This window comes from Marmota flaviventris, chromosome 12, assembly GCF_047511675.1.
Source record: "Marmota flaviventris isolate mMarFla1 chromosome 12, mMarFla1.hap1, whole genome shotgun sequence".
Lineage (NCBI taxonomy): Eukaryota > Metazoa > Chordata > Mammalia > Rodentia > Sciuridae > Marmota > Marmota flaviventris.
Genome location: NC_092509.1, coordinates 57,081,627 through 57,225,805, shown reverse-complemented (window position 1 = coordinate 57,225,805; position 144,179 = coordinate 57,081,627). Strand labels below are relative to the sequence as shown.

General features: G+C 44.8%; 1 protein-coding gene across 2 annotated transcripts; it reads left to right on the top strand.

Moving 5' to 3' along the window:
- Positions 1–78,912: 78,912 nt before the first annotated feature.
- Positions 78,913–142,853, top strand: Stum (stum, mechanosensory transduction mediator homolog). Of its 2 annotated transcripts, XM_027954729.2 has the most exons (4): positions 78,913–79,114; positions 137,285–137,464; positions 141,275–141,283; positions 142,241–142,853. In XM_027954729.2, exons 1-4 carry the CDS (start codon positions 78,913–78,915, stop codon positions 142,273–142,275), a joined length of 426 nt encoding a protein of 141 aa, XP_027810530.2. In that variant the 3' UTR covers positions 142,276–142,853. The 2 variants fall into 2 exon arrangements, with proteins under 2 accessions (XP_027810530.2, XP_071456120.1); XM_071600019.1 differs by lacking the exon at positions 141,275–141,283.
- The last annotated feature ends 1,326 nt before the right edge of the window (positions 142,854–144,179 follow it).

The window sequence follows — 144,179 nt, the reverse complement described above, 5'->3', positions numbered from 1 at the left end:
TCTCAAACATTGGCACAAACTTGGTTCTCACCCTTGTACACTTGTGGCTGGAGGTATTTTTTTTTTCTTCAAGAGAGAGTGGGGGAGAGAGAGAGAGAGAGAGAGAGAGAGAGAATTTTTTTAATATTTATTTTTTAGTTCTCGGCGGACACAACATCTTTGTTTGTAGTGCTGAGGATCGAACCCGGGCTGCATGCATGCCAGGTGAGCGTGCTACCGCTTGAGCCACATCCCCAGCCTGTGGCTGGAGGTATTGAACATGGCCTCTGCCCTGATGCTGTGGACCACACTTAGGAGAGCCACATTGATCTCTTATGTCTACACATGTGCACACATACAGAGAGAGAGAGAGAGAGAGAGAGAGAGAGAGAGAGAGAGAGAGAGAGAGAAAACAAAGGACAAGCTGGCCCTCGGGGTTGTGGTGGGTGCCTTTTCCTCCTCTTCCTGCAGACTGACTTAACTGACTTCTCTCTGGCTGTCAATCTCCATTTCCCAGGGCCTATCTGGGGCTGCTTTCCCTGTTCCTTTTCAGATTCCTGCTGCAGCACAGAAAGTCTAGTGTTAGTCTCAGGCTCATACTCTCCATAGAGGACCATGCACTTGGCTAGCAATTTCAGGTTCTCTTTAGGGAAGTGGGGAGAGGGACTTAGTGAGGATGCCCTCCATTCATTTGGGACAGGATTTCTTCAAATCCAGATGCCTTTGATCTGGGGTTGTGATGTCACATGTCTATAAGGACCACCATTCTCATAGAGCCATGTGCTTTCCTCCCTGATCCCTGTTGTGTAGCATCTCCTTCTCCCACCATGGCTAAACAGTGTGAAAGCAGAGCCTAGATGTGTCTTTGCTCCTCATTGCATCTTCGTAGTGCCAGTTGCTGGGAGCCATTAGCCAAGTAGGTATGACAATTTCCTTGCCAGCATACCCCATGTTGCTGACATGTTGCAGCGACATTGAATGTAGGTGACCTTGCTCAAGGACCAAGGCAGATTAGGGTGTTCCCGGTTTTAAGATAATCGTGTTTAGGGCGTTCCCAGTTTAGGTTCCAGGTTTAAGGTTTAAGATTATTCCTGCTGGGAATAGGGCGTATCCTGCTGCCTGAGTTCCCCTTGAGTTCTCACGGGATTCAGACAGTATATTTTGGAGATAGAAGCCCAGTGGAGGTGGATTTGGGCAGAGAACGTGGATTTGGGCAGAGAACGTGGATTTCCCCAGAACGTGATTGTAGACGGCTGGTGTGAGTTCGGGAATAAAGAGTTGCTGTTTGAATCTACAAGCTGTGTGGTGGCTCCTGATTGTGTGCCCAGCCAGACTGCGGCATTTGTGCCCAGCCAGACTGTGGCAGCCAGTCACCTAGAGGCTCTCGACTAATATTTGTCCAGTGAAAGAAGAAATGAAATCCTCTAGTGAATACCAGAGAGGTTCTTGGAGTTACTTGTGTTTTATTTATTTATTTATTATTTTTTTAAAAAAATTAAAAATTTGTTCTAATTAGTTATACATGACAGTAGAATGAATTTGGACACATAATACATAAATGAAGTATAACTTCTCAATTCATCTGGTTGTACATGATGTAGAGTTACACTGCTTGTGTTATCATATATGTACATAGGATAATAATATCCGATTCATTCTACTACCCTTCCTACTCCCATACCCTCTCCCCTCCCTTCATTCCTCTCTGTCTAGTCCAAAATACCTCTATTCTTCACATGCCCTTTATTGTGAATAACCATCCACATGTCAGAGAAAACATTCAGCCCTTGGCTCTTTGGGATTGGCTTATTTTGCTTAGCATGATATCCTCCAGCTCCATCCATTTACCTGCAAATGGCATGATTTCATTTTTCTTTAAGGCTGAGTAATATTCCATTGTGTATATATACCATATTTTCTTTATCCATTCATCTGTTGAAGGGCACCTAGGTTGGCTCCATAGTTAAGCTATTGTGAATTGAGCTGCTATAAACATTGATTTGGCTAGGTCACTGTAGTATGCTGATTTTAAGTCGTTTGTTACCTGTATTTTAATGAGTCCAGATCTATATCTCCTGAAGGAAGATGTGGAATAAAAAGAAATGTTCTGTTTAACTCTCCCTTGGAGCTGCCTGGGAACTGCCTCAGTGGAATAGTTACTGATATCTACCCATTCTGTTTCACTTATAACATGGGGCAAATGGATATTTAAAAAAAAAAAAAAAGGAAAGTCACTCTGCTTCCCTTGTTTTAGCATGTATAGCAGGAGCTGTTTTAGTTAGCTTTTTTGGTCACTGTGAACAAAAAACCTGACAAGTTTCTTCTGGCTCATGGTTTTAGAGATTCAGTCCATGATTGGCTGATTCTGGGCCTAAGGTGGAGCAGAACATCATGGCAAAAGGGTGTGGCAGAGGAAAGCAGCTCAGGACATAATGACCAGGAAACAGAGAGGACTCTGTTCACTAGGGACAAAATAAAAACCCAAAGTCACCCCCGGTAACCCATCTTCCAGCCATAACTTACCTGCCTATGGTTACCACCCAGTTAAGCCATATCAGTGGATTAATCCACTGATTAGTTTACATCTTATGATCTCATCATTTCACCTCTAAAAATTCATGCATTGTCTCACACATGAGCTTCTGGGGGGACACCTCATACCTAAATCATAACAGGAGCTAATACTGCCCAAAATTCTTGAGTTGAAAGGATTGTAAGGTAATGGTGTATTAAAGTTCTGGTGGACTCCTTCACTTAAGCAGACTTTTATTTATTTATTTATTTAGTTGTAGGTGGACACAATATCTTTATTTTATTTGTATGTGGTGCTGAGAATCGAACCCAGTGCCTCACACATGCTGGGCGAGTGCGCTACCACTTGAGCCACATCCCCAGCCCCAGCAGACTTTTGTTTTTTAAAAAATCAGTGTTGGGCTGGAGTTGTGACTCAGCTGTAGAGCGCTAGCCTAGCATATGCGAGGTGCTGGGTTCGGTCCTCAGCACCACATAAAAAAATAAATAAAATAAAGGTATTGTGTCCAACTACAATTAAAAAAATAAATAAAAATCAATGTTAAGGTACAGGTGGACTAGGGAAAGATTATTTATTGTACAAGAATATCTTCACTTAGCAAATAAAATTGACAGAGTGGCTCAAACAGTAATCTCCTCTAGCACTTTAAAAATGCAATGTGGTATTGGGAGTGGTTTAGTTGTGGAGTGCTTGCCTAGCACGAGGTCCTGGGTTCCATCCCCAGTATATATATATCACACACACACACACACAACACACACACACACACACACACACGCAATGCAATTTATAATTAAATATTTTCTAAATTTAGAAATGATTATTGTAAGATCTTATCTGATCAGGTCAATTGTGTGTGTGGGGTATATGTGGAGCTGTTCTTGAACAGGCTTTTGCTTCTCTTGAAAATTAAGTCTGAAGGAGCCACAGACTTGGTCTGACACACCTAGACCTTCTGGCTCATCTGCTAGAGCCTAATATATCTGAAAAATGGGCACAATAAAATTATCTTACATAATCACCAGGCAGATATAATGGTGGTGGGCTGAATAATAGCCTCTAAAAATATCAAATCCTAATCCCTGGAAACTTCAAATTTTACTTTGTTTGGATAAAGAATCTTTGCTGGTGTGATTAAGTTAAAGATCCTGAGATGGGGAGATTATCCTGGTTATCCAGATAAACCCTGAATGTAATCACCCATGTCCTCATAAGAGGAAAGCAGAGGAAGATTTGATCACAAATGGGACAAGGGAATGTGAAGATGGAGCTCAAAGAGATTTGAAGATTCTGGCTTTGGGGCTGGGAGTGTGGCTCAGCAATAGACCACATACTTACCATGTATGAGGCTCCAAGTTCAATCCCCAGCACAAAAAATGAATGAATTAATTAATTTTTAAATAAAAGAAGATTTTAATAAATGAAATCGAAGAAGATTCCAACCTTGATGGTTAGAGTGGTGTGGCCACAAGCCCAGGAATGCTGGTTTGTGGATTCTTTATTAGAGCTTCTGGGGGAAGCACAGCCCTGCAGGCTCCTAGACTTTGGCTTAGGGTTACTGACTACGGGACGTCTGGTTTCTAGAATTATTACCAGGAATCGAACTCAGGGGCACGTGACCACTAAGTCATACCCCCAGCCCTATTTTATATTTTATTTAAAGACAGGGTCTCACTGAGTTGCTTAGTGCCTTCCTTTTGCTGAGACTGGCTCTGAACTTGCAATCCCCTGTCTCCAGAGACGGTGGGATGACAGGCGCGCACCACCGCACCTGGATAAATTTCTGTTATTTCTGGCAATTTGTGATAGCAGCCTTGGGAAATGTTACATAAATAGCACACTGCTATACAGAAGAGGTGTTTAGGAAGCCAGAAGATCTCTGTTTGACTACTCTACTCACTTGGCATGTGCTTTGGGTAAATTACTTTATCTCATCCTAAGCCTTAGTTTTATTCATATGTAGAATGGGAATGTTAGCAATGGCTTCATAGACTTCTTGCGAGGATTAGATGAGAAAGTGTTTAGTGCTTAGGATAGAGCAGATCTTCCAGTGTTGGCACTATTGATATTCTGGACCAGATCATTCTTTATTGAAGGGGGTTGTGCTGGACACTCCAGGATGTTTAGCAGTATTCTTGGCCTTTGCCTATTCAATCCCAGAAGTATTCCTCACTGTTCTGGTGGTGATAGTAAAATAAATAAATAAACAAACAAATAAATAAATAAATATATCCAGAAATTTCTACCTGTTCCCTAAGGGCAAAATTGCTCCTAGCTGAGAACCACTAGTAATAGAGCCTGGCTCATGGAAGATACTTAACAGATAGTAACTATTGTTATTTACTGAATGAATGGGTTGTTCAGGGAAGCAGTAGACCACAGTGCTTGGGTTCTGGCCTCAGGTTGCCTGGATTCCAATCCAAGCTCTACCACTTACCAGCTCTGTGACGCCAGCCACATTATTTAACTCCTCTGTGTCCCCAGTTACTCATGTGGAAAAGAAAATATATAGTAAAACCTACTCCATAGGGTTATTGTAAGCCTTAGATGAGATGATCTTGGTAAAGCATTTTGGATAGAATCTTCCATATGGTAAGCCTTGATCATGCTGACTGTTCTTGCTACCGTTATTTACTCTCTCTGTATAAGTAACTGAGAATCAGAAAGGTGACCACTGCTGAGGCCTTCAGCCTTGAGTGGCCACCCTCCCTCAGCTTACCTTCCATCCAGCTCTGCAGGAAGTCTGTCCAGGTTGTCTCCTGTCTTAGCAGCTTCTCATGGCCATTTGTATTTAATTGCATTCTCTGTGTTTAGAAAGAATTCCCACTGTGGGCAGAATTTGCTCATACCATCAGTTTCATTCTGGCCTGGCCACCCGAGACCAAGTGGCATGGTTCCATCCTCTACAGAGATAGAGCATGGCTGGAGGGAGGTCCTATCCTCCAGATCTCTCATATAGAGGTGGTTGTGAGGATGCTTGGGGCCAGTCACATGGGCCAGGGAGGCCAGAATACCATGTTCAACAACAGGGGTAAGGATATGCAGGATCCTTTATGGGGTGATGACCCAGACACCACACATAGCTGGGAACTTAGTTCCTGCTATTCACTGCTTCAGAACAAAGCAGGAGCTCAGGCATCAAAACATGGAAGGTACCCACAGTCCAGGGACTAAAGGAATTGCAAGCAGAGTCATGAGGGGCTTGGCATGCACTTGGATCCTGTTTTTTCAGGATCATATTTGCCAGCATAAAACAATAATACATGTATTAGTCAGCTTTGTATTACTATAACTAAATACCTGAGGCAATTAACTTATAAAGAGAAAATTTTTATTTAGTTCATGATTTTAGAGGTTCTAGTACAAGATTTGGGTGAACCTGTTGTTTCGAGCCCCTGTCAAGGGTGACACATTGTGGCAGGAGTGCAAAATAAAGCAGATTTACTATATCATGAGCCAGGAGGCCAGGAGAGAGAGAGAGAGAGAAAGACAAGGGGGTCCCACAATCCTTTTTGTGGGGACAACCCTATGATCTCCCATTGGGCCCTACTTCTCCAAGGTTCTACAACCTCCGAAGAGCACTACTCCTCTATACTAATCTTTAGTATAGGGGGCCTTTGGAGACACTTGTCCAAACTACAGCAGTACACAAAATAACAGAGGCTCACATGTGTTTATTTCTCTCTTATTTATTAGGAAAGCAGACGTGAGTGAGGTAGCCCAAGGTTGATAGGCTGCATGCTCTAGTGTGAGCCCTAGTGCAAGGCATCAGGACGAAGGAAGAGATGGAATTGGGGGCATACCTCCTTTTAAGTCCTGCCCAGCACTTCTGCTCACTTCTCATGGACCATTGTGTAGTCATGAGGCCACACCTAACTCTAAGACTTTGGGAATGGAGCTATTATCTAAAAGTATCAATGGACACCCTAAATAGAAATCAGAATTCTTACTGAGAAGAAGAGGAGAATGGGTTAGTTGGGATAGGCAATACACAGAGGTCTTGTCACAGGGGATTTGGTAAGTTTTCCAAGAAGGAGGCAGTTTCCACAAGTACTATGATTTCACAGAAAAATTCCAAAGTCCAAATTTGTAAGCCAAAGGAGGTATATTTAGAAGGTAATATTTAGCAGGTAATAGAAGGGATTAAGTAAAGTGATTAGCTGCTGTTAAAAATTCCTTTAGAAATCAAATCCTTCCCCATCTAATCTTAAATCCAAATCAGATTAATAACCTATCCAAGTATCCCTTCCTTAACATTAATCCTGATTCCAGTCATGAGTCAACAATAACCCTAATCTTATGGCGCATGCTTGTAAATCCCAGCAACTGTGGAGGTTGAGGCAGGAGGATTTTGAGTTTAAAGCCAGCCTCAGCAATTTAGCAAGGCCCTAAGCAATGCAGTGAGACCCTGTCTCTAAATAAAATATAAAAAGAGTTGGGGATGTAGCTCAGTGGTTATGCACCTCTCCGTTCAGTCCCTGGTAACAACAACCACCACTACAATAAAATCAAAGCAATCAAATAAACAAAAAACAAAACCCACCTAATCTTAACCTTAAATTTACGCTGCCTGGTGGGCCTGGGTCCTGAAAGATCAGGTGTGGTTATGTATAATCCCTTTGACATTAATCTCATTGTGCCAAGGCAAAATCCTCAGATCTGATTCCTATCTTAACCTCAAACTTAACCATTACCCTAACCCCAGCTCTAATCCTAACACTAACCCTGATAACTGCAACCGAATCCTTGCTTCCTCTAACCCAAATCCTAATCTTAACCTGTTGCAACCATAATCCCTATGTTAGTCAGCTTTCTACTGCTGTGACAAAATACTTGAGATAAATGACTTACAAGGAGGAAAGGTTTATTTTGTCTCACAGTTTTAGAGGTTTCAGTCAGTCCATTCTCACTTGGCCCTGTCGCTTTAAGCCAGTAGAACACTATGCTGGGAACATGTGGTGGAGGAGGCTGTTCTCACAGAAACCAGGAAACAAAGAGATAGGAGGGGCCAGGATCTCAAATATCTCCTTTTAAGGTCATGCCCATAATAACCTAGCTCCTCCCACTAGGCCCTACTTCCTAAAGGTTTTACCTCTTTCCAATAGCGCCACAGGCTGGCAACCAAGCTTCCAATGTGGGGCTTAATGTCCTTTGGGGGACATTTAAGATTTAAACCATAATAATTCCTAACTCACCTTCAATTCTACTTCTACTTCTAACCCCAATTTTAATCCTCTTATCCTTTCTCTAATATTAACCCTAATTCCAACCCTAACTGTAACCCCTTCCCTAACCCTAAACCCTAACCTAAACCCTAAACCCAGTCACAGTTCCAACCTCAACCCAGATTTCAACACTAGTCCTAATTTTCTAATCCTACCTTCTCTACCAAGTCAACTTTACCTCTACAGGTGGGTTGGTCTTACAGGGCTTAAGAGATATGCTTGGTTGGTAGAGGGAGTCTAGACCACTGACCTCATGTAGTTGTTAACCAAATGGGAACTGGAGATGAATTTGCAGAACTACATCAGGAATGTTCTTTGCTGACCCAGGCCCACCAGCCTGCGTGAATATTGGTGGTAATTGCTCTGTAAGATGGGAAAATCTCACAATGCCAGTTCACCAATTTGGCCTCACAGTTGAGTTTAAATACAATTCTAGCAAATTGTGCTGATTTCAATTTCACAGGCTTGGATTTAGTAGTTTTTGAATTCATCATCTAAATGTATGTAAATTATCCACTCTCACCCTGAATCCAGCAGTTTTGTTAAGAGGACTGTGATTTTCCTAAGAGGACTATAATTTTTGTAGGAGGGCTTTACACCACCTCCTACTAGCACTGACTAGCTGGGCCTGGGCCCAATGGAAGATTCAAATGAGGCATGAAAGAGCATTAGCAAAATTCACAGGAACAAGAACACTTTTTAGAGAGCAGAAGAAAAGCAATAGATGGATTCAGTTCTTTACAATTCAACAAATGTTTTGGGGATGAATGCAGGGCACGGAGATTGGCATGGCAGGAAATCAAATATGAGAAAGATTGTTACTGGGTATGGGGAGCAGGGAAGTTGGGGAAGAGAAGGAGGACTGAGACAGGAACTGGTCCCTGAGCTCTCTGCTTCAGTGTTACAGTATCTTCCTATGCAGGCTATAAACATTACCACCCTTTTGTATGAGACAGGTCCACAGGATACAGAAGGGACAGGGAAATGCAACTAACTAGGAATGCTGAGGCACCCAGGACCAACGTCAACGAGAAGCTGTTCCCAGTCCTGGGCCTCAAGGTGTTAGAAGAGGAAATGGCATTATGAGCACCTGGTTAGAGGTGGATAGTACAAGAGGGTGCAGTCTCTGTCACAGTTGAGGATGGGAGGGAGCAAGGAGAACACACCCGGAGGACTTCTCTCTCTTCCTACCAATTGTGTGTTGGAACTGGCTGGTGCTGGTTCATGAGGGCCAATTTTATGCAGCTCTTTCCAACTCTGATCTCAGGTTGGTAGTTTGAAATCTCTCATGGTGGGAGTATTTACATCACAGAAATGGGCAAATGCTACGAATCAGGATGTTTTTCCCTGGAGAGCTGGCTGATTAACATTTACTGGCATGAGGTTTTACAGTCTCCCACGCTCTCATCAGCTCTTTCTGCTTCTCATTGGCTGATCTGGTAGCAAGTCAGAGGGCAAAGGAGCTTGGATGGAAGAGTCACTATGGGGAAGCCAGTAGGGACAGGGACCAGGGATCGAAGGGAGGAGAATGGAAGGGAGAGAAGGGCAGCAAAGGGAGAATGACTGGCACACCCCACCATCACTTTTTAATCCCCTTACCCTTTAAAAGGAACTTATCACCTCCTGCCATTCTGCAGAGTTAACTCTTTACCCTTTGTCTCCCTCACTAGAATGGAAGTTTCATGAGCAAAGGGACTTTGTTTTCTTCTCTAACATGTCTCTAGCACTTGGAACAGTGCCTAATATCTTACAGATGCTCAATCATTTTTGTTGAATGGGAGACTACAAGTCAGAGTCTAAGTGGCTTAAGAGAAATTGGAAGTGCTGGGATACACAGAAGAGAGATTCCACATAGTACCAAGTATCAGATGACCATGGAGCACCTGGAGAGAAATGCCCAGCAGACAGTCGAAAATGCAGAGATTGGAGCTAAGATATAAACTTGAGTGTCTGAGCACATAAACACCAGTCTGCTGGATATCATTGAAAGACTGGAAGAGGAGGCGACAAATGCTGAAGACAGAGTCTTGGAGAATTTTTGCACCCAAGAGGGAGCTTGAGAAGGAGAACCAAAGAAGCAAGGTCTGATCAGAGAAATGGGAGAATTAGGATAAGGTGTCAAGTTTAAAAAAATGAGTATTTCAGGGTGAGGAGTGATGCCCATGGGGACTGGCATTTCGTTGATACTCCGCTAACGTTTGTGCTGAATGAGGTTTGAATTGGAGCTTGAGAAATGGCCTCTAGACTGCACAATGAGGAAATTACTTGTGACCAATACAAGGGCTATTTCAATCAAGTGGTGGGTTCAGAAACCAGACTCCAGTGAGCTGAGAAGTGAATGGACTACTTTGAAAATTTATTATAATGCTATGTGGATAAACACTGAAAAACATTATGCTAAGAGAAAGGAGTCAGCCATAAAAGACTAAACATTGTATAATTTCATTTCTATGAAATGGCCAGAATGGATTAATCTAGAGAGACAGAAATAGATCAGTGGTTGCTTAGGGCTGGGAGATAGTGGGGAGTGACTGCTAGAGGGTAAAGGATTTCTTGTTGGAGTGATGAAACTATTCTAAAACTAATTATGGTAATGGTTACAGAATTCTGTGAATATATTAAAAACCACTGAATTGTGTGCTTTAAATGGGTGAACTTGTGTGTATGTGAATTGTATCTCAAATAAAGCTGTTACTAAAAAAAAATCAATGATGCAATACTTTGTATAGACAAATATCCTGTGTTGAATCTGCTCTAAGGCGCTATTGATTGACAGAAGAATCATTATTTCATGTACCACAATAAAAGATAACAACTACTAAATAAACTAATGCCACTTTTTCTTATCATATTGATTGGGAGATGTGTCCTGATTTCAGAGAGGTTAGAGTTTTTAAAGATGTACCTTAGAATTAGTGAACTAAGGTGCATGGCACAAATATATGATTGTAGGGAGAAAGGTGTGGCTCAGCATAGGCCATGAACCAAGCAAACAAAATGAATGAGCACCCAGATGCCAATAGAATGTTCCATCAGTACTGCTGTTGCCCTTGATGTGTCTGTCCTTCTCAGTCCCTTCACTCTGTGGTGGCCACCATCTTGATTACTTTTTGTTTGTTTTTCTTCACATTTTTATGGGCACATGCACAAAATATAACAATATAATTTGGCCAATATTACTCCCCAGTACTTCTCCCTGCCTCTCCTTCTTCCTCCCCTTATTTGTTTTAATGTGGTATGAGATGCAACATGAAGTTTGCCATTTTTATCCACCTTTAAGTTATAGTTTAGTGGCATCAAGCACATTCACATGGCTGTGCAGCCATCACCACCAGCCGTCTCCAGGACCCTTTTCATTTTGCAAAACTAAAACTCTGTGCCCACTAAATAACAACTCCCTATTTCTCCCTTCCTCCTGTCCCCTGGTAACCACCATCCTACTTTCTGTCTCCATGAATCGGACTGCTCCAGGTCCCTCATATGTACGGATTCAGTTTAAGCGACTGCAACAATCTCAAGTTGAAATGACCATTGCCCCAGAGTAACCCTAGTCAGTTTTTCCTGTGTAGTTTCCCAGTAAACTATAAATAGAAAAAAAAAAAAAAAACGTTAGAGTGGTATGTGGAGTTTTACAACTGGACCCTTGTGCCAGGAATGTGCCTGATTTTGACATTGGCTTAAAATAAGCCAGGTTCATTCTGACTAGTCACTCTTCTCCTAATCCATATATATACACCCTTCCTTCTGACCCAAATTGTGGGAACCACTTGGTCTTGCGCTGCCCAAGACCATGCTTCTGTCAGTAAGTCCCCAGTAAATTGTACTCTGTGAAATTCTACATCTGTCAGTCTCTTTCTTCGGTCTCATGGTGTTCCGGGGTGAGTTCTCATACAGTAGAGCTGAGTTGTTCCAGAACATCACGTAGATGGAATCTTATATACCATTTACCCTTTTGTGTCTGCCTTATTTCCCTTAGTATGATGTCTTCACCACAGTTCATCCATGTCATAGCATGAATGAGAATTTCCTTCCTTTAAAGATAACATTAGATTGTACGTATGCACCACTTTCTGCTTTTCTCTTCATATGGTATGGACATTTGGGTTGCTCCTACCTTTTTGCTGCTGTGAATATTAGTGTACAAGTATCTATTTGAGATACTGCTTTTAAATCTTTTGTATATATTCCTAGAAGTAAAATGGCTGTGTCAAATGCAACTCTATGTTTCATATTTTATGGAACTGCCATTCAGTTTTCCACGATGGCTGTACTATTTTACATTCCCACCAGCAAGGACACAGGAATTCCAGTTTCTCTATAGTCTTACCAATACATTTATTCTCTCTCTCTCTAATGATAGCCATCCTAATGGGTCTGACTACTGTTCTGATTTTGAATGTACATTTCCTTTGCTTTTCTTTGTTTTACTAAAGATATGATTTCAAATAACCTATTGTTTAATATTATAAGTTTTAAAATTTTATTTCAATAAATCATTTCAACAAATATTCACCAATCATCTGCTGGGTATAGGAATCAACACTGAGCAGGACAGGTGGGCCCTGCCCTGTAGGGGGTGATGCCTAATGGGGATGATGTTCTTCTTCCAGGGAATTAAAAGCAGGGTTCACTGCCCAAAGGGACTTGTGGGAAAGGGTTGTCAGGAAATCTAATCTGGCTCCAGGGGTCAGGAAAGTGCTTCTGAGGAGTTTGATAAAGAAGAGAAATTTAATAGAATGTCCATGTGGAAGGAAAGCAGGGTCAAGGGGAGGTTTTTGCTTGAGGAAGAGGAAATCTGTCCCCACAAAATGAGAGAAGGTGAGACTGAAGATGCTAGGCCCTGTGCTGCCCATGTCCAGAGGAGGCAGACAGGGTGGAATGCAAGTAACTGAACATGTGAGGGGCAGTTATCTTTCCGCAGGACCTTGGGAGAGGTTGGAGAGGACCCAGGACACAGGAATGTTCTCTGGGTTCCCAGATGAGGGCCTAGGGCTGAAAGAAGACAAGCCTACTGTGCTCCTTCATCCTGAAGTCTCACCCCTGAGGTCTTTGCAGGGTCTCTGGGAACAAAAATAGGATTTTGAGTGAAGCAATTTATTTAAGTGGGCTTGAGGCTAGGGCCAGGGTGCAGGGAGGGGAGGAGAGCAGCGGCAGCAGCAGCAGCAGCAGAGTCTTTCACAACCACCCAAAGCTCAGTGCTTTGCTGTTCCACTGCCCCTTGAAATCTGCTGCAGACCATATGTCTGGTTCTAGGGAGAGGCCCAGTGCATGTGTACCACCTCAAGATCTGATAAAGTGGGAGTCTATTGAAAATTCCCTCCGTGCTTTTAATAGGGCAAAGTGCTGTGGGACTGTAGGAGCTCATGTCTTTGTTGTTCCTGTCCTTTTCCTTAGATCTCCTCCCCTCCAGGCCCAATGGGAAGAGTTCCATGGGGATCCAAGGTGGCCAGGCCTTTCCATTGTGCTCCAGGCTTCCATTGTGCTCCTGTGGGTTGAAGCTAGGGAAGGTCAGAGGTATCTTTGTGCTGAGGAGCCTGGGGTACTTGGGATGGTCAGGACCTTAGAGGGAAAGCTGGACATCACAACACAGATCAGTGGAACTGACTTTGGAACCAGATTTGAGTTCAAATCCTAACTCTCTCACTTTTGGGTTCTGTGACCTCTGGGAAGCTATTAAATTTCTAAAGTAGAACTCACAGTTCTGTTATGGCTCAGATATGAGGTGACCCTCAAAGTTCCTGTGTTAATGCAGGAATCTTCAGAAATGATTGGATTGTGAGAGCTGTAACCTAATCAATGGATTAATCCATTTGATGAATTAATAATTTGAAAGGACTATTGTAATGGGTGGCAACTACAGGCAGGTGGGGTGTGGCTAGAGAAAGTAGATCTTTGGAGACATACCTTTGGGGATTGTTGCTTGTCCCCTGGCTTCTCCTCTCTTCCTGTTTCCCAGCCACCATGAACTGAGCAGCTTTCCTTCACTATGCTCTTCCACCATGATGGTGTGCTTCACCTCAGGCCAGAGCAAGGAAGTTGGCCAACCATGCACTAAACCTCAGAAACTGTGAACTCAAAATAAACTTTTCCTCCTCTAAGTAGTTCTTGTCAGATGTTTTGGTCACAACGATGAAATCCTGACTGACACAAATTCTTCTTTGCATATTGATCTACAGATTAAAAGAGATAAATAATAACATATACACTAAGTGGTCCAGTGCCCAGCATGTAGGAAGCACTTAAACAGTAGTTACGTTCATATTATGGAGCACCACTCAGCACTAAGAAAGAATGAACTACTGATACATGCAGCAAAGTGGATGGAACTCAGAATATTTATGCTGAGTGAAAGAAGTCAGACTAAAAAAGGGTACATTCTGCAGGTTCCATTTTTATAAAACTCTATCAAATGGAGACCTATCTCTTGTTATAGGCAGTAAACCAATAGATGCCTGAGAATGGAGGAAGAGTTGGCAGAGTGATTATAAAAGACTTTTGGAAGTGATAGATACAACCACTATTTCAATTGTGTTGATGGTTTCATGGGTGTGTACGTGTATCAAAACTTATCAAATTGAAGATGTTAAATATATAAAGTTCATTTTATGTAAATCATATCTAAAGTTGTTAAAAACAACAGTATGTGTTGATGATGATAAAATGATGGTGTTGAGCTGTCCTTATTCACCACTACCTTCCCCCTCTCTAGAGAATCACCATTATCACAACCAGGAGGGGCTATTAAAACAAACAAACAAACAAAAAACAAAACATCAGCAGAATTCCTCCAGGTTCTAGCATTCCAGAGCTTTGGAAAGAAAAGACCCCAGAGAGGTTCTAGAGGTGGCTGGATGCAGGCTTGCTCTCACTGAGAACTGTGGGCAGTGGGAGCTAAGAGGAAGGGCAGGTGCATCTTCCAGTTCAGCCATGGGTTTGGGGGCAAGAGGCTGTAGGGCAGCTGCAGGAGCACCTCTATATCTTTGAGCTGAGCGTGTGGACCTGCAGACAGTAGCTCTGGAGTTCTCTGGATCCCTGTGCTTCTCTTCTGTTTTGTGGACCTTGGTGTGTCTGTTATGACTGCTGCCATAGCCCATTAATAATGGCAGCCCACTACGCCTGCCAATCTAGGTCAGGGGGTTGAATCTTAAATGGACAATCATTGATTCCCATCAAAGAAGGTGAGAGATGGAAGAAATCTAATTCAATTCAAGGGCATTTTTTTTTTTTTTTTTTTTTTTGCTCAGAGGAGACAGAGGCCCCAGGAAGCCAAGTGACTCTCTAACACCCACCTGGCTCTTCCTTCCTCTCCCTCCCCTGCACAGATGTTGAGCAAGCAGGCTAATGCCAGGCACAGTGCTTGGACAATGACTTCTTTCTTGGGACATCTGCATGGAGAGTCTCTCTCCTTGAGAGCCCTGCTTATGCTCTGCCCCTCCCCTTGCTAGACTGGAAGAGCAGCTAAGCTCTTGCTGGTTCAAGAACTTAATTGGGAATGCAACCTTCCTGGGCATTTCTGGATTCTCTGGGTGAATAAAGGGTTGTGGGACATAAGGAGTCTTGGAAGACTCTGCCACAGCCAGGTTCCTAATCCTGGGAGGTGGCATGATCCCCACATAAAGCTTCTGCCCCAGGCTCCAGGGCAGAGAGCCAGACCAGTGGGTGGCCCACAGGCTGATGCCGCCTACAGACTGGTTGGGTGTGTTCCACACGCACATTTATTTATGTTCTAATTGAATTAGTTGCTTTATTAGTCAGAGTTCTCCAAAGAGAACTTAAGGAGAGAACACTGAGAAATTCTTTGTTAGGTGATTTTATTGTGCAAACATCATGGTGTGAACTTACATAAAACTAGAAGGTAGAGGTCAACCACTTAATCCTGATTTTTGATGTAATTCAGAGACAAGGTGAGCCCCAGCCCTGTGAGGCTGCTGTTGGTGCAACACAGCATACTGTTTGTTTTTGGTATTGAGGATTGAACTCAGGAGCATCCGACCACTGAGTCACATCCCCAGACCTACTTTGTATTTTATTTAGAAACAAGGTCTCACTGAGTTGCTTAGCACCTTGCTTTTGCTGAGGCTGGCTTTGAACTCACCATCCTCCTGCCTCAGCCTCCCAAGTCACTGGGATTACAGGTGTGCACCACTGTGCCCAGCTTCATATTGTTTTATAATAAGTAGAAATAGTATATTCTAAAAGAATTATAAAAATTTTAGTATAATAAATGCATGAACCAGTGATATAGGCCTAATGCTGCAGTCTGGCTGGGCACAATTCAGGAGCCACTTGTCAAAAGAAACAAACTTTATTTTTAGAACACACACACCAAACCACACAGCTCCTCAGGAAAAACCTTCAGAGCCCAACTGCCATCACCGGCTTCCCACAAGCCTCTCCACCTCCCCCACTCCTCCTGCTCTTGAGGCTGATTGGCTGGGTCCCGTGGGCAGAGCCAAAAAAAGTCCCCCAATGAGCACCTCCGTGGTCTGAAAGGGCGGGAAACAGCCCAATGAGCATCACCGCAGAGGAGCCAATCAGTTGGCAGCTAGAAGTTTGCTGGGGACGCTGTGAGCCAATCATCAGCTGGCAGCTGGAAGTTTGCTGGCAGCTAGAAGTTTGCTGGGGCCCCTTCGGCTGTGGCTCTCAACACCAGTGATATAGGCCTTTTTAAAAAAATTTTTCAAGTAGTAGGTAGTATACATAATTGTATGTATTATATTTATTAATGACTGGCAGTGCCTGTAGGTTTGTTTATACTAGTATCACCACAAACACATGAGTAATACATTGAGCTATATCACATTGCAATGGTTACAATGTCATTAGGTGAGATGAATTTTTTAGCTCCATTATAATCGGTTTTTCTTTGGTACTGATCATCTTTTTTTCAATTTTTTAAAATAATTTTTTAGTTGTAAATGGTCACAATACCTTTATTTTATTTGTTCATTTTTTTAATGTGGTGCTGAGGATTGAACCCAGGGCCTCACACATGCGAGGCAAGCGTTCTGCCATTGAGCCACAACCCAGCCCTTTTTTAAATTTTTGAGACAGCTTCTTGCTAAGTTGTTGAGGGTCTTGCTAGGTTGCCCAGACTAGCCTTGAACTTGCGGTCTTCTTACCTAAGCCTCTGAGTTGCTGGGATTACAGGTGTGTGCTGCCATACCCAGCTTTTATTATAATAATATGGAAACATGGTTGCATATGTGGTCTGTCATTGATCAAAATGTTGTTGGATATGGCACATGACTGTAGAAAAATACAGATAAAGATATATGAGAGGAAATTTATTTCATTTTGATTTATTTTATTTTGTGGTGCTGGGAATCAAACCTGGTGCTTCTCACCTGCTAGGCAAATGCTCTACCATTGAGTTACAGCCCCAGTTCATGAGCACAGGCTTGCTAGGGGGTCGTGGAAGCTGAGCAGTCCATCTGCAAGCTGGAGAACCAGAGCAGACAGTTGTGTGGCTCCACTCAGGCTGGAAAGCCTGAGAAGCAAGGAAGCCAATGATGTCACTGTCAAGCTGAGACTGAAGGCATCAGAACCCTGGGAGGCTGCTGCTACAAGGCCTAGAGGGCAAAGGCTGAGAAACCTGGAATTCCAAAATCCACGGACAGGAAGAGAAGGGTGTCCTGCTTAGGATGAATGAGAAACTCCCTCTTTCACCTTTTGTCCACAGCTGATCACATAGTGTCTATCCATAAGGGGGGTGGATCTTTCCCACTCAATCTGCAGATCCACATATCAATTTCCTCTGGAAACAGCTTCATAGACCCACCCAGAAACCGTGTTTCATGAGTCAAATAAGTGTCCCTTAATCTAGTCAAGTTGACACCTAAAATTAAGCATCACAGTTGCCAATGTGGAAAAATTAGGAGATTTCAAATAAAACTCCAGATTCCCAACTTCCCAGAAGATCCTTCATCCTTGTGCCCAGTGATGAAGGATCTTCTCGACATTTGTGGTCTGGGGCTGAGTATCATCAGCTGATCCATTAATAAGAGTAGTGAGAATAAGAACTGATGCTGCGCCAGGCACACTTTACATGAGTTTATTTATCGAGTTCCCGCCCAGGGCCCAGTTCTCAAATTTACAGTCTCACCTTGAGCCTGAAGGCTTTAGGGGACAGGTTCTACTCCAGAGGATGGGGGGAATGTCTGGAGGAGCTCTGGGCCGCAGCCCAGCATCCAGGCTGCTGCCCTGGGCTGAAAGATAGCATCTTCTGACCATCATGCCTGCCCCTTTGCGGATCCATTTCCATCTTCCCACTCTTACACCGTCACTCCAAACACCATCAGCCTTTGATCTGGCTTCTCAGGAAAACAGAGGAGTGTCCTGCTGGGGCCAGGCTTCCACCAAATACAACATAGGTAGGACTCAGGGACCAGCTTGTGGGGCTGGAGTTGTGCCATTACTTTGGGAGCCTTGAGAGGTAAAATTTTGATGAGATTTCCTGTCAGGATGTAGCCTTCATTTTTAGTCATGCATTTGATGAAAAGTCCCCAGACCTTGCAGCCAAGCTGAAGAAATGTGGGCCAGCTGATAGTAGGATTAAATGGATTTTTAACTAATGGAAAAACCAGACCAGACCGCTGTATTGATTGGACTGATGTCAATGTGGGTCACTAGAGAGAAAACAGGAGATGTTTGCTGCATGTCTAGAGGACGAGGCCTGCCATGCAAAAGTGAAGGGCCACGTTTCTAGCCAGCCCTGCCACGTTTTAGCTGTGTGACTATAGATGGATGACTTCCATCTCCCGAAGGTTGGCTTCCTCATCTACAAAGTAGGGGTGATAGCAATGTTATCTCTCAGGGCTGCTTCTGTGAGGATCCAATGGTTTCAGCCTTGGAGAGCACTTGGTAAATGTCACTTTGGTGGTGATAAGGTTCACCATGACACATTGCTGTGGAGAAACTGAGATACAGAAGAAGGCACTGGGGACTCTGTTGTCCTCTTGGGACAAAGGGAGATGGCAGATGGGAGGGAGGATCATAGGGTCTTGGGATTTCATTGGACACCCGGGGACATGGCTGAAGCCCAACTAATCATTGGGTGAGAAGAAAAAGGAAAGAGATTATTGTAAGCAAAGAGAAACAGAAGCTAGAAGAGGGCGAGGGAAGGAGATGGAAAGGGACACGGAGGGGCTCCCCAGCCTTGCCCTTTCCTTGGGGAGTGTCTCTAGTTTGACAAACAGGGACCAGAGATCAGAAGGGACTGAGGAGGTTCTAGGAGTGGTGGGTCCTATGGGGAAGCTCATAGCTCCCTAGGGCCATCACTTCAGATCCACTTCAAATTTCTCAACTCCCAAACTGGGAGATTACAAATGCTATTGTGCTTCCTATTCTTGGGGACACTGGCTCATCCCAAGGGGGTCAGCAGCCCATTTCTCTGCTTACTGTGCAAGAAGAACTAAGTTCATGTTTGCACTGATATGTCAACAGGGAAAATTGGAATATTTTGCTTGAAAAAGAAGTGTCATTTTTCTCTGAAGCCCCAACTTTCAAGAGCCTGGCACATAGAGGATGCTGGATAAATGTTGAACAAATAAAAGGAAAGAAGCCCAAATGGGAGAAAGGGCTAGGTGCTCAAAAGGAATTTGGAAGCCTATTCTGATGAGAAAGAGGACAAGAAGTGTTCCCCATATAACTAGCAGCACCCACTGGAGAGATCAGAGTCTTCTTTTTTTATACTTATCAAAGTAGTAGGGGAGCATTTTTTTTTTAAATCAAGTGGTATTAAAAGGCTTATAATTAAAACTGTAGAACTTCGGTCTTTCCTGTTCCACTCCCCAGAGATAATGTCATTAGCAAAATGACCTCTCATTGTAGATATGTATTGCAACATAGTTTGCAATAGAAAAAGGATGGAAATGAACTAAATGTCCATTAAAATATCAATGGATGTTATGCAGCAGCAGAAACAGTGAAGAATCTCCTTATATACTGATATAAAATGATCTTGAGATACAGTAAGCATAAAAGGCAAGGTACAGATGAGTTTGCATAGGGTGCTACCAGATATATAAAAAGGAGGGGGGATGATATGAGTATTGCCATTTTATTGTGCGCTCAGGTAAGAGCTGGCTAATAATATCACATTTGAACACAGAACTGCGACAATAAAGAATGACCCATGCATTTGAGTACATATTATCATTTGTTAAGTCATAAAAGAAACTAGCCCAACATATTTGCTGCCTTTCATGGAAAAGAACTAGTTAGGAAATAAGTGTAGGATGATTCGTTATACTTTTTTTTTTTTTTATACAGTGATAGTTGTTTAATGACAGGGACATGGTCTGAGAAATGTGTTGTTAGGTAATTTCTGTCATTGTGTAAACATAGTACAGTGTACTTCCACAAACCACATGGTGTAGGGCAATCATTTCACCTGATCTCTTGATGTAACACAAAGATGTAGTAATCACAAGGTATGTGAGCCTGCTGCCGGCATAACATAGCATCATGTTCTACAGTAAACTTTTTTTTGGTTGTTAGTGAGACTGCACTCTAAAATAATAAAAAGCATGGTATAATGATTACATAAACCAACAGTATAGTCACTTATTGTCATTATCAAGTATTAGGTACTGTGTTAGCTTTCTGTTGCTATGACAAAATACTTGAGAATATTATCTTAAAGGAGGAAGGATTCAGTTTGGCTCATGGTTTCAGAAGTTTTGGCCCAAGGTTGACTAACTGCATTGCTTTGGACCTGTGGCAAGATAGAACATGATAGGAGGATGAACATGTGGCAAAGGGAGCTATTCACTTCCTGGCAACCAGAAAGGAGGGTGGGGGAAGGGAGAAAGAAAGAGCGGGGGCGGGGGGGGGACAGGGGAAAAAGGAAGGAATGAACACTGGGGAAGAGATATGCCCTTCAAAAAATGCCCTTTTAAACTGCTTCTTCCAACTAGACTCCATCTCCTCTTCCAACTAGATTCCACCACCTTCTAATAGTGCAACTAGCTGGAGACCAAGCCTTCATCACATGAGCCTTTGGGGGACACTCCTGATCCAAACTATAACAGGTATTATTCATAATTGTATTGCTATTACATGAGTGGCAGCATAGTAGGTTTGTTTAAACAAGCATTACCACAAACATGGGAGTGATACATTTTGATTACACCTTATGATGGCTACAATGTTACTAGGTGATAGGAATTTTGGGGTTCCATGGTAATCTTTGTGTGTGTGTGTGTGTGTGTGTGTGTGTGTGTGGTGCTGGGGATTGAACCCAGGACCTTGTGCATGTGAAGCAAGCACTCTACCAACTGAGCTATATCCCCAGCCCTCCATTGTAATCTTATGGGACCACTGTCATGTATGCAGCCCATCCTTGACTGACACATTGTTATGCACAACATTACTGTATTTTGTATATATACTTACAAAAATAAAATTTGAATAACTTCTTTGTGGCCAATAGACTTCTGGGTCATCCCAACGATCCCCCATCTTGGTGTTTGCATCCCTGAATCATGGCAGAACTTACGTGGAGAAGGAGATGAGATAAAAATCCTATGATTATGTTATGTTATACAAGGTTCCATCTTAGCAGAAATAGAGTGGGATGAGAGGTTTCCTGGTGGGTTTGATCAAGTCAGTAGCTATGTTGAAGAAGTAAGAAACTGTGCCATGGAGCTGTGGTGCCTTTAGGGACTTTGGGTGGCCTGTAGGCCTGAAGGTGGTTTCCAGATGATAGACAGTAAAAAGCAGTTACCCTCAGTCATACAACTACAAGGAAATGAACTCTTCCAACAAGATAATGAGCTTGGAATGGTATTCTTCCTCTGTGGAGTCCCCAGCTCTGCAGGGGACCTGCTTGAATTGAGCTGGGACTCCTGATCTACTGAAACTGGGAGACATTAGATACATGTTCTTAGCTGCCAAGTGCCTGTCAATTTGTTATGGAGTAATAGGAAGTGGATGCACTCTGAGTTATTTCTTCTGGTATCTATCATATAAACTGTGCTTATATTGCTTTTCTTGATTTGTCAAGTTTAGAAATTATCAATTGATGCTCTGGAATGGCAGACAAGGATTTGTGCTCTTCCTATCCTTTTCCTTCCTCCTATTCTTCCAGGACAGTGACTTTGGTATTTTTCATTAAATCAGTAGTCAGTGCTTAATCATTATTACAGTGTCGATACTGTTTGGTGTGCAATGATTGTTTCATTATCTTTGTTTATCCTGGGATTAAAAATAGTCAGTCTTGTTTAAAAATTTATTTACTGTTCTGAGTACCTTGCCTCATTTTTTCTCCACTTGTTCCTGCTACTCTGGCAAATGCCCAATGACCTTATTTTTGAATGGTGAGACCTGCTAGCTACTATATTGATCTCATTTCCCCCTGGCTGTCTCTCTTCTGCTCTAAATTGCCCTCTAAACAGCCCTAGGAACAGCTGCCATTCAGGGACTTGCGTTCACCACTCTGCTGAACGCTGTCTCTTCAGTCCCATATCTTCACTTTTCAGTTTACAACCTGGTTTTGGTGGAGTACAATTTTCAACAGTTTCTTCAGACAAGGTGCATGGGAAGTCCATTTGTTGGAGTCCACGCACATCTGTAAAATGACTTTATTCTACTCTCAAACTGACTGATGGTGGCTGAATACAGAATTCCAGGTTGGAAATAACTCCCTCAGAATATAGAAGGCATCATTCAGTAGTCTGATGGCTTCTAATGTTGCTTCCGGGGAGTCAACGCCATTTTTATACCTTAGGGTGGTATTTCTTATTGTGCCCTATTTTAACTCTCCAGAAGTTTTTTGGATCCTCTCTTTATTTTTTGGTTTGGTTGTTGAATGCCTTCTAAGAACCAAGGTATTAAATCTTTGGTCCTCAGGGTGTTGCTATGGTGTGTGTGTGGGGGTGGGGGGATGTCGAGCCTTTAAGAGGAGGGGCTTAGTGGGAGGTTCCTAGCTCACTGGGGACCTATCTTTAAAGGATATAGTGAGACCTCTGTCCCTTTCTCATCCTCTTTTATGTTTCCTGGCCATGAAGTGAGCAGTTTTTTTCCATTATGTACTTCTGCCATGATGTTCTACCTCACCACAGGCTCAAAACCAATGGGGCCAACTGATGGTGTACTGAACCTTCTAAAACTATGATCCCAAGCAACCCTTTTCTCTTTATAAGTTGATAATTTCAGGTATTTTACTACAGTGATGGAAAAATAACTAACACATTTGATATTCTGAAATTTCAAAATTGATGCTCAATTTTCTTAAATTTGTAATGATCAGCCTTTAAGTGACTTTTTTCATGTGGAAATTCATGACCACTTGTTCTGGGAATATTTTATATTTAAAAAAAAATTTCTGCCCATCTGTTTTCTTTATTGTCTTTTTGATTCTTTGATTTTCCCTCTATCAGTTCTCTTTCCCAGTGGTTTTCGCTTCAAGCATTGCTATTTTTTAATGTTCAAGAATTCTTTTTGGTTCTCTGATTACTTTCTTCAAAGAGTAGCCTTTTATTTCTCCAGTGTTTTTATTGAAGTATTTTTGAAAATTTCTTCTAGCCCTTGCATTGTCTCTGGGATCCTTTGATGCTTGCCTTAGTTTGGGTCTTTTTTTCATGTTAGAGTTCTTCCTCAAATGTCTGTTGATCTTTGACTGATCTTGTCTGTGGCTCTTGAAGTGGACTCACAGCTCTGCATGCTTGGTGGAGTAAGAGGTCTCATGGATTTTTTTTTGACTCTGGAAATTGCCAAATGTCAGTATGTAGAGACCCTTTTCTCCATGGTAATTCAAGAGAAGTCTCCTCTTATCTTTGCCTTGGGTTAGAGCACATTCAGCCCGAGGAGGAAATGGGACTCAGGAATCCATCCTGAAGCATTTAGATTGCAGTCTTGGGCCCATCCCCTACTTTGCCTGTTTTGAAGATTTCTCATCTACTTCACTAGAGCATAAGCTTTGGATGAGGGGAAGAGGCATGTAGGTTGCCCATCTGAACTAGGGGGTCAGATTTTTCATTGCTGGACCAAAAGACCTTACCAGAATCATGTGGAAGAGGAGAAATTTATTTTGGCTAATGATTTCAGAGGTCTTATTCCATAGCTCAACTTGAGGTGAGGCAGAACATCATGGCAAAAGAGAATGGTGGAGGAAAGCAGCTCAGGACATGGCTACCAGGAAGAAGATAGACAGAGCTCCACTCACCAGTAACAAAATATAAAGCCCAAAGGCACATACATTCCCCAGTGACCTATGTCCTCTGGTCACACCCTCTATACTTACAGTTACCATCTCGTTAATCCTTATTGGTGGATTAATCAACTGATTAAATTATACCTCTCATAATGTATTGATTTCACCTCTGAAAATTCTTGAGTTGTCTCACACATGAATTTTTTTGGTTTAACCCTAACAGGGTCTAACCTGGTAAAGTTGGCCCTTGATATTTGTGTGTTCTGCATCGATGGATTCAACCAATTGTAGATCGAAAAAAATTGGGAAAAATGCATTTTTGCTGAATATTTACAGATTGCTTTTCTTGTCATTATTTCCTAAACGGTAGAGATTAGCTACATAGTGTTCATATTGAATCAGATGTTACAAGTAATCTAGAAATGATTTAAAGTCTATGAGAAGAGATATGTAGGTTTTATGTAGATATTATACCATTTTATATAAGGGACTAGAGCATGGGGATTTTGGTAGCCAAGGGGTGTCCTGAAATCAATTTCCCAAGGATACTGTGTTGGTTGATAGACCCAACTTGATTGATCTTTTCTTAAAATTGGGAGCCATCTCGCCACAAAGCCATGAAAAGATAATTTTGGCTTTACTATAAATTACTGCAAATTCTAAACCTGCATGGAATGCCTGCCCGTGCCTTAAACTCACCCATGCCTGGCTCTCTGACCAGATAGCAGCCCTCTCTGAAACTTTAGAGACGCCTCACAAATCTTGGCTTTCCCTGGCCAGATACTGACCCTCTCTGAGGCTCTAATGACCTTCATAAATTCTGATGTTGGGGCCAGCAAAAATGTAAGCTACCATTAGTGTTATGCTCATCAGAGTTCTGTTATCTGTAACCCCCCTTTGTGTAACTTTCTGGGCTATAAAGCTGGGCTGCAGGAAAGCTGCGGCTCCTGTCTTGTTCCTGCGGTTTTGGGTGGGAGAGGCAGCCCGGCCGGTCGAAATAATAAGCTTGTTTTAATTTGATTTTAATTGGAGTCAGTGGTCTTTTCTTGCATCCTGGCCTAACATGGTCAATTTTCTATCATTGGGACAAAATACTCGAGATAATCAATTTATAAGGAGGATGGGTTTATTTTGGCTCATGGGTTCAGAGGTTTCAGTCCATGGCCACTTGGCCCTGTTGCTTTGGACCTTTGGTGGTAGAACATCATGGTGGTAGAAGAGGACTGTTACTACATGGTAGACAGGAAGTGAAGGAGAGAGACAGGAAGAGGCTATGGTGCCAATATCTCCTTCAAGGGCACATTCTCAGTGACCTAACTTCCTTCTACAAGGCCATACCCCCTTCAAGGTTCTACCACTTCCCAATAGCGCCACAGGCTAGCAACCAACCCTTTAACAAATGAAACTTTGGGAGACATTCCAGATCAAACGACAGCAGATACCTAGGGACAAATGCATACATACTCCTCCTATATTAAGCCCCTCTTCTCTGCCTCACACTTGACCTTAATTTGCCCTGTACCTGTTGCCTCCGGGTCCTGAGTATCTCAGGCTTTCTACAGAGTGAATCAGTTCTCTGCTCATGTGGAACCTCCTTTTCGAGCACTTAGCTTATATCCTCCTCTGTTAATGTTTCTCCTCCATCTGCTTTCTGTCTTCCAGACTCTGTTGAAATCTTCTATCTATAATTATCTCCTCTCATATTCTCCTAGTCTTTGGGTTTATACTGTCGAAAAACACATCTGCTTTCATTTTAGTGGGGCTTAGGGTGAAAGGATAAATAGGTAGTTGTGTTCGGTAGGGATTTGCATTTCTTATTCAAACTGGGGTTCCAGGGCTTCCTGATCATCTCCTGATGACTCTGAGTAGAGGCTTGGCTCTCTGGGGTGATAAGAGAACCTGTCCTAGGTGAACCGCATTATTCCCGCACTCCTGATCCCTGTTACATCTTTTAAGTCCCATGTCAGGAAGTTAGAATATGCAAGAAATAAAATACCACCTCTGGCTCTACCCTGGGGGACATTGTGATAGTGACTAGCGGAAGTCAGTAGATTTTTTTTTTCTGTCAGGGACACTTCCCAACAGTCTTGTAGCAGGGCATTGACAGAGTTGCTCAGAAGTATCTTGGCTTAGACACTTGGTTCATCTGGGAGAAGCCGGACAACAGAGGTTGGCTCCAGATTGAGGGATCCTGGTAGCAAGCGACAGAAGTGACAGTGCGGGTTGAGAAAGTATGGGCCTGAGGGTCCTCAAATACCCAGCTCTCAGGGGGAGGCAGAGGTCCCAGATGGCAGGCCCTCTGCACTGTGTTGGACACACTCAGCAGCAGCCAGAGCTAGTGTGCTGGGCCAACAGGCAGTTGGCTTTAAGAGGTCTGACCTTGAGGAAGTCCAGCCTCCTTGAGGGGATTGAAACTCGAGGACTGGGGTCTGAGTGTGGGGAAGAAGGGTGCCTCCTCCCAAAGGATGTTCAATATAGGGATGCCTTAGGCAGATAGGTAGTATAAAGGTCAGTTCTTGGGATTGAGATTTGGAATGGAGAGGGAGCAGGGGCCAGCCAAGGGTCCTGGAACTTGAGCTTGAATAGCAGCAAATCAGACAGGACTGATTCCCAAGCCTGGGTCAGAGCAGGATCCTGGAGGTGATGTCGTGTGGATCCAAGGACACAGGGGCAAGTGTTAGGTAGAAGTCTCTCAGCACCAGATCTGTGCCAAGGCCAGCTTGCTTCTTACTGAGGACTTTTCTCCAGGAGGGAACTGACTTGGACCTCCCACCAGCTCTGTGGCCAAGTGAACAGAAGGGGGACACCCTGTCCTGTGCTGGAAATCTGATATTTTGCTGACAAATCTCCTGGCCCTAAAGAGCTGGATTATGGAAAGAGAATAAACTTCTGTTGAGCAGGTGCCTCACAGGCATTATCTCATTTAATACATCAGTCCTCTGAGATGGTCTTGACGCAGTTCTCAGAGGCTCAGAGAAGTAGAGCAGTTTGATCAGGATCACGCAGCGAATACATGACAGACCCAGGATTCAAACCTGATCTGCATGAAGCCAAAGACAATCTCTTCCAATCCCACCATGCTGCCTTCAAGATGTGACTCATGTTCTTTCAAGAGAGAAGTGGGGCCCAAGCCTTGATTTCAGTACTTTGTGCTATTGAAGTTGAACAAGGCTTGGGATCAACTGATGGGGCTACTTCTCTAAGGACACAGCACTTCCTGAGCCCTTTGTATGCCAGAGGCAGCTAGGCACAAGTGTGTGTCTTGGGTTTGGGGGAAGCACCCTCAGTCCTTTGGAGCCTATAACAAAATTTGATTTGCAAGCTCCCCTACGTCTGACAAGTTAATTGGGTCTGGGGCATCTGAGAATTGTAAAGTGTCTACATTATCCAGGGAGGGCTGGTCTCACATGTCCTGTTAATATATTTCCAAAGTTTCAAACCCAAATCCATTTCCAGTTATTGCCTGGAGCTACCTCTACCCGGGCTCCAAGGGAGATTCAGACAGAGGGAAAAGCTATAGAGATAGAGAGGTCACGATATAGATGTAGAAATAGAAATAGTTACACATGTAGAAATATGGATGAAGATGTAGGTATAGACATAGAGACAGATATGGATGTAAACACAGACATAGATACATAGATACCACCAAAGATATCTATAGGCAAAAGCACACTTTGAAAATAGTTACCGCCCAGGGTTGGCTACTTCCCAGGGTCCTTCAGCTGTGGTGCAAGTGGGGTTCATGCACAGAAGATGCCATCTACCCAGGAGGCTCTCCTGAGCCTCAGGGGACTGAATACCAAGAGGATGGATTCCATGAGGAACCACCAACCCTAGCTTCTGCTGTCCCTTGCTACTTATTTGTAAGTAATAAAGTCGCTTCATAAGATTTGTGGTATGAGTGGTCTATCTCACCGGACACAGTTGAAGGGTTGACATTACAGCCCAAGATTCGGTGGAACCATGTGGTACCCAGGGCGCAGTGGACCCACTTCATGCCTCCAGAGTGTTTTATAGGGGAACCTGAGCAGGTCTGAGGGGGTCAGGGAAAACTTTGCTGAGGAAATAGGGTTGAAGTTAAGGACTGAAGGAGGAGTAGAAAGTAGCAGGTAAAAGGGGAGGGGCTCTCCGCAGACAAAGGAGCATGTGGAAGGGGCCGAGGCAGGAAGGGTCATGGCAGAAAACCTGTGGGTTGGAACGAGAGGGAGGAGGTTGCATGGGGAGGTCAGAAATTCAGGTGGGGCCCTTCCAAACCAACTGTGGTCTGCTGCCCTCTTAGCATGCTCAGCTAGGCCTCCCAGAGCTGTGGTCCTGGATTTTGCCAAGGGTTTTGGGGGTAGGAGGTGAGATCTGTTCTTCCAGGCGGGTCCTGCCACCCTCCAGCTGCTCCACAGTTGTAGGGACTGTGCCTAGCCGGGTCCCAAGATCTCACACACATTACCTCCCCCTCTCCTCACAAACACTGTCCAGTTGCCAAATGAGTCCAGGCCACACCAAGATTATAGGACCCCAGGTTATAAGTTAGACACCCTTTCAATAGGGCTAGTTGCTCTTAGAATCTCAGGGCAAAAGAAAAAACAAACAAAAAAACATTGGGCAGACCCCTTGAGCCCTGCTTTGTGAGATGGGATGAAATCCTTGATTTGATCTTTCTTGAGCTCGCAGTGAACTCAAGAGCCCAGCCCCGATCAGCCCACACATGGCCTCCCTGTGGGCTGTCCCCACTTTCGAGGGAGGGGAGGGAGCCACCTCTGAAACATCCTCGTGGGCACAAGGCTGGGGGAGGAAAGTTCAAAGAGAAAACAAGAGAGGGATGTCGTCACCAGGCCCTGCTGGGCGCCTCAGAACACCCCGCAGTTCTAGAACCAGATCCACTCTGTTATTTCCTTTGATTAAACTTCTGTTTTCCCTCAGCCCACTGGATCCATCTTCCAGTTATTTAATTCTAACTGTAATAAAAAATCCGTTGAACTGCACACGAACACAATATGAGGCTCTGAGGCAAATAGCAGGTCTGGGAGGGTGGAATTGAGCAGAGCGGAATCCACAGGGCTTTGTCATTTTTATGTGCTCTGGTACATAAAATCGGATCGGATTTTGACTCAGGAGGTGGGGATGGGAGGTACCCTTGGTATAAGCCAGGGGCTCTGGGGGTAGGAGGTGAGATCTGTGCTGCCCTTATTGATAGCAATGTTTTGTTCTTTTCCTCAGTCACAGCTTCTTTCCCTGTAGGTTTTTGGGGTGTCCCAGGTCCTGGCCTCCATCCACCTGTGTCTCAGAGGCTGCTGGTCATGTTCCAGCACTGTATGGGACAGGCCTCAGCACACTCAGAGCATTCACATCTGGAGGGGAACCCCATATTCTGATCTACCTCCCAGGCCTCCAACCAAACTATTCTTACTCTTCCAGCTTCTGTCTTAGAGGCTCATTCCATACTCTCTGGCCTTGCCTCACCCCACAGACAACTTTTGTTCCATTCCAGCTACTGTAGAACCTATCTCCCCTGGACCCATCTTCTCACTAGCCTGGCTCCCCAAGGGGTCCTCAGTTCATGTTCAGTCATGCACTGCTTGGCCTGGTTACAGGATGTGAGAGAGAGAGAGAGAGAGAGAGAGAGAGAGAGAGAGAGAGAGAGATGCTTTAGTACGCCCTCTGCTTTGGGGACCACCCCCTCCGTGCCTGCAGAGACTAACCCCACAGTTGTGTTGTAGGGTAGCTCCCTGCTGGGGTCTGATTTAGGAGGACTGCCTCATCCAGGTTCCAAGAGCTGCTTTCAGACCAGAAGTTTCTATGAGAGGGTTGAACCAAAAGGAGAATTTCAAAATAATAAGTGGTCTGCACAGGAATGGACCAAGCCCTGGCCAAACATGGATGTAGCCACCTTGCAGGACCAGGTTTAACGGTTGAATGTGAGCCCAAGGAAGCTCCTGGGTTCTCGAGGAGGGTTCTGAGTGGTCAGAGTGTTGGGGGCCAAGAGGGAGGCATCATAACATCAATCGTTTGCAAACTCATGTGACATGTTTTAGGTTTTGTCCATAGGCACAGCTGTATTGGGCTTACCAGCCTCTCAGCAGTTCTGCTTTGTTCTGCTGAACAATTGGATGGAAAACAGGGTCTGAATTCTAGAGCTACTTGGCTTGAGGGCCCTATTGGAACCATATCCCGTAGAGCCTTCCCCAAGGACTGGTCAGGGTGCTGATCTCAGCCTCCTAGTCATATCTCTAAAGGAGCGGAGGGGAAGGAAGGGGAGAATTCTACCACAGAGTGGCCAAGAACTCAGACAACGGGGTCAGACTGTGCTGAATTTGGTAACTGGCTATGCATCACACAAGCTGTGGGATCTTGGGAGTGTTGTTTAACTCTTCTGAAGCTTGTTTTCCTCACCTGAAATATGGCATTCATCATGCTTCTTTCACTGGGGGCCCCTAAGGGTTCAGCATGTTAAGCACCTGGCTTAACAGAGGAAGCGCTTAACTAATGGTAACTCATATTGTAATAGTTCATTTGAATCTGAAATCTCAAGGATTTTCCCTTGATAACTCGACAGTGCCCATACCCAGCCTCAGCTCCTCCTGGGAGCTTATCATGTGTCACACACTGTGCTAGACAGGAATTTCAGGAAGGTATCCCACAGCTGAGTATTAAGTGTTACATGGAGTATAAATAAATGAACGAAGTACTTGCAGATGAATACCCCCACTATCCCTCATCTTCCCCCTCCTTGCCTACCTTGAATGGAGTCACCCCTAACCATAATGGTCCATTTCCCCATATTTCCACCGGGAAGTCAAGAGGGAGGTGGGCCTTTATCACACCATAGCCCATGTTCACAGAAGGCAAGGGGTTGCTGGCACAGAGAGGGGTCTGTGATCTTCTTTGGGGAAGGGGGTGCTTAACAGGTGACACATGGGCAGCCAGCAAGTGTAGGGTGGGGCAGCACAGTTCTGGAGTCCTAGAAACTCACAGGCCAAGAATAGGCCTCTTAGGGACCAGGGAAGGCCAGGTCCAGCCTGGGAAGAAGGATGGATGAGCGAAAGCTATTTGTTTGTGGCTACTTTCTCCAGGACAATCAGACATCCACTGCACGGAGCAAGGCTTGTTTCAAATGGGCCATTTACATTAGAGTAGACATGCTTTATTCCAGAGTTCTTCAAATGCATGCATTTATGTAGACCACCTAGCCAATCTGTCTTCCCCTCTATATACCTAGCTAGAGAGGAATCTGCAATCATGTCTCAAATCTGTTTTCCCTGTTTAAACTGACGGCACACAATCTGCCAAGCCTGGAAGAATAAAGGATGGAAACCTCATTACCAGCAGCACTGTTTGCACTTGTAAACCCAATGCTATTTATAAGGACAGTGGAGTCCTCACAGCTTTGCAATGGCGACAAATGCTTGCTTTTCTAACACGGCAAATTTGCAGAACAATTGTTGTATATATTGTCCAGGATTGATGCCACAAGATAACGTGAGAGTGGACTGATCATTTTAGAGATGCCCCTTCCTTATGCCCCCTACTGTCACCTGTTACCTGAGCATGCATGGTGCCCTGGGTGTGATGCACCTGCAGGAAGACGTGAAGATGGCACAGCCGTGCGCAGGGCCCATATGTTTCTCACATAAGGAACGTAAAGAGGTGAGGCTACAATTCCTGCTTGTCAAACACTAAAGCTTAATTGAGCCAGAAATACTCCCTGGTTTCTGCTTCTGCAAGACAGACCTCAGCTGTCACTAAGCATCTGTGGTACCCGGAAGGGACAAGTGGAGTTCTGTGGGCAGGAGGCTTGGAGAAGGAGGAGATTTTTCTTCCTCTGTGCCAATTATATGCATGGTGTTTAGTTTTCTTTGTGCGGCTGAACCTTTGGTTCCGTGGCTGATTCTGAGCACGCTTTCTTGGCCCTGTAGAGAAGCCCTGGTAACTTCAGGCATGAGAGTGAAAGGAACTCTGAGCAAGGGGATGCTGCTCAGGGAAGCTTCCAGAGGCAGGCAAAATGAGCCCTGATGGGTGATGATCATGGAAGGGTGGGAAGAAGAGGGTAGGCAGGCTGGAGAAGCTGTAGGAGCCAAGGCAGGGAGGCAGTGCACTCAGACATTCCTGTCTGACAAATATTTATTGAGCACTTATTGTGTGCGGCAGTGATCAAGGTGGACTCTGTGCCTGCCTTGGGGGGCGGAGACAGACAAGCAAACATGTGGATTTGATGATATCTATTAGTGAAATGTGTTTTGAAGGGAAATGAAGCAAATAAAGGAGAGAGGGAGGGATCAGGGGCTTGTTTGGATGGGGCGGTCTGGGTAGAGCAGAACAGAAAGACCAGTGAGGTGTTTGGAGGATGGGGCAGGGGTGTGGTGCTGAGGACCAACACGAAAGGAGTTTTGATGGGACCAGATGGACAATATCCATTGATGGTACCCAAAGGGGCAGGGAGGGGACTGCTAGATGTTTGGGCTGTCATCTGCTCTGTGAGGGAATCAGTTACCATATTCTAACTAATGCCTTTAGGCCAGCACAGGTATCAGTATGTGACAGCAACCAATGATGCCACCACTTAATGGAGGAGCAACCAAGACCAGAGAAAGGATGTGACTCACCTGAAGTCACTCACCTGGAGAGGAGGCAGGAAGCTGGGTCTCCTGATAGAGCTGCCTCTGATTGGGGACTGGGAGGGAAAGGCAGCACAGGCCTGATGGCTTTTCTGAAGAAGATGGAAAGGGAAGGCATTAGGCAGACCCTGGAGCCTCTTGTGGAGGCACAATATGGCACTGCCCAAGGTCAGCGCTCCTATCGGAGCAGACACAGAGATACCTTCCTCATCTTCCATTTTCCTTCCTCTATTCATGCCCCTTTTCTCTAAAGACCTTTTCTGTATTTCCTACCCAGGGCCCATGGTATGGGGCAGGGGCAGACACACAGGACTGGGTTCCCTTAGCCACTTGTGTGTGAGAATTCTAAGATTCTGTGATTTCCTGAGAACAGGTCTGCCAGGACATGTCAGCCTCAGCCAGATGCAAAGAGGAGTCTGACCTTGTAGGTGGGCAGGTCTGCAGACCCCACAAGCTTCAGTGCAGTGAAGTGAGGGGTGCTCCTCAGAAGCCAGGGGGTGCCTGTATCTCAGGCAGGTGCATGATATGACTTTTCTGTTCCTACATTCTTGCAGGGGATGTTGGGCAAAGGCTGGCTCTGGTGGGAACTGTTCATGTCTTGAATGTGGTCACAGAGCAAAGGCAGGTAACACTGGCATTAGAGCTGCCAGCTGGAGGGAACCTCCAGCTATGTGAAAACCTGAAAGCCTCTCCTATGAGACATTAATTAGCCCCCAATTAATGCCAGACAGAAGCTCACCCTGGATACAGGGCAGGATGAGCTCCAGCTCTGGATTCTGCAAATCACAATGAGGCTTCAGTCCTTATCAAAAAAACCAAAGCAGCTAAATGTGGAAATTAAAGAGCTTTGGAGGTTCACTGATTTCCTTGGTGTCATGGAAGACTGTCCCCAATTCCTGTCTTCTGATTTTCTCTCCCACTCCTTACCATGCCTAATCCCCAGCACCCAGAGAATCCTCTCCAGCAGCAATTTGGCTCTTTAATTAGCAGCTTTGGGATGCTAATGAAGGCGCCTCTAGGGAAGGGAGATGACAAGGTTTCTCTTAAGAATCATTCTAGAGTGGGTTGTTCAGAGGTTTCTGAGGCATGCAGTGCTGTGCTAGTGACCTCTCTGTCCCCAGGAGAGGTACCTATTGGGGTGTGGAAAGTGAGTGAACAGAGACAGGAGAGGAAATGTGGCTCACAGGCGGGTTTTCCTTCACATCAAGGGCAGCTCTCTGACACCCTTGCTGCTTTAGCTCCTCCGGGATTAAACACTGAATTAACCAGCCCTCAAGACTAGCTGACCAGAGTGGCCAGCCCATCACACAGAAGGCAGGACAGGACAACAAAGACTTCACCAGATCTGCTCAGGGAGAAAAGTGTGAAGCAGGCCAGCTCACATCTTTTTCTTTATGTTCTAAAGAAGACCAGTGTCCCACGGCATATGTGGGACATGGGAGCAGGGGCTGGAAGAGGCCTTCTCGATCATAGGTAGATGTGGGTTGATGTTCTTGCCTGGGAACAACTGCTCCAGCAAATCCCAGGTGAGGAAGATTCTTTGGGTGGGGAAGGGTATCTTTTTTTTTTTTTTAAAGAGAGACAGAGAGAGAGAGAGAGATAAAGAATTTTAATATTTATTTTTTAGTTTTCGGCGGACACAACATCTTTGTTTGTATCTGGTGCTGAGGATCGAACCCGGGCCGCACGCATGCCAGGCGAGCGTGCTACCGCTTGAGCCACATCCCTAGCCCAAAGGTATCTTTTTAATATAGTTCAAGAAATAGAAATGATGGAAAAGAAGAAAAGGTCAGGACAATGCAAACCAGGGTGTGTGTGTGAGACAAACAGCCTTCCTTTCCTGACTCCCATCAGCATCCGAGACACACACACACACACACACACACACACCTCCCACAGGTATGCATGTGCACATACACATAAACTCAGTTATGGATGGGGGAAGAGAGGAGTGAGAAATGAGAGAGGAAGACAGGAGGAGGATGAAAGCCTAAGTGGTGGGATAAACACTCACTCCTTCATAATAGCTCAATCTCAAACAATTAAGCAAATTGTGGCCCCTTGTTGATGCTTTTGAAATATGATTAGAGGTTGCAGACATGAAGAGATCTTGCATTAGTAAGCTTTCTGTTACTGTATACAAATACCTGAGATATCAACTTAAAAAGAGGAGAGGTTTATTTTGGCTCACATGGATGCTTGGCCATATTGCTTTGGGCCAGTGTTAAGGCAGCTATGGTGGAAAACAGTTGGTGCACAGTGTGTGTGTGTGTGTGTGTGTGTGTGTGTGTGTGTGAGAGAGAGAGAGAGAGAGAGAGAGAGAGAGAGAGAGAGAGAGAGAAGAGAGAGAGAGAATGGAGGAGAATGAGTTCCCACAGTTCACTTTGGGATCAACCCCCACAATGATGTAAGACCTTCCACTGGGCCCTACCTCTTACAGGTTCCACCATCTCCCAATAGCACCTATAGCTGGAAACCAAGCCTCTACAGTCTCTTGGGAGAGAACTGTGTTCGAGTTAGCGGTGAGAGTTGCACAGGGATGAGTTATCCAACTGGGAACATGATGTTCACATTGAAAAATAGCTTGTGAATTTGCGTTTTAATAATTTTGGCATTAATTTTTTAAATAGTAGTCTATTTTCCAGCAGAAGTCTGAAGAAGGATAGTTTTCCTTGGGTTGGAAGGTTCTGTATAATTTCCCATGTTAAGGACCTGAGGGGCCTGGGCTCAGAATTCCTTGTTAGCACCTTTACGAGTAATTAGTGTCCCTCGTGTTTGAACAGGGAAGGGAAACCATTTTATTTAGATTTATCTAGGCTATTTTCCATCTCACAGTTGGGCAATCTGAGTCCCCTAGTTTCTTCATCTCTTAGAATATTGTGAGCACACAAGTCCAAGTCCAAACCAGCTTCTTATCCTACAGATCCAGGTCTCCCAGTACTTGGATGGTCAGCCTTGCTAAGACTGTTCTTGGCAGGATGGAGGACATTTCTGCTTTTTAAACACTGGGAACTTATAATGATACTGCATGTTCAAACAGATTGTAAGGGAACACAGACTACAAATATAATAAAAAAAAGCATATACAAAAAATTACTCTAATGCATATTCAATGATATAAGCAATCTTCTTAAAAATTGGGTAATAGAAAAGTTCCCATAAGTGACTGGTTTTCAGTATTTTAATTCTCACTCTGGGTATTGCTCAGTCCTTCTCATAGGCTTCTGCCCTGCCCTTTGAACTTGGTTGGTTGGGGGTTGCCTAGAGCTTAGCCCAGCCCTTGGGGCACCAGGGCAGCAGGACCCTCTCCACACTGAATGTAGAGTCCAGAACCTACTCCTGTTGTCCTGGGCTTAGGGCTCTCCTTGCAATCTGATTTAGTGTTGAAATCTTAGTTGAATATTGGTCTTTCTGGGGAGGAGGACTTTCCTCCTTATTGAAGTTCCTTTTTTGGCCCCTCTCAGTCTCTCCCACTTTGAGATCACAATCTCTGGCCAGTGGTAGACAGGTTCCCCTCTCTAAGGATGTCTGAATACTGGTATTAGGCTCTGCCTCCTGCCAGCAAACCCCATTTCTGGATTACTTACTATGTGTTTGCAGTGATATGACCTTGGCATATGACCTTGACTCCCTGGCATATACCTGCTTGGCTGGGCTTTTACCTGTGTTCTCTAGGTAGGTTGGTCCACATTTTCCTGCCTGTGTCCAGCCCCTGGGCCTGGAACTCAGCACTCTTCTTGGCTGGCTCCTGATCTGGCTTTTGCTAATCTCTCATTGGAGAATTGAATGTCACCTGCCTCACTCCTGAGCCTCCAACCAGAACCTGATGATGGTGCCGATGGTGCTGATGATGGTAGCTATATACATTACCTCTTTTTCCCCTTGTTCTTATGAAAAAAATTCAAATGAGTGGGGGCGGGGAGAGAGAGAGACAGACAAACACAAGGAGCCCCTATGTATCTATCACCCAACTTCAGAAATTGTCGGCTTGGAGTTGATGTTGTTTACTCTGTCTTCTCTGGTTGCTCATTCATTTGTTTACTGGAGTATTTCAAAGTAAATCCCAGATGTCATATCATTGCAATCATAAACACATAATACCTTCAGTCATTTTGAATTGATAATGAAGATATATATATCTCCAAGCCATTATCCCACCTAGCATAAATTTATTCAATTATCTCTACATAATCATCTTCACATAATTATCTCTTAACAGTTGGTTTGTTCAAATCAGGAATCAGACAAAGTTATACATTCATTTAGTTAATTCTCTTAGGAGCCCTTCAGTCCTTTATTCCTTTGATTTGGGTTCCCTCCCAAATCAAAGACATGACAAAGCAGCAACCCCTGCTGTCTTTGTCATGTCTTTGATTTGGGAGGGAACCTGGGTGATCTGTTGGATAGGATAATGCTTCCTTAGGATGTCATTTAACTTGCTTTTCTGTATTTTCTATATGCTGTTATTTAGACCTAGAGACTTGATCAAATCCAAGCAGTGGTAATACCAAGGAGGCAGAACCCTTAGGAATGACACTCTGGAGGGGAGGGGTATGTTATCATTGCTGTTGTTTGGAATTGCTGGTTTGTGATGACAATAAGAAGCCGACTGAGTGGAGCTGGTTTTATTATTGCTTAGATTGCTCTGCAAAGTGCCCTGCAGTTGCCTGCACATGAGTGGATGGGTCTCTCCCTAAGTCCCTCCTTCATAGGGTGCTGGATTCAGGTTCCTTTTTTTTTTTTTTTTTTAGGTAGGAGAACTTCCTAGTTGTGCTGCATACTTCTTACCATCACAGTACAAGGCACAGGATGTCTGGCTTGTCTCTCTTTTTGTGAACAAGTGGGATCAGGTCCCACCAGCCTAGTACTTCTAGCAAGTCAGGTTTGTTATTTCATTTGGGGTGCATGGCTTTTCAAGTCTATTTTTCTTCTGATTTATCATCTGATCATCTTCTATAAAGAAGCATTTTTTCTCTCCTTTTAGTCACGAGCCACCAGAGGAATGGATGCCTGAGCAGCCTTGAGCATTGACTCATGAGTTTTGTTGCTTTTAATATCACTTGGCCACACAGATTTTTAAGTTTGGTTATGTTAGATATACCCTCATACTGGTTTTTTTTTTTTTGTACTAGGATTGAACTCAGGGGCAATCAGCCACTGAGCCACATCCCCAGCCCTATTTTATATTTTATTTAGAGACAGGGTCTCACTGAATTGCTTAACACCTCACCATTACTGAGGCTGGCTTTGAACTCTCCATCTTCCTGTCTCAGCTTCCCAAGCTGCTGGGATTAAAGGTGTATGGCACGGTACCCAGCTACTCTGATACTTTTTTAGAAGGAAAATAATCACAAGTTTATTTGATACTTTTAACTCAAATTTAAGATTACACAGTTTTTACTTAACTTGGTTGAATTTACATTTTCATTTCTTTTCTCCTTGCTGAAAATCTTGGTTTTTAATGACTATGACATACTCACTCAATTGCCTTATTCCACAATATAACCCAAATGGTTTCAGAATAGCTATATGAATATTGCAGCTTAATAGTAAGATTACTGAATGCAGTATAAGATTTCTTTGTGGTTCATTTTGTCCTTAGAAGATATCCCACTAGGACTGCATAATTGAAATTCTATATTTGAAAGTAATTTAGAGCAATTATTTTCTCCATGTTTTTATGCCACTAACCCAATATGCAGTTGAAATCCTTTGGATTTCAATTTTAAAGATTCATGTTTTTTTGTCTTTTTTGATTAAAAAAAAACTTGGATTCAGAGTTAAAATTATATAACAAAATATTTTTGGAGAAGTCTAGCTCCTATCCATACCTTCTTCATCTGGTTCCCTCTTCCTGCATAGGTCATAGTTTTTATTAGTGTTTGGTTTATTCATTCATTAATTTTCAAAACTATAAGCAAATGCATGCATATTCACATTCTCTCCCAGTTTGTAGTCAATGATGGTAACAAATTTGTCATCACTCACCCCAGTGAGAGATGAAGATTCTTTCTCTTCTCCTTGAACCTGGACTGGTCCTGTGGTTGTTGGAATCAAGAGAGTGCAGTAGCTGAAGTGACACTCGGTCATTTCCAGGCCTCAGAGGGCTGGACGCCCTGGTTTCCTCCTTCATACACTCCCCCTTGGGTTTCAGGATTCAGTGGCTAAGTAAAAAAGTCCAAGCTAGCCATGCTGAGACTGAGAAGTCCTCGTCCCTCAGCAATGTCTGCCAAGGCAGCAGACGTGTGAGTGAGTTGCCTGGTTCTGCCTAGCCATCATCTGCTCACAGCAGCATGAGGGACCTTGGGGGAAGCCAACAGAGCTGCCGATCAACCTGCAGAATCATGAGAGATAATTAATGTTTGTTGATAAACCATCTTTCTTACACAGAGGGAAGCATTCTATTTTCACCACTCTGCACCTTGCTTTAGCCACTTAATGAATCCTGGAGATCACTGTGTTTCACCATATGTGGAATCTAATCTTTGTGATGACCAAAGTTGTGGTTGTAAAGGGTGATCTGAGGATCAGAGAGCTTGAGTAGTTTTTCCAAGGCTGCGTAGCCAGTGTACCCATTTGCTAGGTCTACCCTAACAAAATACTATATATTGGGCGACTTAAACAACAGAAATCTATTTTATCATTTTCTAGAAGGTAAAAGTCCAAGATCTGGAATGGAACCACCATTTGACCCACTCCTTGGTTTATACCCGAAGGACTTAAAATCAGCATACTGCAGTGATCCAGCCACATCAATGTTTACAGTAGCTCAATCTACAATAGCTGAATTATGGAACCAACCTAAGAGCCTTTCAGCAGATGAATAAAGAAAAATATGATATATATGCACAATGGAATATTACTCAGTCTTAGAGAAGAATGAAATCATGGCATTTGAGGTAAATGGATGGAGCTGGAGAATATCATGCTAAGTGAAATAAGCCAATCCCCCCAAACCAAAGGCTGAATGTTTTCTCTGATGTGCAGATCCTAAATCACAATAACGAGTTCTAGGGAAGAATGGAGGTACTTTGGATTAGACAGAGGGGAGTGAAGGGATGGGGGATGTGGGTAGGAAGGATAGTAGAATGATCAAACATTATTACCCTATGTAACTCTATACTATGTACAACCAGAAGAATGAGAAGTTATACTCCATTTATGTATGGTGTGCCAAAATGCATTCTACTGTCACGTATGGCTAATTAGAACAACAACAACAACAACAAAAAGAGTCCAAGATCAGGGTTTCAGCAGAGTTAATTTCTTCCGAGGTCTTCCTCCTTGGCTTGCTGGTGATCACCTGCTTGTATGGTCGTCCTCAGCTCCAGGCATTCCAAGCATCTGTGTGTTCAAATATTCTCTTGTTAAAGGACACTAGTAAAAAAAAAAGAACAAGAAAAAAACAAACAACAAACAAAACAAAACAAAGGATACCAGTAAGACTGGATTAGAGCCCTCCCTAACAGCCTAATTTTAATCACCTTTTAAAGCCTGGTTTCCAAACACAGTCACATTTGGAGGTGCTGGGAGTTAGGGCTTCAAGCTGTGAATTTTGAGAGACACAAGAAATTGTCCAGCAGTTTGTGACCATCTTCAGTCCTGCCACGATTGGGTTTAGATTATGCGTGGATCAGATCTTTTTGTGAGGCTATTAGAGATATTGGAGCATAAATTTTTAATCTCTCAAAAAATAGCCACCAAAGTAATAAGTATATGATGGAAAAGTGTTCAAATAATAAATTTAAAACTGATTTAGAGGCACAAGAAGAGGGCAGGAGCCTCCACTACCATTTTGTAAGTTCAAGAGAATATTTTTTAGGGAAGATTGCTGGGTGATGAAGAGGTCTGCTCTTTTACTAAGAATCCTTCTACATTGTAATACTTTCTTTCTTTTTTCTTTTTTTAGTTGTTGATAGACATTTATTTATTTATTTATTTATACACGGTGCTGAGAATTGAACCCAGTGCCTCACACATGCTAGGCAAGTGCACTACCACTGAGCCACAACCCCAGCCCTGCAATGTGATAATTTCTGTTTCTTTTTATTTCTATCTTCTTAAGTTGGAAAAAAAAATGTGAAGGGTGTTAACGGGGGCATAGATGTTTGACAAAATGTTAATATCAGTTATCTCTGAGTAGTGGAACTATGGGTGATTTCTCTCTTCTTAAACTTTTCTGTACTTGTCCCTACTTTTCTGAGTATTTATTTCTTTGATAATGAAAATGATAAGTGACACAGAACTGTTTGGGGATAGACTGGGACATCCTCTTTCCTGCACTTCAGTTTTGTCCTGGTGAAGTCTGGTTAAAGACAACAACAAATAGCACCTGGAAGGGAAACAGAAGCCCGTAGGGGCATAATAAACATGAGGGGGATGGGGAAGACTATCAGCCAGGCTCTAGTTGGGTCCATGACGGAAACTTCCATAGAAAGGAACCTGTGCAGCTCACTGAGATGAAGCAGCATGGGGACCGTGCATACAGCCATCCCAGGAAGGGTATATGATTTGCTTTCAGTGGTTTGGGGCAACCCCCAGGGGATGGAGTGTTCCCATTTAGCTCCCAAATGTTAGTGGCTTCAACCCACACGGTCAGTTTGCCCTTTCACTCTAAGAGCCGCACCCCGTGTCCTCACACTGATTAGATATTGAATCTATGATAGATATTTAAGAAATTGGTTCCCATGATTCTGGAGGCTGAGAAGTTCCAAGATGTGCAGTTGGCAAGCTGGTGACCCAGGAGAATTGATGGCAAAGTTCCAGTCTGAGTGCAATTCCAAATCCAAAGACAGGAGAAGGGCAATATCACAGTTTGAAGATAGTGCGCCAGAGAGTGGATTCTCCCTTAAGTAATTTTTTTGTTCTCTTCAGGCCTTAATTTGATTGGATGAGGCTGACCCACATGGTGTATGGCAATCTGCTATAACTCTGCTACTAATTCAAGTGTTAATCTTAGCCAGAGCGCCTTCAAAGACACACCCAGAATGTTTAGCCAAATATCTGGGCATCCCATGGCCCAGTCAGGTTGACACATACAAATGAGGGGAGGGGGAGAAGAACGGGCAGCATGAAAAAAAACGCAGACCCTTTCTCTTTAGGCAACCAGTCATCTATCTTAAGATCCTCAGATCCAGTTCTCAGAAGCCCCTCACTGTTTTATCCACAGCACAGCTGGCTTGGCCCTGCCTGAAGAAGACGCCTTACTGGCTTCCCATGAGGTCAGAGGAGGGCCCCATCTGGTGATTAGGCAGCCAGAAGATGAAAGGAAGGAGGCCAATGGATTTATGCTGGGAGGTGCTGGGCGCAGGTGTTTTCCTGCTTTTGAACCCCACAGTGGGTCCTCTCTGCTCTGAGGGGTTCCTGGAGCTCATGGCTCAGGGGAGAGTTGGGTTGGGAAGATAAGCAGAACATGCTAATGGAGGCAAGACCCCACTGGAGTGGGAAAGCCAGCCACAGGACACTCCTGCTGATAATGACAGTGATGCCTGCCCAGCCACCACAAGTTCTGATACTGAGTTACCTGCTCAGAAGCACATCTAGAAAGTTCTGCTTGAATGACAGCACTCACTCCTTTACCTAGGAGCTCACAACTAATGCTAGCTTGGATGTAAAAGTCTTTTCTTCTAAGAAACTCAAAACCAGAAATGCTGCACACAAACCAGCCAGCACTTGGATTTCTTTCTTTCTTTCTTTTTTTTACATTGTAAGAACAACTGATTTCCTTCTTTTACATTATCCTAATTTGGGTATTGAGCATGAAGTATTTGTTGACACAAGGAAGGAGTGTAGTCCTAACAAAAAGTTTCATAAACATCTCTCTTGTCAACAACATTGTTATTATAGTGTCTCATGTTTTCCAAGCAAGGCCTTTTTTTTTTTTTTTAAATGCTTTTATTAGTGCATTCTGGTTGTATATAGTAGTAGGGTTCCTTTTGACATAATCATACATGCATAGAATTTAATTTGCTCCATTTCAGTCCCCAGTGTCTCCTCTTCCCCTTCTCTCCTCCCTTCCCGTATTTCCCTTTTTCTACTCTACTGGTCTTCCTTCGGTTTATTTACTTAGTTTTAATTGGCATCACTTGGATTTCTTAAGAACCACTTCCCAGGTGGTGAGATGTGCAGGTGGACTAGAAGTACCATGTTGGTTGATTCTGAGGAATAACAGTGTGTAGAAAAGGTGCTGGAGAACTGGAGCTAACACATCCAGACCTTTTTAAAGAGAAAAAAGCAGATTTTAATGTCTATTTCCTGAGAATATAATGTCAGTCCACAAGAAAAGGCTATATAAATTGTTAGTTGATTTTTAAATGCTTAGTGAAAAACAAAACAAAACAGTCCTCACTAGTCACCATTAATTGTTTATTAAAAATGAGCTCTTGCTGGGAATGAGCTTCAGGTGGTGATACCTGAAATCCTGGCTACTGGGGAGGCCAAGGCAGGAGGATTGCAAGTTCAAGGCCAGCCTGGGCAACTTAATGAGTCCCTGTCTCAAAATGAAAAGTCAAAAGGGCTTGGTTTGTAGTTCAGAGGTAGAGCACTTGCTTAGCAGGCACAGGGCTTTGGGTTCAATTCATAGTACTGGAAAAAACCTACCTCTCCAAAATACAAACAAACCAAAACCACCACCGAAACCCCCCCCCCCCAAACAACAACAACAAAAGAAAAAAACCAAAGCAAAACCTCAGCTTGTGTGCAAAGACAACTTATCAATGTTGGATTACAGTATCTTCCTTTCCTAGTCAATAAGTCAATATCAACACCAGAATTTATGGGAAAAGAAAATTATGGGTCTATTTCACTTATGAATATAGATGCAAAAACACTAAATAAAATACCAAAATGAGATTTAAAAAAAAAGTAAAATACCAAAAAAAAGTAAAATGGCATTAAAACCAATATACTGTATTTAAATCGGGTTTATCATGGATGTTTGGAATGCCCAATACCATATTAACATACCAAAAATGTAACAGATGTTCCTTTGATAAATTTGAACATTATTTTCCCTAACATAACTGTTTTTAAATGAGGAATAAAGATCATTTGTTTGATAATAAGTATCTATTTAAAAAACCAAATAAAATCCTAATGGGGAAATACGAGAGCATTTATTTTAAAATCAAGAGTAAGACTATCATAAATTCTATTGTTTTAGAGGCCCTGGACAGTTCAATAAAAGAAAAAAAAGAGATTAGAGTTATGAAGATAGGAATTTTGGTAATTTCCACTATCCACTGGTGATAGAACTGCTGTATAGGAAACCCAAAAGAATTGACATGAATGTGTGCCCTAGTTTACAACATTAATATATAAAAGTTATCAGTATTTCTGTATATCAGGAGCAAACAACCGGAAGTATAATTATTATTGATGACAGCATTATAGAGTATGAAGTGGCTTATAAAACTGGCAGAGATTATCAAGTATCTGCTAAAACACATGCCAGACCTCTACGAGGGAAATTATAAGATTTTGTTAGGGATATTAAAGACTTAAATAAGTGACCAGACTCTTGGATAGGAAGATGTTGATTCTCCCCAAAGTGATCTATAAATTTAGTGCAATCTCTATCAAAAACTAACCATGTTTTTCATAGAATTCCATGAAATCATTAAAAATTTTATATGCAAGGGCAAAAGGCCAAGAATAGTAGGGTACTTAAGAGGAAAAGCAAGAAGCTGGGGTATGCCTCATCAAGCATCAAGACTTGATATGAACTTTTATAGTAATTATGAAAATGTGATATTGGTGTAGGGACAACACCATGACCAATGGAATGGAACATAGAGCCCTCCCAAAAGAGCTATGCACATAAGGAAAGTTGGTATATGACATAATTCATAAATCTAGAAGGAAAGAGGGATTATTCAATAAACAGAACTGTAGAAAAAGGTTATCCATATGGGAAAAGATGAAATCAGGTCTATACTTGATACTGTTCCCAATTTCAGAAGAATTAAAAACTTAAATGTCATAATTCTTTAAAACTCTCAGTAGAAAATATGTGTAAGTCTTTGAGTAGTGAAAGGAGGCTTACCAAGACATAAAATATATTGACACTAATATAAAAGATCAATACTCTTAAGAATATTTATTCTTAAAAAGTGTGTTAGTGGCGACAGACTGGCGGGTCAGGCCCAGCGGCCTGCCAGCGTGGTACACACGTCACCCCAACTGGAGTAGGGGCAGAGCAGAGCCTTCGCCCGCGCCCGGATCAGGCCCACCGGTGTGGTGGTCACGTGACCCCAATTGGAGTGGGGGCGGAGCGGAACCGCCACCCGTGCCCGCAGGGTGAGCAGACCTGCGACCAACCTGCAGATCAGGCCCAGCGGTCCGCAGGCGTGGTAGGAGGGGCAGGGCAGAGCCGCCGCCCACGCCTGCAAGGTAGGCAGACCTGCGACAGACCGGCGGATCAGGCCCAGGAGCCTGCCGGCGTGGTACACACGTCACCCCAATTGGAGTAGGGGCAGAGCAGAGTTGCTGCCCGTGCCAGGAACAGGCCCAGTGACCTGCCGGCATGGTAGTCACGACACCCCAATTGGAGTAGGGGCAGAGCAGAGCCGCCACCCGTGCCCGAAAGGTGGGCAGACCTGCGATCGACCAGCGGGACAGGCCCAGTGGCCTGCCGGTGCGACAGACACGTCACCCCATTTGGAGTAGGGGCAGAGCAGAGCCGCCGCCCGCGCCTGCAGGGTAGGCAGACCTGCAACCGACTGGCGGATCAGGCCCGGTGGCCTGCCGGCGTGGTACACTCGTCACCCCAATTGGAGTAAGGAGAGAGCAGAGCCGCCGCCCGCGCCTGCAAGGTAGGCAGACCGCCGCCCGACCCTGCAAGGGAGACTTTTCAACTATACAAGAGCAATATAAATATATAGGAGAAAAAAAATTTCAAAAACACAACAGTTTCACCAAGCAGAAAGAAACGCAAGCAGTATGAAAAGACAAGGAAAGAAAGGACCACAAGCAATGCAGGTCAACTCAACTTTAGAAGAGGTAACAGCTGCAGCAGATGGAATGTCAGATAAAGAATTCAGGATATACATGCTTCAGATGATCTGGAGTATCAAGGAAGACATTAGACAGCAAAATCAGACAATGAAAGATCACTTTGCCAATGAATTACACAAACAAAATCAGGAAGCAAAGGATCAACTATACAGGGAGATAGAGGTTATAAAAAACAAACAAACAGAAATCCTAGAAATGCAGGAAGCAATAAACCGACTTAAAAACTCAATGGAGAATACTACCAGCAGAGTAGAACACTTAGAAGATAGAACATCAGACAATGAAGACAAAGTATTTCAACTTGAAAAGAACATAGACAGCTCAGCAAGACTGTTAAGAAACCATGAGCAGAACATCCAAGAAATATGGGATAACATTAAGAGACCAAACTTAAGAGTCATTGGGATACAGGAAGGTACAGAACTCCAAACCAAAGGAATGAGCAATCTATTCAATGAAATAATATGAGAAAACTTCCCAGACTTGAAGAATGAGACAGAATCCCAAATCCTAGAAGCCTACAGGACGCCGAATGTGCAAAATCATAAGAGATCCACACCTAGACACATTATAATGAAGATGCCCAACATACAGAATAAGGAGAGAATTTTAAAAGCTACAAGAGAAAGGAAGCAGATTACATTTAGGGGTAAGCCAATCAGGATAACAGCTGATCTTTCAACATAGACTCTGAAAGCTAGAAGATCCTGGAATAACATATTTCAAACACTGAAAGAAAATGGGTTCCAACCAAGAATTGTGTATCCAGCGAAATTAAGCTTCAGGATGGAAGATGAAATTAAAACCTTCCACGATAAACAAAAGTTTAAAGAATTTGCAGCTAGAAAACCATCTCTTCAAAACATCCTCGGCAAAACATTACAGGAAGAGGAAATGGAAAATAACAATGAGAACCAACAGTGGGAGGTAGGACAGTAAAGGGGGGGGAAATAATCAAAGAGGAAAACAAACCATGTTTAGTAACAGAAATAAACAAATATGGCTGGAAGAACAACCCATATCTCAATAATAACCCTAAATGTTAATGGCTTAAACTCACCAATTAAGAGACACAGGCTAGTAGAATGGATCACAAAACAAGACCCAACAATAAGCTGCCTACAGGAGACGCATTTGATAGGAAAAGACATACATAGGCTGAAGGTGAAAGGTTGGGAAAAATCATATCACTCATATGGACTTCGGAAACAAGCAGGAGTGTCCATACTCATATCAAATAAAATAGATTTCAAGCCAAAGTTAATCAAAAGGGATAAAGAGGGACACTACATACTGCTTAAGGGAACCATACACCAACAAGACATAACAATCATAAATATATATGCCCCAAACAATGGTGCAGCTATGTTCATCAAACAAACTCTTCTCAAGTTCAAGAGTCTAATAGACCACCATACAATAATCATGGGAGACTTCAACACACCTCTCTCACCACTGGACAGATCTTCCAAACAAAAGTTGAATAAGGAAACTATAGAACTCAATAACACAATTAATAACCTAGACTTAATTGACATATATAGAATATACCACCCAACATCAAGCAGTTACACTTTTTTCTCAGCAGCACATGGATCCTTCTCAAAAATAGATCATATATTATGTCACAGGGCAACTCTTAGACAATATAAAGGAGTAGAGATAATACCATGCATCTTATCTGATCATAATGGAATGAAACTGAAAATCAACGATAAAAGAAGGAAGGAAAAAGCATACATCACTTGGAGAATGAACAATAGGTTACTGAATGATCAATGGGTTATAGAAGACATCAAGGAGGAAATTAAAAAATTCTTAGAGATAAATGAAAACACAGACACAACATATCGGAATCTATGGGACACATTGAAAGCAGTTCTAAGAGGAAAATTCATTGCTTGGAGTTCATTCCTTAAAAAAAGAAAAAACCAACAAATAAATGATCTCATACTTCATCTCAAAATCCTAGAAAAAGAAGAGCAAAACAACAGCAAAAGAAGTAGAAGGCAAGAAATAATGCAAATCAGAGCTGAAATTAATGAAATCGAAACAAAAGAAACAATTGAAAAAATTGACAAAACTAAAAGTTGGTTCTTTGAAAAAATAAACAAAATCGACAGACCCTTAGCCATGCTAGCGAAGAGAAGAAGAGAGAGAACTCAAATTACTAGCATATGGGATGAAAAAGGCAATATCACAACAGACACTTCAGAAATACAGAAGATAATCAAAAATTATTTTGAATCCTTATACTCCAATAAATTAGAAGATAGTGAAGGCATAGATAAATTTCTTAAGTCATATGATCTGCCCAGATTGAGTCAGGAGGATATAGACAACCTAAACAGACCAATATCAATTGAGGAAATAGAAGAAACCATCAAAAGACTACCAACTAAGAAAAGCCCAGGACCGGATAGGTATACAGCAGAGTTTTACAAAACCTTTAAAGAGGAACTAATACCAATACTTTTCAAGCTACTTCAGGAAATAGAAAAAGAGGGAGAACTTCCAAATTCATTCTACGAGGCCAACATCACCCTGATACCTAAACCAGACAAAGACACTTCAAAGAAAGAAAACTACAGACCAATATCTCTAATGAACCTAGATGCAAAAATCCTCAATAAAATTCTGGCGAATCAGATACAAAAACATATCAAAAAAATTGTGCACCATGATCAAGTAGGATTCATCCCTGGGATGCAAGGCTGGTTCAATATACGGAAATCAATAAATGTTATTCACCACATCAATAGACTTAAAAATAAGAACCATATGATCATCTCGATAGATGCGGAAAAAGCATTCGACAAAGTACAGCATCCCTTTATGTTCAAAACTCTAGAAAAACTAGGGATAACAGGAACATACCTCAATATTGTAAAAGCAATCTATGCTAAGCCTCAGGCTAGCATCATTCTGAATGGAGAAAAATTGAAGGCATTCCCTCTAAAATCTGGAACAAGACAGGGATGCCCTCTCTCTCCACTTCTGTTCAACATAGTTCTCGAAACACTGGCCAGAGCAATTAGACAGACGAAAGAAATTAAAGGCATAAAAATAGGAAAAGAAGAACTTAAATTATCACTATTTGCAGATGATATGATTCTATACCTAGCAGACCCAAAAGGCTCTACAAAGAAACTATTAGAGCTAATAAATGAATTCAGCAAAGTGGCAGGATATAAAATCAACATGCATAAATCAAAGGCATTCCTGTATATCAGCGACAAATCCTCTGAAATGGAAATGAGGACAACCACTCCATTCACAATATCTTCAAGAAAAATAAAATACTTGGGAATCAACCTAACAAAAGAGATGAAAGACTTATACAATGAATACTACAGAACCCTAAAGAGAGAAATAGAAGAAGATCTTAGAATATGGAAAAATATACCCTGTTCATGGATAGGCAGAACTAACATCATCAAAATGGCGATATTACCAAAAGTTCTCTATAGGTTTAATGCAATGCCAATCAAAATCCCAATGGCATTTCTTGTAGAAATAGAGAAAGCAATCATGAAATTCATATGAAAAAATAAAAGACCCAGAATAGCAAAAACAATGCTAAGCAGGAAGTGTGGATCAGGCGGTATAGCGATACCAGACTTCAAACTATACTACAGAGCAATAGTAACAAAAACAGCATGGTACTGGTACCAAAACAGGCGGGTGGACCAATGGTACAGAATAGAGGACACAGAAACCAATCCACAAAACTACAACTACCTTATATTTGATAAAGGGGCTAAAAGCATGCAATGGAGGAAGGATAGCATCTTCAACAAATGGTGCTGGGAAAACTGGAAATCCATATGCAACAAAATGAAACTGAATCCCTTTCTCTCGCCATGCACAAAAGTGAATTCAAAATGGATCAAGGAGCTTGATATCAAATCAGAGACACGCCGTCTGATAGAAGAAAAAGTTGGCTACGATCTACATTCGGTGGGGTCGGGCTCCAAATTCCTCAATAGGACACCCATAGCACAAAAGTTAATAACTAGAATCAACAAATGGGACTTACTCAAACTAAAAAGTTTTTTTCTCAGCAAAAGAAACAATAAGAGAGGTAAATAGGGAGCCTACACCCTGGGAACAAATCTTTACTCCTCACACTTCAGATAGAGCCCTAATATCCAGAGTATACAAAGAACTCAAAAAATTAGACAATAAGAGAACAAACAACCCAATCAACAAATGGGCCAAGGACCTGAACAGACACTTCTCAGAGGAGGACATACAGTCAATCAACAAGTACATGAAAAAATGCTCACCATCTCTAGCTGTCAGAGAAATGCAAATCAAAACCACCCTAAGATACCATCTCACTCCAGTAAGATTGGCAGGCATTATGAAGTCAAACAACAACAAGTGCTGGCGAGGATGTGGGGAAAAGGGTACACTTGTACATTGCTGGTGGGACTGCAAATTGGTGCGGCCAATTTGGAAAGCAGTTTGGAGATTTCTTGGAAAGCTGGGAATGGAGCCACCATTTGACCCAGCTATTCCCCTTCTCGGTCTATTCCCTAAAGACCTAAAAAGAGCATGCTACAGGGACACTGCTACATCGATGTTCATAGCAGCACAATTCACAATAGCAAGACTGTGGAACCAACCTAGATGCCCTTCAATAGACGAATGGATAAAAAAAATGTGGCATTTATACACAATGGAGTATTACTCTGCATTAAAAAATGACAAAATCATAGAATTTGCAGGTAAATGGATGGCATTAGAGGAGATTATGCTAAGTGAAGCTAGCCAATCCCTAAAAAACAAATGCCAAATATCTTCTTTGATATAAGGAGAGTAATTAAGAACAGAGTAGGGACGAAGAGCATGAGAAGAAGATTAACATTAAACAGGGATGAGAGGTGGGAGGGAAAGGGAGAGAGAAGGGAAATTGCATGGAAATGGAAGGAGACCGTCAGGGTTATACAAAAGTACATACAAGAGGAAGTGAGGGGAAAGTGAAAAATAATACAAGGGGGAGAAATGAATGACAGTAGAGGGGGTAGAGGGAGAAGAGGGGAGGGGAGGGGAGGGGAGGGGGGATAGTAGAGGATAGGAAAGGCAGCAGAACACAACAGACACTAGTATGGCAATATGTAAATCAATGGATGTGTAACTGATGTAATTCTGCAATCTGTATATGGGGTAAAAATGGGAGTTCATAACCCACTTGAATCAAAGTGTGAAATATGATATATCAAGAAATTTGTAATGTTTTGAACAACAACAATAAAAAATTAAAAAAAAAAGTGTGTTAGTTAGATTTTCATCACTGTAACCAAAATACCTGTTCTGAACACCTGAGAGGAGGAAAGGGTTCATTTTGAGTTCACAGTTTCAGAGATCTCAGTCCAGGGTCGACTGACTTCATTGCTCTGGGTGTGAGATGAGGCAGAACATCATTCATGGTGGAAGGGTGTGGTGGAAGAAAGCTGTTAGCTCATGGCATTCAGGAAGGAGAGAGAGGAGAGAGAGAGAGAGAGAGAGAGAGAGATATTCAAGGTGCAAGAATAAAATATAAACCCCAAAGTCACAACCTTAGTGACCAACTTCCTCTGGCCATGCCCTACCTGCCTATAGATACCCTACTTAGTCTATTTGAATTTGGTTGGACTGATTAGGCTATAGCGCTCATAAATTAATCATTTCACCTCCTGCATTAACACAGGAACTTTGGGGGGACACCTCATGTGCAAACCATAACAAAAGGATACCTTACAGTAAGCAAAAGTGAAGGTTACTAGTTACAAACTAAGATAGCCACAGGACTCCTAACGAAAATGGATTAGTAAGTATTAAGACTATATAAGGAACTTTCACAGACTAATAAGATAAAACAATCATATGGAAAAATGAGCAATAGGCATGAATGAACATTTCACAGAAGAAGAAACATGTCTGACTAATAAATCCAATAAGAGAGGTTTAATATTGCTAGTGATCAGAGAAACACATTTTACTTATTTTTTTTTTTTTTTTTTTTTTTTGTGTGTGGGTGTTGGAGATCGAACCCAGGGCCTTGAACATAAGAGGCAAGCACTCTACCACCTGAGCTATATCCCTGGCTGAAGAAACACATTTTAAGCACAATGATAATATGTTTTACCCCTGCTCAATTGGCAATTAAAGATCTGGTCATAGGAAGTTTTGGAAAGATTATGGAGCCACAGAGCCTCTTATACTGGTAGGTGTATATATTTATGAACCACTTGGGAGAAGATCTTGGCCTTATCCCTTAAAACTGAACATCCACATACCCTATGACTCAGCAATTTCATTTTAGATATATATTCAAAAGAAACGTTCATGCATCTAAAACAGGAGACTTGAGTAGGAAAAGATTACTACTATCATTTTTCACAACACAAACCTGAAAACAACTTAAATGTCCATTAGTAGAAAATTAAATAGGCAATGTATATTCACACAGTGGAATATTATACAGCGGTGAAATGTGAATGAACTGCAACTCAAAGCAACAACATGATGGTTGGATCTGTGGCTCAGTGGTAGTGCACTTGCCTGGCATATATGAGGCACTGGGTTTGATTTTCAGCACCACATATACATAAAAATAAAAATAAAGGTCTAAACTAAAAAATAAATAAAATTAAGAAAAAAACCCAACAACACCATGAATGGATAATCTTAGTGACCTAATATTTAGGGAACAAAAGGAAAATCTGGAAAAACTATATATAACATCTTGTACTTTTTATAAAGCTTGAAATAACTAAAATTTTATAAAAACATATCTTTTAGAAGAACATATAGATGCAATAAAACTTATCTTAAAAGAAAAGCACAGGGTTAATGGATACGGGATTAAGAATGATTATCGGGGTGGGTAGAGTCAGAGAATGTGATGAGTGGGACCATATGGTATAGGCTATGGCCAGGATCCTAGCTCTTGTTTGGATCTGTGGGTTCAGGGGTCCTCATTATATTATTTAAAAGAAGTAAATAAAAGCAAGCCATGTAGATACTAAGGGGGAGTCTGTGTCATAAACCAAAGACAGCAGTCTATTTAGTTCTATGCAGTTGAATAGCAATAAAAGGGAGAAAAAGAAGAAATGTAAATGTGATAATTGTTAGATGGAACTGTATCAAATTCTCTTCCCACGGAGGTCGGTTCAGTTCACTTTCCATGTCTTTTATATTCCAAAGCTCTTTACTGAGCAATCGTAATGGATTGAAATCCATCTTGAGGGAACTGTCACGAGTCCCTTGGGAGGTTAACTCCTCAGACTTACAAATGGCTTAGCTGGAAGGAAAACCCATGGCAGGCGTAGTCTGGGGTGACTTTCACCCCTTGGAAGAATTAACTCTGTTGCTTCTGCCCTTATGGTCACTTGGCTCAAGATTCAAAGTCCCTAGAAGAGCTGAGAGTGTAATTGAACGGTAGAGCATTTGCCTAGCATCTGTGAGGTCCTGGTTCCAACCCCAGGGTCATGTGTCCAACCCCCCCCCTCCCCCACACCCCCCCTTCCCACACCAAATAAAAGGTCCATAGAAAGAGATGGCCCATGTGGCATATGCATGGCTCGGGTCTCCTCTGGTCTTTCCGTAATTAGAGGAAGCACCTGCTGGGCAGAGCCTCCAGGCACCTCTTTGGCATCTGTAGTGAAAAGGCAGATGCTCACATTTACTGTCTTACCAAGATGGCACATCTGGAGAAGAAGAAAGGACGCTAGGTGGCTAAAACAGAATGCAGATTCACTATATGCTTTAATGATTATGTTGTCAGTGGTAAATACCAGCCACAATTTATTATGTGCCTACAATGATTCTAAAATGCATTATTTCCCTATATTGACTGTAAGTAGCCAGAGGGCAGGGTCTCAGTCTTGTTCTAGGCTGACTTGCTGGCCTTCCAACCAGAGCCTGCTGAGTTACATGCATTCAACCAACAATTCAATGACTTCAGTGAGGCAGGCACCATTCCTGACAGAAAGGCTGAGTACTCTGGTGCTGGTCCACTACCCTGGTCTGCCTCCTACAACCATCTGTCATGTTCCACCGATTCCATTCCTAAAGATGCTGCAGGTCTGGTCTCCCCAGCCTCCCCCCATCGCTCCTCCCAGCCCAGCCCTTATCCTCTTTTGCCTGGAATGCTGCCTGAGCTCTTGCTAGGCTTCTTGGCTCTGATTTTCTGCCTTCATGATCTCTTCCCTGCATTGTCACTGAGATTTTTTTTTTTTTTTTTGGTACCAGGGACCGAACCCAGAAACACCTAACCTCTGAGCTACACCCCCAGCCCTTTTTAATTTTATTTTGAGACAGGGTCTCACTAAGTTGCTTAGGGCCTTGCTAAGTTGCTGAAGCTGCATTTGAGCCTGCAATCCTCCTGCCTCAGCCTTCTGAGTCACTGAGGTTACAAGCATGTGCTACTGTGCCCAGCCAGTTTCTTTAAAACAAAACAAAAACAACAACAATAACAAAAAAACGTTTTCTGACTTGCTGCTTCTATGGAGAGGGGCAGCAATTTCTCAAAGGGGCTAGGAGATCATGCCAGGTGGACAAGCAGTACAGTTCACAGCAGAAAGAAAGAATTTTTATAGTACTGTGTGTGGGAGACAGGGGCCTTTCCATGGTATTCAGGTGGCTGTTATTGGGACCACAATTAAAGAAGGGTGTTAAAAAATAAAAGGATAGAAAAGACTACTGTTAATAGATCAAATGCTTTGTACCTGGTATTTGGCTCAGACTGTTTTATTGAGTTCTCACAATACCATTTTGAGCAGGCTTCCATTTTAGAGATGAGTCCATTAAGGCTCAGAGAGATTAGGAAGGTACTTAAGATCACACAGCTTGTGAATGGTGGAGTTAGAATACCCCAATCCTATTCCATTTCAGATCTTTCTGGCTCCAAAACCTCCTACTCACAAATAAGTGCATCAGAAGTATGTGTTCATGGCACTCGAGGACACTTTGGAGGAAACAGGCCAACAGACCTGCAAAAGAGAGTCAGGAGAGACCTTCATACAGGGAGCTCCGGGGCACTAGGAGACCCCCTGCACCCCAGAGTCAGAGTGCTTGGGAGAAGTCTCCTTCCTGGCTGAGAAGTTGGGTGAATGAAATAATTTCACAGCCTTGAATTTTCACCTCTGAGTTACTTAATTCTCCTGGGCACATCTGATAGATGGAGGGAAAGGAGTCGAGGGAGAAGGTAGAAGCAATGGCTGGAAAAAAAATGAATTAATTAAGGCAGTTAATGAGTTTAGCTGTGAGTGGAGGGGCAGAGTTACTGATCTGACCATTGCTGGGCGTAGGGACCTTGTGGGCTCCAGTCCCCAGTCTGCTGTAGATTCTGTGATCTCAGGGTGGTATTCGTCCGTGACCATGTCACCCGTGAAATAACGGGGTTACGATCAGATCCCGGGTCCCTCCCTGTGCATCTTCAGTGAGACTGACAAATGAGCAGAGATCACTGCTACAGTCTCCCCATGGGACTGACTGTTCACCGTGGCTTTATTTCCAAGGGCCAAACATTGGGTGTGGGGGTGGGGAAGCTGGACTCTTCGTTTTTTAAAAATTGTTATTTATTTATTTATTTTAGTAAAAATGATTATAAATTGCCTGTGGCTGGGACTTGGAACAGGGAGTGACTGCAAATGGGCAGGAGGGATCTTTTTGGGGTGATGGAAATGTTCTAAAATTGGATGATGGTGATGATTGTATAAGTCTGTAAATTTATAAAAACCATCGGATGCTATGTAAATTATGCCTCAATAAGGCAGTTAGAAAGAATTATAAATACTGGGGAAAAAAATATACACCCAATCATGGCGGTTGCCTCACAGATAACTCACTGTGTGGAAGGTATTCTGGGGAAGCGGTGATGAACGAGCTCGCTCTGCCTTTTACGGAGCTAGTAAATGAGCCCGGGGAGGAGAGGGCTGTGAATACAAATGACTCCAGCACATGGAAGCAGGTGGTGAAGAAGGCAGAGCCAGAATCAGGAGGAGGGGATTTAGGAGAGTTTGATGAGATCCTAATGAGGATGGGAACCAAGTCTGAACCTGTGAGAGGCTGATAATGGAAAAGGAGGGCCGAGCTGTCTGTGCAGTGGGCTGAGAGCCAGGAAGGGAGGGGTGGGGCAGGTCCGGGGGAGGGGGGATGCCTATCTCTCTTTTAAAAAATTTTTTTGGTACCTGGGATTAAACACAGGGGCACTTAACCACGGAGCCACATCTTTAGCCCTTTTTTATTTTTTGAGAGAGGGTCTCGCTAAGTTGCTCAGGGCCTCACTAAGTTGCTGAAGCTGGCTTTGACCTTGCAGTTCTCCTGCCTCAGCCTCCTGAGCTGCTGGGATTACAGCTGGCAGGATCTACGTCTAGGTGCCTAGTGACCACCTGGTCCAGGACAGCCCCAAAGTGACCGTGGGGAGGGGAGGCTGATTGCTCTCATGGTGTTGGGAAGGCTGAAAATGGCCATGGTTAGGCTCCCTCGTTGAGGCTCCCAGAGGGCTGTTATAGTTTTTAGTGTGTAGCCAAGGCCATGAGTCTGCTGTTACAGTTAGTGTGTAGTCAGGGTCAGAAACACTCTGATTAAGCGTATGTACTCAAGGTCAAAAACACTTGTTGGTGAGCACGCACCCACCCATGTAACCTGTTGGCAATGTGCCTTCTTTGTTTGGCCTGCATGTAAACAAGGGTCTATGGAAAAGACCTGGGGTGGGGGTGGGGGGTAAATGGGGTTAAACAGAACTGACTGGGGCAAAAAATGAAACTGTCTGGGGGCTGCAGCTGAAGCTGCAGGCTGTTGCCACCTCTGAATAAAGCATGTCTATTACCCTGTGTCTTGCATCTTCTTCCACCTGCTGGGATCCTGAATTTGTTTCCTGGGTCTGAGCCCCTACCCAACACACATGGCCCTTTGGCCACATGGTTATAGGGACCGTGTGCAAGACTGGGCTTCGTGACTGGGGAAGATGGGGTCACTGGTTAGTAAGTGGCCAAACCAGGATTTGGGTTCCAGAGTTTGGCTCTCAAGCCCAGCCCCCTGTGACCTGCTTTACTGAAAAGGCTTAGACTGAGTGAGGCACCCAAGGTCACACAGCAGACAGTGGTGAGGCTGTGATTCAAATACAGTTCTGCCAAGGCAGAGGCTAATCCCTCAAGCCTCACCTTTCCCGTGCTGAGGATGGGGTGAGATCAGCTGGTCCTGCTTTCTTTCACCCTCCAGGACTCTGAGTGCCCCAGTAAGAGCTGAGGGAGGGATGGAGGGCTGACCATTCAGCGGAGGTCATGGGGTTCGGAATGGACAAGCAATCTCTTCTCAACCTGACTTTCTATAATGAGGAGAATTGAAGCTAAATTCTAAATTCCCCTTTTGGGGTGCTTGTCACTCATGCTGGCAGGAAATGGTCTGAAGAGACGCCTGCTCAGCATCTAAAAAGGCAGGCCAAGGAGAGAGCACTTTGCTGTGTTCACCCAAGGAGGGAGAGGGCAAAGCTTTGCACTCACCTCCTTCACCCTCTGCTTTTCTCTCTTATAATTGGAGAGTTCTCATTCGCTCACTTAGCGGGATAACAGGTACTGAATGCACCCTAGAACCAGCGTCCCCTCATGGCCCAGTGACCAAATTTATTCCCATTGGTGTGGGTTCTGAGCCAGGTGTAGATTCCATGAGAGAATAACTCTCTCAAGGGATCTTGGAAGATAAGTCAGGGACAGAAAGGGGAGGAAGGAAGGGGACACTATATGTCCTGGGCATTCCTGCTTCATCAGGAGGAAACCTGGGTGGAGAGAAGGGGACCTACTCCCTTAGTGAGGTTCTGGGATTTGGCTTACTTTCTTCTACCTCCTTCTGTGCTCCTCTTCTGCCCTAATGCCTTCCAGTCCCAGGACAGCAGTGTCTGTGGGCTCCACCTGGTGTAGGTGTAATTCCCATGACTCTAACCTCTACCCTGGACTCTGCCTTTATTCCCACAGCTACTCTGCTTCCAGAGTCTTTTCATGCAGTGCCTCATTCTCTGAACACAGCCTTTTCAATTTGCCCTTTAGCTGAACTCTGCGGGAGAAAAGGCACATGCTTGGAGATTGGCCACAGTCTAGCCTCAGGGGGGGATTTGGTGCCATCCAGCAGCCATTTGAGCTGGTCCTCTGATTGATTCCCCTTCATGACTGTCCAGTTCTTTGTCACTTTCTTCAAGCCCTTTGCTCCATCAATGTCTCCTCCATCACCTGCTTTATTGAGCAAATTGCATTGGGTTGCCCCATGTACCCGCCACATAGGTTTATATTATAGTTACCCCTTACACACAGGGAATGCATTCCAAGAGCCCCAGTGGATGCCTGAAACTGCAACAGTACTGAACCCTGGATATATGTTGTTTTTTTTTTTTTTTCCTCCATGCATACATGTATACCTAAAACACTTATAACAGTATACTGTAATAATAGTTTGCCCTTTGTTATTGCCTATTATTAAGTAAAATAAAGGTTACTTGAACATGAGCACTGCTATACTGAGACAGTCAATTCGATAACTGCTTAGTGACTAATGGGCAGGTAGCATATACAACATGGATACACTGGACAAGGGATGATTCCACATCTCAGGTGGGACACAGCAGGATGGGGCAAGATTTTATTGTGCTACCCAGAAGGATGCACAATTAAAAACTTATGAATTATTTCTGGAATTTTCCATTTAATATTTCCAGACTAGGCTGACTCCAGGGAACTGAAACCATGGAAGGTGAAGCCATGGATAAGGGGCACTACTATAATGATTTATTTACATATTTCCCCAACTTAACTGTGCCCTTCTTTGGGTCTGTCTCTTACTCCTCTTTTTGTTCCTAATGCCTGACCCAGCACCTATAACTGCCTAGTGCTTAACTGCCTAGTGTTTTGGGGTGCATAAGAACAGATCAGAGTGGCCAAAGCAAGGGACACAGGCCTGTCAAAGGCTAGTGGCAGAGGCCAGCTCAGAGAGACAACCTGACACTTGTTCCTGTGAGCTGGGAGGAGCTCCAGAAGGTCTCCTGGGATCCTCATGCTTCTCAGCTGCCATTAAAATAAGGAAGATCTGTAACTGCTCTCTGCATTCTAAAAATCCTACATAAATGCAAAATCTGAGGCCTTTTGATCTTTTACAGTGGGGTTTCCATGGTGACAGTGGCCAAGGCCTGCATGGGGGCAGCTGTGCCTCACAGGGCCAGGCCCAAGTCCCACCTGTATGTGTTTAAGAACACCCCTTTTTCTTCATGCCCACTGGGCCGGTGGACACAGGTTTCCAAGTCTCTTCTCTCCCACTCATTAAACAGCAGAAGAAGCCACTAATTTCCCTGTAGAGAGCTTGGGAGAGGGGGACGTTAGAGCCCTGACCCTGAAGGACCAGGCTGTACCCACGCACTCTAGGCTTCTTGGTTCAACCCCAAGTGCCACCACCCAATGTCACCTGACCTGGCTGGAGCAGGGATTTTTTCAGCCTCTTTCTTCTGGGAGGGGGCTTCTCTGGGGTGGAAATTTTTGCTTGTTTCTTACCTCTATCTTACCCTTCTGGGATTCACCTGGGCTTGGTCAAGAACCAGCTCTTCTGGATCTCACTTTTCTCACTTGAACAATCAGAGGGTCACACTTAATATTAAGAAGTTGTTCTAAATATACTGTGTCTCTGGGTGTACCAGCTTCCACCCCTTCACCCCACGCCCCCTCTCCCTCTCTCCACCCACATCATATCCTCCATCACATCCCCTCTCCCCACTCCCTCCTGTCTCCTTCTCAACTCCCTTCACACCCATTTCCTGTGCACACCTGACTCCTGGTGCCCAGACCCACCTTTACCCACTGGCCTTCTGGCCTTTTCTGGAGAGGCTCCTGGGAGTCTCCTCACCTTTCTGTCGGGCCTCTGAGCTCTGCCCAGGCCATCCTTGAAGATGGAGGGAAAGGAAGTGAACAGATGAGGCTATTATGAAGCATAAGTCTCTGTGACTGTCCCCAAAGTGCCCCCCGACCCCAAGTCAATCATGACTTTCTCTTGCCTAGGGGGACGTGCATACCAGGGCCTTTCTCCATAATTTCCTATCACAACCTGGCCTGCCTGAGGTCCCTTGTGTCCCTTGCCTTGGTCATTAACTGCACAGAGGCGGGTGCAGGGGGAGCTTTGTGGCCCGAGCCTTTCAGCTCCTGCCTTGTGTGAGAGCTGTGAGGACCAAATGAGGTCATGTTAACAGTCGCCTGCTCAGGGCTAAGAAATGGAGCCCCGCCTCTGTAGATGAAAGCTCCTACTTTGTATTCCAAAGTTGAATGCTCTGGTGGAACAGCAGGGGAAGAGCCACCTCCCCAAGTCCTGATGTCACCCTGCCTTCTCAGCTGGGCAAGCAAAGGGTCAGGAAGCCGAGAGGCCATTTTGGGTGGAGACCCATAGAGAGGTGACGGGCCATGGGGATGAGGGCAAAGGCAGGTATCCCCTAGGTCACCTTGAGCAGGTGGTTCTCTTTCTCTGTGTGACTTCTGACCACTTGATTTTCTTCATCTGTTCAAAAGGAGATAACACCCGGTTCATACAATTGTCTAGACAGCAACAGCAAGAGGACAATGAGAAAAACACCTAGAATAACAGCTGTGTCTGAGGCCAGGCATTTAAGCTTATTCTCAGAGGAGGAAGACGTCAGAGGAGATGTGTGCAGGAGGTCACTCCCATCATTCAGCGGTTCCTGCCTTCTCAGAAGACCCCCAGCCTGTGTGGAGACCCCCTTGGGACCTTGAGTGAGGGCCCAGGCAGCCACTGACTCAGCCATTCATGGTCTAGTGGTCCTTCTGTTTATATCTTATCATTCAGAAATCTTGGCTGCTCTAGTCTTTCCCACTGTTATCCCATTCTATAGCCGAGGAAACTGAGAAACAGAGAAGTCAGTAGTTTCCCCTAAGTTGTACAGCTGGTAATTGGCAGAGCTGGGATTTGAATCAAAGCAGTCCAATTCCAGAATTGACGCTCTTAACCACTAACAGTATTTTGCCTCTACAGGTTGAGTATCTCTTATCCAAATGTTTAGGATAAAAAGTGTTTCAAATTTCAGATTTTTAAAAATAATTTTGGGATACTTCCATATGTGCAATGAGATATCTTGGGGAGGGGGCCCAAGTCCTAATAAGGAAATCCATTTATGTTTTGTCTGCACCTTAGAAGGTGTAGCCTAAGGGGAAGGTGGAACCAGGCTGCTGAGAGAGACAGAGTCAGGAGAGAAAAGTAAGAAAGGGTAAGGTCGCGGTGATTTTATATGATTCATTTATTACACTTGCATTTTGATCTGTCGCCTGAGATCAGGGGTGGAGTTTTACTTTTGTGTCATGTTGGTGCTCAAAAAATTTGGGATTTGGGAACATTTCAGATTTTGGATTTTGGATCAGGGATACTCAACTTGTATTAAAAAAAAATCTAAGGGATGGTATCTCCTTTGTTTCTGTTTCCTTCTTTCTTCTTTTTCTTCTTTTCCTTTTTGGTGCTGGGGATGGAATGGGGGCCCCATGAACCCTACCTCTGAGCGCCACCCGTGCCCGAACAGGGATTTCCCTCTCTCACCTTTCTCTCCTGAGTCTGTCTCTCTCAGAAGTCTGGCTCCACCTTCCCCTCCTTAAGACTCTGATTTGGTGGATGAGGCAAGGCTTTCCAGACTTAGCTCTCTGGAAGGATATTCAGGGCCCACTAACTGTGGCTTTACTCTGCTCTCATCCTCTTCATGCAGATGACATCTTGTTTTCATCTCCTACCTTTGTATAAATTAGTATGTTGGAAAATTCCCAAAGCCTTTCTGGAATATTCTGTTCTGCTTTCCCATCCCAAATGCATCTGGTTCTTTTCTGCTTGTAGTTTATAGCAGGAGGTTTTCTCTGGGGGACTATATCCTGGGAAACCCTGCCTGCTCCAGCCCACAGAGCCACCTCCTGCTGACCACCAAGCCTCGGGGGGCAGGCCCTTCTCAGCCCCAGTGTATCATTACTCAATTCTGTTTTTCCTCTTTCCATACTTTAGAGTCATTATAGGCTAAACTCTTCTCATTCGTATTCTTCTTCTTTTTTTTTTCTTTATTTGTTTTTTAAACACCATGGCACATATTTCCTCTGGACAGAGTGCTTCTTTCTGCTTTAACTCTTGCTTGATTTGTTTTTATATGTTAGTTGTCAAAATAATGAATTTGTTCATTAGCATCCTCAGTTGATAGCCTGTTAGTTTCTTTTTCTTAAAAGTATCATGATCCAGAGTAATGGATTTAAATATATTTGGCCTGTTTCAATCTATTGCCATTACTGTACTTACGGATACATTGTCACACCTCTGGCCAGGGGGAGCCTCTTCCCCTGGACTCCTGAGTTCTTTTGACCTGACCTTGGTTTCTCCCATTGCTTCCTTAGTATCTGGGGTGACAAGTTGCTCCAGGCAAGTCACATGCCAAGGCATCATTTTCAGGGGTCTCTTATGCCAGGATGGTGGGAAAGTGTCTAACTGAGGTTTTAAAGAGTTCTTTACAATATCCACAACAGAGAGAAGGGTTAGGAAAGTAGGAGGTAAATCTCTCCTGAATTTCCAGGTTATTTAGGGACTCCTTTGGATTTGGGGAAGGGATATGGCTATGCGGTGAAGGACCAACCCAGAATGGAGTGGGGAGGAGTTTCCCCAAGAAAAATGAAGTGTTAGGGTTTTGGAAGGTGGCAGAGAGCAAGCCACATTCCCCTGTGGAACCTGGGAGCTGGCAGACTCTGCTGGGTGGCCGTGATTGTAGGAGGCCACTCATAGGTAGCCGTGGACTTGACTCCTTCAGGGAAAATCCCTGTTCCCAGGCTTAGCCAGGCAGAAACAAAGCTGCCATAGACCTCAAAGCCTAGACAATAGGTATCCTAGAAATCATCCCTTGATGGAAGCCTAGAGACTTCCTGGTTTCCTACAAGTTCTGCTTTTTCATCTTGCACAGGCTTTCAGGATGGGGCTCAACTTGACAGCAACTTGGAGGATGGCAGATTGCATTTAGTTTAAGAAAAGTCAGTTCTCACATCTGTGCGCAGTTGTCTGTGGCCATGTCCTTACTTTTGAGGAAAACTGTCTGACTTGGGACGTTTTTTTTCCCTTGGCCTAACTCTCTAGGGAACAGGAGGCTGTCCTTTCTCCAGATGTAAACAATAGGAAGGGAGAATCTTTCCCTTTAAAGCCCTTATAAACTCACCCCCCACCCCTGTAATCCAGTGACTCTGGAGGTTGAGGCAGGAGGACCACAAATTCAAGGCCAGGCTGGGCAACTTGGTGAGACCCTGTCTCAAAATAAATATTAAAGCCCTTCTAAATGCCAGTGGTGATGATTTCCCTCTGTGCCTTCTTGTCCCCAGAACTCTAGTCTCATTCTGGTTTCTCTTTCTAGCCCTGCACACCAATCCCTCCTCTGGGAAACACTTTACTGAGCTCTGTATACTTGGAACCATGTATAAATGGAGGAATATCTTACCTCTGGGCCTTGGTGCATGTAGGTACATCAGGTAAGATTAGGTTCAGCTGTCTTTTTTTTTGTTTAAACAACAATAAAACAAATAAGTGGTTAAATATGACGTTTATCTTTTGGCAGGTAAAAGAAGCCAGAGGGGACCTCTTCGGGGTCAGTATATAGTTCCACAGTTATCAAGACACAGGCTCCTTTTAAATACATCTCCATCATTTTTAGTAGTGGCTTCCATCCTCAAGTTTGCTTTATGGTACAAAATGGCTACTAGCACTCCAGCCACCAAGCCCATGTTCCAGGTGGGAAGATGGAAGAACTAGGCTATATCTTCTAGTTGAGTTAGAACTCCTTATAAGAAACCCTAAAAACTTATGTTTATTTCCCATTATTCATTCTTAGCCCTAAGGAAGTCTGGGAAATATAGTCTTAGAAATATCCACCAGGTAACAAGTTGTTCTAAATATAAGGACGAAGAGATGGATGGATGGATACTGGGCAGGAGCTAGTAATCTGTGCAATCAATGCCCTTTCTGTTTGTTGAAGTTGCTCTCTATTGACCCTTTAACTGTTGGCTAAGATGTGTCTTCTTTAAGCATACAGACCTCTTCTAGGTGTTTCCCCTTGATTTTCTCATTATCATGCCATATTGCACCTGCTGGTTCACTTGTCCATCCCCCCACGTGAACAGTGAGCTCCAGGAAGACAAGAATTGTAGGAGCTCAATAAATGCTTATGCAGTGGATGCTTGCAGGGGGCTGGGGCGGCCTTCACTCCAGAGCATTTCACCCAAATCTCCCTGTTCAGGATGCTGTTATAGCCTCCCATTTGATCTTGCAGCTTTCCCCCTTGAGTACCACAAACATGTACTCAAATCTGTTTTTTTGAAAGAGAAATGGCCTCTTCCCACAGCACCCAGGGCTGGCATGTGACTTGCACCTTCACTGTTTTGCAGAACAACTGGTGTATACAAAACAGCATTTGAGGCTGCCTGGGCAGTGGTTGGTAGGCTAATAAAATAAAAAGAAATTTATAAGTGGCAAGGAATTTGAACTGAAGCATGGTTCCATTTTGCGCAGGAAGCCAGGCTGTTCTGCATAACTTGACATCCAGCCAAGGCTCTTGGAGTTGCTCAAGCCAAAGGCTCTTGCCTCCTTCTCATCTCTGTTGGCGCCTTTCAATTTAATTCCAAGTGGAGGGGTTCCCAGTGTCCCCGGTGCAGATGTTTACCATCTCTTTGCTGAGACTGCTGGTCTTCATGTTTTTTTTTTTTTTTGCAAATGGCTGACCCAAGATGAAAATCTTGCCCTTACTGTCCCAGAAACTGGTTCCCAGTTTTCAGTTATCTATCACTATATATCATCCCATTCCAGTAAGGAGTGGCTTAAAATAACAGTTTGTCATCTCTCATTCTGTGGTTTGACTGGGCTTAGCAGGGGCAGCTCACCTGCTCCTTGGGTATTATTTGTCTCTCAAGCGTCCACTTTCAGCTGGGAGCCCACCTGTGGCCAAGACATTAAAACCTCTCCTCTCCAGATCCTCTTTCTACCTGGCCTCACATCATTCCATAGCTTCATTTGAGCTTCTTTCAGCAAGGTAGCTAGCTTGCTGGGGGGAACTTTCTAGAAGGGCAAGCCCTGATTTGCAAGTGCTTAACTTATCAGGCTTCATGCGTGATAATATCCCGTGGGACAAAGCAAGTCACTTGGACAATCTGACAGTCAATAACACAGGCCGTGAATACTTGGGCCACAGTGCAATAGTCTACACCAGTGTCCTCAGAGGAGACCCAAGTGGGGGAGGGAGTAGACGGACCTGGAGAGTTTATATGACTTATTCTTTGACCCCCAGTGGCAGAGCCAATCAGGGAAGGTGACAGGAAAATAGGCCAATAGTGAGACATCTAATTGTGAAAAACTAAGTTCCCCATCATGGAAAGTATTCAAAGACCACCTCTCGGTGGGGATGTATGTGGAGGGAATTCTTGCCCGCGGTGGGAGCTGGACTAAATAATGGATAAGCTTCCTTCCAACTCTCAGTCTATTTAAAGCTCTCCTTGGCAGCCTGAGAGCCTTTGTCTCACAGATAGCAAATTCACGTGTCAGGCTACTTGCGAGGGGTGGGGGACTTTGTCTTCTAGGTGGGAAATACCATTGCTGAGTATTTAGGGATTTGGCTTCTAGGTGCTGGCAACATTCTTTGTGCTCTCATGGATTGACAGCTGCATTAGGAGTGAGAGGGTGGAGCTTCCTGTCCTGTCCAGTCCTGTGAAAGACCAACAGGAAGTCCCTAGTGGCCCTGGACAGGTATGTCAGGTGGCCTTGCAGGAAGCTCTTGGGCTCCATGGAGGAGCCAGGGGATGAGGCAGAAGTGGGGGAAAGGGCAAGGAAGGCTCTGGAGGGCCGGGAGAGGCCACTCCCCTCCCTCATCTTATCAGAGCAGCTCAACTTTTGCGTCCTTGCAGTTTTCTTGTAGGATTTTTGTTTGGTTTGGAGAAAGGGGTCTAGGGTGGCATTAAGGGAGGGCTGCTGAGGTGAGAAGGAGCAGGCAAGGTTGGAGGCCAGAGCCCAGTGTCAGCTCCAACACCAAGGCACAATTCTGGAACCCACTGCTCTGAGGATGCAGGCCTGGGATGCTTGGTGCTTCTTACCCAGTGGTGGTACCAAGTCCACCTAAAGGTGGTGAGAGGTCTGCAGATGATGAATCCTGGGCCAGGGACACTAGGATGTCCATTCCCCAGGAGCCCTCAGGGAGAGTAAGGTACTGGTCCTGCACCAGATCTCACTGGAAAATCTGTTGCTTCTCCCAAGTTCCCAGATGACCCCCTCTGGGTAAGCCTGGAACCCAAGTCTTTTGGCTCTAGAGTACCCGGGTCCCTTAAGGCTAAGGCACTTTGTGACTCAGGGAGTCCACCTCCCCACCTCAGCTCCAGGCAGGCATTCTTAGGGCAGCAGATCCAATGAACAACACACCCTTTCTACCTCAAGACAGAAACAGATGGGGCCAGTCAGGTGGTCAGGGCTGAGTGTGTTGGCCTGAGCTAGTGCCTCTGTGAGAAACAGGCCACTGCGCTAAGCTCTGGGCCTGTCTCGAGGACCTTCCTGTCGCTGTTCCATGACACTCCCCCTACTTAAATTCATTTTGTGTTGTCGTGAAACAGATGACCACAGATTTAGCGCCTTGAATTGACACAGATTATTCTATCGCGGTTCTCCTGGGCCAGGAACATAAGCACGGCCAGCTGGTTCCCTTGCGCGGGGTCTCCTAGGCTGCCATCCAGGTGCTAGCTGCCAGCTTGCTCCTGGGGAGTCTCCACTCAGAAGAACCCACTTCCAGGCTCACTCAGGGCGTTGACAGAGCTCATTTCCTTGCAGCTACCCTGCTGGAAGCTCTTACTTTTTGACGGCATTGAGTACAGGCTGCCTTCAGGTCTGAGGCCCCCAGCTCCTTTTCACATGAGATCCTCAACCTGGCCACTGACTTCCCTGCTGGCTCCCCTTTCCCCTCTAGAGGGCGCAGTTTCCCCCGACCTTTAAGTGCAACAGCGTTGAGTCAGGACTACTCAGGAGAATCTCCCTGTAGATGGACTCAAAATCAACTGCTTTGGGAACCTCAGGGACATCTACAACATCCCTTCATCTTTGGTCATATGCTATTGGCCACAAGTAAGTCACAGCTGCCCCTAACCCTTAGACTTAAGGGGAGGAGGTTATACAGGGTGTGAAGGGCAGGGGGTGGGAAACTTGAACACTAAGGGGGTCACCCCAGGCTCTAGGACCCTAATCCCTTCCCTCACTGGCTGATTGGGACCTCTCCCCTCTACTTTCCCTTCACAGCTCATCCTGACCTGCTTGACCCTGTTGGTAATCTAAGGTTCAATTTTCCATCTTACCTCAGAACAAGTTTTCTCCTAGCTGTTGAACAAGGTAAAAATCCCCGGATCAAAGAAGAAGTCCTCCAAAGTGGATAGTGCATTACTACGGTGTGGGGCCTCTGCCTTACCCCAAAGAAGTGACCAGTGATGGATAATTTAGATATCTATGACTAGTCATTAGAAATGATGTATTCAAGGGGCTGGGGGTGTAGCTCAGTGGTGGAGTGCTTGCCTAACATACCTGTTGTCCTGGGTTCCATTTCCAACACTGCAAGAAAAAAAAGAAAAGATAAAAGAAAGATGTATTTGGATGCTGGGAAGGCCACTCTCAATTGCTCAGTTTAGATTACCGCTCCCGGGGCTATCTATTATAGAGTGTTGGGGTTGTGCATTCCTCCTCCTGCCATTCCAGAGGATGACTGGCCTGATACATCATCTGCATTTTGTGTGATTGGCAGGTTCCTGGTACCAAGGGAATTGTCCCAGTCTTTTTTTCAAAGTGTTAATAATGTTAATGGTAGTAGATCTCATTAATTAAGCACTTACTGTGTGCCAGGCATTGTGCTATACATTCTGTATAGCCCTTGATTAACTCTATGAGGTGGATATTTGTCCCCATTTTAGAAATGTGAATGTCTGAGAGTCTGAGCCTCAGGTCCAAGGTCCCAAAGTTGGTGAGTGGCAGAGGTAGGATCAACCTGTCTCAGGAATGTCAGACTGCAAACCTGTGTGATATTGTCTCTTAGGCGCTGAGTGTACCTGCCCTCAGTGTTGGTATGCATGCACCCTGCACATCTCCAGTCCCAACCACGGATGGGACTCTCTGAGGCAGCCCTCAACTGGCCTAAGGGAGTGTGAAGGGAGGGAGTATGGGGCAGAATGGCTGCTCCTGGGCACAGGCCAGGGTGGGGGACCGTTCTGGGTCCCTTTGCAACATAGCATCCCTGGGAGCCCCCTGAAACCTCAGAGGTACTGACATAAGTGCCGAGTAGTTAAGAGAGAAACAAATCAACCCACACCGGGAACTAAATGCCAAGAGAGACCAGTCTGTGGTGCCTGCCAGAATAACAGAGCTTCATGTCCCTGTGTGTCATCACAGGAAATATGAGACCACGCAACTGGTGCAAAAGCAGCCCAGGCCTAGTGTGCTGCCTCGTGAGGTGGGAGAGAGGGGCTGGGCAGTCCAGGCTGTCTAGGCTGCTGGACAGAGGCTGCAGGGCTAGGCCTCCTGTTTTTAGGGCCAGAGGGCTTGTGGCTGATGGACTTGGAGACAGATCACTAAGGAGACAATGGGTCTCTGCCGTGACCCATCTTCAGTATTTGAGAATGCCCAGGACTGACAGCAACTGATTTCTTGGTTGGTTGAACTTTGTTAGTTTTCTTTGTTTTTTATTATATTAATTTCATAGATAAATTCTGTCTTCATAGATAAGTGCATATACTCCCACATGATCTGCTAGAATTTGGATTTTGAGTGTTCCCTAAAGATCTGTGTGATAAAAGCCTGGTCCCTAGGGTGGTGCTACTGGGAGTACCTTTAGGAGGTGGGTCCTTTTGAGAGAGATCTTTAGAATATTGGGAGCTGAATTTGAAGGGGATTGTGGGACCCTCAACTTCTCCTCTTTAGCTTCCTGGGCATGAGGTGAGCAGTTTTGCCTTACCACGTGATCCCACCTGGATATGCTGCTTCACCACAGACCCAAAGCACGGGCCAACTGACCATGGACTGGAGTATCTAAAACTGAGTCAAAATAAAACTTTTTCTCTTTATAAGTTGATTATCTCAAGTTTTTTGTTATAGTGATAGAAAGCTGACTAATAACCTTTGGGACCTGGTAAAGATGACCTTCAAGATAAAAGACATGCTCTCTCTCTCTTTCTCCTTCCCTCCCCCAAACCCACTTCTGCCTTTTCTTCTTTCTCTTTTTCCCTGTTTCTGTTTGAATTCCCCCTGGCTTCTTTCATCCTGGAGCGAGTCATCAGTTCTGGGACTCCCACTGCTTCCGAAAAGACATCAGTGAATTGGGGGATGTCTGGGACAGTTGAATAATAAAAATTGCATTGGAGACACAGGAGTTGATTGGCTGCTTGGATGAGTAGGCGAATTCAATTCACATTGATGAACATCCAGGATGTGCCAGCCTGTGTGCTTAGCCCTGGGTGTGGGAGTGTGTATTAGGGAAGAGAAGGTGGGTCTTGTGGGGAGATTTTAGAAGCCCAAGTCTGACATTAGGGATGCTCAGAGGATGGGGAGAGGAATGGTCAGAATCCCTGTCCTCCACAGACTCTCCTCCTTTCAATTCCACTTGGGTCTCTGGAGATGGGGAGAAAAGGGAGACCAACTTTCAGATTCCAAGTCCTCTTCATCATCTAGCCTTCTTAGCACCCCTCCCTCCCAGACACACCATTTTTGGTCCCCTCTGTCATGCCCACGGCCACCTGCAGTCTCTTTCTGTTGCTGCCAGAAATAGCCTCAATCAAAGGAAGTTTCCAGTTAGGCATCTGACCATTCAGAAAGTGCTCCCTCCCTGGTTGTACCCGAGTGGAGGGAAAGAAACCTCAGGAAACGGAAGGAAGAAGTTTTGTTACCTGAGACCTGGGGGAGGTGGCATTCTCGTGAGTGTCAAGATTAGAACTCTAAGGCTTCCTACCCATCTTGGAGGTGTCTTTCCCTGAGACTGTCCAACTCTTGTCCTCTCTAGCCTGAGATTAGAGATGTCTGCTGAGGTTCCCACACCCTCAGCTCAGGGGCTGGGGAGAAAGACAGTAGGGAATCACACAGATGTGGTCAAGGCCTGGCCAGATGAACCATGAGCGAGAATAAGTGGGGTGTTTTAAGGTAACCCCATTTTTTTCTGCTCATGAGTTTGATGTATTGTTCAGGTCTTTGGCGGTAATTAGTAATTACAGGGAAACTCAAGACTTAATCACCACAGGGTTTAATCAAGACAACTGGTTTGTGTGTTGATTATGACTTAATAGATTTATTAGAAGCTGAGTGTGGTCTGAGTGAGGATAGGCTGTTGCACTGGGAATTAGAAAAGAAGAATGAAAGCTAAAAGCTAGGAGGAAGGTGTGTGTCTGTGTGTGTGTGTGTGTGTGTGTGAGAGAGAGAGAGAGAGAGACAGAGAGAGAGAGACAGAGAGAGATAGGAGAGAAGAGAAGAGAGGAAACCAGGACATTTTGAAAGGAATAAGCAAGTGGAATGGAGTGAAAATTGAGAGAAATCTTTTGGGATGAATCTTTCCAGAAATTCAAAGGAACCATGCAATGTTCGTTATTTAACTTTTCTGAGCTGCTGTTTCTTCACTATTAAAATGGACATAATTAATACCTACCTCATGGGGTGGTTGTGAAGGTCAAATGAGATTGTGTATATGAAAAAAACTGAACATGGTACCTGCTATAGTTTGGATCTTCAGCGTCCCCCAAAGGCCTGTATGTTGAGGGCTATGGTGCTGTCGGGAGGTGGTGGGACCTTTACAAGGTAGGGACCTTTACAGTGAGAGGAAGTGAGGTCATTGGGGGTGTGCCCTTGAAGAGAACAGTGAAACCCTAGCCCTTCTTTTTTCTTTCATTTTGCTTCCTGGCCACCAGGAGGTGAACGGTTTTCTACCCTGGGCCCCTGCCATAATGCATTGTGCTGCCACAGGCCCAAAGCAACAGGGCCAAGTGACATGAACTGAAACTTCTGAAGCCATTAGCCAAAAATAAACTCTTCTTTCTTTTAAATTAGTTATCTCAGGTATTTAGTCACAACATTGGAAAGCTGACTATCACAGTGTCTGACACCTAGAAGAGGAGTGAGTGGATAAAGGAAGGGGGAGGAAACAGAATGATAGAAGTCTATAGAACAGAGAGAAAGGTTACATGGAAGAGAATATTGGTAGAGACTGATTCAAGTGCTATATATAACTGCCGTGGGCTACAAGCCCCCCAGCATCGATTCTTCCCTGCTTCTATACTAATGCAATTTTTATTTTACAACAGAATAAAGTTTCCCAGCCTCTTTTGTAGTTGGATGAGTCCATGCCATAAATTCCAGCCAATGGATGTAAATGGAGGAGATCTAGAAATGTCTAGGGGCTGCCTTTGACAGGAAGACACAAGCCCTCTCCTCCCTCCTGCTCACTGGTTGGTGTGCCATCTTGAACCATGCAGATCAAATAATACCTTAGGAATGTCAGTGTGCTGAATGGAAGGAACCCGGATCCCTGGCTCTACAGGCGCCTGGAAGCATAGTCAGTCCTGATGATTTTGGGGAAATGAGATGCTTCACTGACCTAGAATTTGATGCAAGGGAAAAATAAACCAGTACCTTGTTTAAGCCACTTTGATGTTGCACCTTTGTCATACACAGCCCGAATGACTACATTCTAACTCAGAACTGCCCAATCAAACTTTCTGAAGGGATGAAAACGTTCTCTATGTACTCTGTCCAATATGGCAGCCACTAGCCACAAGGGGCCACTGAACCCTTGAAATGTGGTTAAGGTGGCTGAGGAACTGAATTTTAAGTCTTACTGAACTGTGATTATTTTAACTTTAAATTTAAGCAGTCACATGTAACTAATGGCCACCATATGCAGCAACATAATAACTCAAACAAGTGTCATGTGGACTGTAGGCTACTGGATCCTCTCTGGAGACAACCCTTTTGCCCTTTAAGCTACTTCTCCAAGTAGAGAAGAGACCTCTGGGGAAGGACTGGTCCTCTTTTGCTTGTGCTGCAGCAGTGCAGGGACCTAGGAGTCCTTGGTTCTTCAGAGAATGCAAAAATGTCCAATTTCAACTGCTTTTAGACCAGCAGGACTTCTGTAGGCTCTCCTGTTCTCTCTATAAGAGTGTTCTGCATTTTTCTTGATAACCTGTCTGCAGCTGCAGCCTTACCAACTTTAGAACAATGTAAAAAACTGTTTGTATAAGAAGCAGAACTTGCCAGGGCAATGCTTTTGCTCTGAGTATCTGCTGTAGGACTCTTAAAGAGACGTAGTCTCCTCCTTGGCCTTGCTGGAACAATCTCAACATATTTTTCTCATATCATCAGACCCTAAGTTTGGTGTTGCAAAGTTTCTTTCTTTGGTCCTTAGATACTGAACAAAGCAAGAATATGGTCTGACAGTGAGCCTGGGGCTTACTCTGGGTATATATTAGTCAGCTTTTATCACTATGAGAAATACCTGAGGTAATCAACATATAAAGAAAAAAGGTTTATTTTAGCTCATAAGAGTTTCCAGTCCTTGATCAGGTGGACCCAGTGCTTTTAGGCTTATAGTAGGTATGAAGATTGGCAATGGTGGGAGCATGTGGCAGAGTGAACTGCTCACCTTATGTCAAGAAATGAAAAGAGAAGGAGGAGGGGGCCAGGGTCCTATAATCACTTTCAAGGGCACACCCCCAATAACCTAAAGACCTCTTACTAAGCCCCACCTCTCAAAGACTCCATCACCTCCCAATAGTGCCACCCTGAGTATCAAGCTTTTAACATATGGGCTTTTGGGGGACATTTAAGATCCAACCCATAGCAGAGTCCTAGGTGCCTTCTGTTCAGAGCTGCTGTGTCCAAGCTCAACCTTCCAGGATGGATAGTTTCTGTCACCCTTTCCCTTTGACTTCCTCGGAGCATAAGTTTCCAAAGAACTCCATAAACAAATCTAGACTGCCTTATCTGATTGTTCTTCTACAGACAAGATCCCTGACCCCACTGTAAAAAATATTAAAGAGATCCACAGAAAAGAGGGCCTTTCCAATAGAACAGAGCTCCATGCTGAGAACAGCAGGGCACTTGATCGGAGGATGGAGCCCTCAAGCCTTCACTTGTTACCCTTGACTTCAGAAGCCTTTCTTCCCCCTTATCCTGCTCCTTTCAATATTACACCATTATGGGCTTCAGGAGCTGAGGGCGGAGAGCAAGTGTCTCTTTAGGAAGGAGGAGGGGAAACCCCACCCACAGAGGAATCAGAAAAATGAACCAGTTGTTCCAAAGACCTGAAATGATAATACTCTTCCAAGTTATGATCTAATTCCACAGTCCTGTTCTTTTGGGATGGGAAGGCTATAGACATGTAAAGTCCTATTAAGCAAATGGATAAAGGAGGCACAGAGAGATGACTCGGTCTGACCAATCGCAGCTGGGTAGAGTGCAAATGTGAACAGAAACCAAGCTGGCACTCTGATCACATCTCACATGAGTAGGCTGTGTCTTATAAAAGCACTCAGAAGATGGGTCACTGGAAGTCAGCATGGAGAAGGAAGTCCAAACATGTGGCCCATGTAGTTCAAGAGACTTAGAAGGTTAATTACTAAACAGTCCACTTACTGTTTTTGTAGTAGACTGTGATCATAATAGTTATGTTTGTCTATAGCATGCATCCTAGTCCCTTATCTGGTACCATCTATCACAGTACCATCTATCTCTTTGGAAGCAAGTCTGTGTACTTCTCAGGTTTGATGGAGACTGTGTCAATCATAGTATCCTGCCCATCACAGGACCTGGTACTCAACTCCAGCACACTGGCAACAGAGACTGATTCTAGAGGTGGGCTCATTACCCAAGATGGAGTAATCAAATTGCTTTCCTGTGAGAAAGAAAGAAGTCTTTTTTTCTTGGGCTTGCTGGGCAGGATGTAATTCTGGGTTTTCAGAGGTCATTGAAGCCACATACAGAAGGAAGCAGGATAGAGGTGGCGGGTGGGGGTGGGGGAAATTTCAGACCTCCTTTGTACTTTGCAGTTATGTAAGGCCATTATATCACCTAGAGCTCTATCAGAGAGGCAGAAGCATCAGAATCGAATAGATGATACATAGATGAGTTTTAGTCTCTTTTCTGTTGCTATAGCAAAATGCCCGAGACTGGTTATTTTGTAAAGAATAGAAGTTTATTTGGCTCATGGTTTTGGAGGTTGGGAAGTCTCAGAGCATGGCGCCGCAATTTGTTCAGCTTCTGGTGAGGTCCTTAGGTCACATCATAACATGCTGGAAGGCTTCACATGGTGAGGGAGCAAGCCAGAAAGAGCTTAGTTTTATAACAAACCCACTTCCACAACAACCCCTAACTCACAAATAAATTCATCCACTAGAGTCCACATGACTTGATCAGCTCCCAAAGTTCCAGCTTCCAAATACCATTAACGTGTAACTTTGGGATTACATTTCCAGCTCACAAAATTGGGGGACACATTCAAAGCATAGTAAATTGATAGGTAGACAGAGGGTGGATTTCTTACATGGAATTAGCTTACACAATTAGGGTCTTGCTTAGGGCAGGCAGTCAGTAAAGTGAAAGCCCTAAGTGGGCTGGAACCCATGGCAAGGATAGAAGCTTGATAGTATCCACAGTTTGCAGGCTGGAAGAAGGATCCAGGGGCACAGGACCGCAATTGTTGACCCAGCAGCTACTGGGAGTGTTTCTGTCAGGGAAGTCCTAAACTTCCTAAAGTTTCCAGGTAAAGAGCTTAAGTCAGGTTCACCCAGGATTATCTCCTGTTAATTAACTTGAAGTCAGCTGATTGGGGAGCTTAAATCACATCTGCAGAATTCCTTCACCACAGCACCTGAAAGAGAATTTGACTCAAAGGTCTTTAGGGTATGTGTCTACCTCAAAATGGCTGCTGACTACCTCAATTGAGAGAAAATGTTTCCTGTAGTGATTCCTAAATGAAAACAACTTAGAAAGGGAATTCTGGGGGCCTAGGCAAGTTGACATATCCCAAAGCGGGATGTGTCCCCTGTCCCTGTTCTTTTTTTTTTTTCTCCCCATAAGTTAAATTGAGTTGGGTTTCTATCACTTGGGGTAAAAAAGGTTCTGATTCAGTTGCCATTGATTTATTGAGTGCTTCACACATATTATCTCACTTCGTTCCCACACATACCCAAATGAGGCAGGTATTATTTACTGTTTTAGGGACTAAGATTCAGAGATGTTATGAAACTTGTCCAAAGACACAGAGCTTCAAAGTCTGTCTTTCCACTGTCCATGCCTCAGTACCAGTCCTTGCCCAAGGAAGCCATCCCAGTTGGAATGCAAATTCCTTATGCAGTTGGAAGCTGACTTAAGCAATTTTTTTTTCCAGGTAAAAAGAGAAGTCCAAAGCTGATGTACTTTATTCAAGCCGATGACAGAACAAGGCCAAAAAATAGATTTTTATCTTCCAGACCCAATGCTTGGCCTAGATGAATTATTTGGCTGATGGAAGCAATCGTTTGATCTGTTTCCCTTGTTGTGTTTGTGTCTGATTTTTTTGAAGATTATGATTTAAGGTTTTTAACTTTTATTTGGAGGCCTATTCTTACATGAAATAAACTCTCCTACAAATGTCAGCCATCGTCACAATGTCAAACAGATGCTTGAGACACCTCTTGCAAGACTTTGAGTGCTTCACACATATTCAAGAGAAAAAGAAAAGTGCAGAGGAACAACATCAGGTATGAGAGAGGGGGCTGCACTGCAGATTTGACAGATATTAGAAAGATCCCAAGAGGTCTTAGGATGAACTGAATGTCACAAATCCAACAACTTTGATGAAATGGATGAATTCCTTGGAAATGGACACAGTGGGTGAGACCCCGGAGAGCTGAACCCCCTACCTGCCAAATCCAATGGGTATTTGAGATTATGTGATCCCTCTGTGGCATTTGCCACTGCTGACTGCATCCTCCTTGAAATCTTCCTATTTTGGCTTCTGGGAAACATGTTTCTCTATTTAAACTGCTTCCTTCCTCTTCCTTCTTTCTGCTTAATTGCAGAACCCTCTAGTGACTTTCCTTGCCCTTACTCCACATTTACATACAGGGCTTTAACTATCATTAGCATATGTCGATGCCTCCTAACTCTGTGACCCAAATTGCTTGGCTGAGCCTCAGTTTGATCAAATAGCCAGCAGCCATCTGGACAATTATCTATGCTAGCCATTTAATCAACGAGGACCTGCCCACCCTCCCCCTTGAATTTCTTCAGACCCCTCAAACTCAACAATTTCTCTGTCTACTAATAATAACCAGTTATGATTTGGGGCGTCTTCTCCCATTCTGCATCCTTGAAGGTTGGGAACAGCTCTCCCATCCAGACTCCACATGGGCACCCCACAACCTATCCTTCTCACTATAGACCAAGTGCTCTTCCCAACCAATACATCTTATAATGCTGGTTTCAAAGCCTGGAGTCCTCTTTCTTTAACACTCCTTCATTGAGAGGTGGGCTTATCCTTAAGCAGTCTTGTGACTTCTTTGATCAGAGCCCTGCGCCAGTGATAAGATGTGTGACTTCCAAGGTGAGGGCAGCAAAGTCCATGCAGGTTCCACGGGCCCTGCAATGCTCATTCTCTGGAGACCTCCTCTCAAGAAGTTCTCTGTCAGAACCCAGCCGCCATATTGGAAAAAGCCAAGTCATATACTTTGCAGCTGAGCCAGTTTTCAAGTTCTCCCAGTCCAGCTACCAGACCTGAAAATTCTTTTAGAAGTGAATTCTGTGACCCCAACTGTTCAGGCCACCAGCCATTTGAGTGTTCCCAGCTGAGGCTCTGGATACCACAAAGCAAGGAAGAAATGTCTCAGCTGTGGGTTGGCCAATCTCCTGACCACAGACTGTGATCATAAATAAAATGGTTGTGTTAAGCTGCTAAATTTGAGGCTAATTTGTTACATAGCAATAGTAACTGGAACATTCATGTCACTCCCTTGCTTAAAATGTTTCAGTGATTCCCCATCTCCATCAGGATGAAGTCCAAGTTCCTTTAACTCCTGCCCACCTCATCAGATACAGCTCCTGTTCCTGCCCATCCCAGCCCTAGTCCCATACATACTGCAATTCCTGGAATATTCGCTACTTTCCTAGGCTTTCAGACCTCGTATGTGCTGTTACTCTGGCTGGATATCAGGAAGATGACCAGATATTCATGAGATCATCTGAGTATTGTGGGATGCAAATTCATTTCTTTCTCTAAAATCCTCTTTTTTTTTTTTTCCAGGAATAAAAATCAAGTGGCTCTAAAACAGTCCAGGTATCCTGCAAAAGAATATCCAAGGAATGTGGGCTGTTTTCTAGATCTTTGAATAAAATAATGGTTATGCAAATGGATTCCAAAGCCAGATTGCCTGCATTCAAACCCCAGCTCTGTCACTTCAAGTAGATGACTCTGTGCAGGCTACTTAATTTCTCCGAGCTTTAATTTCCCAATCTGTAAAATTGGGTAATAAATAATACTTCATAGAGTTGAGGTAAGAATTAAATGAGTTAAAGGGTGTAAGATGTTTAGAATGGTGCCTGGCAGAGAATGCTTGGCTAAATAAGTGCTTGTTTAAAATAAAAGAAATCTGTTTACTCTTGTTCAAGGCCTGCTGAGTGTCACTTTTTTGGAGAGACCTCCTCTGATGTCTCCCCATACTGGCTGGTTTCACAGACAGGTCCGTGTTGTTGCAGCACTTTCAGCATGTCACAGCTTGGCATTTGTCACTGCCTCTGTAATTCTAACACTGTGGTTGTCAGTGTCCCTCAGTTCATCTAACTGATTCTTGAAGGCAGGGGCTGAATTTTATTCATTTTTTTTTATTTCCCTAGAACCTGAGTCATAGTAGGCTTTCCATAATGTGTATTAAATAGAATCTTGCTTTGGTTTTACAAATGCAGTAACTGAAGCCCAGGAAAGGCTAAATGAGTTCTTCTAAGCTATACAGGTAATTAGTGGCTAAACAGAAACTAAAACATTTTTTACTGCCAGGCCTAAACTAGTTATGTGTGTGTTAATACCACCACTAACCCCTGGCCATTTGCTTTTAAAATGATTTATCAGACACTTATAAAATAATCTGAGTGCTTTTAGCATCTTCTGAGTCCCTGGACCGATTTAGCATCAATCACTATTATTCTTGAAAAAAAAAAAAAGAGGATTACAGGGAAGGAAGTAGATTTGTCTCCTTCCAATTATTCAGACGATTTGCTGAATATCTGGATAATTCTGAAGCCTTGAATCTTCCTCATGTGAGAGGTTACTTTCATCCATTTACTCTTTCCAGATGCAGAAGTGAAAGAGGTATTATTGAGAAAATTAAATTCCATAGGGGGTCTCCTGCTGCCGTCTGGGACACCGCCAAATCTTGCTTATCTCAACTGCCAAATTGTCAACACCAGACGGCGCTGTGTCCTCACTACGTCGAGTACACAAAAGACTGTGGTGACCCCCCTCCCACCTCGCCCACCCCCGCCAGCACAGTCCAGGGGATGCTTCTCAACACCCGCACCTCTCCTCTGCAGCAGGCGCACTTCTTTTCTCTTTTCGAATCAGTGCGTGGACCAGAGTGTGTGGTAGTGGTAGTGGAGATGGTGGAGGTGGTGGTGGGTGTGGGTGTGTAGATCAGTGTCTCCTAATCTACACACCTGGCTTGGTGTTTGAAAAGCTGTAGCTTCTGCTGGCAGCTCCATCATGGAACCTGGATTGCTTTTTCTCCGTGACTTGAAATACATTTAAGTCAGAACGAATCCGAGGGTTAGTAGGTACCAGGAGCTACCAGGAGGGTTAGTAGGATACCAGTAGGTATCCCGTGCTCCCTTCGCCCTAGCATTAAATGCATCCCCCAGAGGACGGGACTCATCCTTGACGCTTTGCCAACGGTGTCAGCTTAGCATGCACGCCTAGTTCGTGCTGTTCCTTCGGCGAGATTTGGGGTTCACCTGTCCGGGGAGGGCGAGGTGTGTTCATCCCACGTGGACAGCCAGCTGTCTTTGCGTTCCTCTTCTCTACTTTCTTCCCTTCGCCCTGATTTTTCATTTCTTTTGAGTGATGCGTTTGGGGGGGAGAGGGGTTAAAAGGGGGGCGGGGTTGGGACCCAGCAGGGAGGGGCGTCGGAGCGCTGTCACAGAGTGTCACGCTGCCCTCCCCGCCCTCCGCCGGGGGTGTGGAGCGCGGCGGAGCGAGCTGCAGAGGGCCAGGCGTGTGGGGACGCGGGAGGGCGGAATTCTCCGGGAGTCGCGCGGCATACGGAGCCCGAAGCCGGCGGTCGCCTGTTCCTGTGCGCTGGGCGGCATCCCGGGCATCGGTAGCCCGGCTCCCGGAAAGCGTGCCTGACCATGGAGTCTTCGCATAAAGACGCCGAGACGGCAGCAGCGGCGGCGGCGGTGGCAGCGGCAGACCCCCGGGGGGCGTCCTCGTCGAGCGGGGTGGTGGTTCAGGTCCGCGAGAAGAAGGGCCCTCTGCGCGCCGCCATCCCCTACATGCCCTTCCCCGTGGCCGTCATCTGCCTGTTCCTCAACACTTTCGTGCCAGGACTGGGTAAGACTTGGTAGCTGTGACCCCTGAGATCCGGGGCCAGCCTCAGGAGGGCTGGTAGGAAAGGGGCTGGGCGCAGCTGGAGACACTCCGGGGGCGCCCACCGACTACAAGTGCTGCGCCCGCGCTCGCCAGTCGGTGCTCCCAGTGTCCGCTAGCAGGTGGCAAAAGAGTGTGGAATGGGCACTCCGCAGGAGAGGTGTCACTCCCAGGTCTCCAATCCACAGGCGAGGTGACTGGGCTGGGAAGAGCTAGAAACTTTGTGAGGAACGTTGGAGATTGCGGGCGGTGGCCCCGACGGCTCCCAGGTCTCTGGGCTAGGCTCCTGTCCAGGCGTCGGGAATTCTGTCCCTCCTTTCCGTTTTGCGCACCCATTTAGCAATCCGTCTGGCTGCCTGGTCGGGCCCTGGTGTCATCGATATTCTAAATATTATGCAAGCCCGTTCCTTCCAGGAGAGTGGTGCCAGAGCAGGAAGGGCTCTAGAGCCAACTTGGTGGCTTTTGAGGAGTTGGTGGATCTAGGGGAAGTGGAGGCAAGCAGAGTATAGGGGACACTCTGCAACCCCCTCTGCGTTCGCGGAGAGAGAGCTCTTTAACCAGTCTCTTCCACCTCCTTCCCGAGTGCCAGCACCCCCGCAGGGCGCCAAGAGGATGGTGGGCGATTTTATTAGTTTGGATGCATGTGGGTTTGGACTGCATCTGGCTGGCCAAAGGTGATCCACAGCAAGCGGAGAGCGGGCCCATGTAAGTTTGTGTTGGATTCAGGCTGCCTGGAGGGGCCCTGGTGGCATTGATATTCTAAATATTAAAAACAGAGGTCCATCACAGAGGTAGTGATGCAGGATGAGTAGAGGTAGAGAATGAGCCTTTTTCCTGACCCTCCCTCCCTCAACCCCAGATCTCTGCCTATACCTCTTCCCCCACCTCCAACTTGACCACTAGCCACTGATCTTGTGTGCAGAGATGTGACCCCTCTCACTGGTGCTGGGGGTGGGGGTGGGGGAGAGGCTGACACCTCTTGCTTTCACCTCTGGAGAAAGCCTGCCCCTGCCGGCTAGCCAATTGCAGCACATGGGTCCGAGTTCCCAAGAGCAGAGGTCAGCTCCAAGTGGTTTTGTGTTTTACTTTGGCCTTTCTCACGGCCTTGCTCTTAGCCAGCTTGAAGGGACCTCACGGAAGTGGTCACCAAGGACATGCCCACCCACAGAGGACCTGTTCATTTTCCCCTTGTCACATATTTGCATATGAGCCCCAGGGGGCTGTGTTGGCCAGGGGCTCTATCTGCTTGAGCAGAAAGTTGAGTAGTCTTTAGTTGGGCTTCCCTCTTCAGACATGCCTTCAGCAACCTCACTCCGTTCCCTTGACCCGATTTGGTGTCATCAGACCAGCCCTTCTGGTACTTTAGAGACTTTCAGGAGGCAAGCTGATGCTAATTTAGTTGTGTCAAAAATTTCTACCTGCTGGAGTAAAAAAAAGACCTCCTTTCATCTCTCTGGAGAATGTAAAGATCATAAGCATCTGGTTTCTACTTTTTTTTTTTTTAAGTGGTGAAGTAAATGCCACCCTATAGGCTTTTGAGGAAACAAATGCATTGGTGCCAGATGGGAGTGGTTGCAAAAGTTCCTGTTGCCCAGGGAACCACCCCTGTGGGAGACCTGCCAAGGAGATAGCAGCTGCCCATCCATGCACCTTGCATGCCCAGCTGGGTCTCACTGGCTAGGTACCTTTTCTATCCTTAGCCTAGCTTCAATGACATCATCCATTCAACTCAACCCTGATACGTCCTCCCAGCATCCAGCTTCAGTTCCTTCCCAGTTGGCTTTGTTAGATCAGAATCCCATGGGATTTTAATTAAACACACACATGCACGTGCGTGTACACACACAACTTTCTAAGAAGCCAGGAGAAAATAAAGGGGAAATAAGCAAACTGCAAAAGTAATGAAACAGGTGAGACATGGGTGTAAAGACTTCTGAATTTTCAGTGACTTAACCCAGGCATTCTTCCCGCCCCCATTTTGCTACAGTATAGTTTCTTGGGTGCACAGGTCCTGTCTCCTGTCCACAAAGAATGTGAACTCCCTGACCCTTGGTAGTGTTTCTTATCTGTAAGTCAGGGATACCTGTCTCTCCAGATTGTTGGGAGGATGAAATATGATTACCTAAAGCCCAGGGTCAGGTGTGTAGGAAGATGACCAGAGATGGTGGGTCTATCCTGCTACTTTGCTCTTCTGTAGAACTGAGCCCTGATCCCATATCCAGGTGGGGGTTGCTGTAGCAGTGGCAGCATTGCTTCTAAGTACTTCTGTTCTTTCTGCTCAACTCTCCACCTGTAGTGGGGAGACCTCAACAGATCATGCAAATCTTGCAGATAGTTGGTGTTTTGTTTTGTTTTGCACCCCTCTCCTGCCCCCCTCACCCCGACTACCTCTGCCTAGGAATGGTTTGAATTGGCACCAGCTCTTGGTATTCCTCTCCTTAGCCCAGATCTTCTCCAAGTCCTCTTGCCTTATTGGAATATCCAGTGACAACTGAACATCTATGCTGTTTCTGCTCTTTGATGAAATGCTGCTCCTTTCAATGTGTTCACTCATTCATTGGGTCAACACAGACATCCATCATATGTGAGGCAATGGGGTGTATGAGAATGAATGAATCAGTCAAGATGTCCTGGACTGTTAAGGAAAATTGATAAAACTTTGCTGAGTGCTATGGGGGCAGGGAACAGAGTATTTTATCAGCAATTAATTGTTCCTGAGGGTTGGAAAGAGCATCTTCCAGAAGTAGTGGTGGGTTAGAACCTTCTGAGGAAATCTATCTATCTTATGACCCCAAACACTTGCCATCCTTACTACAGTCCCACTCCCTGGGAACCATGTAGACCACTGACCCAAAGATTCCTTCATTTTTCTGGAAACTTCCTTCCTTAAAAGTCCTCTCCTTGTTTGCCAATTGGATGACAGAATAGGCCTTTTTTTCCCCTCTGATGTAGGTGTCTCAGGTCTACCTAGTCTTCAGGACCTTGGAGAAGCCCCATCCTTAAAATTCCCCAGATTCTTCTCTATCCAAGCAACAGTACTTATCAGGATAATGTTCATAACAAAAGAGATGTTTCCTCTCCTGGGAAGTGCATGGGAAGGGGAGGTAATTTATGATCATCTGACTCCTCATTGGAACATGACAAACAATTTCTTAAAATGGACTATTGTGAGAGAGTGATCCCCAGCCCTGTTTAGTGAAATTCTACTGATTAAGATCATTGCCAGTATCTTCATGTCCAATAGAAGGTGTAGATGTATATATGCCATTTTTTATGCATGTAATGAAAATTAATTGCTATGCCCCAAAATGGTCATAGAATTTGTCAGTGAAGGATTATAACTGTGCTTCCATATTTAAAAATTATATCTATTGTGATTTGGAAAGACAAAAATGTTGATGACTCAGATAGGGACAGGGCAAGTGGGAAGGAGGACTGACCATTAACCACTCCATCACACTGATGCTGGCCATTAATCTACTGTTCAATATTACACAAACATTTAATCTATCCCTAATACACTGCTTACTCGTTGACACCATTAAAGTCTTGTTTCTCCAGTAACAGCACCATAGGCTGGCTCAGTTTCTATGTCTCTTTCCTTTAGGCCTGAGACTCAAACAGATGATTAATCATGCCTACCTTGTGGCATCTTTTGTATTGATGACCTTGTGTTACTGTTCTGAGAGTTCATTCTTTGCCTAGCTACATAGATTGTAAATTCCTCGAGAGCAGCAACTATTTTAAATTTCTCCTTGAAACAGTTTGCTATAAATGAATACACATTGACAGAATTATACTCCTGGAACAGGCGTTAGAGATCATCTGGTCCAAAGCCTTTTATATAGAAGTGAAGTAGGCCTGAGGATGCTTGGACCAAGCAGGTTTGCCTCCTCTCAACCCTACTTCTGGCAGCCATAAAAAGCAACCCCAAGATGAAATTAACCTAGAGGGCAGTGAGTTTTCATTACAGTGGAAGGATGGTAGGCTCCAGGAAAGAGGTTCTCTGAGGATGACATGAGAAGGTAATAGTCCATATAATAGAGACTATAATTGGGACACTGTGAGAAACCAAGATTGCAATAAGAAACAGAAAGAAAGCAAAACCCATAAGGTAATAAAGATAAAAAAGCTATGCAAAATCATTAAGATCCCAAGGTGAAGCAAACTGCCCAAAGAGATCAGAAGGTTAGTAGGTTTCAAAAAATAATAGGAAGATGCCAAACAATAATTAAAGTGAGGAAGGATTAGGAAAATATTAGGGCTATGATACACAAGGCATATGTTTCTTCTGTCAAAGGGAAAAAGGAAAGGTAGTCATAAACTTCAGGAAAACCAAAAAAAACATTTTTATGAAAGGCATAACTCAAACATGAAGCAATCCAAAATGTGGCCTGATTTGCAGTAAGTGGTAGAATTTAAGATAGATTCTTAAATGCACAGGTCTGTGTCATTGGAACAGTGGTACAGGATATGGGCTCTTTTACTCTGCAGTCAAGAACATTTGCTTAGTCATAATGATATAAATGCTGCTCAGTGCTTTTCAATTTCTAAAGCCAACAGCAAACCACTGAAGACTTCTTAAGAATAGCTACAAAGGAGCATATAAAGATTTCCCACCTTGACAATGTAAAATGAAAAACACAGCTTGCAGAAGTTGGAGAATGAAAGAGGAGAGAAGTGGAACTGTGAGAGAATAAAATTATTGTTCCCAATTATTCACCGTTCTCCCTGAAAGGGGATGATTGTGCATTCCCACCTGATGCCATATGGCTTGGCTGCCTCTTGTAGGGAGAGAATACTTCCTTCCTTGCTCATTGATAGCAGGCTTCCCATGTGACTTGCTTTGGCCTATGAAGTAGGAATAGAAGTGGCACAGGACATACTGAACTGACACTGTAAGAGGCATTGTTAGATTCTGCCATTGTTCTTTCTCCTTTTGCAAGAATAATGGCAGGTCTCATAGGGGTACTATGTTTCCACCTGGTTCCCAACACATCAGAAACAGGGCATAACAGGCCATGTAAATGAGAAATCAGCTTGAGTTGCTGAGATTTTGTTGTTAGCATTGTTACTGTCCCAGAATTATGTGCCAAAGCTGACTAATATGTAGAGTTAGAGACATGAATAACCACTTCATATAAAGTGGGGAATCAAGTGATGTTGGGTATAGTTGACAGATTAAGAAACAGATAGTATCAAAGTGACAGGTGAATAAACTGCACTGGCAAAATTGGGGCCATGGAACAATAGTGATGTGCTGGAACAAAGTTGGAATGAGAGTAACATGGAGATAAGGAGTGGTATAGGCAAGCTAACTCTTAAGTATCATAGCATAAATTCAGTAAGTGATACTTCAAGTTGATGAAACATGAAAGAGTAAGATAAGCACACTGGAGATTAGAGAGAAACTGCAGAATTACCACTGTATTGGCATCATTGATTTTCCTCTGTCTACTGGCTCATTCCTCAAAGCATATATACCTGCCGAAATTATCTCTCATCTTCTAAAAATAGTCTTTCTTGAGCCTGTACCCCTCTCTGGCCATTGCCCATTTCTTCGTCGCCCCCACCCCTTAGAGCAAAATTCCCTGTAAGACTTCTCTGTTGTCTCCAGTTTCCTCTCTGTTTCTTGTGAATCCTCTCTATTCATGTTCCACCCCTATCACTCAGCTGTACTGCATTTGTGAGGGTCAGCAATCTCTTCCAAGTTGCTAAAGGCTGTGGTCAATTCTCTGCCTTCCTCTTCTTGGCCCTCTAAGTAGTGTGGAGTTCTTGCTCCTTGAAATGATTTCTTCACTTGGCTTCTGTTTCCTTATATCTTGTGGCTTCTTCTCTGTTTCTCTTGCTCTTCTTAACTTGGAAATTCCCCAGCATACCATCTTCTTGACTTTTTTTTAAAAAAGAGAGAGAGACAGAGAGAGAGAGAGAGAGAGAGAGAGAGAGAGAGAGAGAGAGAGAGAGAGAGAATTTTAACATTTATTTTTTAGTTTTCGGCGGACACAACATCTTTGTTTGTATGTGGTGCTGAGGATCGAACCTGGGCCACACGCATGCCAGGCGAGCGCGCTACCGCTTAAGCCACATCCCCAGCCCTCTTCTTGACTTTGATCTTCTCTCTTCTACCTGTACTTACTCCCTTGATGACCTTGACCAATCTCTGGACTTTAAATTGCCATCTCATGATGATGCCTCCTAAATTCAGATCCTTAGCTCAGCCTTGAACTCCAACTGTTTTATATCTAACTGTCTTCCTCACATCTCCTCTTAGAAACCAAAGACATCCTAGACTTGGCCAAACTCTTGGTCTTCTTCCCCAAATCTGCCTCTCCTTCAACTTTCTTCATCTCAGTAAAATGGCATCGTTCTTTTGACTTGGAACAAAAACTGGGACTCATCCTCGAGTCCTCTTTTTCTCACACCCTATACCCAATCTGTGAGGAAACACTCTTGGCTCTGCTTTCAAATTCTATTAATTATCTGACCACTTCTTACCACTCTGGCTCAAGCCTCCATCTTCTGAATTATTTCAATAGCTTCTTAAAAGGTCTGCTTGCATTTATTGATGTCCCTTACAGTCTGTCCTTACCATATCAACCAAGTGATCTTCGTAAAACAAAAGTGAGTCATATCATGTCACTTTTGACCCCAAATCCTCACAATTCCCATGTCACTCAGAGTAAAACTCTATACTACCATAGACCAGAACTGTCCAATAGAAATATAATCTAAATCATACATGGAATTTAAAATTTTCTATATATATATATTTCACTTGTATTATGAAAAGTAAAAAAGAACAGGCAAAATTAACCTTAGTAATATATTTAACTTAAGGTAATATATCCAAAGTATTATCATTTCAATACACAAGACAAAATCATTGATGGGATATTTTATGCTTCCATTTTTGTGTACTGAGCTCTCAAAATCCAGCATGTGTTATCCACTTGCAGCACATCTCAGTTTGGACCTGTGTAATTTCAAGTAGATGTGTAAACAAAATTTGCATTTCTTCTGAGATGCGAGGAGGAAGATAGCCATTAGTGGGAATGGAGTGGTCAGTAAGAGATGTGTGTTTTATTTCAATGAAGTGTAGACAGCCTGCTAAGCAAAGGAGAATGACTTCCAAGTGACTTCAGCATCATCTCTCTCTCTAAACGTGTTTGTGCTCCTACTATATGCCAGGTCTGTGGTTGGAGCTGGGTCAAAGAAGATGAATCCCTGACTTCCAGGAGCTGACAGGCTAATGGGAAAGCAGACTCATGAACACAGATGGGGGTTTGTGCTTTCAGGGAGCATGCAATTCAATTTGCAGCAGTGAGGGGATGCTTTCCTAGCAAACTTGGAAACTTGGGAAATGAGCAACAGGCTGAACAGAGTGACCTGGAGGACACTGAACTAAATGATTGCAGTTCTGGGCAGATTCATGATGCCACAAAGCATCATGAAAAGGGAGGTGAGCCAGGAGGAGGAGGCTTCAGGCTCATTCTGATTTCTCAGTAGCATGACTGTGAGCAGGTCGCTTATTCTGTCTGACCCTCTGTTCCTCTGTTGTAAAAATGGAAATAATAATCTCTGCTTAGATGCCTCACAAGGTCATTATGCTCTGTTAACTGCAAAACACTCCATGGTTGTAAAGTGTTATCATTATAAATTAGCATTCATGTCAATTGACAAATTGCCTTTATTCCCAAGATCATTCCTGGAGTCTTTCTCAGGGTGACACCAGCGGATGGACGTGCTGTGCAACAAGCACTTCCACCTTTTTCAGCTTCTTGGTCCCGCATGTCTGACAGAGCTAAGACCTGGAGTTCCTTCTAGGCATCTTTGTTAGTCAGTTTTCTATTTCTATAACAAAACAAGTGAGATAATTAACTTATAAAGAGAAGAGAGGAAAGGTTAATTTTTTCTCATGGTTTTGGAGATTTCAGTCTGTGATTGATCTGTCCCATTTCTTTGAGCTGTGGCAAGGCAGGAGCATATGGCAGAGCAAAACCATTCACTTCATTGCCAGGAATCAAAAGGGGGGAAGAAGAAGTGACTGGATCCCACTGTGCTCTTTGAAGGCATGTCCCCAATCACCTATGGTTCTCCCACAGGCCTCATCTCCTAAAGGTCTACAGCACCTCCCAATAGTGACACCGTGGAGGTGAAGCCTTTACGTTTGGGTTTTGGGACTCATTCAAAATCCAAACTATAGCACCTGATTAACATCACACACCTGACTCATTGGGGTGAAGGGCAAGAGCTCACATTCTCTAGGTTTTGTTTAACACACTAAGTGGAAGGTTTCTACATGATCCTCTTCAAACCCTGGACTTATGCAAGGGATGTGTCTTTGAGGGTAACTTTATAAATTGTTAAAAGGTTGTAGGGACATTGCTGTGGTGAATCAGTGTGTATGTTTAGTGGGGTACAGATAGGTCCCCATAGGCTTTACCGATAGTTATTTTACTATAAAAATTAGAGGACAGTTCTTGTTGTTTTTTTTTTTTTTCCCATAGCCTCAAGACATGTACTCAGTGGTTCCTAATCTTGAAACCCTGTCACTTGGGGCAGTGTGGGGTGGCAGGTTCATTTTCAGCAAGGGACTTTTTTCCTTGAGAATGGAGTGCTAACCCTCCCTGGCATAGGCTGAGTACATTTTCTCAAAGCCATGCTAGGAATGACATTTCTAGGGGAAAGCTGATAAGGGGACAATATTTTCTGAATTGAAAGGCAGAACGTGGGGATTAACTATGCCTTTATTTTATGAAAGGTCTTGAATTACTTTGGAAAAATAGTCACTTTTCTGAACCAACTAAAAAGACATGATACCAGGGCTGTCCTTGAACTAAATGTGTGGAAGTTCTCTCCAGGGTTCTCTGTTTAGCCAAGCACTTGACCAGTTCTGTTGACTGAGAAGTTTGACCCTAAGGCCGAGAATAGTTTGACTTTGCTGGTGAAGAACATTCCAGAAACTTCAACAAAAAGAAAATGATCCAACTTTCCTAAGGCCAAGGAACTTTAGGGCCTCTTTAACCCTCTTCAATTTACAGACAAGAAAAGGGATCTCCCATTTATTCCAGGGTCTTCCCCAGAATCTCACCTGCGGTTACCCCCGTACCCTGGCCTTCCTGCCTGGTTTGATGTAGAGGGTCAATTCATATTTGCTGAATTAATTGCATGTTCCAGAGTAAATAAAAATCTGGAGAGGATTGTGGACAGGTCAGAGCTGGCCACCAGGACCTTCTCCTTACTGCCCTAGCCTCTCCCCATCACAATAAATGCTATTGAGAAATATTTACTATACTAGATTTTAGATATTATATTTATTCTAGATAAATATTTATATGTAAATATTTACTATACCACACAAGTTTGTCTCTGTCTGCATCTCTCTCTCTCTCTCTCTCTCTCTCTCTCTCTTTCAGTTTTGGGGATTGAAACAGGGTGGGGGAGGTGCTCTACCACTGAGCTACATCCTCATCCCTTTTTTTATTTTATTTTGACAAAGGGTCTTGCTAAGTTGCTTAGGTCCTCCCTAAGTTGATGAGGCTGGCCTGGGACTTGCGATCCTCCTGCCTCAGCTTCCCCAGCCCCTGGGATTGCAGGCGTGGGTCACCACAGCTGACTCACAAGTCTCTCTTTCAAATTGTACAACTGGGTGGTCTTTAGTAAATTCACAGCTTTTTGCTCATTCCACAGCCCTCATTGCAATCTCACTATTTGGCCACTTCTCTTTCAGAACTTCCTAAGCTTCCTACAACAAGAACTCCTTAGAACAGGTGCTCTTGAGGAAGAGGGGTTGGTTGGAGACCCCATAGCCTTGCTCTTTCAGAGTTCTACAGGGGCAGGAAACCCCATCTCAGAAAGTAAGGCTCACCTTGATGCTCCAGGTGGACCAGAAGCAGTCCAGAGGCAAGGGAACACTTTAGGAGGTTGGCATATTATGTTTTACAAAGAAGCATCTTTGAAAAACACTCCATTGGGACAGTTTCTCAACGGAAATGGAATAGCCTGGTGCCAGTAGCATCAGTTGGATGGGAGGTGTGACCATGGGAAGGCAGCCACTTGCTCTGGGAATAAGGGGCTCTCTGGCTCTGGTCAGGGGTGTAGCACTGGCCTGTGAAGTGTCACTCTTGGGGCAAGTTGCCGACAGATTCTACAATAGCCATTAGATGGAAATGGAACTTCCCAGGTTGCACCTGGGGTGGGGGGCTGTGGTATTACCTTACCATGCCAATAGAATTTCTATGTTAGCAGATTAAGCACATCTCTGTTCATATCTCAGCTCCGATCATTGCCTTCTATTCTGAGCTCTTCAGTAGCTCCCCACTGTCCACTGAACTAAGTTCCTATTCCACATTGGACCCCTCAGGGTCTAGTGAGTGTCCCGTGTCTTCCCTCCCTTTATTTATTTATGCATGTTGCTCCTGCTGTACTTCCTGCCTGGGACACCTTCCCCGCCATCACAGTCTAACTCCTATGTAGCCTTCATGGCATATTTCAAATGCCCTCAAATGCCTTTCTTCACCACTCCAGTGAGGTGGACTCCTCCTTCCTTGGAATGATTGAATCACTTGGAATGGACATTTCTCTTGCTCTGTCTTAAATTCTGGTTCTTTTGTGGTTGCCTTAATCCTCTTGTGTGAAATCCTCTCCTTGAGGGTGAATGCTGTGGTTTACTTATCTTCTACCTCTCATAGCACCTGCTGCTCTTCCAGCGAGTATTTGTTAAATTGAAGATACATATACATTGTATTAGTTGGAACAATGGAGTCAAGAGCAGATGTGTTATTGTATCGAAGCATCCTCCAAAGGCCGAAGTGTTCAAGGTTTGGTGATGGAACCTTTCAGAGAAGGAGCCCAAGGGGAGGAAGTTAGGTTATTGGGGGCATACACTTGAAGGGGATACTGGGACCCTAGTACCTTCCTCCCTTTTGGCTTCCTGGCCACCACGAAGTGAGCAGCTTTGCCCCACACATGTTTCCCATCATGATATGCTGCCTCACCACAGGCTCCCAAACAACTGAGCCAACCAGCTATGGCCTGAAACCTCTGAAGCTGTGAACCAAAATTAACCTTTCCTACTTTTAAGTTAATTTTGTCAGGTATTTTGTCATACAACAGAAAGCTGACTCACATAAGGTCCTGCTCTTTTAGCCCAGTGCTATCTTACTCAAGTGACACAGCTTCCATGTCACTTCTTAGCTTGCCTATCTTAGAAGGAAGTAGAGTCAGGATCCTCAGGGCTCCACACAGGATAGGGGTGGCAGGGAGCATATTGTATGACAGCATGCATGTCTCTGAGGAGTCCTCGGTGCCCTAATCCCTCAGGGCAGGAACACGGACAAGAGCAAAGGTTTGAGCTGTTATATCTCTGGGACAGGCAGCCTGCTCTGTGGAGACTCACTGGAGCAGTTATGATGTAACTGAATAGGCCCACAAGCCATAATTACTTTAAATAATTACATAATTATTTTTAAGTCATGTCACTAAAGATAGATAGGTGTCAGGGGAATGATGGAGGTGACCAATCTTAGCAATTCTTTTTAATCATTAAGGGCTATTACCCTCAAATGTAAATCTAGGGGAAGAGGTTTTTGAGGAGCAGGATATTTATTTGTATTATCTTAAAATATCTCTCATTGGAATACTTATAACTTGCAAGGGGGAAAATCAGAGTGGAGAGACCATTGTCACCTTGACTGGGTGAACAAAATTAAGATGCCCTAATCCTTGAAAAAAAATCATGCTACATGAAAAAAGCCCATCACACAACCCACATACTATGTGATTTTATTGATATGAAATGTCCACAGTGGGTGAATCCAGAAAGACAGAAAGCAGTTGCTGGGGAATGGGCCTGGGGTGGGAGGATGAGGAGTGACTGCCATTGTCTATGGGGTAATGAAAACATTCTGTATGTTCTAACATCAATGGTGATGGTCGCACAACTCTGAGTATACTAAAAGCCACTGAATTATTGAATGGAATGACTTTTAGGATATGTGAATGATATCTCAATAAAGTCATTAAAAATTAACATCATCAATAAGGGACAGACAGATGTCTTCTGCCTCCTGATGTGATATCCTGAGAGGGACACATCAATTTTTGATGTGTCCAGTGGTAATAACTTGAATTTATTCATGTGAAAACATCAGGCAAACCCAAATTGAGGGACATTCTACAAAATGCTTGTCCTGTAGTCTTCAAAAATATCATTGTCGTGAAAGGTTGAAGGGGACAAGAACATGACAACTATATACAAAAACATGATTTTGAATTGGAATCCGTGGGAAGGGGAAGAGGATACCAAGAAGGGCATTCTTTATTTTTAAAATTGATAAGATTGGAATGTGGACTCATTTTTACCTAATCTAAATAAAAAACACTTTGTGGAGGTGCCAGGGGTTGAACTTAGGGGCACTCAATCACTGACCCACATCCTCAGCTCTATTTTGTACTTTATTTAGAGACAGGATCTCACTGAGTTGCTTAGCACCTCACTTTTGCTGAGGTGCTTTGTACTTGGGATTCTCCTGCCTCAGCCTCCTGAGTAGCTGGGATTACAGGTGTGCGCCACCGCGTGGAGCTTACATAAAGTATTTTATTATTATTAAGCTTCCTGAGTTTAATAACCATACTGTAAACATATAAAAGAATATCTTAGTTCTTTGGAAATACATACTAAAGTATTAAGGAATAAAGGGTCATCATGTCGGCAACCTATTCACAAATGGTTTGAGGAGGGGAGAGAATATAAATAAAGAGAGAGAATGTTGTGGAAAAATGTAGTGAAATGTTAGAAACTGATAATTTGGGCTGAGTTTGTGGCTCAGTGGTAGAGTACTTGCCTCACATGTGTGAGGCACTGGGTTCAATCCTCAGCACCACATAAAAATAAACAAATAAAATAAAGGTATTGTGTCCATCTAATATATATATATAAAGAAAAGAAACTGATAATCTGAAGAGTAGACATTTCTCTGCATGATTCTTGCAAATTTTTTGCCAGCTTGAAATTATTTTAAATAAAAAAAATTTAAAAATATAGACAGCTAAAAGCCAAACTAAATACTCATGACATAGTAATTGCCCAGAAATCCAAATTACTGTACCCTAAGTCAGTCACATCTTCTTTCACTTAAGGTCTACCAGCTCTAACTAAATCATGAGCCATCTGGGAGGCTACAGGAAGAAAGATATGGCACAAGGAGGCATTGATTTGCAAGGCCAAGATCTCCAAAGGAAATTTTGGACCCCTATCATTAAAACCCTAAGGGCACAACAAGTTTACTGCAGCCATTTGGGAATCTGAGGTGTTCCTTGGCTCCATCAGCATACGCTTGATTATAACTGAAATTAGCTTCCCAGGGGGCCAAGGCCAGAGCACACAGTTGGATTCTCTTCAGTGGCCCATGGGGTCTAACAGGCTGTATTTGTAGCCTTCCTTTGGGGCCAGCCAGGAATCTGAGTGCTTCAGCCAGAGCTGGAGCATATCCCAATGCTACAAAGCTATTTTGGAGAAGTCTGTATTTTCTTAGTTATTCTTCTTTTTTGACATCTCAGTTGGGGTCCAGGAACCATTCACAGACCTCAAAGAAACCACTTCAAACCACCAACCAATATCTGTGCCATGCATGCCAAGACTGGGCATGGGAGAGCTGCCCCCTAGTCTTGGCTGCTCTGAGGGGTCATGTGGGTGAACCATGCAAGTGGAATCCTTCCAGTAATCATCCTGTGGCCTGACTCAGAAGGGAAAAAAGTAAACATAACCATCTTAGGACTAAACAGCTGGGGTTCTGAGGCCCAAGGCAGAAAGGGTAGCAACCCCAACTCATCCATGCTCCCAGGTTGATCTTGGCCAAAAGGCTTGGGTAGCCTTAAGTCTGACTCCTAATGGCTGGACTCTAAGACTGACACATTCTGAGAAAAGGAGCCTTGGTGCTTGGGAATTGATTTGGGCTAAAGAAAAAGCAAACAGAAAATCTGTGGGTCTGGCAAGATACTCAACTGCTTGGGCCCACTCTTGGGACCACTGTGTGGCTTATTTTTCTTTTAATTTCTCATCTGAGCCCAATACAGCTTATGTCTCAGGATGGTTGCAAACTCCATATGTGGGTTCCCCTGAGGACTTGAAAGCAGAGTCTACCCTGTGTCAGTATGCAGGTACTCAGGAAATGCTTGGACATTCACCAAAGCCCTCCTCGAACGTAGACACAGGGGAGAGAGTGGGTGAATGATTATGTTGCCACAGGGTTGTTTCCATCCCCCCATTTCATATTTTAGGGGGTCCCCACCAACCATCTCAGACCTTGGGGCATTGGCACTACTACCATTCATGAGGGGAAGTGCAAGTGATTCTTAACATATATCTGAAGGCAATTCACCTATGTTCTGAAGATAGTCAACGCTCTAAGGGGAGATAGGGTGATGGATAGAATATGCATTAAAACCAAGCATCTTCCTCAGGATTATCTGGTCTACCTACTACATACCTTTTTTGTTGTTGTTGTTTGTTTGTTTTTCTCCAAAGTGTGGCCCAGTGCAGTGCACCCAGTAGTATCCCTGCCATACTTACTGACTGATCATGGACTGGGAAGTGTGCCTCTTCCTCAGGGAGACTGTGGCCTCCTTGGATTGAATTCTGGAATCCTGGCTTCCAGCTCCAGTACTGTCGTAACTGCACCTGTGGCCTGAGAGTGTTCATTTGTCTGTACCTTGGCTCCACTTGGAGCTTATTTGAAACAGAATGGTTATTATTCTTGCTTCTTTGTTTGTGCTGAGGAAGTAAAATCAGAGCTATATGCACCTTGACGTAGGAAGTGTGTGAAGGTAGGCTCTAGCTTCTTTTCCTGCTGATGGGAAATGGAGATCCACATCCTGACCCATCCCACTGAACGTGTGAGAAGTCTTGTCCTTGAAGAGGTGGGCAAGAAAAGAGAACTGGAGCTTGGGTTAGTTGGCTCCCACTTCCTTGTCAATTATCTATCATTTCTGGTCTGCTCTGGACCCAAAGAGCTGACTTCTATGACTTGAATCACTGGCTCCCTGGACCTCCTCATTTCCTGTCTATAAGCATGGCTTCCATTCTGCAGCCCCTACCAATATCCCAGTGCCAGCACTCTCCAGACTCAGTCAACCACACCCTTCCCTCTGGATGCCCATGCTCAGGCCCAGGCAAGGCAATGGTCTCCTGTTGTTGCTAATCACAAGCATTTCAAGGGTGAAAGCCTTTGGTTCCTGCTGGAAGCCCCTGTGGCACAGAGAAGATTGTTTCTGGCACCCCCCAGTGGACTGTGAGATCATGAACCTCCAGCCTTTGCACCTCACTGACTACCCCTCCTCCCTCCCTCTTGTTTTCCTGAAAAAGTTGGTTTCAAACATAGTCTTCCTGGAAGCTCTGGAACATCTGGTACATGAAGCCAGAGCGTGCTGTCATCTGAAAAGCATAGATGTCCGGCTTCCAAATGGCTCTTGGAGCTGAGAAGATGCCATAGTCCCAGTGGGTTGGGGGGAGGGGACAAATCCAGAGGTGGGTGAGGTTTGAGAAGGGGCCAGGTGGGATTCCTCACCCCCAGCTCTTCCTCGGATAGCTCTGGACCCTGGAATGTGGCTCAGAGATTTCTGGTCTGTCCCCTCTTGTCCTGAGGACTCCCCAGTGGCATAATCCAGGCTTCTGCCCCTTCTCATCTCAGATGGCTAGAAGCTTTGGTACCCCCCAGGAATTCTATTTCCTGCTCTTTCTTGAAGCCCTCATTCTGGAAGATGCAACATCAGCCTAGTTTGTTGCTTGTGTTTAGACCTAACCATCTACTCCTCCTTGCTCTTCATGCCACAGGAAAAAGCTGTTGAAAGTAAATCATCTGTCAGTCCAGCGTAGTCTCCACTCCCTGTGTTTATCATTTTGCTTTTTCTCCCCCTCCTCCCTTCTGTTCCCCCTCCTGTGGCGCCTGAGACCAACTAAGGAATGAAATCATCAGTTGCATGGTTTGATTTTTCTTCCTGCTCTCACAAAAAGAACCTCCACTGTTTGCATTGTTAAAGCCCCCAGTGATTCCTTGTTATGAGAAGAGTCATCAAAATACGCCTATTGCATTTTAAATTTTACAAAAGACACCAAAAATTAGCGCATCATCTGCTTAAAAGATCCCCTTTGATAGCCATACCAATTACATATTTTAAAAGCAAAAAAGGTTCTGGTTGGTACTTCTGATTCTGTGCCCCCCTCCTCCCTGTGTGATTTGTGTGCAGACTTCTGAGAAGTAGGTTTGTAATAGAGATTCAGCCAGGCTAAATCACAGCGGCAGAAGCTTATGCAACTGCTAAAAACCTATGAGTTAAAAATGGAATAGTCTTGCAGAGTGGGGAAGGTAATAATATCAGTGATGTGAAAATAGAAAGTAAGAAATTAGTATTTCAGTGGTTCAGGTGTCTTACCCACATTTTTCTGCACCAGAAGATCTTGGAGTCATTTTCCAGCATAAATCCAAAGTTCAACCTCTTATTAAAAAAAATCAAACTTTGCTTTCAAAGACTCAACCTTCTGCCCTCAATTAATCCACAGACAAGAGTCTTTTTTTTTTTTTTTACTGACTTCTTTGCCATCGAACACATTTTGTGTTTGTTAGAATCTCTGTGTTCACTAATGCCCATAAAGGAACAGATTTTAGGTTTTTATAAGTGGGTTTTGTTAATTTGCTATTTTAAAAATACTTGTGAGACCTTTACAGTTGCCATGGCGATATAATTTCCATAAACATGATTTTTGTGGGGATTTTTGCACATTGAAGGATGAGGTTGATATGCAGTGTTGGGGGGAAAGTAGGTGGTGAATTTGGCAGCCACCTCTTGGCTCCTTCCCTCAAATGCTGCAAATAAATTCCAAGAATTCATGTTATGGCAGGGCTATGGGTCTCCAAACACCGCTGGTGACACAAGAGACTTCTAGAAAGTGAATTGGTCAACTCAGAAGGAGACCAGCCTGTTCCTGAAAAGAAGCCCGGTGAGGTACAGGGTTCTCTGTTAATCAATGGTCCTCTCCAGGTCAGACAGACCTGCAGTCTCTCCCCAAATCTCTTGGTTTCAAAAAGCCTTTGCAGACTAGATATCTTGCAGCCATTCAAGGGGTGGTGAGGAGTCTGAGTGCCCTTTTTTCTCTTTCAAGCAGATTCAGGCAAAAGTCTCACTGAATGTACAATACCGCTAAAATTCTGAACATTTGCAATGGAAAATAATGGGAAGTAAATACACAACATTTATTAGCTGTTAAGCAAAACAAGAAAACATTAAATAAGAAGTCTTTTTATATTCATCTTGAATATCAATGGGTGAGGAAAGGCAGATTTAATTAGAAGAAGAGGTAGATGGTCCCAATGGCACTAAATGACATTGTTTTTAATCAATGTTGTGAGGCATTTGTTTTGGCTCACAAACAGGAGCTTACCGTTAAACTTTATTTCCCAGGGAACAAACTATACTAAGAGTTGGAGGGAGAGGCAGAGCAAATAAGAGAGAATTTTCTAATCACTAAAAACCACTTCGGAAAAGAAATAACATATACAAAGAATCAAAAGGGGGAAGTGTGTCCACATGATCCCACCCAGGGCTCTCTAGGAAGTAGGTCAGGATTTGGTGACAGGCACTTCCTAATTGAGCATCTGGGTTTAGCCAAGGGTTTGAATCATACAGAATTATGAATCATAAGGAATTATGAATTACTAGAAAGCCATTGTGTTAACTGACATTATTTATGTACTGTTGGAAATGTGAACAGGGGGCCACCCAGAGGAGGTGGCAGACAGTGTCTGGCCAAGTGCTGATCACCATGGCTTGGAAGCCAAACGTGAGATGAGAGGAGAGGTCATGTGGGTGCCCCGTGTATGCTCATGTGAACCTGCATGTGTATCTTCTGTGCCTAGATCAGTGCACGTTCAGAAGTTTGCACGAGGTAGAAAGATGCAGGGCACCAGCCCCAAGACGCATGGTTTCATCCTTCACACCAAGGGAAAGGCCCAAGGACTGTCCCATCTCCAGACTTTGCAGACTCTGCAACGACAGCTGGCAGCTGCTTCCACTTGAGATTTGTTAAGCACAGTTTTTGAAAAAGAGTGATGAACGAAGGCGCCAGGCAACATTCTGTGCTTCTAGAGCAGCGAGGGACAAATCTCAGTTGAGGGTGCTCCAGGCTGTGGGTTTCTCCAAGGGTTCAAGGTGACAAGGTGGGCATATTTGCAGGCAGTGGCTCCCCTGCCTGGGTTCTGGGGACCCGCTGACATGCCTTCCCCCAGCTAGCTCTGCTACCAACCCAGGGCGGGGCAACTTGTTCAGGGCCTGCCTGAGCTGCCCAGGGGACTTCCCAGGCAATTTTTGTTTGCTCAGAAATAGCCTGCAGGAATTTGGCAGCAACAGCCACAGGAACGTGGCTCCCCGCCCATCCAGGGTGGAAGTTGGAACCAGAGCGCTGCAGCAGCGCAGCTCCAGCCTCTTTCCTCAACACACATTTAATTTAAAAAAAAAAAATTTTTTTTTTTTTTTTTTTAAAGCATCAGTAGCAGGCAGCTTGGCTGGGGCTGGTGGGTGGCCAGGAGAGGAAAGGAGCTTATTGAGGAAGGAACACACACTTGGGACTGGCTGATGCCACACTGTTTGCTGCCCACTCTGAATGCCACTGCCCAGCTGTGGGGAGGAGTAGCAAGTCCCCTGTGCTTGGATTTCCAAGGTGTGAAATGCAGTGGGGAGCTTCACCCAGGGGCATTGCCCTCTGAAGTGTACCTCCCACCCCTGCTGGTGTGTGTGTGTATGTGTAGATGCATGTGCTTTCCCAAATCCTGAAGATCTTTTTTGGATAAATTTCTTTTTTAGCTGAAAGAATACTCCCCAGATCCCACTCTGCCAATGTTAGGCTGTATGACTTTGGGGAAGTGACTTACTGTTCTGTGCCCCAGTTTCTTCATCTGCAAAATGGGCATACTGATAGTACCCATCGCATCAGACTTGGTCGAAGATGAAATGAGTTATTCCATATACAGTCCAAGAACAGAGCTTTGCACATAGGATTAAATAGGATTTTTGTTATTATCCTTGGGATTTCACTGTGTTAAAGCCAGCCCTCTTTACCCCTGCCCCAGTCTAGCTCTCAGAGACCTCATGCCATGTGGACCCACTAGACTGAGCCCATCAAGTGGAGGACAGGTCTTCACTCAGCTCTGTACCTCCAAGCCTGGTATGTAGCAGGTGCTCAGTTATTTTAGAGAAAATTAACAAGCCAGGGATATGGTTGATGTGGTTCTCAGGGTGCATCAGAATCCCCTGGGAAGCTTAGCAAAACTCCCACCCTCAGAGAGGCTGATTTGGTATAAGTAGGTGTTATGGTTTGGGTATGAGCTCCTGTGTGAATGCAGGAATATTAAGAGGTACAATGATTGCATTGTGAGAACTGTAATCTAATCAGGCCGTCCTGGCTTGAATGGACTAGCTAGGTGGAAACAGTAGCCAGATGCATTGTGTTGGGAGGAGATGGATCAATGAGGATGTGTTCTGGAAAGGTTCCTCTTCCCCAAGGCCCCCTCCCCTTATTTTCTCTCTCTCTGCTTCTGGAGGCACCATGTCCTGATTCCCTTTGCCATATCTGCCACCATGATGTGCTGCCTCACCTTGGGTGAAGCGCAATGGAGTTGGCCCACCATGGACTACACCTTTGAAATTGTGAATCAAAATAACCTTTCCCTCCGCTAAATTATCACTGTCAGGAATTTTGGTCACAGCAAGGAAAATGACCAACAAAGAGTGGGGTGGGGCTGGGGAACTTACGTTGTCTGGCAAGCACCCCATTGGAAGAACACTCCTCAGCATAAGGGGTTCTCAAAACCAGGGGCTGGCAGAAGAACCAGGGTGACCTCTTCAGGCAGAATCCTGGCTGCCTGGCCCTTGTCTGTCTTTGGGCAGGGTCCCCTACTGGAGCTCTGGCCTGAATGGTCTGGTAGAATCACCAGGAAGACTGGAGCCTTCCAGGGCTGAATTTGGTTTAAAGTGTGTTGAATTGGTTAATGGTTGCATTTGGTTTGAAGTGTGTTAAATTTGAAGCTCCTCTTCAGCGAATGGTGAGGTCAGTGTCCTTAGAGATACTAAAAGCAGCCTGCAGGATAGTGTAGCAACTCACCAGTCCCTCCAGGGGCCTGCTGCACATCAGGACCCTTCAGGTCCTCCAGGCCGGGCCCGTTCTACTCCCTCCTTTCTCCCCCAACCCCTGCTTGATGTTTGCTGGTGGCTTTGACTACAACAGTGTCCTTTCTGCCCTAAGCCATCACCCCAGTGTGGAAAGTGTTTCCTCTGTTCAGGTAATTGGAATGGGAGTTGGATTTTCTTGAGGCTCAAATGTGGCCTTTGGTAAGCCGTTGTTAGAATAACCCAAGTGGCCCAGGAAAAGACGACGGTGGAGTAGAGTGAGGAGGAATGTGCTTTTGTGGAGCTGTGTTTAAAGATACCTCTGGGATTTGTTTCTTAGCAACAGGACTTCATCCAAAGCACACTGGCGATATCAGAACATCCAACAATGCCTGATGTCTGCAAGTGCCATGTAAAATAAAAGACGAGCCTACCGAGCTGGAGAGGAGATCCTGAGCATAGCTCCTCCAACAGGTGGAAAAACTTGGAGCCTTGAACAGATGGAGTTGCCATGGGTTTAGTCTAGGGAACATCAGGGTCAGACTAGTTCCAACCCCGCAGAAGGCAGGCTGACTCCTAGGCATGACTCCTCAGCATTCTCACCAGGTCCAGCTTTCCTCCTTGGAGCATCACATTGGACTCTCCTCTCAGGCTTCCCTCCTTCCCTACCTCCTGGGGGGCCCAGCATCCTAATAGCCTGGGTGAAGCTATTAGAGACCTAAATCCAGAGGTTCTTAACTTTGTTTTGGTGCCATTGGACCCTTTAGCAATCTGGACCCCCTTCTCAGATTAGTCTATTTTTTCATGTATTTTAAAATATATTTAATACACAGACTTCCAAAAACACCCCAATGATGTTAAAAAAACAGTTATTAAAATATTAAATTTATACATAGAAGAACTGTAAGGTTACATTAAATACCAAGATCCAGCATCAGGTCTAATGACTACTATAACTTTGGTATCATGGTGTCGATGATAGTCTGAGAAATCAACTTCACACCTGCGATACAGTGTGGAAATGTCTGTGGTTTCTGTCGGTGATGAAGACCAGGTTCTGCTCATGTGGCCGAGGTTGCTGCCTGCATTCGAAATGAAAGGGAATGCTAAAATTGAGTTCAATGTTAGTGAAGATTAAGATGTCGTGGTTTTTCAGTGTCAGGTCATGGGTCCCCTGGGTGTGTGTGTGGGGGGGTGGTGGAATAGATGGGCCAGGGAAGCCTCCTGAGTTCCCTAAGTCTCTGTATCAGCCATGGGGCAGCATTCCTGGGACCCAAGCATAAATTCCCCAAGCTCTGGGCAAATGCTGAACACCTTCTGAGTGCTTCTGTCTTGGCAGGAAAGTTGTGGCACAACTTTAAATGACTTTTTTCTGTCTCACAGATCAGGGCACAAAAAGTTAGAGCTGAAGAAACCTTGGGGAAACACTCAATCCAAACTTCCCATTTTATAGATGTGGATACTGAGACGAGGGAAAGAGCAACTCTCTCAAGGCCACAGGGCTGAACCAGGGCTGGATCCTAGGGCTCCTGAGCCCGATCCCTGAGCAGGATTAGGGAGAGGTCATGCCTTATGCTGTGGGGAGCCGCGGGGATGAAGATGAGTTTGCACCTATTGCAAGTTATGGGTTTGACTTATTGCTGTCCTTGTTTTAATGTAACTATCCAGAGCGTCAGCTCCACATCCCCATTGCTGTTTCCTGAGTGGGTCTCATACTAGTGATTTGGATCCCTGCACAAGTTAGTTGCAACTTCCAACAGGTTTTCCAAAGAGGAACATTAGTCCTGCCATCCTTGACTCTGCCCTTTCTAACCTCAGCCAGGTCAGTTAAGCTTCTTGTGCTTCAGGCTTAATGAACCTGATGTTAAATGAAACCTGTTACACAGGCTTGTTGCCATAAAGGAGTTAATACACCTAGAGCATTTGTGACAGATGGTGGTGGGTTAGTCACGAATCTCTCAATTAAAAATGTCAGGAAACCAACTCAGCTGGTTTGAACAGAAGAGAGGATTTGTTGGTTCATAGAAGAGTGAAGTCTAGAGCATAATGGATTTCAGGCCTTGATGGATCTAGTTGCTCAAAGATATCCTCATGGCTCATTTCTCTTTTCAGCTCGTAGCCCTGCTTCCATTAATCTGTTTGTTCTTAGGTGGACTTTTTCTGCACAGCAACTCTCAGGTGCTCCATGATGACAATGTCTTTGAAACTGGCAATTTCAGTAAAAAAGAGGCTTCTTAAAAAAAAAATCAACTTATTATTATTTTTTTAATTTAAAAAATTTTCAGTGCGAGGAATTGAACCCAGAGCATCTGGCATGGTAGGTAAGCAGCTGGACCACTGAGTCATTTAAGAAATATTTTTAAAATAAAAATTGTGTATATTTAATATATAAATAAATGGGGTTACCAATCAGAGAGGAAAATGGAGGATGACAGTGAAGTCATATCCATGTAAGAGTGACCCTTTCATTAATAGCATGTCGTGTTAATATGTTAATCTGCTTGACTAGAGTATTGGTTATCATTACATATCTGTGTATATGTGAAATGAGTCGTCAGACAAATCCACACATGAAATGACTACTACAGTAAAGTGAGTTAGTTCGTTCATCGTCTCTTACCTTTTTGTGTCCACAGTGAAAATGTCTGAAATTTACCCTCAGCAAATTTCTAGGATACGACACAGCATTACTAACTATAGTCCCATGCTCTAGAATTCATCATCCTGCATAACTAAAGCTTTGTGCCCTTTGACCATCTTCCCATTTCCCTTACCTCCCTGCCCCTGGTAACCATCTTTCTATTCTCTGTTTCTGTGTATTTGACTTTTTAGATTCTACATATAGGTGAGAACATGTATTTTGCAGTATTTTTCTTTCTGTCTGGTTCATGTCACTTAGCATAATTTCCTCCAGGTTCAGCCATGTTTGCAAAAATGGCAGGATTTCCTTCAAAGGGAGGGATGTTTCTCCCCTGGTTGTCTAGCAAAATTTCCTTGAATAGAATCTTATTGGTTAGGCTTGAATCATGTGCCCATCTATGTGACCATCTTGTGAACCAATCATTGTGGCCTGGGGGAATGAGATGCTTGGCTTAGCCAGATCTATGTCATGTGACTACCTTAGGAATTGAGGGTCAAGGTCAGTCCCACTCAAACCACATGGCCTGAGCATAGGGGAGAGGATGCCAAGGGAAGTTATGGGCATGGCTTTTTAGAAGAGGGAGTACTAGTGTGACGTAGGCAAAAATAACAGGTGACCAGAGCTGACGAGGGACATGGTGACTTCACATAAACATTCACATCTAGGTGAGGCTGAGGGTGGGAATGTTGTCAACTCCCAGAATGGAAAGGGCTTTGCAAGGTGGATAAAAGAGACCCCAGGGACTGCAACTAGACTGAAGACTAAGAAAATAGACACCGTGTTAGAGAGATCGCCTCTGATATGAACCCAGAGGCTGGGTAGAGGAATTTCCTTGGGGAACTTTTCACTTTGGGAGGTAAAATTTGGCAGGTCTGGTTCCTGTCTATCTAATAATTTCGTCACATGAACAGGCTTTACAGGGAGATAGTGGTGGGGCCCTCCAAAATGTATTGTGGAGTTGGGATGTCTAAATGTCACCAAGGCTGTAGCCAAGCTGGGGATGTGATAGGAACCTTGAAACCCAGAAAAACTGGGAGACTGTCTCTTGCAGGAAACAAACTAGAGATACAGAACAAAGCATCAGGCTGGGGTACAGGGGACCCCAGGGCCACAAGTCTCACTGCCTCTCTCCCTCAAGGGAAGGCCTGCTCTGCACTTATAAGGGACAAGTGAATGGAGCAGGTGTGGATCATTGCTCCCATCTCATCATGAGTTTCAGGCAGTGCCAAGAGGGTGTCCAGCATCCAGGTGACCACACAGGTCTAGATCACATGCCTGGGCTCCCTGCTGTTGGTGCTGCCTGATTGTCCAGGAACTGTGTGTGTGTTAGGACCAGGCGGTCTGAAGTGGGTACAATGAACATCACCCTTTCTAGCAGGAGGAGGACCCCAAAGACCTCAAAGAGCCTAATGGCCTGCCCAACATTAAAGAGAGGCAGAGCCAGCTGAACTCAGGCAGCCTGGCTCTGGGAGCAATGGCTTGACCTCTGCCCTTCACCTCCTCCCTCACAAGTTCTGTCCATCTGATAGGATTTGTGAGGACCAAAGGAGGCCTATGTGGCATGGGACCTACATAGAGTATGCACTTGATAAAATTGAGCATTGTTGTACGTCCCTGTGGCACAGGTACTATGGGGGTATCCAGTAAAGTGGGGCTAGAAAAATTGGGGATCACCTCTAACTAGGGGATAAGTGTTCCCAGAAAGTCATTTTGGCCTGTACTGGGGCTCCAACAGGCTTCCCTCCAGTCCCCATGTCTACAGAACTCTCAGGGCTGGTGAGGTGGAAGAAGAGGTGGTGCAGGAGGTGGTGAGCCAGGTCCCTGCACTGAGCAGCTCAGCCCAGTTGGTTGTAGGGAGCTGAGTTGGGGCTGGTTGAGTGGCAGCTGGAAAGTTTGGGATCAAGTGGGGGAGAAAATGGACTGAAGGGCCAACCTCTAAAACCACATGGCCTGAGCATAGGGGAGAGGACCCAAGGGAAGTTATGGGCACTGCTTTTTAGAAGAGGGAGTACTAGGGTGAGGTAGGCAAAAATAACAGGTGACCAGAGCTGACGAGGGACAGTCCTTGTCAGGGAAAACCAGAAGGTGCTTCTTGGTGTCGGTATGAAGACAAGATTTTCCAAAGTGCCATTTCTAAGTGGGAGAACGAAGCAATCGTTTCTACAGAAACCACAAACTGTACCCCACCATCCATCTTTCAGTTCCTTTTAGGCACATTGGAGCCTGCTGTGGCTAATTTGAACCATCAAAACATTAAAGGAAATACACCCTGAATGCATATTCTGCCTTTCACGTTTGCCATCTCCTTGCCCTAATAGGAAATGTCTGCTGGTGAATTCTCCCCAGAGTCTGCTTTGGCACCTGGCCAGGGGCCGAGTCCTGCCTTCTCCTCCCAGGAGCTGCCTGCTTGGTCATTTTCCTGCTTGTTTAAAGTGCTGGAAAAGGAATGTGCTGCCGTGGGTTGCAGAGTCCCAGTTAAATCTCCCTCCACATAATGAGTTTTGCTCTGAGAAATCCATCGGTCCCACAGAAGCTACCCTGTCTGTCCCTGTAATCCCCTCCTTGGCTCAGTAGTCAGGCGGAGATCTCCAGAAAGGGACACAGCAGGTCCTCTTCCCAGCAGCAGCCTGGCAGGAGGATTGATGGGTTGTCCTTACTACAGGTCTCAGAAGCGTCTCATTAAAGGAGTGACACACAGTGACTCTCAGAGCTGCTGGCTGGGGTTGCTGCAGGAGCGGGAAGTGAGAGTTAGAGGGACAGAGCTGGTGCTGGGGTCAGGGTAGGTAGGCGTTTTAAGGTTCCCAGCCCAAAAGTAGCCCTAGTTACTGGTAGCCCTGATTTAAGTGTTCACGTGCTACCTTCCTGTGCATTGGGCTTCATTTGTCATCTTGACAAAGAAAAAGGGATTCTCCCTGTGCTCCAAAGCTGTGATGGAATTAAATTCAGCCTTGATCAAGGCTCCCTGGTAGCTGTTGTGACAGGTGTGGCTGTTCCAGGTAAAGACAACCTCTTGCTCAAGTTGCCAATGACTAGTGAGCATACAAACCAGTGGAAATCCAGTAGGGACTGGGTTTTCAGTAGACAGAGAAGCCCAGAAATGAAACCTCTGATAGTATCAAGGTCATCCAGAGGGACTGGGTTAGCCTGCTTTCCATTACTATAACAAATACCTGAGTAATCAACTTATAAAGAGAAAAGGTTTATTTTGGCTCACAGTTTTAGAGGTTCTGATCTATGTTTAGTTGGCCCTGTTGCTTTGGACCTGTGGCAGCATATCATGGTGGGAACCTGTGGTGGAGCAAAGCTACTCACTTCATGGCCAGGAAATAAAAGAGAGAGGGAGGGCATCTAGGTTGGTTCCACAGTTTAGCTATTGTGAATTGTGCTGTGTCCCTGTAGTATGCTGTTTTTAAGTCCTTTGGGTATAGTCTGAGGAGAGGGATAGCTGGGTCAAATGGTGGTTCCATTCCAAGTTTTCCAAGGAATCTCCACACTGCTTTCCAGATTGGCTGCACCAATTTGCAGTCCCACCAGCAATGTATGAGTGTGCCTTTTCCCCCACATCCGTGCCAACACTTATTGTTGTTTGTCTTCATAATAGCTGCCATTCTCACTGGAGTGAGATAGTATCTTAGAGTAGTTTTGATTTGCATTTCTCTAATTGCTAGATATGATGAACATTTTTTTCATATATTTGTTGATTGATTGAATAGCCTCTTCTGAGAAGTGTCGGTTCAGGTCCTTGGCCTATTTATTGATTGGGTTATTTGTTTTTTTGGTGCTTAGCTTTTTGAGTTCTTTATATACCCTAGAGATTAGTGCTCTATGTGACGTGTGAGAGGTAAAAATTTGCTCCCAAGATGTAGGCTCTCTATTCACCTCACAGATTGTTTCTTTTGCTGAGAAGAAACTTTTTAGTTTGATTCCATCCTATTCACTGATTCTTGGTTTTAATTCTTGCACTATAGGAGTCTTATTAAGGAAGTTGGGGCCTAATCCCACATGATGAAGATTAGGGCCTACTTTTTCTTCTATTAGAGAGTCTCTGGTTTAATTCCTAGGTCCTTGATCCACTTTGAGTTGAATTTTGTGCATGGATTAAAGAAATGTGGCATATATCTACAATGGAATATTATTCAGCAATAAAAGAGAATAAAATCATGGCATTTTCAGGTAAATTGATGCAGTTGGAGAAGATAATGCTAAGTGAAGTTAGCCAATCCCCAAACAACAAATGGCGAATGTTTTCTCTGATATAAGGTGACTGACTCATAGTGGGGTAAGGAGGGGGAGTGTGGGAGGAATAGATGAACCCTAGATAGGGCAGAGGGGTGGGAGGGGAAGGCAGGGGGCAGAGGGTTAGCAATGATGGTGGAATGTGATGGACATCATTATCCAAAGTACATGTGTGAAGACATGAATTGGTGTGAACACACTTTATATACAGAGATATGAAAATTGTGTTCTATATGTGTAATAAGAATTGAAATGCATTCTGCTGTCGTGTATTTAAAAAATAAAAGCAATTAAAAATAAAGAAAGAGAGAGAAAGGGGCTGTGGCCCTACTACCCCCTTTGAAGGCCCACCCCCAATGATGTGAAGACCTCCCCGTAAGCCCCACTTCCTAAAGGTTCTACCACCTCCTAATAACACCACCCTGGGGACCATGCAGCTATCCTGCCCAGGCCAGTTCCACGCAGCCCAGTGAAGTATGCTGTCTGGATTGCTGAAGGATCACTGGCCCATGTCTGGCGGATGGTCAAGCCATTGTTCTGTGTCACCTTCTTAGTGTGTTTCCCTCTTTCTTTCATAAATATCTTCTCTTTTCAGCTCAGGGGATCAAACTCATGGCCTTGTGCTTGCTAGGCAAGTTTCTACTGTGGGGCTACAACATCCCAGTCCCCTTCTCAAATACCTTTTCAAATAATAGTCTTGATCTTAAATGTTCTCACAGTGATTTAGTTCCTTTGTAAAACAACAGCTCTTTCTGTGCCAGCATTGGGGTCCCCTGCTTCTGCCCTGAAGTGGAGGAGGTGATCCTTGGTGGGTATGGGGAGGGGCTGATATTCAGCAGCTCAGGAAAATGTCCTTTTAGATTTGGGGCAGGATTTATTCTCCCATCTGCTTCCCACATTCCCAGTGCTGAATGCACGGGTCCCCAGACCAAACTTCTCTTCTACTCTCCAGAACCTCCCTGGGGAGGGAGTCAAGATCAACTGGAAGGGTCAGGTATAAAGGGCCTACGGTCACTTCAGTGGTCGTGTCTCCAGGCAGAGGCTGCAGGCCAAGCTAGTCCTTAAAAGGCCCCCCTTCCCATTTCTGAGTCTTGCTTAGCTATTCCCCCTGCTCCAAGGGTTTTTTTTTTTTTTTTTTTTTTCCTTCTGATTTCTCTCTCAAGTAATGAAATAAAGTGATACTGAAGTCTTAGGGACTTTATTGAAAATAAATTTGCATCTTGAAAGAGAATCATAGGTACATAATGGCAAGAAGTGGGTGCTAGAGCTGGAATTTTCTATTCCAGTGGTGCTCATATCTCTGCCTGAGGAGTCTTCTGGTCAATATTAATACGTTATCAGGTTTACTTGTCCACTGTGCTGGTGTGGATGGTGGGTTCTCACCTGGTCCATTCCAGTGTGTTTTGTGGGGCCTACAGTTGTGACGTATACAAGGCTTGCCAATTCTTTGAGAAAAGGGTAGTATCCTAATCTCTCACTGTCTCTCTGGCAAATGACAGAGGTGGAATGACTTGTCTTAGCAACATGGTGTAGAGAAGCCACTATGAGGTGTTGGCTTAGTGAGAGAAGGATGAGGGATAGAGGGGGATGGGGGCACCAGGCCATCCTGGTAAAGGCTGTCAGTTCTGGGCCAGGTGCTGGGCTGGGTGCTGGGGACACAGTGGTAGCAGCCAAAATTTAAATGACCTCTGTCCATGGGGCACTTGCTGTCTCTTGGAGGAGACTGACGTTGCATCAGATAATCCCACCCATAAATGTGACATTGCCATAATGAGGAGCTCTGGGGAGGAGAGGCATTGGGAACTGTGGGAACGGGGACCCATGCAGGGCATCCTGAGGAAGCCACACTTGAAAGGGAAAGGGAAAGGGAAGTTGGGTGGGGCAGATCGGGGAGGTCATCTGTGGAAGGCATTTGTCTTTATCCCACGAGCCATGGGAAGCCACTGAAGGATCTCCATATAATCATATCTATGCCTTGAAAATATCTCTGTGACTACTGTGGGCAGCACGGGTGTGGGGAGACCTGTTAGAAGCAGCAGGCCAGGAAGGAGAGGATAGGAACTTAGACTAGGAGGTAGTGCCAGGAGAGCTGGAGCAAAGTGAATTTAGAAGTAAAATGGGATTTAGAAGTCAGGTGGCAGATTTATCCCAGATGGCCCATGGGGACTCTTGGTTTCTGGCAGCTGATGGTGAGGTGTTGACCTCTGGGACGAGCAAGAGGCCAGGCTCTGTGCAGAGACAGGCTGATGAGTTTGTTCTTGTACATGTTTTTGAGAGGTTTTGAAATATCTGTGGGGAGGAGTCACCCAAAGCCATCGTCACTATGGGGAGATCAGTGCTGGGGAAAGGAGGTTTCAATCATGTGCCCTGGGTGTTGGGGAGGACCTCAAGAGAAGGTATATCTTGAGGAGAGGAGAGGCCTAGGACTGAATCTGACCTCTCATTTTATATTCCATGTTGGGAGTGGGGGAGGACAGAGGAGGACAGGCAGTCCCCTGAATATGCCACTCTTCATGGCATAAATGACATCCTTTCTACCTGCCCAGGCTCCTTACTCGTCCTGAGGTCTCCCCTTCCTCTAGGAAGTTCCATCCCCACAGACCTGGGTCAAGTGCCAACCTTTGCCCCTCAGTTCCTTGTGCTGCTCACCTCAGCCCTTATCACACTAACTTGCAAATATCCATCTATGTGTCTGTATCCACCTCTAATCTAAGGGTTCTGAGTCATGCTCACCATTGTTCCCCCACTGTCTAATATAGCATTTGGTGTATGGTAGGTGTGTGAGTTAAAGTGGAGTCTTAGCTGCCAAAACAAAGAGACCAGAATCACAGAGGATTAAATGCATTAGAAATCCAGTGAGTATTCTTCATACAGGTTCTACCAAGACCCAGGATATATCCTAGTCCCTGAGGTTGAAGTTGGGTGTGTTAGTCAGCTGTTCATCACCATGACAAAATACCTGAGTTAATCAACTCAAAAGGAGGAAAGGTTTTATTGAGGCTCATGGTTTCTGAGGTTTCAGTCCATGGTTGCCTGCATCTGTGGCAAGGCACAACATCATGGTGGAGAACATGTGATAGAGCAAAACAGCTCACTCATGGTGGCCAGGAAGTGGGATGGGGGAAGGATGGCAGGGTCCCCATAGCCTTTTCTAGAGCATCCTCCCAATGACCTAATTTCCTTCCACTAGGTCTCATATCCTAAAGGTCCTACCTTTAGGACCATCAACTAACAGCCAAGCCTTCAACACATGGCCTTGTGGGAAATTTAAAATCCAAACCATAACTTTGGGTCACTGCTTTCAGTCCATAGGAAAGGAAAAGAATAAAGTACAGAGAAAGCAGCCAGATCTAATCTGGAGATGACCCAGACATTTCACGGATACATTACTTTTGTTTATAGCTCACTGGCCTAGACTTAATCCAATCCCCTTTCTTGGTTGCAGAGGAGGCTGGGAAAGAAGTCTCCAAATAGGCCTAGATAAGTGTTCAGGAGTAGAGAGAATGGGTGGGGTGCCGGCGTGCAGTGACAACTAGCAGCCTTCCCAGGCAGTGGGCAGTAAATACTCATTGAATGGATGGATCGTTGGTTGGTGACCTGCATGACAAGACCTGGGTCACAAAGACAAATGAGATCTAGCCCCTGCCCTCTGGGACCTTAGTTGGGTTATCAATATATTTCCTGTTACTTCAAGATTAAACTTAATTTTTTCCCCAAATTTTTATCCTTTATTTGAATATAAATAATTTCCTTAATTCAGGCTACAGAGTGTAGTGGAGAAAAAATATGTATGGTCTTGCCTCTTCTGATATGCAATTGTGGGTATAGTATTTAATCTCTGAACCTCAATTTCTCAACTATAAGATAAAGATTATTGTATCTATGGCATGTGATTATTGTGAAGATTAAATGAGACCATATCTGGCAGCTTTAAAAAATTGTTTTTGAATATGATGGTTCTGGTAATGACTCTGTAGTGGATGCTTGGAGGGTACCTGAAAGTGAACACATAAGAACTGCTTCTTCAGGTTGCCAGATGGTCTGCAAATAAAATTTCAGGATGCCCATTTAAATGTGAGTTTCAGATAAACAAATGCAAATATTGCTGGAAATTTGAACTTCAATTTCAGATAAACTAGGAATAATTTTGTAGTATAAGTATGTCCCAAATATTGTGTGGGTTATTCATATACTAAAAGTGTACCTTGTTTATTTGAATTCAAATTCGACTAGGTATGCTGCATTGTATGTGATGATCCCACTCATTCTGTGGATAGCATTTAGTAGGTGCTCAGTAAATCTCAGTTTTTCTTTCCTCCCAAGGAGGGCATCTCTCTGGATACAGAGAGCTAGGTATACTCATATATCTATTTGTGGACTTCATGCTTAGAGCTAAGCATCAAAGCTTGGGTTCAGCTTTATCTTCATTCTTTGTGAGGATTTCTATGTGTTACTGGAAAACTACATACTTCTTTCCCATACATTGGTCAGCAGTGAAAATAATATCACATCTAGAAATATAATGTCCTATGAAAGGCTGTGTTGGGGACCAATGGCCTGACTTTGATTGCCAGCGTGACGCATCTGGGATCCTGTCAAATTCCACAGACCATGTTAGATCAACCACTTTTTGTATCCTGAATATATTTATTCTTTACCAGGTAATGAGCAGGCCTGATTAAGAACCAGGAGATGCATTTGCTTATTTCCTATTCATTAAGACTTGCTATTCAGTTGCATTAGATACTTCAAGAGTATATACTGCATGCCGATTATTTTTCTATGTTCTGTAGGGGCCTCAAAGATGAACCAGACAAGGTGGGGACCCTCAAAGCCTTATATGATGGTGAGAGAGCAGATCTAGGTTTTTAATACAAAGGGGCCATCTGAAAGTGTGTGTGGGGTTCAGGGGAAAGTGTGGGTGGTATGTGGAACAGCCTGGGCTCCAAGCTGGAGTGCTCAGTGGGAAGGAGTACTTGCAGAGATGATGGTGGGGGAGGACAGAACGCCAGTTAGTAGGTGGGGAGAATTGGAAACCAGCAAAATGGGCTGAGAAGAGGCTGTGGGAAGAAAGCTGGGCAGGCTGGGAGGAACTGGTGCAGAGGGACTTGTCACTCTCTTAGCAGGTTACATCCCGATCTGGAACTGGCCTAGCTCCACTTGTGTCTCAGGTAGGTGCATTTTCAGGGGATGTGCTGCAACCAGTCCTCTCTGGAGGATTGTGTGCAAGTCCCTTTTGCAGCTGATAAGTTTTCTCTGGGATTCCACTAAAATCTTCCTTTTTTTTCTGTTTGTAATTGTAGCCCCCCCAGCCTCTGCCTCCCCATCTCCCCACTCATATGTCTTCATCAGGCATCACAAGCTTCTGAGTCCCCTCCTCTTCAGTTCCTCCTAGGCTTAGTCACCCTGCCGCCATATTGGCATCAAAGCTGTCCCAGGCTCCTTTTGGAAGCTCTGGTTCCTGAGATTCTGCCCACTGCTCCACCACTACAGACTCAGGCTCTGTGTTTTAGTCAGATTTTTTTTTTTTTGCTACTGTGACCCAAAGACCTGACAAGAACAATTAGGGGAGGAAAACTTCATTTGGGGGCTCATGATTTCAGAGATCTCGGTCCCTAGACAGCCAGCTCCATCCCTGAGGGCTCCCGTGAGGCTGAACATCGTGGTGGAAGAGCGTAGTGGAGGGAAGTGGCTCATGACATGACAATCTGGAAACAAAGAGAGACTAAGCTCAGTTCACCAAATATATACCCCCAAAGGCATGCCTCCAAGGACCCACCCCTTCTAGTGACACAGTTACCACCCCTTCTACCAACCTACAGTTACCACTCAGTTAATCCATATCAAGGGATTAATGCACTGGTTAGGTTAAGGCTTTCATAACCCAATCATTTCCCCTCTAAACTTTCTTGCATTGTCTCACATGTGAGCTTTTGGGGCACACCTAATATCTAAACCATAATACTCTGGAACTGCTCTCCCACCCTTACCCTGGTGAAGCTCAACTCCAAATCTCCTGGACCTGCCTGAGGGGAAGGACTCCTTATGAACAGCTGATTTTCATTCTTTGTTCTTTTCTGAAATCAGTTCCTGTTAAAAAGTAAGTTTTTTCAAATTCATTCTGCTCTTTACCCTTTTAAGAAATCAGCAGTGGATCCTGAAGATATTCCCAGATAGTTGGTCTCTTCTGGCAGCAAAGTGTGAGAACGCTTTTGTTTGTCAGTCATGTCTCATAGTCTCAGGGCAGGCTTCTCATGAAGTCCAGTCCATCTCTTCCCTCTTGCCTTCTAATGGATCTCAGAGGCCATGGGCCTTGGGGCTCTCACTTCCCCTTCCTGGTTGCCAATAGGTTTGTGAAAATAGGCACAAGGGTGTCTCAGTTAGCTTTTGCTGTGTAACAAAACTTCCCCCAAAATTCAGTGGCTGAAAGCAACAGCTATTTATTTAGTTCTCAATTTTGTGAGCTGGACTCAGGAGGGTAATTCTTCGACCTAATTATTCTCAGCTGGGATGACTGGATGGCTGGGACCATCCCCACCTGTTCTCTCAGATCTCTAACAGGTTACCCTGGGCTTGTTCTTGTGGTGGCTGCACAGAGCTTCATGGGAGCAGGCAAAAGCATGCGTGACTTTTGTGGCCTTGGCTCAGAACTGGCACAGAGCCACTTCTACTATGTTGTGTTGACCACTGAAAGTCAAAATGCTAGCCCAGCCAGGCACTGTGGTGCATTCCTATAATCTCAGCAGCTTGGGAGGCTGAGGCAGAAGGATTGCAAGTTCAAAGCCAGCCTCAGCAACTTAGTGAGGCCCTAAGCAACTTAGCAAGACCCTGACTCAAAATAAAAAACAAAATAGGATGGGGATGTGGCTCAGTGGTTAAGTACCTCTGGGTTCAATTCCTAGTATCCACACTCAAATAACAAAAATCAAACAAACAAACAAAAACCAGCCTACATTAAAGGGGGTGGGGGAGACAAGACTCTACTTCTTAATGGGAGGGTCTATAAAATGACATTTCAAAGGGCATGGATACAGGTGTTACTAGAAAAGCTCTGGCTCCAGGAGTCCCAACTGACCAACCTTGACCACCAGTCAGAATCACCGGTTGATCAAAATGATGAGTGATGGTGAAGGTGGCCAAGAACCTTATTGTCAGTGAGACCATGTCAGGAAGAACAGAGAAGTCTAGTGACTTAGGATCTGTCTTTGAGGGGCTGACAAGAGCTTTGAGGTTTTATAGAAAAGGGGGACAAAGACAAGGATCTGGGGTTTGCAGAACTGGTACAGTATATCATCTTAGTCTGGCCATGGTCAGGTTGATCATTATCCCAGACAATTGTCTCAGGTTGGGCCATGCATAGCTTTGTTAGCACCAAGAGGGTCACTGTTACATGAGGGGAGTTTCAGCCTTCTGTCAAGATGTGTATCGATCGCACTTGTGTTTCTGGACTCCAAGGTGACTACAGGAGACAATGATTCAGGGGAACTTAGGATGAAAGAAAACAAAAAGTCAAAAAAGCAAGATGGAGAGTCAGAGTCAGAGAAGCAAACCAGTTGGTTAGGTCAGTGACTGGGGCCCCTTTCAAAACCCTCCTTTCAGTCACCATTCCATTTCTGCAGGGAAAAGGCTCAAGGCCATGAGAGTGGTTTTTGTTTATTTTTTTTTAGTTCTGTAACTACTTCCTCTTGTTTGGGGGTGGGTATGTAGGGATTTTGAAATGGAAAACCTTGACAGGTAAGAAAAAATTTTTTTTCTTGTTCCTTTTATGGGGACCGTGACAGAAACATTTCCGTGCTGGAACAAATAGTACAAGCACCATTCTTACAAATTCACTAAGCTAAACTTCACCCAAAGAGCAGAAGGGAAAGGAAAACAACAAGTGCTAAACATTGAGTATCTCCATTTAGAAAGAATTGTCTTTATCAGTTACTGAAATGATCTTGCGAAGGTATCAACAGTGACGATGCTTGTCTGAGTCCTTCATTGCTTTGGTTATACACTTTTTGAGTAACTGGGGATAGTAACACAAATTCCTTCATCCTCTTAGTGAGATCACAAGCTCCCCCTTGGGCAGCAATCAAAATATCTAAGGCCATCCAATTTTGGAGGACCACTTTTGGGATATGTGTGGCTTTGACACTTACGAGGGTGCTGGTCTGTCAGGGTAGGATTAAGAGTGGCAGCTGTGTGTTTAGTTAGGGCTCCTACCTGCAATTCCACATCAATAGAGGTGGCTGCTACGGAAAACGCAGCCAGAAGGTAGAACCAACCACCAAGAGGCTGTCTTTATGTGGAGTCTGGCTTTCACAACATCCTGGTTGTGTGGGACTGCCCATAAATGGGAGACAACTTGTTATGGACAACCCCAGGTGTAGTGACCAAGTATGGGGGCAAGTAAGGCCATCCATGGCTTCCTCAAGTCCCCTGGGGACAGAATTGCCCCTGTCTTTATGGGGTGCTTCTGTCAGTGAAGCCATATGGATTCAGTTAAAGTGACAGACATATCACACATTTGTCAGGGGGTCCAATCTGTTGCTTGGGGAGTCCGCGAGAGTCATTTGGTTTTTCCGTGCACAGAGTGCTATTTCTCCTAATTGAGCAGGTAGCCATTCAGCTCTGCTGTGTACTCCTAGCCTACCCCAGGAATGGCATTAAGTTGTTCTCACACCACAGCAGACACGTGCTGCTTTGTTTCAGCTGTTGTTAGAAACACCTTAGGGTCTTCTTGTTCAGGGGAAGGGAGAAGCTGTTTTTTATTGGATGAGAGGAAAATGCACTCTTCTTGATTTTCATACTGTTTTCCATCTGTTTTTTCACTGCTGCAACTCAAAGACCCAACCAGAACAATTGTAGAGGAGGAAAAGTTTGTTTAGGGGCTCACAGCTTCAGAGACAGTCCATAGACAGCAGGTGAATGCAGCTCAGGGCTTGAGGTGAGGTGGGGCATCATGGGGGAAGAGTGTGGCAAAGGGAAGCAGCTCACATGATGATCAGAAAGCAGAGAGAGAGAGACTCCACCCTCCAGACACAAAATATATACTCCATAGACGTTCCCTCAATGAACCACTTCCTCCAGCCACATCCCACCTGTGTCCAGTTACCTCTCAGTTAATCCCATCAGGGATGAATTCATTCATTGGGTTAAGGCTATGACGCAATCATTTCTCCTCCAAACCTTTTTGCGTTGTCTCATATGTGAGCTTTTGAGGGATACCACATCTAAACCATAACACACACCAAGTAGAGAACCTTTGTCAAACAGTCAGATTAGCTGCCTAAATGTTCTAAAGCAGTTCATTAGTGCCAGAAAGAGGGAGCCCTTCACATACCCAATAGTCAGCCTGATTATGGACTCAGAAATGGTCAGAGTTCAATCTGCAATCTGGTTGGGAGTAAGGAAAAGGCAGAGAAAGCAAAGAGTGACCGTACTAAAATCCATAGTGTATCTCACCTGTCTTTTATCTTTTGAAGAGATATTTGAGGTCTTCAAGGAGATTCATGGCCCAGCGGGACAGCTGTCCATCCCAAAGAGGGTCAGAAGGGCTCTTTCTGGTGCCGACTAAAGTGTGTGGCGGACCCATATCTTGACACCTGCAAGTTTTAAAGAAATATGAGTGGTGAGGAGTGTATCACAAGGGCATGTCCACTCTTCTGTCAGCTGGTCTTGCAGGATCCACAGTTTTAACAAGATTCAGTTTTCTGGTTGAAAAGGGAGTCCTCAGGTAAGATCTTGTCCTAGAGGAAGCAAACTCATGCCTAGAAGTTAGAACTTGATTAAGCTGCTGTACATAACACTTAATTTTATTTTCATGTTTGGAGAGTATCCCCTTTATGGAAAGATACTCCATATCCTTCCATAAAAGGGTCCTCCATATATAATTTCATAAAGATTCAATTGTAGCCCACTTCTAGGAGCCACCCCTCATGCAGAGCAGGGCAATAGGTAATCCTCCCCCCCACCCCGCATTAAACTTATCTCTTGATGTATTTTTACTAAAGTCTTATTTCAAGGATGGTTTATTTTCTCTAACCTGTCCGTCGAGGTCTCCAGGCAGTATGAAGTCTCTCCAGCAGATTCCCAGGGCTTTCTTCACCTGTTTTGTTACCATAAGGACAGTCAGGACCATCATTGTTCTGTATGGAGTCAGGAATACCTGGGGGTGATGTCCTTTAGTAGCACCCATGTCACTTCTGAGGCTTTCTCTATCCTAATGAGATAGGTTTCAACACAATGGGAAAAAATAGTACATTTGGAAATGCAAATCAAAAGTACACTAAGATTTTGTCTTATTCTTGTGAGAATGGCAGTTATCAAGAATATAAATAATAATAATAAATGCTGGTGAGAATATGGGGGAAAGGTACACTCATACATTATTGGTGGAACTGCAAATTTGTACAACCACTCTGGAAAGCAGTATGGAAATTCCTCAAAAAACTAGGAATGGAACCAACCACCATATCACCCAGCTATCCCACTCCTTGGTATTTATCCCAAAGAATTAAAATCAGCATACTAAAGTGATATAGCAGCACATTTCACAATGGCCAGCCCAGATGCCTGTCAATAGATTAATCGACTGAGAAAATGTGGTATGTATAAACAATAGAGTTTTCTCAGTCATAAAAAATGTAATTATGGTATTTGCCTATAAATGGATAGAAATGGAGAACATTATGCTAAGTGAAATAAGCTGGCCTCAGAAAATCAAGGATTGAATGTTTTGTCTGTGGAAGTTAGAGCAAAATAAGGGAAAGGAGGGGAGGTTTGAATATCATAAAGTGATAGGGAAGATCAGCAGAGTAGAAGAAAGAGATCGAAAGGGAGGAAGGAAGGATGAGAAAATGTGGAATGGATTTAACAAAGTCACACTACGTGCATATATGAATATGCCACAGGGAATTTTACCTTTATTTATATGTAGAAAGCACCAATCAAAAATAAATACATAAGTAAATGAGTGAAAGGAAGATCAGTGGAGTAGAGGAATGGCTGGGATCATCCCCACCTCAGGAAGAGGATGAAGATGGGGTAGAGGAAAACAGGGACTAGGAATGGAACCAACCACCGTATCAACCAACCACTCCTAGGAGTTTCCCCAGGAGTAAATTCCTAGGATTTACTCCTAGGGAAAATGGAGTGAATCAAATTGAACCCAACTACTATGTGTAACTATAATGCTCTAATATAGATGAATTTGCTTCTGTTTCTATGAAAAACAAAACAAAACAACAACAACAAACTAGTACATAGTGGAAATTTCCAGCAGCCTTCAGCATCTGGGTGAGATCCACCTGCCAATCTTCAGAGGGTTATGGCCTACGGTATGGGACCTCCTGAATGTTTTTTTTTTTTTTTGGCAGATTTTCCATTTTGGGGTTGTTCTTGGCATAAAGTTGGCATCTCTGAGTTACCTCTTTTACTGCCCGATATCATCCTGCCCCTCCAAGGTATGGTCTAACAAATTCCATTAACACAAAACACCCATGACGACCTTGCTGAACACAGGTAGCAAATAAGAAATTCTCTGGTACCAAAAAGGCTGTGAGAGTTTACCTTCAAGTAAGAGGAAGAGTCCCAATCTTAAAAACCCCTTAAGAATGGAGGCCCCAACCAGGCTCTCTCCTTGTCTGCTTCTGAATATTCAGGACAGAAGGAAGTCAGGTAGATTTCAGGTATCTGCGGGGCTAAAAACACAGTTGTTTTATGCAGCTGACTTGGTAGCCTGATTGACTAGGTAATTTCCCTGGGATATTATTATATAGTCTCCTTTTTGATATCCAGAACAGTGGATGATATAATAGCCACCTCTTTTGGCATGAAGACAGACAGCCTCTAAGAGTGTGCACATCTCCTGATTATGGTTCTTATTATTAGAGGACATCTTTTCCTATGGGCATGGAGAATCAAGAAGGCATATTTTGAGTCAGGATGAATGTTAGCCTTTTTTCCCTTTTGAAAGATCAAAGGCCTGGGTAAGGACTATTAACCTAGCCTTTTGAGTGGATATGCCTGCCAGAGGGGAATTGACTTGATGACCTCTTGTAAAGTCACTATTGCCTATCCAGCATGGTGTTTTCCACAATCCATGAAACTGCTTCCATCTGTGAACTGGTTATGGTGTAGGATTGGAGGATTGGGACCTGTGGGCAGCAGGGCAGCTGGGTTTAAAACTGATGTAGCTTGAAGAGTCACATTAGGGTCATCTAACAAGATAGCTTAAATTTAACTAACCTCCCAGTGGTTAGCCAATATCTGCCCTTTCATTTTATCAAGGTGAAGTTCTGATGTGGCACATATACAGTAATTGGCTATTGCAGTGTAAATTTTTCAGCTTAATTTAGCACATGGCATGTAGCTGCTATTGCCTGGAGACAAGGAGGCCCTCCCTTGACTGAGTGATCTAATTACTTTGAAAAATCAGCTACAGGCTGGGGAACTTCCCCCAGCAACTGAACAAGAACCCCCAGCCCAATGTCTTGTCATTTATTCACTTACAGTTTAAAGTTGGTCAGTCGCAAAGCAGAGGTCAATGTCAATCAGTTCATGAGAGTTTTAAAAGCAATTTGACACTCCTTTGTGCAAATTAAGAACTCAAGATCTGACCCAATTAGAACTTTATGGGCTCATGGGGGCTTTGCTCTCTGCCCAAAGTTTAGGTAGCCATATCCTCCAATAATCTGCCAGCCCCAGATATCCTCTTGATTGCAGGTCTTGGGGACCTGCATGCTGGCAAAGGACATTTTTCTGGACAGTTGCTAGTCTTCATTGACCTTCCTGATGTTGGAACCCCAGGTAAACAAGTTGTTCTTTTTAAGTCTGTGCCGTAGTGGTTAAGAGTCTGGATGGAGTTTTCTAGGCAAATTTCCTAGGTCCAACTTGCAATCAACATGTTGTCATCCACATATGGTAGCAGCGTTCCATAGTTTAATCATGGCATTCTCATTCTTTAGCTAATATTTCTCCAAAGATTGTGGGTGAGTTCTTGAATCCCTGAGAAAGTGCAGCCCAACAGTATTGGAATCTTATATTTGAGTGGGGGATTTGCCCATTCAAAAGCAAAAGGTAGCTAGGTGTGGTGGTGTAATTCTAGCGGCTCAGGAGGCTAAGGCAGGAGGATTGAGAGTTCAAAGCCAGCCTCAGCAAAAGCAAGGTACTAAGCAACTCAGTGAGACCCTGTCTTTAAATAAAGTATAAAATAGGACTGGGGATGTGGCTCAATGTTTGAGTGCCCCTGAATTCAATCCCTGGTACCACCCCCACCCAAAAAAAAAAAAGAAAAAGGATATTATGATTTACTTTTCAGTGGAAAACAAAAGAAGGCATCTTTTAGATAAAGGACAGTAAATCTACATTCTACCATCAAAGCATTATTACTAGTAGCATTAGTATTAGTAGTAATAGTATTTTGTGGAATTGGGGATTGAATTCAAGGACACTCTACCACTGAGCTACATCCCCAGCCCTTTTTTTTTATTTTTTATTTTGAGACAAGGTCTCACTAAGTTAGTGCCCAGGCTGGCCTCAAATTTGCAATCCCCCTGCCTCAGCCTCCTGAGTTGCTGGAATTATAGGCGTGTACAACTGTACCTGGCCCAACAAAGCATTTAGAAGACTATAAGGATTAGGCACAGTAGGGTGAATGTCCTGGACAATTTCATTAATTCTCATAAGGCTTGAACAAAATGATATTCCTCCAACCTGGGCTTTTTTAGGCAGAAGAGGATATTATAAGGTGATTGGCAGAACTGGATAAAATTGCATTTTAAGAATTTTTGAAGCATGAGTTGGATTCCTTCAAGGGCCTCCTGCTGCAGAATATTAAGCAGGAAGTTGGTTTGGGCTTCCCTTAAAAAAACTTCAATAGACAAGGTGGGTTTTGCTTTGCCTGGGGTCCAGTTAGCTTTTGCTGCCTGGTTGATAAGTCGGTGGACCTCAAGGGGCATTGATTCACCCTCTCATGGCTTCTCCTGGCATAACCGATGGCAGAAACTTACAGAAAGCTGTGTGTTGGGTGCAGGTCACCCACACTGCACTCCAGGGGCATGGAAAAGCCTGCTCTGGGGCTTTCCTGATACTCTTGTGATAGGCACAGTTTGATTAGACCTTTTTGTCCAAGGAGTTGTTAAAACCAAACACGTGGCCCCCATGTTGACCATGAAGTTTAAGGTTTGTTTTTCACCACCATTATAGCTGGGGTTCCTGAGGGGAAGGAATGATCAGAACCAAAAGTGTTGGGGGAGCCCTTGGATTTTAGGTCCTCAGTAAAGTCCTGCCATCTGATGCTTTGGCTCTTTGGTACCAGGAATCGAACCCAGGGGTGCTTAACCATTGAGTCACTTTTTTATTTTTTATTTTGAGATAGGGTCTTGCTAAGTTGCTTAGGACTTCGCTAAGTTGCTGAGGCTGTCTTTGAACTTGTGATCCTCCTGCCAGAGTCTCCTGAGTTGCTGGGATTATAGGTGTGCACCACTGCCCCCTGCTGAACTGGTCCCCCCCCCCTTTTTTTTTAAGAGTTTGGGGCAGTTTTTCTTCTAATGCTTGTTCTTATTACAGGATGTGCATTGCTCCTTCCCTAAGGATCAATTTTCCAGGAGGGCCTCTGGTTCCAACCCTGAATATTTTGCATGAAGATGGTGGCTTGTTAGGCCTTTCTTATTTCCCAGTCTTTATAGCCCTTGTAGGCTGTGTTTGCCATCTGAGAAGGGTTCATACCCACAGTCCCCTCCCTCAACTTTCTGTAATTTCTGCCTATTATTAGGGCCCTCTGCCCAGTGAGGGCTGTATTGACCATCTGTACACTTTAGGGGACTTCTGGGTCTATGTCAGTAAATTGCTTGTAAGTTTGATATATTCTTTCTAATCAGGCTGAGGGGTCTTCAGTTGCCCCCTGTTGGGAATGTTGTGTTTTATTTTCTTCTTTTTTTTAAAATAATTTTTAGTTATGCATGGACACAATATCTTCATTTTGTTTGCTTATTTTTTTATGTGGTGCTGAGGATCGAACCCAGGGTCTCAAACGTACGAGGCGAGTGCTCTACCGCTGAGCCACAACCCCAGCCCCGGAAATGTTGTATCTTATTTAAGCTTTCTGACTTATGCACCTCTGTCAGAATCCTCCCAGATCCAGTTGAAGTCTGTCATCGTCACCATTTGGCTTTCAGTTTGGTTCTGCTGGTGTTATTGCTACTGTTAGTTAGATCTGGGGTGTTTGGGAGGTCAAGCAACCTGCCCATATTGGTTACTTTGACAGGTCTTAAAGGGACCATTCTGGACTCAGCAGCATATTGAGGAAGTGGTGTCTTCCCTTATGCCCTGGTGGCTCTGTTACCCGGAAGTCTTCTTGGTGCAGCCAGAGAGGGTAGAGGACCTTTTAGGAGTGAGGGAGATGTGGGATTTAAAGCAGTGACATGCTTTCTTCCCCTAAATATCTTTGTTGTCATCTGGGAGGGGTTTTGGCTTTGGCATCTGGGGTCTTTGCACCAGGAGTTTGATCCTTTCTTCAGAAAAAAACTTGAATGTGTAAAACAATAAAGGATTAAATATATGGCACCTCATCCCATTTTCCTGATCTTTCACAACTTTAGTTGTGAGATAGTATAATAATTTAAAGATGCATTTACACCCATCTCTCTTTTGAATATAGTATATACATAGGCCATACCATGTTACAGTAATAAATTACCTTTTACTTAGTCATAGGTTCATAGCTATATGTAGACCAGTCACCTAAAATTTTCCGTAGGGGGCTTCCTGTAGACTTAATATTGCTACACAAATTATAATAAAGATCTCCCAAGCACCCTGATTCCTCTTATGTCTCCTCTCACTATGTAATACCAGGTTCCTACAGAATTTCACATTTCCTTGTCAAAACAAATGATCTAAGCCCAGAATGGAACAACAAAGTTCAAATGACAAAGAAAAAGCGAGGGTCTGGCATGCGCTGTCAGAGAGGATGTACCAGGGTCTCCATCTAAAACCTGCAAATCTCAAGGCCTATTTCTTTGCTTTACCAAATAGCAGTAGAAAGTAGCCAAGGCTGGTATGAAGTGGAAAAAAAAGTGAGGACCCTGGAACACAAATAATTTTGGCTTCTGTGTGGGACCATGTCATCCTTCCGGCTTGTCAGAGGTTGGCTAGCTGCAAGTGGCTTTTGCCCCAGGGAGTCTTGCCTCCTGGCTGGCTCGCCAAAGTTTGTTAGTAGAGGTAGGGGAAAGTCCAGGGGGTCCAACTGACCAGGCTCAGCCACCAGTTCCAGAAAGCCAATCAAGAGCTGAGTGGTGGTGAAGGCAGGAAAGGAAGAAAGTCATATTGGGAAGAACAGAAAGGTCTAGTGATCTAAGATCTGTCTTGGAGGGGCTGATAAGAGCTTTGTAGTTTAATAGACAAGGAGAACATGGGCAAGGATCAGGGGTTTGCAGAGTTGGCACAGCATATCATCTTAGTCTGGACATGGTACGGCTGATCATTATCCCAGCTAATTGTCAGGGTTGGCCATGTGTAGCTTTGTGGGCGCCAAAGGGGTCACTGTTACATGGGGGTGGAGGGGGCAGGTAATTTTAGTCTTCTGTTTTAAGATGTCTATTGATTAGATCTGTGTTCCTGGAATCCAAGGTGACTACATGAGAGAATGACTCAGGGGAACTTAGAAGAAAAACAAAACAAACAAAAAAATCCAAACAAGTCCAAACAGCGAAATGGAGTCAGAGAGACAAAATGGAGTTAGATGTAAAACGGAATGGGCCCTCCTTCACAGCAAGTAGAGAATTGGGGCCATTTCTGAAATCCACTAGAGTCCGTTAGCGCACCATTCACTCTAGGCCTGTCTTTATTAAGACAGGATGATGATATGGCATTATTGTGATAATTAGGTGAGGTGATATAGTCCAATGCTAATCTCTAGTGAGTACTCTGTGTACCATAGATTAGTAGTAATGATGACGATGGCTATACTTTTGACACCTGGAAGGTTTTAGATAATCAGACTCATATTTCTAGCCCAAAGGACAGCCTAAAGCAATTCTCTGATATTTCTTTTCAGTGGTTCATTTGTCTGTCCCTGTCCACCTTGAAAGTCCCTCAGGGAGTCGTCCTCACTGGCCCTTCCTTTTTCTCTTTTCCCTCAGCCCTGTGTCCACTGTAGTCCTTCTTTCTGCCTCTGACTCAGCCTCTCATCTTTAGATGGAATGGGAGTTGGAAGAGGAGGCAAGAGAATACAGTGTTCCATGATGAGCAGGTACAGGAGTCAGAGCCACCTGGCTACAGGACAGATAAACCTCTCTCTTCTCGGGCCTGCAGCCTCTGGCTGTGTGGATCGTAGGTCATACAATGCATCCCTGCCAGCCTTGTCATTTGATAATATTGAGTATTTTCCCATAGCATTGATTGCTCCAGTGTGGTGTTATCCTAACAGAATCTCTGACTCACTTCAGTGTTTTTTGCTTGATTTGGCAGGGCTCTGAGAAGGAAGATGGCAGTAAGTGCATCTGTGCCCAAGAGGAAGCCCTCTAGGATTTTAGTCAGTTGTTAAATGATTGCAGTGAGACTCAAAGAGCCTGCTTACTTCCCAGTCCCTTCCCTACCGTCATCTTGTTGCCCAGTGAAACACTTGTACCAGTTCTCTATTGTTGCCCAGAAAACTATCCCAAAGTTTAGTGGTGTAAAAAACGATTCTGTGGGTCAGGCATTTGATGGGAGGACACAGTGTGATATCTTATCTCTGTTCCAGAATGTCTGGTGTCTCAGCTATGAAGACTCAAAGAGCAGGATGACTTATTGTTTGGGGGCTAGAATCATCTGGAAGCATCTTCACTCACATATCTGGCCATCAGCTGGACCTTACCTGGGCTGTTGGCTGGACACTGTCATGAGGCCTCTCAGAATATTTCATGTGGGCTAGTTTGGGCTTCCTTCCGTTATGGCAGCTGGGTTCAAGCGCGGGAAGCTGAAGATGCAGGAAGTGAAAACCATTAGTCTATTGAGGCTTGATCTAGGGAGCTAGCACAGTACTTCTGCTGCCTCTGGCTGTGTGGATTGTAGGTCAGATAATACATAGCCTGGCAGCCATATTTTGTTGCCCAGTCAGAGAACACAGTTTTAATAGGAAAAGATATGGACCAACTTCTTGATGGAAGAGTGTCAAGGAATAGGGGGAAATGTTTTAAAACTACCACATTCTCACTTGGGAAAAGATGGTCCAATTTACCTTGTTGCTGCTTGACTCTGTGACACATTTCTCCCATTAGTGAACACCGCTGATCACTCACCTAGCATCATTTTACCCTATTCCCTTTTACCAATAAAACCCAGATATTTTCACTCAGAAACTCATTCCTCCTTCACACAGGCTGGGGGTTGTAGAAACATGACTCCACTTCTAGCTCCAGATATGGACCCCATTGCTTAAGCCAATCAGCACATTCCATTTCCTTTGCCAATCATTGATTCGAGGGTGGGCATATGACCTAAGCAGTCTGATGTAGGTATATCCAGGACTCCTGCTTGGAATGCTGAGGCAGAAATGTTCTTTCTTCTTTGGACATTTGGTATGTGGATATGAAACCTGGAACCGCCACAATCATTTTGTCACCATGAGGGATGCTAGACTTGTGATAAAGCTCACAGTATGGAAGACAGAGCAGAGAGATGGAAAACTGTGGCTCCTTGTTGAATCATTGAGCCAAGGAATCAAACCAACCCTGGATTCCTAATAATAATAATAACAAAACAGCAATCAGTCATTCCGCAGTTGAGCATAAGCACTATCAAACCTCTTGAATACCCCTGCCTAGATATGGTAATTATGATAATCTATACCTTACAGATAAGGAAACTGGTCCTAAAAGGTTTGATGAGGACTTGATCTTCCCCAGAGGTAGAGTAACTTGCTTAAGTTCAAACAGCCAGTAAGTAGTCAAATCAGCAATGACACCCAGCTTCTGAACTTAGAGTAGGTGCTTCTAACCACTACCCCACACTTCCTTTCTGGGATTTTCCAATTTATATCAGTAAATCCTTTTATTTAAAGTCTATTCATGTTGGTCATTTTTAAAATAAAGATCACAAGGGAGAACCTTCCCTGCAAGCATGGTGTGCCCCTGAGGCATGAGCAGCAACGACAGCTCCAGCTCCTCCGCATGGAGGGAGTCCTTCTGAGCCTGATCCCATGAGTCCTAGCAGGAAGTTGTCCCTGTTATGGGAGTTTACATGTGGGCCTCCCTACAGGGCACAGCTCCAGGAAGAAGCAAGTGTGTCTGCCAGGCCTGTGGGGAGCCACAAGTCAGACAGAGAGCACCTGAGCCTGGGCCAAGGTTCCTTCCACTTTCCCCCACTCTTCCCTGGTCCTTTGGGAGGTTGGGGCACCCGCTCAGCTGAGCCACCTCCTTTCTCCCTGTTGTTACCCTGTGGCCATTTAAATGAATCTACAGTGGTTCTTTAAGGTCTCTTAGAGCTGGGGTCCTTTCCTGGCTTCCAAACCAGAAGCCTCAGCGTCTTCCATCTCTTTCTCACCTCCACACCTGCCATCCACCTAAGAGGCCCGTTTTGCCTGTTACCTGGGAATAATGCCCTAGGGTTGGGGGCTGCACTCTGAAGCATGCTTAGAAGTTCAGGGACTTTTGTCACAGCCCTGGCATGGCCCCATGGCATCATCTATTTTCTTTCTGTGTCAGGCGTCTGGGTGCCATCTGTCCCCCAGTTTGCTTAACCACTATATCACCTTCTGTGCAGCCAGTAGGATGCTATTTGGTAGTATTAGATCCCAACAGGTACTTAAAACTCTTTTTTTTTTTTTTTACTGAAAAGAGAATTTGTCTTTGAAAAAAAGGGAAAATTCACCAATAATTGGTATGATAAAAAAATTTTCAATTTGCTTAGTACACACCAGTCCTTGTCCACATGCATAAATATTTTTAAATAGTCCCCTCAGCATAATATAGGTACTATTTTTGTAATTTCACTTAAAGCACTTTCCATCTCACTGTGTGGTCATCATGATTATAATTTTTACTGACTGTAGAATACTGTGGCATAGGGATGAGTCCTGAGCCTCAGGCTTTATGAGGCTGGCGTGGTGAACTTAGCAGTTTTAATATTTTTTTTTAACAAAAGGTACAGTGGAGAATAGGGCCACTGGCTACAAGCTGCTATAAGAACAGCCTTTATTGAAATTTTCAATTTCATATTCATATTCATATTTTCATATTCATACATAACAGCCAAGATTCTTCTCCAGTCCTGCCTCCTGGGAGGGACCATTCTGTCAATCACCCTCCTAGTCTGGTAAGGGACCTCCCCAGGTTCCCAAAGGGTCTTTGTAGCTCTTGTTGTGTTCTGAGGACTTTACAGCATCCCTTAGCCCTCCCACCCACCCTTGAGGTAGGAAGGGGAAACTGAGGCCTAGAGAAGCCATGTCCCTTATCAAGCTTATCTTTCATAGCTTATCTGTGAGATTGAAACCTTGGCAGTCTGGTGCTAGACCCCATTGGTGGCCCTGGTGTCCTGCATCTCTGCCTCAGCCCCTTCACAGGGTGAACCATACAGCACTATATTCCATGGACTGTTTCTCTCTCATGCTACCCTGTGGGAGTCTTAATGGCCAGGACCCTGTCTTTTTGTGATGATACACGTGGGTTTGGCCTGGTCCTTGACCCCAAGCATGTGCTCCATAAATATTAACTGAAAAACATGGGAAAATGAAGAGATGAATGAATTGGGCATCATTTTTAGGAAGCAGCATGGCTTAGTTGGGGCTGCTATAGCTGGGTAGTGTATAAGGAACAGACATATTTTCTCTCAGTTCTGGAGCTTCGAAGTCTGAGAAACCTCTTCCTGGTTTCCTTTCATGGCAGGGCAAGAGGGGAAAGCTGGGAGAGTGCCTGGGTGTCTTCATCCCTTTATTTATTTTGTGGTGCTGGGGATTGAACCCAGGGTCTTGTACATGTACCTCCTGTTTTAGTCAGCTTTTTTGCTGCTGTGAATAAATGACATAAACAGCACAATTGTAGAGGAGAAAAGGTTTATTTGAGGGCTCACAGTTTCAGAGGTCTTATTCCATAGAAGGCCGGCTCCCTTCCTCAGGGCTCAAGGTGAGGCTGAACATCATGGCGGGAGAAGGTGGCAGAGGGAAGCAGCTCACATCACGGTGATCAGAAAGCAGAGAGAGACTGCACTCTCCAGATACAAAATACATATATCCCAAAGCCATGCCATGCCCCAGCGGTACCCTACCACTCCAATTACCACTCAGTTAATCCCATCAGGGATTAATTCAATGATTGGATTAAGACTCTCACAACCCAATCAATCTCCTCTGAACCTTCTTGCATTGTCTCACACATGAGCTTTTGGGGGACACCTCACATCCAAACCACAATACCTCCCAAAGGCTCTGCCTCCAAATACCATCAGAGTGAAGATCAAGGCTTCAACGTGTGAATTGGAGGAAAGGACACAAACATTCATCTGTAATATGGCTACCTTGCAGCTGGGAATGCAGGTGTCCAGGCCCACCTGGCATAATTGGAAATGTTCCACTATCCCATGTGATACATGTCTGAGGCCCACTGAGGCCCCCCTTGCACATGGCCCAAGGGCAGGATGCAGAGCACATTGTTCCTTCACATGCTCAGTATGTACAAGTACAGTCTTGGGCGCCTGAAGACAGCTCTCCCCAGAAGCCCCAGTGACTGCCCACACCTGGCCATGAACATCCATTGGTGCCTGGCACACTTGGACTCAACACACTCAGGTGCTGGAGTCCCAGGTAAATCCTACTCCCCTGGTTTGGGTTGATAAGCAGTAGGTGATTGACTTCAACAAGCTCTAATCTGAAACATAGTAGGTGTTTCATAAATGTTATCTGTGAATTGGGAAAACAAATGGGGTTTAGCTATGAACTCTGATGTCTCAGCTTAGCCCCAGTGAATTAAAAGCACCATTAAGGCAAGAGGTCAACTAGGGGACTCAGGTACTGCAGTGTCCCCAGAAGAGCTGCCTCTGGTCTCATCGTGCCTGTCTCTCAGTGCCTTTGATCTCAGACAGCCTCCCTGGCAGCCACAACTTTGGGCAGAGATCCTCTGTGTTTTTAATCTCAGTGTCTACCCACCCATAGAAATGTCATCTTGTTGGGTTATAAATTTTAAGATGACAGAAGCCATGCCATGCTCTCCAACAAACGGCACCCCAGTTACCCTTTGCCCATCTTTCTACCTGACCGATTACCCTCAAAGCCATACCTGCTGGACGGTGGGAGGACAAAGCCAAGTCATCAAGAGCCTCATCACCATTTCCTGTTCTGGTCATTACACAACCACTGTCCCCTGTCTTCCCAGCCCATCCTCTAGCATTTAAGCCCAAAATCTGTTGTGACAAGACTCAGATCCAGGAAACAAAGAAATTCCAGGTGGTTAAATTTCTGCTCAGGTTTAACAACTTGGGGAGACCCCGAGAGAGACCTAAGGTGTCCATCTCTCTTCTGCATCTCCTTAGTCCCTCCAGGCTGGAGGATCGAGGAGAGGAAGGCTGAGGACAGAGGAGATTTGCTAACAAGCACGGGGAGGCTGACGCAATGCCCAGCACCATTAAAATTAATGATCAGTTCCAGTCGACTTAGCCTCCAGAGGGACAATCAACCTCCAATCAAGGTGGGGGCATTGAGAAGGATGGAGGAAGGAGCTTGTCTCATTTTCTCTGTCCTTGGAAGGAAGGACAACTAGGAGCTGCTTGTTACAGGAAAGATCCCCCAGTTACTGCACTGAGATGATAGATGTCAACCAAACTGTGGGCGTCCCAGTGGGCAGTGCTAAGATAGCTCCTCTTTTTGCAATGGTGAAAACCATTCACAGACCCTTTCTACTACTGCCCCAGGATACAGGGATCAAAGGCACTGGAAGTTTCATTCTGAATAACTTTGAGGGTGGACAGGATGATGCCAATACCAGAATTGCCAGTGTTTTGCCTTGCTCATTCTCCATTGGTCTTGGATTCCATGGTCTCTGTGCTGGCTAGGATGGGAAGCTGCAGACCTATGCTGGGTCTATGAAAGGCTTTCTTGATGAGCTACTTGGTGCAGTTTGAGAGAAGGATGCAGCTGGGAGGTGGGTTTGTGTGTATGTGTTCTGTGTGTGTGTGTGCCAGGAATTGAACTCAAGGTCTCAGCATGCTAGGCAAGAACTCTCCCACTGAGCTACACCACCCAGCCTCTGATGCCTCTTTCAGTTCCTACCTTCCTGCCCCCCAGCACAGCTTTCTTCGCAATCTCTGTTCCAGGGTATCTGAGCTAAAAAGGATGATAGTCCCTTCTCACAGCCCAAAGAATCCCACAGTTCCCCAAATCTACCCCATTCTGTGAGAAAACAGACATCAACAGAGTCAGCTCCTGCATCCCAAATGGGGTAGGGAAGTGGGGCAGGACTCTGTCCCTATTTTCTGCAGACTCTAGGCCATGGCCACACAGACCCTGTTTATAGGCCCTATTTGCTCTCAAAGCTATACTGATCCTGTGTCCAGGACTTTTATCCCAAAACAATTGTGAACTTGAAGTTTTTTTTTTCCTTGATTTTCCTTTTCTGGTTTAAATAATTGCACAATGATGAAAAGATGATGACTGAACCTGCCAATTAGAATCTTGAGGTGTCAGGGCCCAGGAAGGTGTATTTTTAGCACAATATCCACTGCTTATATTCCCAAAGGTTTGAGTATTGAATCTTCATGGGTTGAGTTTGACCCTGAACTCAATGTGAATGAATGAACTCCATTTATTCTCAATGTGACCCTGAAACTTGGCAACCTTTACTTGTGGGAACTATTTCTTGGGGTATGGCTTTTCCTTCCAAATTAGCTTTAAAGTTGGGCCCAGGACTTCCCTTATATTTCCTTCCTGCCTCCAAATCTCATATTCAGGGAAATTCCCCAAAGAAGACTCAACCAGTTTCCCCAGAGGAGCAGTAGAGGGCATCCAGGTGTAATTTATGGCCACTGACAAGCACCACATCTTAATGACTGCAGAGCCGGCCGCAGGTGACATCTGGGATTGAGCTTGTCTTACTGGCCTAAGTCCCAGGGGCACTTTTTATTGGAGTAGTTGCTTCGGAAGACAGCTCTTTCAGGCTGGAATTGTGGCTCAGTGGCAGAGCGTTTGCCTGGCACCTATGAGGCACTGGGTTCAATCTTTAGCACCAAATAAAAATAAAATAAGATAAAGGTATTGTGTCCATCTACAGCTAAAAAATACTTAAAAAACAAACAAACAAAAACAGCAGCTCTTACCTTCTCCCCCTGAGTTCCAAGAGGTCTGGAGATCCCCTCTCTGAACCCAGCACCTTTCACCGCTCCCACATGAGTCGTGCAAGAAGCGGAGCTCCCATAAGAATGCAAAGGATGGTTCCAGCCCCCAGGCTCTGTCCCGTGGGAGCAGAGCCACCCCCTCTCCTGACAGGAGGCTGCACCAGTCCTCTGCTGGCTGCTTCTGTTTTTTTGTGCCTGACAGAAGCAGAGTAGGGAGGTGAGAGCTGCACTCTGGGAACTCTGCCCAGAGTTCCAGCCCAGAGAAACCCTTTGGGCATTTCCAGGATGGAAGAGGAAGGACCCTTTCTCCTCTCACCAACTTGGCTGGGGCCTGAGCCCCTTTAGCAATGGTGGCCAGAGAGACTGTGTTTGCAAAGTCCAGCTTAGCTGCTTCTTTGCTGTGACTCTCCACCCGAAGACCATCCTCAGGCTTCTCCAGCCTTTCTTTCTCAGGGTCATGGAAGGATGTGCAAAGAATGAGTGTGTGCCTATAGTCCAGGTGTCTTATAACAAACTGATTTGGGGGCTTGATCGTACAGTTTATTACAATCATTTTCCCCTGTGCCAATTGGTGTTGACCGAGTCGTGACACTTCCAGGAGCGATATGCCTGGGGCCCAGTTTCCCTGGCTCTGCTGCAGAGGAATGATCTGGAGTCAACACTGAGTCACAGAGTTGGGGGAAGCTGTTGGACCCAGTGAAAGGCCAGAATCGTGGTCTAGCTACTGGCAAGGTTGTATGTGTTTCTGGTTCTGGACCTGCAGAGTCTCAGTCCTACCTGTCCATTAGGACATTTGCTTATTTATTTATATATTTTTGGTGCTAGGGATGGAACCCAAGGTCTCGAGCATGCTAACTAAGCACATGTTCTATATCCCCAACCCATTTTGTCTTTTTGGACGTGCAGTCCTAGATCCATCCTTGTGTTTTCAGTGGTCTTGAGGTGGGACCCTAGAATCTGCATTTTTATGAACCTCAGTTTGAGAATTCTGATGCACAACCTGGTTTGGATTCTGTCTCCTCACCACCAAGAACCTTGACGTCCACTTGTTCCCTATCTAGTTCTATATCTTCATCCTCCTCCTTCCCTGAGCTTCTCCTTAGCTTATAAACAAACTTGTGCTTCTCCCCCTTAAGGAGGAGTGGCCTCTCCCACGTCCTGGAATCCTCAATTCATTCTCTCCTCAGACCTCAGTGTTGTGCTCCAAACCTCCTCGTTCTCCCATCCTCCCCGCTGGGGCTGCTCATGCCTACTCAGATCTGATGACGCCTGCGTTGCTGGCGCCCTGTTCCCCACATCCTCCTCCTGTAGACCCTCCTTTCCTGTTTCTAGAGTACACTCCTCTGACCTCTGATGGGTCCTCCGTCATCCTCTTTGGGGTCCTCCTAACTTGCTCACCTCTAAGATCTTCATGTTCTGAGGATGACCTCAGTCACTTCCAGGTAACTTCCATGACCTGAAACTGTTCCCTCCCAAATTCCAGTCTCCCCATGGACCTGGCCCCTCTGGGTTCCCCACCTGGTCAATGACTCCACCCTCACCTTAATGTGGACTACTAGAAACCCAGAACCACCCTGAGCTCCTCTCTACTCCAACATCCAGAAGGACATCCAACCCAAGGACGCCATTGCCCTAGCCCCCTTGGTCCCTCCTCGGTCCCCGCTCTCTGCCACTTCCCTGTATCATCTATCCTGGGGTTTTCAGCACACCTCCCCTTCTAGCTTTCGACCTCACCCTGTCTGACCCATCCTCCCCTTGGGGTCACCGTGTTTGTTCTAAAACTCACACCCAATCTTGGAGCTCTCTGTTTAAACCCTTCCCAGGACCTGTCCATCACAGGACTCCAGATCAAGCCCCTCGGGCTCCTCCCTGGCCTAATCCCTGTCCATTCCATTCTTGTTTTTCTTAATTTATGTAGTTTTGACTGAAGTATGAGCCAGCCACGTTCCCACCACCCCCTGCACGCATCCTGTGGCCAGCCCCAGCACCACTCAGTCCCCTGCTCCCCTGGGCTCCAGACAGACCTGAGCCTTGGGTTACTCTTCCCTCCCTCCCTCCTTCTTTCAATGACCTCCTCAATATGGTATCCTCTATAGTGTCAGCTTCTGGGATCCCTGCCTGCATTCCTGTGAAGCCTTTCTTGCTACAAACAGAATTATCACTGTTCCTTGTGTGACCCCATGTCCTGACCACCATGGCGTCCCCAGGCAGGAGTGGGCCAAGCCCCCTAACCTGTTGGGTCTCTGTATTCGGAATTGGCATATGGCTGGTGCTCAATGGAATGAATTGGAACTGACACATTGTAGTTGGGTGGAGATCTTTATTTAGCAAGTAAGACTCATTTAAAATAATTAACACCTCTTTGTGTAAAAATGTGCCCAAATCATTTTTTTTTAAATTTACTCCTGGAGAGATTAAAACCATGTGTTTATAATATCAATTCATTTACTTACTTAATCCTTAACTTTTATGGATTTTTTTAAACCTTCTGTGGCAAAAGGAACCTATTATCACTATTCCCTTTAAATTAATGCACTTCAGATAATAGGTGTACATGTTGTACAAGTAGATTATGTATAATGTGCTTATCTTTTGATACAGTAAGAATTTTCAGGAGTATGTCAAGATGGGTAAAAGGGAGAGAAATTACCAAAGGCCCCTCCCACTCCACACACATGTTAACGAGGTCTCTTTTTTGACATAGAGTCCAGCCAGCACATTTTTTTTCTGACATACAAGCCAGAGCCTTTGCTGATGTCATTCATTTCTCAGGCCCTGTGTATCTGCAGAGCATTGGGCTCACCAAGCCTTTCTGTCTCTGAGGCTAGTGTGCAGGTACATGAAAAGACCCGTTGGCCCCTAACTGGTTTGGTAATTCTGATGAGATTCGATCTTCTGACAGAGGATTGAAGGGTGAGCATCTAACATGAATAATCTCTGAGTTCAGGGACAGTTTCTTCATGCTGAAAACTTTCACAAACAAATGAAGCTCAACCAGGTGAAATTGCTATTATGCAGCTGCTCTTGACCTATAAAAGCACTAACTGGATATCATTCAGCCTGATAAAAACATGAAAGAGCATTGACCACGGTTCCCATTTCCTTGGCAGGAGGATTGAGGCAAGGCTCCAGCTACAAAGAGACAGAGGATCACAGGATCTCAGCCAGATCCTGCAGAGTCAGGATACTGCAGGCCAGAGATGAGGGCAGCATCTACTTTAGGGCCTCCTGTGAGTGACACTGGCTGGGGTAGGGTGGGATAGAGTAGCATATTTTAGAAATATTTGAAAATCATTAAGGATGAAGGTTTTTTTTTCTTATTTTTTTTCAATGTAAGAATGTAACATCCCAGACTGAAAAGAACTTAGACTTCTGAACTAGATTGGGGTTCAAAGTGGGTTCTGCCATGTAGACAAGTCATTTTGTTTCTCTGAGCCTCAATTTCCCCATCTGTAAAATGGGGATAATAACAACTACCTCTGGTGGTTTTAAGAATTAAGAGTAATGTAGGTAGAGAGAGGGGAGCTTGTGCTTAGCACCCCATAGGTGTGCAGTAATTGGCATCCTTGTTATTTCTACCTAATGGTTTCATCTTCTTGCATCTGCAGAGGTCTCTTTTGTAACAGTGTCAACTCGTGCTCACCTCCTCTGACACAGGCATGTTAGTCCACCAGAGCAAAGGACAGTAGCACATACTTCCTGATGGTCCCTAAGTCCACTGTGCCCTCCCGTGTTCACTAGTAAATCCTGAGTCCATATCCATGCCATTTCTCAGCTGCTGCCTTCGCCTCCCAGTCTGTCTTGCCCTTCTCAGACAATTTAAATCCATCAGCACCCTGCTGACAGATTTTCTTAAGTCACTTCTCTTGCATCCCTCTCTGACTCAGAAGTCTGTGAGACCCCCAATTCCTGCAGGTTAGGAACAAACACTTATTCAGGCATCCGGAGCCTTCCACAGATAGTCCCAGTCAGTCCTAACTCTGCATCCCCATTACTTCCCCAAGTCCTCACTCCTGTCCCCTGCAGCATCTCCACCATCCTCATCCAAATGGGAAGAGGCTTGGGCTGATGTCCCAGCTCCCTAACCTTCACCTCTGCAAACCCATACAAGCCCTCAGCCCCCTTCTCCTCTGCCAAGTGGGGATGATGAATTTGCCCCGTACTGTGAGCTCCTAAGGACAGGGACTGAGCTCCCTAGTGCTCGGTCCTGAGTTTAGTCCTGAGTGAGCCTCCACAGAGGCTTTGGAGTGACAACCCAGCCTCCACACCACAAAAAGAGGGTCCAGGGCTGGTGTTGTGGCTCAGCGGTAGAGCGCTCCTGAGCTCTACCTCTTAGACATTCAGGTGGGGCCCGGGCACCAGCATTTGTAGCAAATACCACAGGTGGTGATATGGGTGGTCTGAGTCTGAGGACGCACTTGATGTTGGTTAGTCTTTCAGATGTCCACCAGCCACCTGCTGTTTTCAAGGCACTGTGCCATGTTGGAGGCATGAAGGTTCAGGCTGGACCTCAGGTCAGAGTTGATGGCGGTTGTTAAGGGGAGGGGAAGGATGGGTGTGGCCAGTACCAGAAATCAGCCTATAGCATTTTCTGGAAAATGAATGGAAATGGAGAACATCATGCCCAGTGAAATAAGCCAGTCTCAGAAAATCAAAGGTCGAATATTTTGTCTCCTATGTGGAAGCTAAAGCAGAGCAACAGTCAGGAGGGGAGGATCAGCTTTCACAAAGATATAAGGAAGATGAGTGGAGGAGAAGAAGGAGATTGAGAGGGAGAGAGGAGGGATGGGAATGGGGAGAAAATGTGGAATGATTTTTTAAAAACCATACTATAACCACAACAGACACTAGTATGGCAATTTGTAAATCAATGGATGTGTAACTGATGTGATTCTGCAATCTGTGTATGGGGTGAAGGTGGGAGTTCATAACCCACTTGAATCAAAGTGTGGAATATGATATGTCAAGAAATTTGTAATGTTTTGAACAACCCACAATAAAAAATTAAAAAAAAAAAAACCATACTATGTGCATATATAAATATACCACAGGGAATTTCACCTTTATGTATAAGTAGAAAGAACCAATAATTAAAAAAAAAAAGATGAATGAAAGGAAGATCAGGAGAGGAAGGAGAATGGGGGGGAGGGAAGAGGAGAGGGGGAAAGTATTTTTGTTGGGGGACATGAACTGAAATTGAATTCCATGCATGTGTGATTTTGTCAGGAAGAACCCAACTACTATGTATAAGGATAATACTCTAATCAAAAGAAAAGAAAGAAAATTATACCATGGACCCAGGCTTCATTCAGTCTTGGGTCTCAGGTGTAAGGGTGTGGGTGGGAGCAAAGGCCACCTCTGGAAGCCACTAGGAGCCAGCAAATTGGTCAGGGAAGGACCAGAAACCAGAGTTCAGAGAAAACTGACCACCAGGCAGCTTCTTCCAGGAACAGGAACCAGGAACGTGAGAATGACAACCAAGAACTGGCAGATTCCCCATATTTCCTGCTCCCTGGTCCAGCCCTGCTTTTAACAGGTCGTCTACACCTGGAGGCAGCAGCGTGGACAACAGAGGAACACACCATTGACATGACACAGCAGTGTGCTCAGTGCCCACCTGCGATGATGACCTTGAACAAGATGCTTAATTCCTGAGTCTGTCTGTCTCTCTCTTTCTGCAAAGTAATGGCCTCCAAAATATCCACTTCTCAATCCCCAAGGGACTTTGCACAAGTGATTAAGGGACTCTGATCTGGGATTATCCCAGTGCGCCCTCATAAGAGACAGGCAGGAAGATGAGGGTAGGTAGAAAGAATATCACTTCTCTGTGATGATGATGGGGTCACAAGCCAAAGAAATGAAGGGACCTCAAGAAGCTGGAGAGGGCCAGGCAATGGACTTTTCCTTGGGGCAACCAACCTTGAAGTCCCACTTCAGACTCTTCTGACCACCAGAACTGTATAAGAATAAATCATGTCGCATTAAGCCACTAAATTTGTGGCAACTTGTTATAGCACCCACAGGAGATTAGAATAGAGATGCAAAGAATGCAGCATTGGTGCCAAACTCAGAGCCCAAGTGCAGAAAGAGGTTGGTTCAAGTACAACTCAGTAAAGGTAGCAATATTACCCACATTAGGTAAGTCTTAGACAAGGCAAAGGATGTGAGTACACCCCCTGTTTCTTGGTACCTTGTGGATGCCCGGTAGGTCCCTATCCTTCCCCTGAAGGTCTGGGTGGCTGGGGGAACCCCACCAAGGAGAAGTGTAGGAGACCTGCACTGGCTTGTGCCCTCCCCACCCTGCAAGTCTCTGGGTCTGAGCTTCTGTCCTTTGGTAATCAGTGTGTGTCCTGGGGGGTCATTCCCGGGCCCTCCAACTCCCCTGAATTTGCCGCTGTTGTTGGTTTCTGTCTCCCCAATGGTACCTACTCTTACATCTGACTTTAAAGCCCTTGGAATCTTTCCTGCATGAAGTTGGTGCTTTTCCAATTGCTCTCTCTTGTCCTTGCAGGTGGCTGCTCGGTTGCTTCTTCATGACACCGACTGCTTATCATGTGACTTCTTTGTTTCCCTAAAGGCTTCATGACTGTGCTGGGCCCTTGGCAGCCCCATGCCACACCTTCCCCAAGGAGTCCACTATCCTTTCTAGTTTGGAGATAACAAGATGTGGCCCGGGGTCTGAGCCAGGCATCAGCTGCTTCTGCCTGAGCTCTCAGAGGGTGGGCTGCTGCTGGGCCCCAGCCTGGGAGGAGCATGTGTGCCCCTTTATCTCCCAGCACCTTCTGAAGGCTGTCCCCTCTGGCCTCTCACAGGGACCTTCGTCTCAGCCTTCACTGTGCTGTGTGGGGCCCGCACTGACCTCCCAGACAGGCACGTGTGCTGCGTCTTCTGGCTGAACATCGCAGCGGCCCTCATCCAGATCCTCACAGCCATCGTCATGGTGGGCTGGATCATGAGCATCTTCTGGGGCATGGACATGGTCATCCTCGCCAGTGAGTAGCTGCTAGTGCCATGCCTTCTTGTGGGTCTGGAGCCTGGAGGGATGTGAGGGCCGAAGGAGCGGCTCAGGGACAGGAGGGACTTGGGAGGCCTTCTCGGCTGATCAGAGTCCTGCTCACCTCCTAAGGACAGGTGCTCTGCAGGGCTCACCCCTGTCCTCCTCACGACTGCCCATGGCCACTTGGCACAGGGGGCATTCCCCACCACACCTGGCCAGGACACCTGTAGGGAACTGAGTAGGCAGAGTCTCCTCTCAGATAGCAGAGACCTGAATGTTGCTTGGTACCTTGTGGATGCCTGGTAGACATCCTGCAGGCATTTGTCAAGGAAAAAACCCACACTCAAGTCTGTGTGGCCCTGGAAGTGGCCTGAGTGAGCTCAGCCCCTTCACTGACTCCATCCTACAGTTTCCAGAAAGAAGGACAAGGACATTTGCCCACAGGAAACCCTACACTGTGTTTCTTACAGCTAAGGCTCTGTGATTCCTTCTCGGGTTAAACTGAGCTCTTTGTTCATTGATGGTAAAGCTTTTCTAGTCTCATTTGGATGGGGCTGACCTTCACCAATCTGATGCAAACATGATTCAGACACAAAACCGTTTTGCCAAAGGGTATAAAGTTACAAATTTACCAAAGACGACTTGAATACTATTTTTAAAATAACCAAGCAAAACCTAAATCAGACATCACTTGCCTTGAGCAGCTGCACACTTCTCCCTTTGCCACTGTCCAAATTCTCATGAAGCTGTAGCTCCTCAATAATCAGGACCCCATCTCCTCGGGCACTTTGCCCTACCCTACTCCACCCTGACTCCATACTCCTCACTGGGTCCCACACCCAGTGAAACCATTCATCGGTGGAATTGCCAGTGCCAAAGGCAAGCTGTCCTAGGGGAGGGAAGTGGAGGCAGACAGAAAACCCCAGGGTTCAAGGAACCTAGAACGATCTAGAATAATCTAGAATGATCCAAGTCAACAACCTGAGTTTGGGATCCTGTGAAAATCCAAGACCTGACACACACACAATGCCAGGGACAGGGCCAGTGACTAATCATGTCAACAGGCCAGAGAAGATGCAAGTACCTGAGCCTGAGTAACTGCAGAGCCAGTGTCTGAATCAGACAGGCTGCCCAGAACGGGTCCTCCAGGAGCACGGGTAAGGGGAGGAAGTGGGTTGGCTGGACTTAGGGCATCTCAGAATTAGAGCAAACCAGTCACATTCTGGGCAACCAGGGGCAGCCAGAAATGGGAAGAGGCACAGCAGGCCTGGCCAGCAGCTGGGTGTGGGCTGCCCTGGTGAAGGATAAACTGATAAGCAGTAAGAGAACTACTCCTTCCTGCTGCAAAAGGCCTTTCTGGGGCAGTGGCTGCTCCTGCAGGTTGGGCTCTGGGAGGTGGGCCTGGAAGAGTCAGTAGAGCGCAAGGCAGGCCGATACAGCCCTCCAATGGAGACCTGCCCTGTGTCCAGGGGCCACTTACATTTTGTAGGAGAGGTCAGAACATTACTGATTCAAAAGAACGGCTACCCGCCTTCTGATGAGTCCTAAAATCTGCCTGATAATTTCTCAGAGGGAATTGGGGTACAGGCTCCTGACCTCGTTTCTAACTGGAACCTTGGAAGACCATGAAGCCTGCCCTGGCTTCACACCTATGAACCCCTCTTACTGGTTCATCTGCTCATCAAACCAAGTGTCTGGCCAGGTGCTGGGACTTTCGTGTGTTAGTCAGTTTTGTGTTGCTATGACAAATACCTGAGATAAATAAACTTATAAAGAGAAAAGTTTTATTTTAGCTCACAGTTTTGGAGTTTCAACGTTTTGGTCCATGGTCAGTTGACTCCATTATTTTAGGGTCTATAGTGAGGCAGCACCTCATGATGGAACAAAGCTGCTCAGCTCACAGCCAGGAAACAAAGGAAAAAGAGGAAGTGACCACAGTCCCACAGTTCCCTTTGAGACACACCCCCAGTAACCTAAGACCTCCCACCAGGTCCCACCTCATAAAATTTCTTCTACCTCCCAATAATGCCGCTGTGGGGACACATGGGCCTTTAGGGAACATTCCACACTTGCAGGATGAGCAGGTACATCTCTAACCCCAGTCTTTCCTCTCCCTTCCCAGCACCCTAATCCCTTCCTGTGGATGAGAGTCAGCTCCTTAGATGTGTGGACGCTGGCTCTAGGGAGCTATCTTTACATCAAACTCTGTAGGGAGCACATAAGAAAAATAGTCACACCGTGGTCTCATGCCCACTGACCCTGCCTGACCACCAGTGTCACTCCCCCATCTCAGCAGGGGATGGCTTTGCACTTTTTCCAAAAATTGCACCCACCCTCCAAGGACATGTCTTGCCACCTGTGCGATGGGCAGAGATCGCTCTGAGCAACAGTGGAGTGCGTGTGTATCTCAGAATCGCTTCTAGAAAGGAAAGGCCACAATCCGCTTGTCTGTCCTAGTAGACAGTTGGATAAGGAGCTGTTCTTTCTGGTGTCGCTCCAGGCCCTTCCTGTGAAAATGAAGGAAACGTTTCAGTTGCGACAACACAGGTTGACTTTTCACATGGCACCCTCCAGGGTGTTATCGGCAAGAAGAACTCCTAATAATCCAAAATAAATGGGAAAACTGGGGGTGGGGGAGGGGGTTCTGAGGAATGATCTGTAGAGTAAATGAAGGGGATTGAGGTGGAAGGAGGAGGGATGGGATAAGGGAAGAAAGGGGGACTGAATCCGACTGAACTTTCATATGATGTTTATGAGTATGCCACAGTGAATCTCAAAATCAAATATATCCACAAGACACTAAAAAAAAACTGTAAGTAAATTGCAGAGAGATCAGTAGAGGGAAGAGATCGGGAGGGAGGAGGAGGGAACAGGAAGGTGCTGGGGACTGAATAAGAGCAGATTATAATCCGTGCTTTTGTGATTATGTCAAAATGAATCCTAATGTTATATATAACTAAAAAGAATCAAGGAAAAAAAAAAAAGAAAAGCTCCTAAGAGGGAAATCAGAGAAATATAGACAAAAGTACAAGTGAAAGTCAAGAGCTTACCAGCCTGCTGCCCTATTTGTATTCATCATAACAAATAACAATCAGTAATGGCCCGTCTTGGTCACGGGTTAGTAGGTACTTGGTAACTGTCTGGAGGGTTCCTTCTACAGCTGTACCCATGACAGATGTGGCTATTCCATCATGACACTGTCAGCCCAGGGCTTCAGGCAGTTGATCCAAGATGTCTGCATGGTCATTGGCCATCTCTGAGCCTGGGTATTTTCCCAGAGCATTAGGTTTTATACTATGTGGCTCCTGTCCATACAGAGGGCAAAACCACATGGCCCAAAGAGCAGGGTGGACACCAGAACAGTTCACCTCCATATCTTTAGGTTGTCACAACCAACCTGCCCTGCACCCGTCACTCCTGAGATGCATCCAGAATTTATCTCAAGGCATGGGCTGGGGAGGAAAAGAGAATGAGGGCAGGAGGTGAGCAGAGGTGTGGCCTGGCTGGGATGTGGGGGCTGGGGAGGCACTGGACAGAGTGGCTTGGCAGAACTTCTGTGTCTCCCCTGCCATCCTAATGGGCCTACCGCTGGCCACAGTGACTAGTCACCATGACCAGTGAGCACCCCTTGTCAGAGGACATGACTTCTAGGAAGTCACTGGCACAGCGCCTATTCTGCCTCCCAGGACCCTCCCTGGGTCCCCTCCCATTGTGTATTTCAGGCATCCCTGTGGCTTCTGTTTTTAGACTGTATTTTCTTTCTCTCTTCTTCCTCCTGCTGCCTCCCGTCTCTATGTTGCTGCAGTTTCTCAAGGTGAGTCTGCTGATGGGCACATGGACCTGGGGCTGCCTGGGGCCCTCTCCTCCCTGGGACCGTCACTCTTGCCCACAGACACCCTACTCTCCCAGTTGGTCAGCGGTCTTTTATTTTTAACTTTATATTTTGGAAAATATAGATGAAGCTCACATCAGCTTCAAGCAGTCACTGCCACCCTGTTTCATCCATTACTCCCACCGTCTCCACACCCCAGCCAGCACTGGATCATCAGCACCTAAGGTTAATGAGTAATCTGCTAGATGAAGAGGGAAAAACCCAGGGAGGTCCATGGACGCTCCTTTTCAGACTAAGATAATTAGTGGATGGGGGTAATGGCTCAGCAAATCCACTCAGATAATTTCAGCCCCGTAATTTCACCCAAACATATTAGCAATGATTCCTTAACATCAACAGTGTTTGTATTTTCCCAAAGGTGGCTGGGGATGTAGCCCAGTGGTAGAGCGCTGGCCTAGCACACGTCACACAGATACACACACACATGGGTTGAACATCCTCATGATGGTTGCTTCCTTCCGGGTACTGCCTTCCTCCTTTCTTCCTGCCTCCTCTCCACCTGTGCCAGAGGACCACCACTTGCTCACTCACTTGCCTAGACTTTTCCCCAAGGCTCTGCATGTTGCCATCACACCAGGGCAATCTGGTGGAGCCATTTTTATGCAGCTGCTTCTGGACTGTGAATTCAGGAGCACATCAATAGCCTTCCAACCTGCACCCTAACCACCCCTTCTCATCTATTGCACAGTTCTTGACTCATCCTTTCATTTTCTAATTGAAAGCCAATGCCCTTGGGAAGTCAAGTCCTGACATAGCAGTCATTTATACCATAGTATGAATCAACTCTTGCGAGCATATTCTGGTCTGCAGACACCTCCTAGAGAATTCTTAAAGGCAAAGGGAGCCTAACCATCTCTCTCTTCTGCTTCTTCCTCACAGGGTACAAGGAGCAGGGCATCCCACAGCAGCTGTGAGCCCGCAGGACCCACCAAGGAAGTCCCGGGGCCCTGCAAGGGCTGCACCAGGCAGCTTGTGGCACAAGGACCTTTACATGTTCTTTTCTGCCGTTTCCTGGATTCGGGGTGGAAAAGGGGGTATTTTTAGAAATATTATTTATTTTGAAATCGCATCTGCTTTTCTCAGCAGGCTCTGAGGGCTGCCAGTCCCTCCTCCTGCCCGGGAAAGCATGGTAGGCTCAGGCACATGGAGCACTGGGGAGTGGGGCAGAGATGGGCATGTCGACAGAGAGGCTGGGATGCTTCTGCAGGCTCACCTTCACCTGGCAGAGCCCATTGCCCACTGCAAGGGTACTTCAGAGCTGCAGAGCTGGGCTGCAGTGGTCCCTGTCCAGGTGATCGGGACTTGCTAAGGGGGCGGGACTGTGGAGGACTCTTCCTCTGGGTCCCCACTCCTGCCTCAAGTATCTGGTGCCCCTAGTGTTTACTCTGTGGTCTTCTGGGGGAAGTGCCAGGGTGCAATTGAGGATGGCCAGTTGCCAGTCCAGTGTGGAAAGGTCCACTGTGCTCACAGCTGGCATTGGGGAGAGCATGGGTCCCCATGGATCTGACCACATACTCAGTCTCCTTGCCGCTGATATGTAAAGGCAGAGTGTGTTTGGTCCATTATTTCCCTGGGTGGGAGGGCAGTGGCTCTGTCCCTGGGGTGAAATTGCTGGAATTGCCAGGCTGAGGTGTGAGTGGGCACGAACTGGCTGCTTTCCTCATGATGCTTAATACCATTTCTGGTCCACAGTCCTTTTTTTTCTGAAATCCTTGAAGCCAGATGTGTCTCTGAATTACGAAATTTTGGATTTGAGAAAGATGGTATGATCTATTTTCTGCATATTTCCTAACACCCTGGCAGAGTCTGGAACAGCCCACCCACCATCCAGTACATGAGTATTTCTGCAGAGAAACATGTGAATAGTCAGATTAATTGGGATCAATAAAAAATGTAAATAGCGTTGCCTATTCAGGTCAGACTAGATAAGTCCTGGGAGAAAGACTACCACTAGATAGATGGCTTTTGGAGTTTCCGAATTTCAAAGCAATTTAAGGAGGTGGTGAACCTTCATCTGAAAAACCCGACTTGCACACAGATGCACTGGAGGTGAGATTGTTGGTGCTGCACGGGGACCACAAGGCTCCTTTAAGCCACTTCTCTGAAATTGATGGCTGCAGATTAGATTTTAGTGGAACCAGGAATCAAGAGAAGGCGTGCCGACTACTGCCAATCAAGTACCAGTCTGAAATTAAGAGAAAGGAGATCCAGGGGCTGGGGTTGTGGCTCGGTGATAGAGCGCTTGCCTAGCACGTGTGAGGCCCTAGGTTCGATCCTCAGCACCACATAAAGATAAAATAAACAAAATAAAGGTATTGTATCCATCTACAACTAAAAAGATGCTTAAAAAAAAGAGAAAGGAAATCCAAAATTATGGTGACAGGATGGATATTTACATGTCTGTTTTCACTCTCTAACACAGGAAGTGATAACACGTGGGACTGGCCCAACGCTCAGGTTCCAGACCCCTCTGGGCTTTGAGCCATTGGATGTGTCCCTGTTTAAGGGACTTTTCTTATCTATCAGAGGCTCTGTCAAAACCCTATCAGGGCTGGATGAGGAGCCTGGCTACAATGCAGGATGCGGGCTCTAGGGAAGCGGTGCCCACTGCTCTGGGGGTCCCATCCCACCTACCCCCACTGGTGGGCTATCTAACTACAGTTCTGCCGGGGAGCAGACTTTGGGATTCCCCACAAACTTAACTGTCCCCTGACCTCTGTGAGGCATGGGGTCCTGTCCTGCCACTTACTCCTGGCCCCTACTCTGAGGCAAGTTCTCTGCTCCTACTCTGTCCTTCCCACCGTCTGCCTCTTAGTTT

Bases quoted from the DNA above. Each gene is read 5' to 3' on its own strand.
- Stum (XM_027954729.2), top strand. From the start codon at position 78,913: ATGGAGTCTTCGCATAAAGACGCCGAGACGGCAGCAGCGGCGGCGGCG. The intron at 79,115-137,284 runs GTAAGACTTGGT...GGCCTCTCACAG, and splicing joins CACTTTCGTGCCAGGACTGG to GGACCTTCGTCTCAGCCTTC.